The sequence below is a fragment of the Girardinichthys multiradiatus genome, chromosome 2 (genome assembly GCF_021462225.1).
Source record: "Girardinichthys multiradiatus isolate DD_20200921_A chromosome 2, DD_fGirMul_XY1, whole genome shotgun sequence".
Taxonomy (NCBI): domain Eukaryota; kingdom Metazoa; phylum Chordata; class Actinopteri; order Cyprinodontiformes; family Goodeidae; genus Girardinichthys; species Girardinichthys multiradiatus.
Genome location: NC_061795.1, coordinates 27,993,752 through 28,098,671, shown reverse-complemented (window position 1 = coordinate 28,098,671; position 104,920 = coordinate 27,993,752). Strand labels below are relative to the sequence as shown.

The following is a 104,920-nucleotide window of genomic DNA, read 5'->3' as shown; positions in this document are numbered from 1 at the left end:
AAGTCTTCTGGGAAAGCAGTGTTGTCCCCTGCTGGCTCATGGTTAGACAGCTATATGGTGCCTTCAGAAGCTGTCGGAAATTTGTAAAAACCGTCCGACCTCAAGTTTAGGCAGAGTTTTAGCAGACTTTAAATGTATTTGTTATGCTGTTGAACTGGGGATCAAATAACCCACAATGAGACTTTTGTTCAGTCATTGTAATATATCAATAAATTACAGAAGCTAAGTTTTTGTTTTGTTTAATAATTGCAGTTTATTTTTAGACGCTGGCATAATTTATAGAAAAGATAAAACTGTAAAGTATATAATAACAAAATGCAACCAAATATCCTGGAAACTCTGGTAAAGATGTGTTAAATCTTTAAAATAAATTCATTTTTATTTCGGTAGCTTAATGTTACACTCAAAAAAGGTGAAAAATACAGCCTATAGACTTATTCAGTGGGGAAACAAACATGTAACAAATAAAATTACTTCTTTCAGTTGATCAAAGTTTGTTGGAGCTTATAACTGGTTATCCACAACTTTCTCTTTCCCTGAAGTATAAATATGACATCACACAAAGGCCTGTTTATTTCAGCAACCAGAAACTATGGCTGGTTGAAGACCAATATTTATCTTGCCATCACAGGATGACAGGGGGAGGTGACAGGGGAAGTGAAATAGATATCTAAAACTCAACTACAGCAAAGAGCAACATCTTGGGTTCATCAAGTTTCCATAACAATCATTAGGTATGATCTACATGCCAAGTATGTTTGGATTGCGTGGCAGGTAAGTTTTCTTATCAGTCCTGTTTGGCAAGAAACAATCCAAAGAATAAATATATGGAAAAATACCTCAAGTATACAGTTACGTATGGTACAGGACCTGTGATGCTGTGGGCCCTTCTGTTTCTTTTTTCCAAACGCCCTGGACATTCTTATGGAGTGCATGGCATCGCAATCTATTTGACATGGCTGGACATTTTCAATAAAAATTTGGTGATTTTTACCAGTAACAAGAAAATGGATGGTCAACAAGATAATAATCCAAACCATATGGCCAAAGCAACACAGGAATTGTTCTCTGGACACTTTATCTCACATCCAGACCTAAATCCTATTAAATATCAGTGGAGTTTACTGAATAGAAGACAGCATAAGAGAGGGCCCTGAACTCTTGACAATCTAGAGACCTTGTGCAAAGTGTCCTGGTCAAGGCCTGCTCTCTCTGGATGCTCCTACTTTATGAAATGTCACATGAGAAAAGACTAACTGATGAGCTGCTGGTAAAATAGGGCTGTACAAAACATTGACAGCAAGGGTAGCAACCAATGTGCTGCAAGTGACACAATTTGGTTTTACATAGCATTTTTTCTCCTCACAAAATAAATATGCTTAAATTCAAGGTGGCATATTTTTAAGTTTTTAGTTTGAGATTATGTTACTGCAATAAAATATCAATTTATTGTAAATCTCTTGACACACCACAGGTGCCAAATAATAATTTCTTGGTCTGTATCAGTAGTACCTACTGCTCTGAATTATATGACAACTGCTCTATTTCAGGTTCTTATCTGCAGGTGGGTAATAATTGTGGCAATAGTTTAAATTCTAAGTTTTTACAGATACATGGGCTAGACAAAAAAACGGTCTCAAAGTTCTGATGTATGTTTTATTACAGTTTGAGCATTTGAAGCTTGAAAGACAATTTAAAGTGGGGAAAGTTAGAAAATAATGAATTGAGCTTGTTTCTACCTTTGTCCAAAGAAATGTTCGAAAAACATGATGGCAGTTCCAAAATATCATTCCTGTAGAAGATAGAATAAAGTATACTTACACCTGTTACATACAGCAAATAATAGCACTGGTATTAATTTGTATATACCTCTGGTTTTACACTATATTGTTTGTCCTTTTTGCACTAGTGTAAAGTTAATTTCTAAAGAAAAATCCAATTTGCAAATGTTTAACAATTTTAACCATATAAAGCAAAATGCACCATATTTTATACACCTTTCTGGGACCTCTACCTCTTTAGCAAAGTTGGTATGCTCCTCAAAAACATTTGAATTGGATGCTACATTTGTCTTTTGCCCTCTAGCGGAAGATCTAAGTCCAAGCTGGCTTAATGGAGTTCTCGTCTTTAATTTTCTGGTACAGTCCTGCGAGTGGCATGTGAGAGACTCTCCAAGATGTGGCACCTGGGGATTCTTTTTAAACCTGTTCTGTTCTGAAGCAACACTGCCACTCATAAAGCTGTCCACATGTGAGTTTCAGTAAGCTGTGTGTTCCCCTTAAAAGCTTTAAAACCATTACAATTTTCCATCAAACTATACCTGTGATTTAAAGTTCTTTTATTAAGATGCCAGAGTGCTGGAGTGACCAAGGTTTTTTTTTGGCTGTATGGACCATAGAGTTACACAGTGGTGTCCCTCCAGCACTTGTTGCTGCACACTAAAAGAAGGTTACTGTATTGTTCTCATACTTGCACAAAACACCATTTAAGCTGAAATATTTCTGGTCACCAAAAAACAAATACAAACAGTCAAGGTGTGAAGACTGAATGAGTGCTACCTATGACACTTATTAATAGAGTATTGTTGGTTTAAAACTGCAATATGAAAGCTACAAGCAGGTTGGTAAGCCGGTTAAAGAAAAGCAATTAGATAATTGTATACACTTTTTATAACTGTACAGTATTTTTTTATGTTGTACATTTTTCCGTTACTTTTATTACATTTTGCCTTTACCTGCATGCTTTGGTTTGCCTTTTACTTTGCTGCTGATACACCTGAATTTCCCCACACTGGGTCAATAAAGGATATTTCTATTGTTTATATATTTTAGTGATATTTTATAATATTTTTATCCAGGTTATCATACCAGGAAAATCTCTATTTGCCCATGTCTATCAGGTATATTTTATGAGTCAGAGCTGTGTTTTTAGTGGATTGCTGCCATTTTTAGGGAATTAAACAAAATATTTTTATCATGAACTGAACCGCTTAGTGTATCCGTTTTGATCCATAAGAAAGAAATCCAGATTATATTTCAACAAATGTTTTGTTAAAAACATTCACTAAATATTTTTTTTTCCTTTTTTGTGTAAATATTGCATTTTCTCACTATTATTTATTGTTTTAGGCTTTAAATCGGCCAAAACTCTGCTCCGTGTGGCAGCAGACAGGAGTTGGGATGTACGTGAGCGACCTGAAGGCAGCACCAGCCCACATAACTCTCCTCTTCAGCACCGGGGGCAGAGAGCCAGCCCGCAGAGCTAATCCTCTTATCTCTGCACGCAGCTCGGGAAGGGATTTGCAAAAACTCACCAACAGGAAGACACCTTCTGGCAGCTCATTCGAGTTACGTCTTAAAGAGAAGCCTGGACGTGTGCACAAATGGATATTTGCGTCTCACCTTGCGCGTTTTGGTGTAAATAGACAGATCTGATGAGTAAATGATGTGGCAGCTGTTGCCTGGGAGAAACTATTGAAGTCTCTGACATCTATATAAATATTAATTATTTCGCCAGCATGTCGCTGACGCACAGCCTGGCGTTAACTTTAATTGCGGCGGTTCTCTTGCGGATCAGTGGCGAACCACTGACTCCATCTGCGACGCAGTTAAATTCAACATCCACGTCCATCATCCTCGGCCACGATGAGCTGACGGGTAAAAACGCCACGCACGGTGCCGTGGGATCCCGGATCTCACCTCTGATGACTTACCTGCCAACTCTGAAAAACGTCGTTATTTTCATCTGCGTCTTGACAGCTTTGCTCATCACATGCTTGGTCATCAAGGTGGTCAGGTAGGCTGATCCCAGACGCTTTCTGAGGCTTACAGTAGATAGCTTCACTGTTTTAAATGTTGATAATGTGGCTGTTTAACATCCAATGTTCTGGGGAAATAATCTAGAAGAAGAATGAAGGATTTTTAGTTAAAACATAAAAGAGGACTGTTTGTCATGTAATTCGGACCTTTGACCAGCTTTTGCAAAAATATGTGTACTTTCGTAGTCATTATAATATTCACACTTTAATTTATTATTTATTAACACCATTTGTATTACTAAAACAAAAAGCAAATACTATTCTAAAGATAGCATGGGTAATTAAATAATGTACCCTATACTTTGGAGAAAAAAAACCTGCAGGTTGCATGTCCCAGCTTGCTTCAACCAGTCAATTGGACAAACTTTATTTGGACTTTTCATAAAGATGGGTGTAACACAAAATGGTGTTCAGTGGTTATACACAGATAAACAAACATACAAACAAAAAAAGTGATCAAACTAAGTAGACAAAGCAAATAAAACATAACCTGAGTAATTGTCCCAAATAAATACTAAAACTTAAAAAGATAGTTCTAAAAGCCTAAACCTTAATGTTGAACAGAAGTGCAGAAACGTTTGTGATAAAATGGAAAATACAATAGATAGGAATAGATTAGAAAATAAAACATGTTAAAATGGTCAAATAATTAAAATAATAAAAAAATAAAATAAAACATCAGCACTTTTCCAAACAGCAAAATATGTCTTTCTTTGTAAGCGTGGAAAAAGTGTTGTAGCTTTCTTTCAGCCAGCTGACCAGCAGTACCCAGGAACATGATAGGGTGGAGCAACGCTGTGTTACTCTATGCTCTGTAAAACCTGAGAAAAGTCATGCTTCTCCAACACTTTTTTCTGATTTCTCATTCAAGGGAAAAGGATTTTAAACTATAACTATTTAATACCATGCCGTACCTCAATATGCTAAAATTTCTAAAATAGTTATAGATTTATTGGTTGTAAGTGGCTACTACAGTTTCCTAAACCTTACTAGCTGGGCTTTTCTATAAAACAGGGACATATTCAATAAGCCGGAATGATTACATAATCTAGAATATGGTTGGTAAATGACTGATTATTTGTCTTTGCTGGTTATCTGGTTTTACTTTAACAGCCACTCTAAGTGACCATAGTGGTTAACTTCCTCTCTTATGTTTTGTTTCTTGTAGGACTGGCAGAAAAATTAGGAAAACTCGAAAATACGACATAATTACCACTCCAGCGGAGCGAGTGGAGATGGCCCCTCTGAACGAGGAGAACGACGACGAGGATGACTCGACCCTCTTTGATGTCAAATACAGGTCTGTTCCTTTCAGATGGCTAGACACATGCAGCACGTTGATTGTCTGGTCATTTAAAAACTAAGCAGAAATATTCCGTAGCTTTTCAGTGCACAGTCCAACTTACATATTTCTAAATGCACGCTATGTCAAGTCAGTTTGTTGGCTAATTTAAAAAAAGAAGAGCTTGTGAATAAATGAGTAAGTGTAAAACTATACAAGCAAAGGAGTGAAAAGCTGCAGAGTTGTGTAAGCCATGATCTTTTTTTCCAACAGAAAGGTGAGAATGTCCCTAAAAAAAGCATTCTTGTGCTCCTCCTACAAAGTAAACGTTTTAACAACCCCAGATTAGACTGAAGCTGTATTACTTTTTGCACTTATGTTTGTCTCATTGCCTTCTTGTTCTTGTGTTGTCACTGTAGCCATAACGTGGAGTTTGCTTACATGTAAAGCAACTCGTATCTCTGCTTTGACTGTGAAACATTGCAGATAAGATTCCTGACATACTAAAGCAGGTCTACCTCCTCCTGTTTTTACTCTGCATTATTGTAAGAACGCAAAGGGGGTTTGGAAAAGTACTACAACCCCTGGGAACCATTAAAGTAATTGTTTTTTAACATGTAATTAAAGAAACATGGTTCTTTTAAATGTTTAGTACAGCTACAATGTGGACTTTAGGTTTCACCCTTCCGTGCTTCCAATTGTTCTTCGTCCTGCAAACACAAATGCACTTCCTAAAAGGAAGTGATGGCGTCCTGTTTACCTGAAATTCCTGACTTCCAAGTCAGATGGGAGCCAACTTCCTCCTCATCGTGTGTTCATGAGTTACAGCAAGGCAAACCTTTCAGACTAACAGAGTTTTCTCCTCTCATTTCAGGTGAACCCCATCTGGGATAACTGTTGTTTTTGTAACTCTTTTTTTATCCACCTCAACTCAACTTCAGTGGTTTTGCCATCCAAGTGTCGTCACAACAGCGACTTCTGCTGCTTGTGCTTTACCTTAGTTGGAAATGAACAGATGTCATTGTCTGCTGTTATGCAAGCATTTCTATCATATTACCTAGATAACTTGCTCAATGTCTCTAAAACAAGACATCATGTCTCTTATCTATAAAACGTTAAATGGTCCAGAGTTATTCTTTTAAAAAATATTATTCTTTATTTTGACTTTAATCTTTGGATGTACTTTTTACACCTGAACTGCAGTTTAGGTAGACTAAGTTGGAGGTAGAAGGAACCAAAGTTTTTCAGCATAACATAACTAGAGGCAAAGTTTATTAATTGTCAGTGAAGGTTTTAAAAGATCAGAAGCATAAAATATTATGCAGAATAGGTGCTTTGTCTATAAAACTCACAAGAATATTGTGAGCTTCAGCATTACATTTATTTATACCCAACAATCACTTTATCGTGCATATGTACTGTTAAAGGTTTTCTGACGTTTGTGTCTGCAGTGTTTGTGTGGTTTCAGATTCAGTTTTATGTTGCTGCTATCAAGCTCATGTCAGTCAGTCAGTGTTGTCAAGTTTGGCCTAAGAATACTCTCAGGATGTCTGTTGACATGTGTTTGTTATGAATGTGAAGGCAGTATGTTGTATTTAAGCGTGTTTAATTAGGGACTGAGCTGTGGCAGCAGCAGGTTCAGTGATCAAACACCATAACGACATGTTGTCAGAGTTACAGAGTCTAAACAAGATGAAAGTTTCTTAGTTAAGCTCCTGAAATTTGGTCCCTTTTTGTTTAAAATTGTTTTTAAAAAAGTTGCCCTCCAAACCTATTGGTGTGGATTGTAAAGAGGCATAGAAAGCCTTAAAATGAATTCATCTTGTACTGCAGCAGCATAATGTCACACAGAAAATACAGCGCCTTTAGTTTTAAATATATTTGAATCACTTGCAGGAAAATAAAATCCTGCTGATGGGCACTGAGAATGAAAACTATGAAACTATGAAAGCTATGGATCTCCCCTGCAGAATATCACCCAATACCAATCTGCAGCTTGTTCTGCTTTGCATGCATTTGGGCAAATTACAGCAAACGAGGAACAGGAATGAAGCTAATCAGCTGGCATTGTTAAACATGGTGACGTTTGACAGATTTAAACATAGTTTCTGAAGCCTTTGATAATAAGAATAATTGTTCTCCACCTCATTAGTTTCAGTTCAGTCCGGTGTTTTGTATGTGGTCTATCAATCATTTTCACCAGAGGTTGTATTTCATAGATTCACCAGCCTTAAAGTTATTATAAGAACTTGGGGTGAAATGATTGTTGAAGACCTTTGATGATGCACAGGTCAAATTCTCTTCAAAATAGAAAAAGACAGGAGGTGGATAAGCAAAGTGGAAGGATACTGATTTTCATTAGTTAGCAAAGTCCTACCAGAAGATGGCTTCTTGCTTTAACTGGTTTGAGATTATGCTGCTGCAGCAATATCTGAATTTATATTAAGGCTTTTTACATCTTTTTTCATCTCTATCAGGGACTTTAACTGTGGTGATTGCTGCAAATAGCTGGTGAAAAATAAAATGTCTCCCTCTAATAGCTTTTATCTGAGTTAAATGAGATGGGTTTGTTCTCGTCCACATTTAATGTGCTGTTTTTACAGTTAAATGCTTGCTTAAACACAAACCAGCTGAAGCTGCTAGCTAAACTTGCTTTTTTATTTCAAGTTATAAATTTTTTTTGTAGAATCAAAAATACATAATTAAACAGTAAACATTCCCAATTAAATTCATTTTGTATGTTTAATCCAAATGTGCAAAATCTACCAAAAAACCTCTTCCCTCTCGGCACAATACTGAACAGGACCAACTCAGGTTTCTACAGCTGATGTAAGTTTAGGAGTGTGGAGGTGACCTTCTGTTTTAATCCAAGCTGTTATTTGATAGTGCATCATAGCGTGTTCATGCAGCCACCAACCTTTGTCATTGTTCCCAGATCCAAGTAAATGTTTTAACTGGATGAAGCATAGTTTGAATTTGTTTTCTTTTTAAAGAATAAAAAAATTTAAAAATTTCATACATACATTTCACAATTTATGCAATCACACTAAGAAAAATATTAGTTTGATGGTAATGTTGACTGCAAGATCAGGTCACATTTTCTCCACAAGTTATTTACTGCTCATTACTTATTAGATAATGTGAACTGGAATACGGGCCTTTAATGAAATTCTGCTTTGGGCCCCCTACACTCTTGGACCAGCTTTGGAGGTCATCGTGTTTTTATTTTGTTTTTCTTTTAAATTCAAGAAAACTATGGACATATTCATAGAACTGAATCTGTTTCATTCTGTATAGGACCAAAAATGTATGCAGAATTGTGTTGATTGTCTACTTTTTGCAAACTGCATATCATATCTTGTTTTCCATCAATGTGTATGAGCACTTCTCATGTTGGTTTTGTTCATTTTTGAATCATATTATTTCACTCTATGATCAGAAATCTGTTGACCAGCTAAGTTTTTCTCAGGCTTGGACCCTTGCTATTGTCTCTTAACTCTGTTTTTAACGTGTGTGTAAAACTGTGGAAAAATCCTCCTCATGCAGAGATGCTAATTATAGACTTTTATTCGTTTGAGTCATCTGCTACAGAGAGTTGTTCTTGTTAAAAATCAGCTGTGGCTGTGAAGACATAAAAAAAAAAAAAAAAAGTTTAAGCTGTTTTAAAAGTTTCTGGAAAACAAGTTTTACACAGATGTTGTGTGTAAACGGGTCTGTTTCCTCAGTTTCCATGTCTTTACAACATTACTGGAATAAAACGTAATCTTTTTGAAGTGTTGAATCTTTAAAGGGTGAGGCTTGACATATTTTCCCAGTCTGGATTTTTGTGCTATATTGCCACATTGCCACAACAGAGCAGTCCAAGTGTCCATGAGTCATACTAAATAAGTTACAAAGATTAAAATGCGCACAAGTAAAGACAACTATGCAAAAGTTTACATTTGCTTGGATTCAGACAGTAATACAAAATGACAGAGACTATACACGATGGAAAACGTAAGAAAACAGCACAACAGAAACTCCTCATCATCTAAGGAGGAACATGTTAGAAAGTTTTCCAAACTGTGGCAAACTCCAGATTCTGGGTTAATTAACCCTAATAGCATTGGTCACAGAATGTTTCTATGTTTGCCGAGCTCAGACAGCCTCTCACAAATAAACCTTTCATTGCTCTGGTCTGCTGACGTCCCTGGTGCAACTTTCATGTCTATTCTTAACTTAATTGGCGGGGTAATAAGGCTAATATGCAAGCCAGCAGTCGCATCTCATCAAAGCCTCCCCCAATAAACAGCATTTTTATGGACGAAAATCACGTGGCTGCGAGCACATGAGAGGCATCTTGTTGGGCTGCAGAGAACGTCCTGGAATACTTGAGATGCTTCTGCTAATTCTTGTTAATGGGAGCATTTTTGTTGCAGCAAAATGCACAAATTGATTATCAGGAATACAAAAACAGTTCCTAGAAATGTCTTTGCTGAAATCGGGGAAGTACAAAAATTTTAATTAAGCCACAAAATGTTTTGGGTTTAAAGTCATAACAGTCAACACTTAATGACCTAAAACACGTCAGCCCTCGAATTTAACCTTTTTTTTTGCGTATTTGTGTGTATACAGTTTATTTACTGCTTTTTAGAAATATCAAGACAATTACAGATCCGGAATCAAGTGTACATCCACTCACCATGGTTTTGATAGCCATTACTTCTGGACCTTAAGAATTAAGAACCTATATTAGCGATAATTCACAATAAACAGTTGTAGTTGTACGACATATAATACATACAATCCACCCTGAAAAATAGCTGTTTAAATAAATCATCTAAAGCACCAAAAATAATAATCTGACATTTATACCAATGATGATCTCTGTTACCCTCTGACCAAAACTGTATGTAAGACCTTTTCTGCCATGGATCATGAAACTTTGTATTAATAAACATGTAGGTGGTCCTTTTAAAACATTGGCATTTTTTTATTATAGGTACAAAACAGTGGCAGCTACAATTAAATATACTAATAACTCTATCAACCTCTATAAATACTGGTTTAATATTAATAAAACGTCCCTATACAAGGAAAAAGTCACATCCATTATTTAAAAAACGTTACCTAAAGGTCACAAGGTGTTATCTTGATTCAGGGTTATTGCCCTGAAACTTCTTCTGCTACAAATGAATTTAAAGCACATTCTTGTGGCTCATTTACTGTAAGAAAGGTACTGATACATTCATTTTAAAAATGCTAAGGGTCTCCTTCCTAACAGTGAACAACTTTCTGACCTCACATTTCTCACATTTCCAGTACAGAAACTTTGAGGAAACTCTGCAAAATGAGTTTACTGTTGGTTGAGCAAACATTCATATGTGAACAGCTGGCACACTGCTCCTTTATCCTCACGGGAGGTACATACAACACGGCATGCTTGCAATCAGTCGTTTGGTTCTCAAGGCAACCTCATCAAAAATGGCTCCAGTTGACTGGGCATTACTGGAATCTAAGGTGCTTTATATTAAGTTACAAAAGCACAAAAAACATTTAAAATGAAGAGGAAAGGGATCATTTCAGCTCTTTTAGAATGAAAGAAAGCTGTTGCTCAGCTTTGAACTTTGTACATTATTGTCCCTGATTATTCAGTGCTTCCATCTTGTGGCTCATCGAGAAATCACAAGAGCCACTAAGCCGTATCTCTCCATGCAGCAGACATGCCAGTGTTAAGATTACAGCTTTAATGGAGCCCTATCAGATCATAAATTGCTCATTAGCATTAAAAATATCTGTTGATCATTGTATAATTTCTCTGATTTCAATTGTTACTTGTTCTATAAATCTTCACAAACAGCATTAAATGAATTCACCACTGCAGGTTGCAAGTGACAGATTTTTCCTGTGTGTACAGTTTCCTGCTGTGTTATAATACAAATAGTTGACTTCAAAATGGAGTTACAGGTTTGTTTCTTTGAAGCAGCATTGAAATAGCCCATGCTTGTTTCTTCTCCAAACCTGTAGCCCCAGGTATAAAACACAAACCATCTGCTGCCTTTGTGAAAGCTCACAAATGAACCCCGAGAGATATTGGTTGCCATAGAAATATCATTAAAGGTAAAATACATGTAAGGAGCCAGTACAAAAGGCTGTAATTGACAATGTTTCCTTTCAATTCCTCCCCCAAGTTTTATCAGATAAAGCAGTAACAAGAGTAACATTTGGTATTGACTCTGCTCAGTCAGGTTCATGGCTTCAGCTGAGATTTTTCTGTACTCCTCAGTCCAAATCACAGCTTCCCGTGTGGAGCCGGAGCGCCCCCTGTCTGTGCAAAGTCTTTAAGGTCCGGAACTCCAGGGGCATGGTGTGAGGACTTGAGCTGGACGTGTACTCGTACTTCAGGCTGTCGTAGTAGTGGTATTTAACTGGTCTGCCTTGCGGGCCGAGAGGAAATGGCCAGAAGCCATAGAGGTGGATCTCCTCGCAGAAGCGAGTGGCCATCGTGTACATGAGGAGGCCAGTGGTGGGACGCTTGATGAGGACGTTGTTAGTGAGCCAGTACCTGTTGACATAATCACAAAGCTGATGTTAGCTGCATTAAGCGAAGCAAAAAGGGAGAAATCATTCAAGTTGTGCCAAACAGCTCTTATCTGCTTCTGTGCACCAAATCTTAGAACAACGCAAGTTAAGACTTGGAAAGTTAGCAAGGTCTCTCAAACTTACATTTTGGTATTTTTAAGCTCTACTAAATGGACCTTATGACCAATGTGAAGATACAAAAAATCTATGGTATTTTAAGACATTTTTTCTTTTAACTAGGGACGTCTTGAAGCAATCCACGATACAAGATCATGGTCCTAATAAAGGTATTTTCAAATGATCAGAGTTCCTAATGACACCTGATACTTGTTGTTATTCATCTCTGCAGACAAATTCAGATCCTCCAAACAAAATATTGTTTTTATAAACAATGCTGTTTTGCTTTTACTTTGATTGCATAGTAAACAGGACCACAAACAATTAGTGACTTCTTCAAAAGCAGACTTTGGTACACTCTTTTTTTAAACTTGGCTTAATAAAGCAAGCATTTCTTTGAGCAGCTAAACATACAGAAAATCTGAATAAAACAAAGCATTTTGTGGCCTATGCGTAAGTGCTTTATATATTAAGCTTTCAGACTCCCTAGCTTGCTGTTTGTCTATGTAAATGGGGCTTTGTTGCTATATTTATTAAGCTTTCAGACACCTCTATTTTCTGGTGTTATTGCAGAGCTTTGGAGAGTGACATGAGAGCATGTATAGTTTTTTAACCATCTCAGTCACAAATGTTCTTAAAATAATGCATAATGAATTTTATTAGTGCAGAAGCAGAGCTTTTGAAGGGTAGGTTTGACATCATTTCACTTCACTTCATTTCCAGTTCATCTAGTTCTTTGTTTACTGTACATTTCTTTTCCCTATAAGGCAATGAAGACTAGAAGTGATTTGCTCAGCTGCTGATTCCATCTTCAGATAAGTTTCAGTTTGACAGTGATACTCTACATGCTTCCCTCTGCAACAGTAGCTTCCAAAACCAAAGGTTTCATAGCTTTTACTCTAGTTTATTTTTTTTTTTACAATTTTTAAGGAAAGAAACCCTTTTGTCCAGCCTTGATTCTGTCATCGCCTCCTCAATCTCCCCCAGCAGTCTCTCCACATGATTGTAAAATATTAATATTAAGAAAAGTTCATGGGCTTTGCTTCATAATATCGATAGAATAAAATTAATCATCAAACAATGCACTATTATTGAAGAATCTGGTAAAGTTTATGGCAAATCCTTTTAATATTGAGGTGTAAGGAGACTAAATGTTGCAATACAAATGGAAATTCACAGTTAGAGCAGAAGGCAGAAAGGCTGGCTTGTGTTTTTTTATCCTTTTGCAATACAGAGAGTTAGTTGGAGCAGACAAAATGGCATCATTTGGTCACTGACCAGCAGAGGAGGTTAGGCTTTTAACAAGGCTGGAATGATTCAGAGCAGTCTCTAGCAGAATAATAGAGCCGAGAGCAGCACAAAAAATTGCTGAGAGGGATTTTGCTTAATCCTACAAAGACTGATGCATTTCAGAAATCTGCAGGAAACAGGTGTAAAAAAAAGGATCTGTATACAAATGGTACTTAGGAATTAAGTGATTAAACAGTTGGGCTAAAAGAAAAGCTTAGTTTTCTATTTTCATTCTAATCCATCCAAAAGCTCTTACTAACAGAAAAACACTTATGTATTAATAATTTACACATAGTTAAAACTAATCATTTTTTAAGCAAAACATAAATGCCCACAACCATATAGATGAAAAACAGATTTCAGGTGCAACTCAATAAAATGGGAAGGTGAAAAAACCGACTGTGTGTTGCTTGCTTTCTTGTTGTGAACTGGACAGACAACATGAGGTCTATCTGTCAAAAGCTTTCATCCTGCATCTCCTGCCAGTTGCCTGGCAATCTCCCAGCGATGACAGGAGCCACTGCATCCTGCTGTTTTTTTCCACCAAGATAAAGTCAGAGCATCTGACTGCTTTGCCTGTGTGTAAATGCACTTCCTTTTACATGGAAATGCAGATATCTATGCTTTGATTTGGACTCCCTGGATCAAATCTTTCACGACTAAACTTTATTAACCAAGGGTATGAGGTTATAAGTGAAAATGTGCAAATATAAAACTTAGATGGGACTTTAATGATATGTTGCACAAACCCCTCCATCTTGAAGGATGTTTGCGATCATGCTGTCTGCCAAAATGTCTGTTTGTTTGACAAACCAAGTTCTGGCTCTTGAGGAGGTCTTTGGGGATTTTAAAAGAAGAAAAGCATAATGGATTTAAGGGATATTCAGTTAGCTGCTATCTGTAATTTGGCCACTGGGTGTCACTAAATCTAATACATTATTGCTTGAGGTGGATGAGACATATTTTGTTTTTGCTTTTTTTTTCATGTTTCATGTCTTGGCATTTCAGGCATAGCATATAGAGAAGCAGATTGTCTACATGTCCCAGGGCAGATTTGCTCTACAAAAAATATATCTCAGGACAGCATACAAAATTTGTGATTGGCTTTTTTAAATCAAGACTGCATCCAGCATCAAAGTAAGGAGGCCATATATCTGTAATGATCACCTGTGTTTGTATGACCTTCAACCATTTGGATTTTTGTGTGTAGGTGGGTGGGTGTGTATATATGTGTGTGTGTGTGTGTGCGTGTGTCTGGGTGGGTGTGTGGGTGAGCATATGTGTAGAAATAAGCGTGTTTGTGTTGAATGGGTGTATGTTAGCAAGTTTGTCACCTCGAAGTGCACAGTTGTTAGAGTGGCGACATGGTAGAAAGCCTGCAATACACAGCACCCAAGAGCAGTAAAGTACAGGTGGACCCGGTTCTGGAAGGCTGCAGCAGCCCCAGCACCAGGCAGACAGCCACCAGGCATCGACCCCAGTGCAGTCCTGCACATGGGTGGGTCGTCAGTGAAGCACAGGATTAACAGCTCCTGGGCCATGAGGCCCTCCGCTCCAACACCACCATCTCCCGCCATGCAGGCCAAGTCTGTGCATGGTGCTCCCACTATGATTGCAAGATCCATCATCCAACACCTCAAGACCCTACGGATGTGTGGAGTTGTTTATGTTAGGGAGGAGGAGGATGGGTGCCAAGGCGCTGGGACAATTCACCAACTGGGGCCAATCCCCCAACTGGCCCCCGGTTGCCCACACCAATACAACACCTACCGAGGCCGGAAACTCGCCCACAGTGCGGCCGCCCTCCCGGGTGAAAGCAGTGTGGGAAGACCTGGGCCAGCCTAAACGAAGTGAACCAAGCGCCAGCAGCCCAGAACCCAGAGACCTGCAAGACTAGTGGACACATTTTGGTATTGAGCAGAAAAACCCCAGCTTCAGTAAGACCAGCACAAAGCAGTGCATAGCTGTGAAGTCAAAGAAAAAAGGTACATGCATAAATCTGAAAAGTGTGGATTGTCTGTTCCTGCAATTACAAATGCATGTTTTGTGGGGCCTCTTCCAGATTTGCACATCTAGAAAAAACAAAAACAAATGGCCATTCTTCCTTGATAAATATGTCAGTCAGATTGGATTGAGACAACTGTGAACAGCAGTTTTCTTGTCACAGTCTTGTGATGGAAATTCTTGCAGTAAGCATTCCACAGTGTATGACCTTTGGTTTACCTCACTCCAGTGAACATCTGTGTTAGAGGAGGAAGCTGTAAAAGCCATTATCAGAAGTTTAATGGTTAAGGGCATTTGTTAGGGTGATGCCTCTTGGAGAGTAGATGGTTGTTCCTAGGTAACCTAGTCACCTCTGAACCCGGGAAGGGTCTGGGGTCGTAAAACACAGACTCTTTGAAGTTGAGATAACACTGTCATGTTCTGGTATAAATACTGTGTGTAAATGTTGATCGGGGCTCTGTTTCACTGACTAACCTCAGTGTCAGGGTCTTCAAACGCTGAATGCCTTTGAATAAAACTTATAAGACAAAGTCCGGATTTTCTCTTGTTATGAGTCAACTTCTACCCACTTTGATAAGAAAATTCCACAACAATTTTAGCGTCACGAACAGGATCTAACGTGCCAGAGGAGACCGCAGGATGGGACACGGACGCCTGGCCAGCCTGAGAGTTGTCCTCAGTCCACCTCCATATTACGGTAGTGGAGTCCTCATGCCCGCCTGCGGCGTCTGGCTGATTAGATCCGAACAATTTGTCTTCAAATATATCTGGGTGAGAAGTTGCTCTGTATGATATAATGTATATTATTATTTTTATTACACATTAACCATCATCTCCTAACTAATTAATTAGGTTCCAGAGTTGCGAGAGGGAGGACATCAGCTGAGGGCCCGGTTACCCTGCAAAAGGAATTGCAGGGAGGTTCTTATTGGTAACAATAAGATAAAGCAAAACACAGGGTTTTGCGGGTGGTTTTTGGCAATTTTCTACACCTCATAAAGGAGAAAAGCCAGTGGGCAGACGTGCCGCTGAACGGGTAAAAAAAAAAAATGGTTCCGGAACCTTGAGGCATCAGGGGTGTCTCCTTCTTCAGACTCTGATTTATAAAATAATGAAAGGAAAAAGTGGGGATGATTGTGTTAAATGTGCTTTAATTTGGAAGATAAGTTTGGTTTTTCACAGCGTGGAAGTTTGAGTGTAAATAAGTTAAATAGTTTAAAAAGTTTCAAGTAAAACAGTTGATGGAAAAATAAAAAAAAACAAGAAAAGATTAAAAAGCACAGAGTGCATCAATTAAGGGGTTAAAGAGTTAAAACTTTCCTGAAGGAAGTTTCGTTTGTCTTAAATATTGCGATCAGTCGGTAAAGAAGGTAAAATTGAAAAAGGACATTAGAGATGCGAAAAGAAAGTTGTTTTAGAAAGGAGTATAGTTCATGTTGTGGAAGGAAGTGACAGGCAGGGGGACAACTGACTGACTGACTGATAATATGTATTTGTACAAAAATTTGAACCTATACTAAACTTTTCTTCTGCCTCTCTCACACACAAATACACACATATATGGGATTTAAGTTCAACATCTGCGTTTTTGAGTCTGGATTTTAGAAACCTGCCCTTCTCCATGGCTACTACACCAGAGACGCTTCTCCAGCACGGCCTGAAAGAGAGAGATCTGCCTTCCTGCATGTTGAAAATCGCAGTGTGACTTTCTACAAGAAAAAAAAAAACGAAACTCAGAAGAAAATCCGGATTCTCTGAGATGGACAAAGATCCATGCTGTTTGCAAGAGCCAGAAGAGCGATACACTGGATTTATATTGAAAGCATCTTATGCGGGCAGAAGAGAAACCGGAGCAAAGTTTCTTCTTTCTCCCTCCTGGAGAAGTTAAAGTGGACAAAGAATGAGTGAATGTCTCACCAACAGACCAGGGAAGGGCCTGGTTGTTTTTTGGACTGATAGAGGACCGTGTGCCTGACAGTCTGACTCTGGAGCGATTTAGAAACTGATGGGGGTAACGTACAAACACACACATTTGCATAAATCTTTTCCTATTTTCTGCAATGAAGAACGCTTATTAACCGCTGCTCATGTGACGCTTGCTTGACGTGGACAGATATAGCGGGTTAAAATATTATTTTAGGGTTAGAAAAGAATCTTTAAAAGGGTGATAACTTAACACATTTGATACTTTCTGGTTAATTCTTTCAGAGAAGCAAGTTCTCTTTCGTCGTGGAATATTCAGGGTCAATTATTCTAGTTATTAAAAGTTATTAAAAAGCAGAGGAAGTTACAACATCTCCAAAACTCAGCAGTAACCAAGTGTTTCTATGTTATTCTCAGGACAGATCTCATGAAGGAGTATTTTTAAAACCCAGCGCATGCGTAACACCTGATGGGTTTCTCCTTCAGGTATAATTTTCTGTTGTCAGAGTTTGTATCCCATAAATCTAATGGGTAGAGACCTCATTAAAACAGGCTTAGTTCTACTGCAGATGGTCTTCATACAGTTTCTGACACAGTATTTACAGTTTGGTGCAGTTTTTGTCCGCAAGTGTTAACTGACGCTTATGGAAAGTACAAATTCATTGTTTTTCACAGCAGCTGCTGGGAAGAGGTTATATTAGGTTTTTCTTCCCTCTTCTGATTCATGCAGCGTGTTGATTTACACTGTACCTTATATCAGGTCCTGACAAAAAACTATGAAAGATTTGGTTCTGCAGGTTCTTTTTTCTCCCTTTGGAGCAGGAAAGGACACCTGATCAGTTCTGTGTTGCATAGAAATATTAAAACACTTGTTGTTTTCTAAGATATCACCAGCTAAAAACTTTTAAAACTTTTGAGAGTAATTGGTTTTGTTAAACATATTTCCCTTGGTAAAACAAACCTTTAAAATGAGTATGAAAAAATTGGGTTATTTAGAAAGAATCTGATTGGACAGTGGTACCACACAAAAATTAAACTGCTTCCTAAAAGACTCTGCATGAAAAGGCCTTCAGAACCGTGGAGTTATTTTCCACCACAGTACCAAGTTTTTAAGCATGCTTTTTCTTTATTTTAAAACAGATCTGGTTTTTGTTTTGTTTTTGGCTTTTTAGCATAATGTTGTCTGAAGCTTCTTATGAACTGGGATAGGAGCAAATATGATCTGAGGTAAATTAGGAGCTGTGAACTAATAATTTTAAATCTGATTATTGTCCAAGCAGAAATAATATATTTAGCCAATCCTTCAATCTCTGCAGAAAGTTAACACCATTGTTCAATGCAGTAGTATTCAACTTGTGGTTCCTGGACTCCTGAAGCCTGTAAGCCATAGATTTTGGGTCCATGAAATTATAATACTTAATTAAAGGTAGGCTGATTACTTATTAAAATAGATCTAAGCCAATGATGAGTTCCAGTCATTTTGGTGACTTTGAAATGCAATAATACTCAAAATTTCTACTCTGGTGAACACAGATTGGGGTTGAAGAGTTTAGTTTTGGAACCAAGGTTAGGACTTGTATAACGGAATAAAGACAAGTAAAATCCTTTATTTTAGGAAAAGAAAAGAAATAAAGGCTCTCTTAACAGTAAGAGGATGGTCGGCTCAAACTCAAGTCTCCTTGTTTGATTTCTTAGGGTTTAAAGATTACAGGAATACATAGGAGTACAAAGGTACACAAGGTGATTTCAGATTACTAAGAGATAAAATATTGGAACATTTATCACCATTGGATTATTAAAGAGGGGTTCTAGTGATAAGTTCTCCCCAACTCTCAAAATTTAAATAGCCAAATTAAAGAAAATGATGTTTGTTCTTTTTTGAAACATTATGTGGGGAAAAGTCCAGTTTGGAGACAAGCTTCTTATCTTAATTTATGATTAAGTCAAACACTGCAGTTTTGTTTAGTTTGGGTATAACATGAAAATGTCAACGCTGACTTTTCTAATTTCCCCTCGGGGATCAATAAAGTATCTTTGAATTTGAATTGAATTAAATTAAAAATACTTCTTTGCATTTAACTTGAAATTCTGCAATACAGCTGCGATCAAATTAAGCCAAACAAAAAGAGAATTATAACAATAACTCTCAGGATTGTAGTTATTATTACAGAGTTACAGTACAAAGAATTAGCAAAAGGTTTCAGCATCAGTAAATTTGGATTCATATAAGAGAAAACTGTTGCTGTGCTTCTAAATACTTTGAGATCTCTTTGGACTATGTGCACTCATTTTTAAAAAAAACAATCCTGAAGATTGTCATAACAACATTGATCAATTATAGCATTAAAAGATATGGTTGAGAAAACATATTCTGAAAAGAGATTGTTAAAAATTTCTTTGAATTCTTGAAGCTTCAAATTTGGCCATTTGTCTGTCTTTGATGTTTTGTCTTTGTTTTGTTGGAATGAATGTTTGTTTATATGTTGCATGACAATAATCCATGTTTAGAATAATGTTTCTAAATCCCAGATTGATTAAACTTTGAGTTTTCAGGAGAGTTAAGAAGCAGCTTGTTTCTGAGGTAGGTGCATGTTAACAGTTTTGCAGTTTAAGTTACACTAATGTGGGATGGGATGAAGAAACTGTGGGTCCGCCCATAGGCTGTCAATCAAAGGTTAGTTCTGCCTGACTCCGCCCACCTACTAGATTGGTTCATGCCTTTGCTGTCATGGTAACGCTCAGCACCTCCCTTCCTGAGTTTTAACACTGTTTAAGAGACAATAGAGTCAAAATGCTTGTAGTGATTGTTGCCTTAAAAACATGTTTTTTTTGTATAATGATTAAGGATGTAGCATGACTTTTAGATTTATGTGTTTTATTATTAAAAGGTTAATGAAATAGTTTAAACTAGTTTGAAGAATTAGTTTTGCATGCAGAATCATTGGTGATTTATTAGATTGAAAGTTTCCCTGGTACCATTAAGCTAGCTGACAATTCAAGATATGCCAAAAGTAAGGAATATATTTTTGATAAAGAATCAGAGTCATGCCTTTATACTTGGTGGGAATTATTTATTAGATTCAATTTGTAGGGTTTATTCATCCAAATTACATTGGATGTCCATTAATCTAATACTCATCTTTGTACAAGACAAATTAGGATGATATGTGACTAATTTCTAAGTGAAACATTGATGAACTGAATAACTAAAGTTTGTGTTTAGTTGTTAATGGAACTGAATTGCAGTTAAAAACATCTGGATTTTCTTTATGTTGCTTTCGTTAAATTCATAGTGACACATAGTTATGTCAGAATTCATTTCTTTGGTTCTAGGTTATGTGATCTTGGTTACTAAAACATTTTTGTACAAACTTTTTGCTGGATTGTCGCATGGGTTGGACCCTGCGCCAGAAGAGGGGAATGTCAGAATAAAGTAACATGGGGTTCCAAAAGTTTTAGCACTCATGGGAAAAAGGGTAGCTCATACCTCCAGTGAGGACTTAGTGACAATGCGAGAGAGACGTTGTACTTTGTTTATATAAATGGTGCATAGCTCCCTAAGACCACATTCTGAAAACCTCTCTGAAATTATGGTGTTGATTTTTTGTGAAATTTTATATCTCCACAGATTAGACCATTTTTGAAATTCTTTGTGGGTATTCTGAAACTATGAAATGTTGACCTGTAATCAGACCTTCCACAAACATCATGTCACATTTTTGATATTCAGAATATTTAGCTGATGGTCATTGCTAGTATATCAGGTGAAGTCAGAAGATCAATTATTTGGATTTTGTTGGATGTTTTGATGAAGTTCATGTAGTTAAGCACTTATGTTTGAGAAGGGGACTTTGAATTGAAAATTAGCCAAGTGTTGTGAAGGCCCTGTTCTCACTTATATGAGATTGAGACAAAGGACACAGGCAAATCTCAGTCCTTTTGAAGTGCTGTGTGGCAGGTCTCCTAATTTGGACATGGGGATATTGCCAAGATAATTTTCTTCCACATCTTTGTGTGGAGATAGGATGTTGTTTTACTGTCAAAACCTGTCCACTGTGTTTTCTCAAGTTTCACAGACAGTGAAGGCTGCATTACCAGAAACAGCCACTTCCACCCTCCAGTCCTTTATTCCTGGCGACTGGATTCTGGTCAGAGAATTTAGGAGAAAACACTGGAAGTCCAGGTGCTGGAATGGCCCATATCAGATCCTACTAGACAGCCAGAAAAGCTGCAGGAAAGCTGCAGGAAAGCTCCAGCTCCTCCAGTTTCATCTGGCTTCCAGGACGCAAGTCATCTTCTAACTGGATCATCCACGGCCTGAAAGGTGTGAGGACAGCGGACCACCACAAGATAAAGAACTGTAAGCTGATCACTGGCGAGTGATTGAACAGGTGGTTGAAGAACACTGTTCTTACAAGGGCACAATAATCCCTTGGGCAGTGCAACGTTATTTCAGAATCTACTTAAGGCCATCGCATTGCCTGAAAGTTAGAAGTCATAAGGTCATTTGCCTCACTGCACACACACCACAGTGAGAGACACATAGGAAACATACAGGGAAGACCTCTACACATTTGCACATAACCTTTCTCTGGATGAACTGGTGACGCCTGCAACAGAGAGACAGTCAAATATGCGCCACGATGCTTATTCTCCTTAATTTCTTAAGCAGGTTAGAGTTCCTGTTTCTAAATATATTTCTAGAGGAGCTTCCTACGACCGCCCACCTGTACCAGACTGGTAACAGGGCAGCTTGAAGCCACTCAGGAGAGTCGGCAGGATTTTTTGTTTTTTAAGTTGTGTTTATAATTTGTTTTCTTTAAAAAAAGAAACTGTTTGCTTTCAGTACCAGAAGAAAGGACATTCCACTTCAAGGTCACGATGCAGTTAAATGGAAGATGGTCTGTTCTGATGCTAATGATTGGTATTTCAAGTATTTTTATAACTCTTGTGTTCATTTGGGAAAAGGTGCAGCAAAGACAATGTAAGGCTAATTTGAGGAATTGTGTTAATAATGCTCATCAGCTGATTTGAAGAGAGATCCATCACTTTTCTGACTACTATGATCATACTGATAATGTCTGGTGGCAACTGATGCATCAAACCGTGAGGAAGATAAGAAAGGACAGTTGCTATGTTTGTTGTTTGATTCCACATGCTATTAATGATCGACCATTTTTGGTACCAGTTCCTATTGATACTGCTTATACTCTAGCTACTTTCTTTCCAGATAACCGGTTGGTGGAGGTCATTTTTCCTTGGGTGAGGAATTATGCTGTACAGACAAGCAGAAATGTTAGTAAATTTTCTAGTGAGACTAATTTAACGTGTGCGTCTACAGGAACTCTTTATAGATTTCGGGGTAATAGAAATCCAATTAAAGATCCAGATATTTGTATTGCTCAGGAGGAAAGCACACCTTATTTCCTTGGAAAGACGGTGGGTTGTAAAACTATTATACCAGTTTCATGTGCCTTGATCCACAGTAATACATCTGGACCTTGTCCTGTCAGGACTGATCCGTATACTATTTCAGAATCTTTGGCTCCAGATCCTTTTGTGTTAACTCTTAATCTTACAGCCTTACCGAATGGAAGTCAATTGTATGGCATGGCAGGTAAATTAACCAGGGTTCTTGTTACTTTTCCTAGTAGAGATGGGTTCTCGTGTCCTAAGAACATGGTTTGGATGTGTGGAAATAGATCATATCTGTATCTGCCTGCTACTTGGTCTGGAGTATGTTATCTAGCTCACTTACTACATACGGTCACAACTTATACTTCAATCAGCCTAAGCTATTAGAACGATGAGTTTGCAAACTAGAATGGCTTTGGATTATCTGTTAGCTGAGAGGGGTGATGGTTTTGAAGAATTTTCCTTTAGTTGTGATTATCTTGTAATCAGAAGAAAGGAATGTGATGGAAATTCTTGCAGTAAGCATTCCACAGTGTATGACCTTTGGTTTACCTCACTCCAGTGAACATCTGTGTTAGAGGAGGAAGCTGTAAAAGCCATTATCAGAAGTTTAATGGTTAAGGGCATTTGTTAGGGTGATGCCTCTTGGAGAGTAGATGGTTGTTCCTAGGTAACCTAGTCACCTCTGAACCCGGGAAGGGTCTGGGGTCGTAAAACACAGACTCTTTGAAGTTGAGATAACACTGTCATGTTCTGGTATAAATACTGTGTGTAAATGTTGATCGGGGCTCTGTTTCACTGACTAACCTCAGTGTCAGGGTCTTCAAACGCTGAATGCCTTTGAATAAAACTTATAAGACAAAGTCCGGATTTTCTCTTGTTATGAGTCAACTTCTACCCACTTTGATAAGAAAATTCCACAACAGTCTTGACACAGACAATGACCAAGAACCACTAGTACTCAGTCATGATTAATAGTCTATTGCAGCATTTAATGGCAAACTGAAAAGGCAACGCAATCATTTGAATCAGTTGTGAGTTGAGACGCCTCTAAACACGAAGGGCCGTGGGTCCTAAGGACCATGATTAAGAACCACTGATCTAAACCATTTCACTGTAGCTCTAGCTGTAAAATTAGGGTTATTGTTGAAAATCTGCCCCAGTTTCAAGCATTTTGCAGTCTCTATCAGCTTTTCTTCAAGGATTTTCCTGTATTTACCTCCATCCATCTCGCCATGAACCCTGTCCCTACTAAATAAAAAACTACTGCTTAAATATTACCTCCACAATGGCAGATTGTATGTTCAGAAAGATGTGCTATTTTTGTTTTTGTCAACACGAATGGCATTTTGCATATTGGCAAAAACTTTCAATTTTATTCCAATCTTCCCAGACCACATTCTTCCACGTTTGCTGTGTCTCCTACACTGACTTTCTTTCAACAATGGCTGGCCTCATGTGACTCTTCCAAGACCAGATTTGTGTAATGAACAACAGTTTGTTCACTAACAAACATCTGAGGGCTTCAAAGAACCACTTAATCTATACTGAGATCAATTCACACACAGGTGGATTTACTATTTAATTGAATTCTGAATGCATTTGGTTGCATTGGTTTTTATTTTGAGTAAAAGGTGTTGAACACACATTTATTCCACACCTTCCAGAATAAAAAAAAATAAAATCATGAATTATTATCTTTACACTTCACAATTATGCACCACTTTGTGTTGGTCTATATTTTGAATCCCATTAAAATGTAGGTTTATGGTTGTAAAATAAATAAATGTGTAAAGGTTGTATGAATTGTTTTGAAAGGCTCTGTAAGTTAAGTCAGTTGTGATGGTAGAAAACTATGTTCCAGAAGAAAGTCGGTTTTCCTGCTGATTGCATGTGGGCTTTTGATTGAAAAATCTATTTGTTCAACGATACGGAAAATAAGCATATTGCACCAAATGTCAGACGATGTCTCTAAGACATTACCAACTGCAAACAATACCTAATTTTATAGGAACCAAATATACCTAGAGGAAGTGCAGACATAATAAAAAGAGACAGTTTCCCAGCTGAGTGTCTCTGAAGATGTGTTGTAAGGCTGTGATTAAAAATAGCCACCTGGGCCTGCAGATTAGAGTTTGCCAACATCCCTGATTATGCTGCTCACAGGTGCTCCCGCGAGATGCAGCAGCTGCCCCTGCATCTCATCTTACCCTCTGACAGCGTGAAGAAGGCGCAGCGACGGGAAGGCCGTACGCACGTCAACAGTGTGCACCAGGATGAGGCGGAGGACCCACTCCACCCTCTCCTCCCCGCCCTTCGCCATGAAGGCCGGGATCCACAGCACACTGCCGCTGAGGTTCTGAAGGCGCTGCAGGAAGCGCTCCTTCCACTCGTCGCTGACCAGATCTTGGAAGGCCCGCTGCACTACAGAGGGGTTCATGGTCACCAGGTTGGTCCGCCGGCCCACGTCCTGAGAATACTCCTCCACTGGGGCCAGGTTACACCTTAAAACAAGGGACACAGAGCTGATTTTTAACAACTATAAAGGGAACCAATCTCAAAAACCTTTCTTTAACTGTTTTTCTTGCAACTAATAAGACAGATTTCTCTCCAATTTGTGTATCGGGGTTTTATTCTGCCCCACCAACAAGAGAATCTTTCAGGAAAATGCCAGAGCTCTAAGCTGGTTATTATCTCGACTGGATAAATGATGTAATTAGTGCTAGTTGCCAGCCACAACTCCGAGACCAGTGTTTTTCTCACCTTGTGATTTTCATGGTGTGTAATCACTGCAACCCAACGTGGCAAAAACTGACTCAAGATAGTCATTTGAGCATAAATATTTCTGTGACTGTGTGCAGCTGATTCTGACAGTGGAAATTCTGAGTGTGGAAAGTGTTACATCACTGCAAGAGACAGCGATAAAACTGCACAGATGACCAGATGAAAGTACAACTAAGTAAATGGAAACCTATAGGCCAACATAATTTTTATTAGTTTCCCATAAGGCTGTTCTATATCTTGGTTTACGAAATGTGTCTCATGATTTCTTGAGGAGTTTTGAGGATGGCATGTTGTCATAAGATGTAGGTCTTTTAAGTAAACATCATTACAACTGTGCAAGATAAATACACAAAACTCTATGTGTGAAGTTAAAAATACAAGGTGATCAGAGTTTTTGGCCCATTTGGAGCCCACAGTCTCATCTGGCAACACAAATGTGGTGGGCTTAGGTGACCAGACGTCCCAAATTGTGCCGCATTTTTCACTCCTGTCTCGTTGTCCCTCAAACAGAGACAGTGTCCCACATTTGACTGGGTCAAATTCTGATAAGTCAAAAAACTATTCGACTGGAGCTTTTCTGAAATGTAAAGAAATCAGAGCTGCAGTCATCTTCAGAGAGCTGCATCAGCTGCCATTCAAAATACGCAGCAGTGTCCCACATCATGACCAACCTGCACGCCACGATGTTGGTAAAATAAAACAGAACAAGAAAATGATTTTCTTGTATAGCTTACATCAGTAGACTATACAGAATATAATGGAAACTATGTCACGGAAAAGATAATTCAGCTACAACAAAGACTGAAACGGTTTATAACAGGTGAGGCCAGCGAAAGATGATTTCTGAGGGATTTTTATGAAGTTTGCCAAAGTTATTTTTCAATTTCACATGGAGGGCAGCACGATGTGAAGCGACAATGTAAGAGTGAGTTGCACAAGAAATGCACAGCTAAAGAAGCCGCCTGCTGATCTATGGACTCCTTTTTACTCAAACTCAAAGATGACTGCCAGAAGGTAACAGCAGCCCAGATTACCAGTGGTAAAAGCTTGTCATTTGTTTTTCAAAGTTGTGCTAATTCATTGTTGTGCACTAACAGGCAAAGCAGAGCTTGATTAATGTAATGTGAGATCTTTGTTAATTGAAATTTATGATGTCATCATAGTGTTGGTAATGTGTCCCACAATGTCCCTCATAAGCATCCTTGTTGTCCTGCATTCGGTTTTTTGATATCACCGTAGGTGGGCTGAGGAATGTTTGCATAGGAAATGTCCTCACAATCCAAACAAATGTGACATCAGGAAAAGGTGTTTTAAGAAGGTTTACAATAGTTCAAATGTCCACAATATAATAAAACCGTTTTTTAATTAAATAATTTAATTAATCTATGATTTGTGGTTATATTCTAAGGCTACTCTTTAGCAATTGTAAACATGTCAACATGTGGGGAAAATCGTACTCGCCGTCTTCCGCTTATCCGGGACGGAGTCGCAGGGGCAGCAGACTCAGCAGAGACACCCAGACGTCCCTCTCCCCAGACACCTCCTCCAGCTCTTCCGGTGGGAACCCAAGGCGTTCCCAGGCCAGCCGAGAGACATAGTCCCTCCAGCGTGTCCTGGGCCGTTCCCTGGGCCTCCTCCTGGTGGGACGTGCCTGGAACACCTCCCGAGGAAGGCGTCCAGGAGGCATCCAGTATAGATACCCAAGCCACCTCGACTCCTCTCGATGTGGAGGAGCAGCGGCTCTACTCCGAGCCCCTCACCCTATCTCTACGGGAGTGCCCGGCCACCCTACAGAGGAAGCTCATTTCAGCCGCTTGTATCCGGGATCTCGTTGTTTTGGTCATGACCCAAAGTTCATGGCCATAGGTGAGGGTAGGAACGTAGACCGACCAAATCGAGAGCTTCGCTTTTCGGCTCAGCTCTCTCTTTACCACAACGGACCGGCACAGTGTCCCCATTACTGCGGCAGCCGCACCGATCCGTCTGTCGATCTCCCGCTCCATTCTTCCTTCACTCGTGAACAAGACCCCAAGAAACTTCAACTCCTCCACTTGAGGCAGGAACTCCCCTCCAACTTGAAGAGGACAGGCCACCCTTTTCCGGTCGAGAACCATGGCCTCGGACTTGGAGGAGCTTATCTTCCTCTCAGCCGCTTCACACTCGGCTGCAAACCTCCCCAGCGCATGCTGTAGGTCTTGTCTAGAGGGGGCCAGCAGGACCATTTGTATCATCTGCAAAAGGAAGAGACGAAATCCTCTGGTCCCCAAACCAGACCCCCTCCGGCCCTTGTCTGCGCCTAGAAATCCTGTCCATAAAAGTTATGAACAGGACCGGTGACAAAGGGCAGCCCTGCCGGAGTCCAACATGCAGCAGGAACAGGTCCGACTTAGTGCCGGCAATGCGGACCAAACTCCTGCTCCGCTTGTACAGAGACCGGATGGCCCCTAATAAAGGGCCCCCGACTCCATACTCCTGGAGCACCCCCCACAGGGCATCACGAGGGACATACTGTAGTCATGACATGCTTTCTCCAGGTCCACAAAACACATGTGGACCGGTTGGGCAAACTCCCATGAACCCTGAAGTACCCTGTAGAGGGTATAGAGCTGGTCCAGTGTTCCACGGCCGGGACGAAAACCACACCGCTCCTCCTGAAGCCGAGGTTCGACTATCGGCCAGACTCTTCTCTCCAATACCCTGGCGTAGGCCTTACCAGGGAGGCTTAGGAGTGTGATCCCCCTGTAGTTGGAACACAACCTCCGGTCCCCCTTCTTATGAAGGGGGACCACCACCCCAGTCTGCCAGTCCAGAGGCACTGTCCCCGACTGCCACGCAATGTTGAAGAGGCGTGTCAACCATGACAGCCTCACAACATCCAGAGATTTGAGGTACTCAGGGCGGATCTCATCCACCCCCTAAGCCATTCCACCGCGGAGCTTTTTTGGCAAAATCCAGTGATTTTAAATAAATTATTTTTTTTAAGATTTTTTGTGGCACTAGTGGGCTTTATTTTTATTGTTTTTCCAAAGTAGGTAGACAGGAAGTGGGTTGGAGAGAGGGGCAAGACATGTAGCGTAGGACTCCAGGGTCGGGACTCAAATCCGGGACGGCTGCATCGAGGACTGAAGCTACCATATATGGGTCTCTACCACTACACCATGCGCCGCGCCCCAGATTAAATGACTTTTAATGTAAAACGTTTGAATAGCCTTGTACTGCTTAAAGCCTATTTTCAGTGTTCCTGTTTAACATTCAACTGAGCATCTTGTTGAATAAGCAATTGCTATGCAAGCGGTGTTGCTGCTTTGTACCTGGTACCTCAAAACACCATCAACCTACTTTGTAAAAACCAAGTGAAGGCAGAGGACTATATTTAGCTGAAACATTATTTTCTCATCTCATGTGTGAGTGCCAAAGTAAATTCCTTGGCTTTTCAAATTGACACATTTCCTGTTAGCTGCCTCAGCCAATCATTACTACAGAGATTTGATATTATTATCATGCAGCTGGAGAGAAACCACGACCCCCCCCCCCCCCCCCCCCCCCCAACATCAGCACACAAAGACAACAGAATCACTTTCTGTGTAAAGAAAATGTGAGCTCAGGATCTAAGGCTGTCAGTCTGCTTACTTCTCTGTTTATGCACTAACATTAAAGTGGGTGATTTATGAGGAGGAGTTTTTCACTACCTCTGCATGTTCTGTTAGATTTCATCAAACTCTGCACAGAATCAGAAACACTTTTTTTTGTATCTGCTGTCGCAGCAAGGCCAAAAACAGGTGTATTTTTCTTCCAGAGGCAGCTGTAGATGGTGATGCATAAATCACACAGAGAGTGATTTCTGTTCTTGCACTCAAACACAAACAGAATGGGCTGAAGGCTTCACAAACAGTGTCCTGTTTGGAAATCAGAGCAGGTGAGATGCAGGTTGGAGCCACAAAGTTTTCTTGAGAAGTTCAGCATACTACTGATGGATGTGGAAGCATTTAAAAAGTCTGTTTTATGCATCTTTGAGCATTTGGGTAAGTACATTAGAGTTTCTGACATTTTGTTTAAGGAAAGAAGAAAATCCATCCACCTGATAACAAAGTCATGCGAGTCGATTTCTGGTCCGCAGCTGCTGTTCAGCAGGATCCCAGAGTTCCCCACAATGGCGCAGCGCCTGTGATACTGATTTTTCATCGGCGAAGCGGTTGGCAACAGACGATAGAGATTCTCTGAGATGTTTGTGGTGCTCTGGCGATCAAACACGTAGTGGATGATGTCTCCTGGCTTCAGTGTACCCTTTAGGATTGAGATGTCTCTTTCTGGGTCGAGGAATCTGAGAATATTCTTCCTGTAATTAGGAGCTCTAGTTTTAAAACACTCATCTTAGCGGACCTTATAGAGGCATCTGTGACGAGTGATGAAATCGTACCTGATGAGGTTGGAGAGGGTCTTGTTAAAGGTCCAGCTGCTTGATGAGTGTTTGGGGGCGGTGTTGTTGCAGCTTGGAGCATGATGATCCATATATTTGGTGATTCTTCTAGTTGCAGTTGGATCTGTGTGTGCTGCAGTCTTTCTAAATTAAAATGAAAAATGAAAACGTTGACCTTTAAAAATCTGATAAATGAATCTGGTTTTTCAGTCCACACTTTGTTGCTGTTTTTTTTCCTGGAAGGCCAAAACTGGTCTTCTAGTTGGACAAAACATCAAATATTGATAAAATGTACTTTTTGTAGTGAAATGTATATCTCTACAACCTCTTCCTTGCTTTGGTTAATAGTAGCAATTTATTGTGCAGAAAGATTAACACAACATTTCTGGCTGTTCCTCTATTACTGTCGGACAAACAGATAGATAGATATTGGGATATGTTTTATTATGCAATAGGCCAATATAAAGAAATAAAGAAATATCTTATTGTATTTTTGTATTCACCAAAATGGAGCAAAATAAGGGACATTCAACATTTAAGCTTAACTATTTGTAATCTTTTTATTTTATGCATTATTGTTTGCTTTTTGTAGCTCAGCATAAAGTCAAGACATTCAGCCTAAACTTTTATTTTTGTTTCCAGACATATATATCTTATTATAGCAGTTATTTAGCTCCATAAGCCACAAACGCTGTAAGAGCATAAAAAATGCAGATAAGATTACAGGAAAACATGTAGTAACAATCTGAATTGCTTGCTTCATACACAACAAAAGTAAGTCTGTTAGTAATTCACACTTGGTTGTAACTGATACTGCATTTAGGTCGGCACTGATAAGAATTGAAAGTGCACCGGACAATACCTGAATGCCAACAAACAAAACCACCTCCACATGTTGGATCACTGACTTTAGCTGAGACTGGAGGATCAGTCATGAACTACCAAATTAAGGCTTTCATTACCTCAGAATAGTGGTCAGGATACTCATTTGTTGTTGGATTCATGAAAAATGTATTCTTTATTATGCAAATGCTGCCCCTACATAACCACTACCGTTTAAAAATGATTAATAAAGATGAATAAATAATTAATTTGTTTAATTTATTTTTTAAATGTTCTACTATTTATTAATAACTGCTTATTGATAGCTTGCATGGCCCTATCGTATTCATTGAGATACTGATTTTAATTCACTGGTGTAACTGAGGTGTGGCTGTGAAATACTGCAGTGTTCATTCAACATTATTCTTCCTGCAGATCTATCTCATTGACAGTGCTGCGTGACACATAGCTGGGTATTTATATCAGCTGCCTTAAAAAGTTATGACACACCCACTGTGAGTGACTCACTGTTGTATTAAGGCTGCAAAGGAATCACACACAGACCATTTGGTTCCCAGCTGTGGGATCTACATGTATGTGGGCAGCTGCAGGCCAATAAATTAGAATATTACTTAAAACTGAATTCAAATCAGAAATATGCATAAGTCACACACATGCCGCGGTATGTCAAGCTATTTATTTCCTTTTATTTCAGTGATTATGGTTTATAGTTAATGAAAACGCCCAATCTGGTTTCTCGGGAAATTAAGATATATCAAACTAGACGAACAAAAAAACAAAAAAAGAATATGTTTAACACAGAAATGTGAGTCAACTGAAAGGTATGTGTGTGGAAACTTCACGCTTGCCCTCAAGCAGCTTGGATGCTGTACTATTTTGCTCTTTCTCCTGACTTGGACCTTAATTTCCAAGTGAACTGAAATTTTAATTTAGTTTGAAAATAGGGCTTTCAACTAGTCAGCAACAGTCCAGGGCTTTTCTCCTTAACCCAGGCAAAATGCTTTATGTCTCTAGTTCAGGAGTGGCTTAACACAAGTAAAGCGATGGTTGTAGACAATGTCCTGGATATGTGAGGTGGCTCTTGAACCTCTAACTTCAACCGCAGCTTGTGCTTCATGAATCTTCCTTAAACTACTAAATTAGCTTTGCTTTACAATCCTCTCATGGCTATGGTTATCCTTATTGCTTGAACAACTTTTACTACCACATTTTTACTTATTATAAATTTGCTTGGATTCAGGACTATGTGAACAGCCAGCTTCCCTAGCAGTGACTTTTTATGGCTTGCTAGAGCTGCACAATCTATCAAAATACAGTTCTTATGGAAATACTAGTGTGTGCAATATTACAACCCCAAAGAACTGCTTGGATTCAATATTTGGTAGGATTTGATATATTAAATGTCATGCATTCATGCTTTGCTTATTGATGATATCTAAGGCTAATTGGACTGACTCTAACTGCCCTTTACACCTGCACTCGCTGTATATTTTTTGTGGCTGAGATATTATGCACAAGGAGAGTGGTGGGAATACTTTATATTGGTAAAGAAAGAAGAGCCAGAAAATGTGAGTTAATCAATAATGTCATGCACTTTTTTACTACACTTTTTCCTTCCACTAAACTGTCCATTAGTATGCTTGAATATAGCCAGCTACTTTGGCAATCACCTCTTTTGACTTAGCCTCCTTGTGTGGGTGTCAGTTTTTTTTTTTAAAGTAATTACTTAAATAAATAAATTTACCAGTATTTTCTAATTGATCAAAATTCTCCTGTATAGGAACTATTTCTTGCATGTATAAAGATAAGATTTCTGACCTGTGAGTTGGGAAGAACTGGTGTACATTGGTCTTTTTTGAGAGTCCAACATTTCTGGGGGGAAAAAAAAAATCAGATTGAATAACAATTCACTCCAGGCAGCTTATATTCACAGCTCTTACAGCCAAGGCCCTGACTGGATTCAGCATCAACTGCTTCAAATGTTAGAGTGAAGGTGAAAAGTACTCTTCAGGGTTTTATTTCACTTTGGGAAACCCACTGTGAGCCCATTTGCTGATGTAATAAGAAGAAATGTGGCCTTAATGGAGTCTTATAAAGGCTGAGGAGAGGTTTCCTTTACACAGTGAAGTGAGCAGGCTTTCTCCAGAGGCACTGAATACATCCTCCATCATGTATTTACAGTTAATATCCTGTATGTGCTTCAGGTTTTATAGCACCAGGCACTTTTGAGAAAAACCATGACCTTGATCACATCTGACAGGTCAGTCTGACAGAAATCATTTTAAATGTGCTGAACTCCCTGATCATTTTACAGTCCTGGTGGCCTTTAAACATGCTGCTATTAAGATGAGTTTATGCAGAATTGGTTCAGGTTCTTCTCCCACAGCGAATCACAGACCAATGTGACCTCATTACAAAAATGAGCCATAGCCGGGTAATTGCATTCAAAACAAGAAATGCTCTTGCTGAAGGGAGTAAATGTGAAAAGCAAACAGATTCGCACAAAAGTAAAATAGATAAATAATTTTTGGTCAAGTGTTGCACACAATTATTGATAAATTATGACCATATTAAGAAAGATGCTCTTGCAGGTCAAATGGAAGTGGAGCAAAAACACAGATGACCTGGAGTGATTCTGCTGCACTGCTCAGCATTTCAGTCTGACAATGAGAAAGAAGAAAATAAGAAACCATTTTATTTGCTTGCATGCAATCCCCGCAATCCCCCCCCTCTGTCACACACACACACACACACACACACACACACACACACACACAGTTTCTCAATTTCACAGCCTCTCTGCACACTCTTATAGTGGAAATGTATCCTGTATCCCGCATGCAGTCTGCTGCAAGACAAATAGCCTAATCCTTGGAGACCAGGGCTGCTGTAGGAGCAGCTGCACACCACTGTTACAAATCTGGAAAGAAAAGCTCAACATTCAACTCCAAACTTCAATCAGTTCACCGTAACCCGTTTTCCCCTTCCAGTACCACTCTCTCCTCTCCTCTCACTGATTCTTCCTCCATGGACAACAGATAGATTAGATCTAACCTGCCGGGCTGGAAACAATAGGCACATACAGAGAGAGGGAGATACACTGATTGGATGAATTACGCTGGGTTACTTACGCGCTTTCTTTTTCCACTTCTGCAATATCATTAATTATCAAGAGCACAACCAGAAGCGTTAGAAAGCCGAATAACAGAGAGCGGAATACAAGCGGCATGGCTGAAAGGAGGTGGGCTGCAGCTGCCGGTCCGGGAGTCCCTCTTCCTGTCTTCCTTCCAGCGAGCTCCGTGTTACATCCACCTCCCTGTAATTCCCATCTGTAAACCCAGGACCCGCTCAGTCATCTTCTCTCTCTCTCTTTGTTCTTATCGGACACTCCCCCGCGTAAGCTGTGGTCCTTCTCTCTCCTCCGTCCCTCCTCTTCTTCCTCGGACGTTGTGCGCTTTTGTCTCCCGACGGGGCGATATGCCGCCGCCGTCTCCTGTTGTCTCTATCCCCCCAGTGAAACTTTGAAAGCGCGCACCTACACAGATCTCCACCGAAGCTGCGAGACCACATGCAGCCTTAAAGGCGCAGAGGGTTTGCAAAAATACAAGCAAACCTCTCCATCCACACCCCCACGTTTTGCAGAAGTGGTCGAAAATATTGAGTTTTCCGACCTGGACTTTTACATTTGAGGTTAAATGTCAAACATTTGAGTAGTGCTGGAAAACTGCAAACTGCGGTATCATAACATTAAATGTTTTATTAGTAAATTTGTATTTGAATTCCCAGAAGTTTAGCTGCCTTTTAAAGGCATGGACGATCTTTTTTCATATTTCATCAGGTTACAACCAGAAAACTAAATGTATTATACCGGAAATTTATGTGACAGACTGACATCAAGTTGTAAATAATGGGGAATAGAGAGGAAAATGATACATCAGTGAGTGTGTGAGTGCATTTGTATTAATTCTCCTATATCATTCGATGCTGTCACAGTTTTTAAATATTATGCCATCAGCTTTGCACATCTTGAGATTGAAAGTTTTTCCCATTCGTCATTGCAAAATAGCTCAGTGTCATTCAGACTGTGTTGAGAGTATCTGTGAGAATGAAATTAAAGTCTTGCCACAAGTTCTCAGGTGGACTTAGATCTAGGCTTTGACTAGGCGATTCAGTCACATGAATGCGTTTTAATCTAAACCATTCTATTGTACCTCTAGCTGTATCACTAAAGTATTTGTCCTGCTGGAAGGCGAACCTCTGCCCCAATCTCCAGTCTTTTTCATTGTCCAACAGATTTTATTACAGGATCTTCATGTATTTAACTCCATCCATCCTCCAATGAACTGTAAACCAACATCCTTGTTCCTGATTAAAAAAAAGCATCCTTACATCATGATGCGTCCACCACCATGTTTTCCTTTCACCTCACAAAAATGCACTACTTTGTGTTCATCTATCACATATCAAATGTGAGGTTTTATTGTGATAAAATGTGAAAACATTAAACGGGTATGAACACTTTTAAAAGACCACAAACTGGTAATGATTATGGTAACCTTTGCATCAACTTCTCAGGGAGATGTTTAATTTCACTTTAATAAAAATGCTTTCAATTCAATTGAATTCAGTTTTATTTATATAGCGCCAATTCACAACACATGTTGTCTGAAGGCACTTCACAAAAGTCAGGTACATACATTCCAATTAATCCTAACCATTGAACAGTGCAGTCAAAGTTAGTTATTTATTCAAATTGGATACAAAGTTTTTCTATCTAAGGAAACCCAGCAGATTGTATCAAGTCAGAGATTTGTAGCATTCACTCCTCCTGGATGAGCATGTAGACAGTGGACAGTCACTGGCGTTGACTTTGCAGCAATCCCTCATACTGAGCATGCATGTAGCGACAGTGGAGAGGAAAAACTCCCTTTTAACAGGAAGAAACCTCCAGCAGAACCAGGCTCAGTGTGAGCGGCCATCTGTCACGACCGACTGGGGGTTAGAGAGAACAGAGCAGAGACACAAAGAGAGCAAAGAAGCACTGATCCAGGAGTACTTTCTATGGGAAGGAAAAGTAAATGTTAATGGATGTAGCTCCTTTAGTCGTTTCACCTAGAAAGAAAGAACAGAAACTCTGAGCCAGTTTTCAAGGTTAGAGTCTGAAAGAGAGCAGATATAATTAGTTACAGTAAAAGCTCAGTCAATCGCCATGTCTAGGAGAGAGAAAGGGTTAAACACTAAAAGACAGGGCTATGTGGATCATCTGTAGAGGGTGAGCATTAAGTTGTTGCCAGCAGAGGCTCAGACAATTCCCCTCTCCAGAAAGGTGTCACAGGTAGACACAGAGCCAGGCCAGGTGTAGCTTCTAGGAAGAGAAAAGAGAGAGAACATAAAGTTAAAAGCTGAAATAACAGCAAATAATGCAAAATTGGGGAGTAGTGTGAGAATGTAGCAAAGAGGGTGAAAGTGGTCATTATGTCCTCCAGCAGCCTAAGCCTATAGCAGCATAACTACACAGATAGTTTCAGTTCAGATTATTTAGTTAAGCGGCGCTTATTTACAACAATGTCGTCTCAAGGCACCCCACAAAGGGTCCCACTGATGGTCATTTTTATACTAAATACCACAACGATTGGGATACCTCCCTCTGTTAGACTGATTATAACCATTGGAAAAGAGAAGGGGTCATACAGGTAGCAGAAATGGAGGGTGTGTTGGCACCTCAACCATAACTGAGCCGCTTTAGGCTAAACCTGACTCCCCCTTACTCCAACCAACAGGAAGGGAGCCTTCCTTCCTCCCTGATAACCTAAGCCACTCTAACTATAAACTTTATCAAAAAGGAAAGTTTTAAGCCTAGCCTTAAAAGTTTACAGGGTGTCTGCCTCACGGACTAAAACTGGGAGCTGGTTCCACAGGAGAGGAGCCTGATAACTAAAGGATCTGCCTCCCGTTCTACTTCTGGAGACTCTAGGAACCATCAGTAAACCTGCAGTCTGAGAATGAAGTGCTCTGTTAGGAACATATGGAACAATCAGATCTCTGATGTATGATGGAGCTAGATCATTAAGGGCTTTAAATGTGAGGAGGATAATTTTAAATTATATTCTGGATTTAACAGGGAGTCAATGAAGGGAAGCTAAAATAGGAGAAATATGATCTCTCTTTTTAATTTTCATCAAAACTCTTGCTGCAGCATTTTGCATCAGCTGAAATCTTTTAACTGCATTTTGTGGACATCCTGATAATAAAGAATTACAATAGTCCAGCCTTGAAGTAACAAATGCATGGACTAGTCTTTCAGCGTCACTCCTGGATAGGATATTTCTAATTGTGGCAATGTTCCGGAAGTGAAAGAAGGAAATCCTAGAAACCGGTTTAATATGGGATTTAAATGACATGTCCTGGTCAAAAGTAACACCAAGGTTTTTTACTTTATTACCGGAGGTCAATTTAATGCCATCCAGGTTAAGTGATTGACTAAGCAGTTTCTTTTTTAAAGACGACAACTTCTGTCTTGTCTGAATTTAGAAGAAAAAAATGTAAAGTCATCCAAGTTTTTATATCTTCAAGACATGCTTGTAGTCTATCTAACTGGTTGGGCTCATCAGGATTTATGGATAAGTAAAGCTGAGTATCATCAGCGTAACAGTGAAAGTTTATCCTATGCTGCCTGATAATTTGACCTATTGGAAGCATATATCAATCACTTTTTATGTCTCTCATTAGGGAATGGCTGAATACTAATTTGCCCCTGCTCCTGGCTAGTTCATATGTAACCAAGAACCTTTTTGTGGATATTATTGTAAAATGTTATGAGTTTTGGTTACCCAGTAGTGCCGTTTGCTCCAAACTGGCTCCAGCGCTAGTTCACAGTCAGGTTATCACAGCAAGTATCTACTTTCTTTCAATAATCCGAGATCCGGTCATGGGGGCAACAGGTACGCAACAGGTACAGGATCTAAGCTTCATTTTTTCGATGAGAGTGGGAATGTAGAAAGACAAGCTCTTTCTTCTACACAGACCAGAGCAATGTCCCCATTACTGCAGACAAGGCCCAAATCCACCTGTTCATCTCAGGCTCGTGAATAAGACACGTGAACAATACCTCTGCTTGAGGTATTCAGTATTATTCAACACTGACCAAGAGTTGTTTCTAGTTTTACAATAGAGAAGATATCAGGACAAAACACCAGAAAAGTTTAGCCATATTCATGAAAACGATTTATTCTGAGTTTTAGATGGAGATTGGTTGATTAAATTGCTCAGCTTTGTGGGACCGTTGCTAACACCGACAATGCGGTTGCTTTGTTGTTTTTCTTGTATTGATGATGAGAATCCAATCAAGTATTTTTATTGACTTTTACAGTCAAAAACATTAATAAAAAAACTACAGCTTCCATCCCTGTTCAGCAGTTACAGCTCAGTTAGGCCTTCAGTTATTCAGGGCATGGAAAGACTTAAACAATGATCAACAAAATAACTACTGTATAAAAAAACATTTAACCTCAAAGCTAAAAAACAAGGAACAGAAACTTAATAACATTATCTTCTAGCTATTGTTGTGTAAAATGTGTTTTATGCTGATTTATTATTTAATGTATTGATTTTGTAAAAAAGAAATCTACTCTAATGAAAATCCATCTGACCTCAGAGTCAATTTAACTGAACATCTATAATAAGCAGGGTAGCAATTACCGTGTTGTGTTGGGCAGCAAATTATGTTTTGAAGAAGATTAAAAATCCTATTAAAGAATAAAAGAAATATTTGGTCAAAACAAATCTACAGTGACAGTGTTCCTGCTTTCACAACCCATGCATACATTATCTAACAAGTTCAATTTCACAGACAGGGGTTAAGGTCTGATTTACATACACTGAAAAGTGCAGCTGGAGCTTTGGGAGCAAGCAAAATGAAAAGACACATGATGACATTTCTCCATGTCAGAAAATGTGAAACAGTTTTCTCCCTCATGGATTATATGTAAATTTGTGAAATCTCTGTTTTGGAATTTAGCATAAATCTGCATCTTACATTTGCATTCTCTTTATAAGTTTTTGATTTGTGTGCAGCAACTGAAATTCTCATTTGTCAGCAGCTATTTTTGGTTAACAGTTGCTGAAACATGCAGACAAACAAACCGAACAGGCGAGACAGCAGTTGATGTACCCCCGTGTCAATTTACTGCTTTGAATGTTCTGCTCTGCTTGTGTTACAATTTATCTCAATAAAGCACTCGTTAGGCTAATTGACAGCTTTCGATTAAAAGAGAAAAGTCCTGCCGGCAGCCATCTCTGCGTGGACTGGTGGATTTATTTTGTCCCTTTCTGACTTTCAACAAGGACACCTCGAAGCTGCATTCTGTGTATTTGTGTTTTTATCGTAGAGTATTGTCAGCAGAGGCTGGAGATGCTTCTTTTGTCTTCATGAATTCAATGAGAGTCTACTTCTTTGGCTGGGTCACATACAAACCTTCTAATTAATAATTAACAAATGGTGATTATTAATTATGGCCAAGATGGAGCTGTGCGTTTGCATTTTAACTTTCCCATTTAATTTTTTCACAATTATCATAAACATCAGTGAGGACAACCCACAAACAAAATTAGTTTAGGTTCTACCGTTTGATATTTCGGTACAGCTTCAGCAATTTAGTTCCTTAAAAATGTTTAAGCTCTAGTTTCTCCAAAACTAAACTTTAGATTCAATGCACACAATGTGCAAACACAGTATCAAGTGTCAGTATGCTTACACCAAACTGTCCTTTGACTCTGCTCACCTCAGCGACCAATTAGCTGCAGACAGCTGGCTTTCTCCACTGCTGTTCACCTGCTTAATGGCCTCTAGAAATATGTTGAGAATGTGATTGTTTTATGAAAATGTAAACATTTATTTCTTGTTTGCCTGACTTTTTCTCAAACAATAGTGTGAGATACAGCTGTGTTCAAATGGTCTCAAATGCTATAAAATGGAAACCAATACCAGAAAAATGTAGAAGAAAACTGAAAGCTACCACTCCAATGGGTCAAAGTGTAGCCAAAAAGGCAAAAAAAAAAAAAAAGTCTATAGTTGCCTGTGAGTACCGTGACAATTGACAGCAAGAAGACACCACTGCTGAAAAATGAGAGGTCCTGAAGACATTCTAATTTGTCAAAGAACACACTGTCTGGCTAAAAGACAAACGGTAAAACACTTCGTGAACTGATTAAAGCGATGTTGTTCTTTTTGGGTCTAGAAGCTACAAGCAGTTTACCAGACGAATCCCAAACTCAAAATTCAGATATGGTAGCCCAGGCATCATGACATGGGGATATTTCTCCAAATATGGCAACAGGCCATTTATCTCATACTAGAGATCATGGATCAGTTTGAATACATCAAAATAGCTGAAGAAATCCTATTCTCTTAAAAATATTTGAACTAACCCTTTAGAACAGGAGCGTCAACCTCCAGTCCTCTACGGCTAGTGTCCTCAAACTTTGAGATGTATCCCCGGTCCAACACACCTGAATCAAATAGCTAAATCATCTGAGTATGTAGTCACGTTCTTCAAAGTCCAGCTAATGACTTATTATTTGATTCAGGTGTGTTGGAACAGAGAAACATCTTAAAGCTGTAGGACACCAACCCTTGAGGATGGGAGTTTGACACCTGTGCCTTGAAATTTGGTATGGAAATATTTGCTTTTGTTGCGTTTTGAGTTTTAATAAAAAAAATAAAAAAAAGTTTTAATAATTAAACCAAGCTACCACAATCAATATTAAGTTCTACTGTAACATATGTCCCTTGTCTTATTCAATTTTTAAAATAAATCTATTCAAAGACTAAATGTCTTATCACTCGTTTTTTTTAAATCTTCACTTCATAGCCATTCAGTTTTAAAAATAGCTTCCATAACTCTATTGTAGTATCTTACCTTCTATAAACATTAGTAGATTATACAGTATTTGTACTGTAGCTCAATCTGTGACATCAATAATCACACCCATTCTGTGTACATAAGATCGATATAATATATGGTCGCCGATTTTTTTATTACCACAATGGTTCTTACGAGGTTGCTGTTTTTTCTTATTCAAAAATTGTTTATGACTCAGTACAATACGATAGATCAACACTGGCTGCTTTCTATTAATGACAAAAACAACCTAACATTTGAGTCTTTTCTGAAAAATAATTTATTTCCAGAGTAAAATAAATGATATGTTGCCATACAAAAAGTGTAAGAAAAGCGACAAAACTGTTACTGTAAGAAAGACTAGTGATGTGACCCGAAGTGCCGTGTTAGGTTCAAATACAAGAAAAAACTCACTGTTCGTTTTAGTGAGCCAAGTCTTCATAACGGTTTCTGTTTCTCCTTCATGCAAAACACTAGAGGGCGAGTTTGAAGATAAAGATAACTCTTTAGTTTTTGTTTACAGTAGTAAACTTTACATTTATCAGCAATATAAATATTCATAAGAAATTTGTGACATAAGACACAAAAACATCCCAAACTATTAATTGTAGATAATTTATATTGCTCTTAGCTCAAGTATAATCTGATACAACATCCTGGGACTACTGAGCCTTTCATATGAATTCTAATCTAATCTAACACAAATTTTGAAACACAAAATAATTAATTTAGATTTTCTTCTCTGCATTTCCGCTTGGTGCAGAAAACAATATATAAATTCCTGTATACTGAATCCCTTTTAGGCCGAATACACACTGCAAATTGATATTAAACAAACTGCTAAGGTGAATAAAACCCTGCAGTCCTAAACAAAGGCTAAAGTTAAAGCTATGGACAAATCGGATCTGAATTGCACCTATGTGTCAAGACTTTACAGTCTGGTCCGAGCAAGTATCACAAACAGTTTCTACGATCTAGCAAGAAAAAAAAAAAAATTTAACTTTCTACTAGGCCACTATAACAACCCGGTCCAGTCTAGTCCGGGCCCTTCTGGTCTTTTCTAATAAATAACCATCCTGCACCGAAGTAAAGTGAAGTACAGTGACTCATCAGCTATTAAGTTGTAAACACTTGGCAACTTTTAAACATCTTTTTTTATTAGAGTAATAAACAATAACACAGTGCTGACTGAAAGGAGGCAGTCATTTTCCCACACAGATCAGTGGGGTCATGACAGACCTAAAACAGTATGGCAACTATACCCATAATAGCATCTCATCCATGCACTAGTAAACAACCAGGACTGATACAGCTGGAGCTGTGGAGTCATCTTCTATCATCAAGTCATCAAGTCACTGAAGGAATTCACACACCTTGCAGTCTCAAAGAATTAGAATGGACCCTTTTGAAAAGCTTATGGAGTGAACTTTCGACCTGAGCGGCCATTAATCCTTTCAACAGACAAAGGAAAAATAACGTATTCCTATAAAACTGACTCCATATTTTCACAAAGCTCGTGGTCTTCCAGGTTGTATATAAACTTTGTCCTATCCACAGACTTGGGCCCATCGCTGAGTGATGGGTAAAATTCAGTCGGTGTTAGGATGTCCTCGTTTCCTTTGATGTATTTCTTGTAGTTTCTCCGCAGGCAGTACCACGTGGTGGCGTAGAGCAGGAAAGCCACACCCTTGAGGGCAATGGCGAGGCTCACATAGAGGTGCCTGTACTCCACATTGTTGTAAAGCAGGCAGGCGCCCTTGTCACCGCAGTCGGAGCTCCAGAAGAGGCAGGTGGAGTCGATCCCAGCGCCGAAGATCAGAGGAGGTGGGATGAATCCTTGAAAACAGTAAAAACAAACACCTTATTTAATTATGGTGACATTAAAAAAATCAACTATTACCAACCATATTTTGCAAATAGATTTTTCCAAAATTTTTAATTTTGATACTTTGCCTTCTTACAAATTTATTTCTTTTGGCTCATTTTATTATATCACAAAACCTGACATTTTATTGAAGGTGTGTAGACTTGAAAGCCCCTGTATGTCAGTGACACAGTTCTGCACGCCGATCATACTGTATTATGTGAGATCTGATTGTTCCATACGTTCCTAACAGAGCACTTCGTTCTCAGACTGCAGGTTTACTGATGGTTCCTAGAGTCTCTAGAAGTAGAATGGGAGGCAGATTCTTTAGTTATCAGGCTCCTCTCCTGTGGAACCAGCTCCCAGTTTTAGTCTGTGAGGCAGACACCCTGTCTACTTTTAAGGCTAGGCTTAAAACTTTCCTTTTTGATAAAGCTTATAATTAGAGTGGCTTAGGTTATCCTGAGCTATCTTCCTTATTTTTTTACCTCCGTCTTCTTCCCTCCCTGTTGGTTGGAGTAAGGGGGAGTCAGGTTTAGCCTAAACCGGCTCAGTTATGGTTGAGGTGCAAACACACCCTCCATTTCTGCTACCTGAATGACCCCTTCTCTTTTCCAATGGTTATAATCAATCTGACAGAGAGAGGTATCCCAATCCTTGTGGTTTTTAGTATAACAATGGCCATCAGTGGGTTCTAGATGGACAAACTGTCTACTTTTAAGGCTAGGCTAAAAACTTTCCTTTTTGATAAAGCTTATAGTTAAAGTGGCTTAGGTTATCCTGAGCTATCTCTGTAGTTATGCTGCTATAGGCTTAGGCTGCTGGAGGACATAATGACCACTTTCACTTTCTCTGCTACATTCTCATACTACTCTCCAATTTTGCGGTATTTGCTGTTATTTTAGCTTTAAACTTTGTTCTTTCTGTTTTCTCTTCCTAGAAGCTACACCTGGCCTGACTCTGTGTCTGCCTGTGACACCTTTCTGGAGAGCGGAATTGTCCGAGCTTCTGCTCGCAACAACTTAATGCTCAACCTCTACCGATGATCCACATAGCCCTGTCTTTTAGTGTTTAACCCTTTCTCTCTCCTAGATATAGCGATTGACTGAGCTTAACTGTAACTAACTCTATCTGCTCTCTTTCAGACTCTAACCTTGAAAACTGGCTCAGAGTTTATCTGTTCTTTCTTTCTAGGTGAAACGACTAAAGGAGCTACATCCATTAACATTTACTTTTCCTTCCCATAGAAAGGACTCCTGCATCAGTGCTTCTTTGCTCTCTTTGTGTCTGTGCTCTGTTCTCTCTAACACCCAGTTGGTCGTGGCAGATGGCCGCTCACACTGAGCCTGGTTCTGCTGGAGGTTTCTTCCTGTTAAAAGGGAGTTTTTCCTCTCCACTGTCGCTACATGCATGCTCAGTATGAGGGATTGCTGCAAAGTCAACGCCAGTGACTGTCCACTGTCTCTACATGCTCATCCAGGAGGAGGGAATGCTACAAGTCACTGACTGGATGCAATCTGCTGGGTTTCCTTAGATAGAAAAACTTTTTATCCAATTTGAATAAATAACTGAATCTGACTGCACTGTTCAATGGTTAGGATTAATTGGAATGTATGTACCGGACTTTTGTGAAGTGCCTTCAGACAACAGGTGTTGTGAATTGGCGCTTTATAAATAAACTGAATTGAATTGAAACTGAATTGTTATACGCCGATGATACTGTGTTATATACTGGTGATACAGTGTTACATGATGGTGCTACTGTGTTTTATGCCGGTGATACTGTATTGTATGCAGGTTAAACTGTGTTGTATGCTTATGCATCAGAGGTTGCTATAAAATAACAGGCATCAGGTGGTAAATGGAAAGAAAAGACAGTAACATTTGTTTAACCAAAAATTCCACAAACTTGGGACCACTGTGATGTTTGATTAAAAAATAAAAAATGGGGGTCATTATAAATACATGGGCCTTACTGATACAGCTCTGAATTTTAACTTGTGTCAGAATGTTGAGAAACTACAGAAGCTCATTGCATTCAACAAAGAACATCTTTTCTCATAATAACAAGATCAGGATCTCACAATTATGAGAAAAGATGCTATTATTATGAGAAAAGATTTCATAATTAAGAGATCCGGATCTCGTAATAAGATCTTGTAATTACGACACTTCCGATTTGGGAAACAGTTAAAGGGCAGCTCCACCTAATTTTTCATTACCTTCAGCATCTTTAATACGCTCCAGCTCAAAAAACTACAGTACTTAGACACTTCAAACCTGGACTAGATTGCTCTACATTAATGGCAGCATCTTATGAATACAATTTAGGATTTGTGAAAGCTTTATTTGATTTGTGAAAGTTTTAAAAAGGGTCATATTGGTGCTTTTATTGGCATTAGGGCCGCATTAGAACTAGTCCTGCTCCAAGGCAGAGCAATCTGGCCTTGGATGTAGTGAGCACATTAAGTCTATGAGACCAGCTGGCTGCACAAACAACTGCAGAAACATTGAGCAAAAACTTACCGATGAATTATTCACTTTAATGCCAATAAATAATAAAAACATAAAAATGGACTTTCACAAATCTCCCTTCTGCTCCACGGGAGGTTTCTGTCCTCCCTGAGCTCGCCTTAGGACACCTGCGTTACCGTTTGACAGGTGTACCACCCCTGTCAAACTCCCCACCTGCCACTGTCCTGAAAGCGGGTCACACCCTGCATGGGCAGGGTGCTTAAGGCCAGAATTGTATTATTGGAGCAGGACCAGTTCTACTGTGGTCCAGATGCAAAAAAAGCACTAATATGGCCCTTTACGGAACTTATACAAATCAAATTAAGCTTTTACAAATCCCAAATTGTGTTTAAAAGATTATGCTATTAGTGTAGAACAATCTAGTCCTGGATTAAAGTGAAGTACAGTGAGGCACTGTAGTTTGAGTTGGAGCAAATTAAAGATGCTCAAGGTAATGACAAATGAGGTGGAATTGCCCTTTAACTGTTTCCCAAATCGGAAGCTGCAATGTCACAGTGAACCTCCATAAGAAACACATTGAAATTCAACTTTTTAAACTTTAAAGAAATTGACCTTAGCCATATTTTGGCCTGCAGGCCAGATCTGCCATGTTTCATATCCTACAAAATAATCAAACATGAATAAATTCTGTTGGGTAATCTGAATATGCTGTTTTTATAAGTCTTTCCTTTTCTAGGGAACTGAGTATTTATTTAAAGAAGTAAAAAAGTTAGTAAAGTATTGAGCTCAATTTGTGGAAAACAGTCCGACTTATTTTCAGAAAGTATAAATTGAATTTTTGATAATTGCTTTTGTAAAAGATAATTATTTTAAGTAAAAAAGCACTTCTGTCTTTAGTTTGTTGGGGTGACATTTAAATATTTAGATGCAATGTCTTTTGTTACAAGAAGAGGATAAGTTGAATTTATAGCTATCAAACATATACTGGAAAAACTGCATTCAGCCTATGGACTGGCCCTCAACAACAGTAACATTTGCTTATGTGACCCTTAGGGAAAAATGATTGACCACCACTTGCTCTTAATATATATATATATATAAAAAAACAACAAAAAAACAACAACAAAGGAAGCAAGATTGTCTGATCAATTCTTCTTGAATCAAGTCCTACCGATGAGTCGTAACAAAAGGAACAGCAGTCCCAGAGCGTAGGATTTCAGTTCAGGGCTCACGGTCCTTAAAGGCAAGCAGAAGGAAATAAAAAGATAACATGTTAATTTCTCAAAGGAGCTGTATGTTTCATCCGACACATCAAATTGAGTACCATATCTTACCTTATCAGGACTATGACAGAGGGAGTTTGGGCCATGGCTCCAACCAGGCTGCAGACACAGATCACGCACAGGAAGATGAGGAAAACCTCTTGGCAACCTGGCATCGGACATTTCCCGGTAGTCACAGTGGCAGGTCCACTTTCGGAAGATATACAGGCGCAACCAGTCAGGTTCTGTAAACATAAAAGAAAAGAAAAAACATGAATTAGTAAAAAAATGCATTGCTGTAGAGCCGCATCCATATTTGGAAACAAAAATTTAAAACATACTCATAACCAAATAAATCAGGATACTTTGTGCATTTTAAAGTAACTCGCTTTAATTGAAGAAACTCATCTACAGTCAAAACTTTAAAAAAGCACACAACACTTGACTGAATGGAAGCTTGCTGATGACATAGTGATGTAATACATCGAGTACAGAGCATGTCAAACTGGTTGAGAGAAATAACTTGCATCATTTATTCAACTCTGTACCAATTCTCACATTCTCTTGTGGCACATTATAATTTAGTGTAAATTTACTTTTTTTTGGAAAACTTGTTTGTTGTTTGTTTGCAAACTTAAACTGACACCAGCTCTGTAAACAGTGCATTGTAGAGATCTATTGTAGAGTGTACAATAGATCTAAACTGCAATTTTTCAGATAGTCGACTGATCCTTAAAAATGAAAAATATATATATTAAACAAGACTGTGAAGCCATGGCAAAATGAACTTGACTTGATGTTCCACAAAATCCTCTTCATTAATACCACACCACATGGGAAGATGTTGCCCTTGTACAACAGTGGTTGATACCTGCAAGATGTTTGATGCGGTCTGGGTCTTTCCGGTCTTGGAGCAGCCGGCGAAGCAAGCAGACAGGTAGGTAACCCCGTTGGAGCCACACACTGGGCTTATGGACGAAGTGAAGCAGTTGCAGTGGCTGATGCACTGAGCCTCTGGTTTCTCTCCCACGTTTAGTGTCCTGAACAGAAGCGCAGGAAGAAATCTAAACTTCATTTACATAAATGTTTAACAGCTCCATGGGTACACACCAAAGGCACAGATTGAACGATTTCATGAAAATTATTCTTGTTTATGTTTAATTTCTCTGCGGAAGGGGTATCATGCAGCTAACCTGATGTGGAACACCTTGAGTTCAGGTTCAGAACTCAATAAGATAGGACAAAAAGTTCCTTTAGTGAAAAAAATATGTCTGAAGCTCTAAGGCTGCAAGATGGAAACAGTAACAATTGACCTTTTTATTCATGCACAATATTTCCAGTATATACTAGTTTTTTTTATTGTTATTTGTCTTATGTCTGTTTGTTCTAAATGTCTTCGGTGATGCTGTGCTAATGCAACAATTTCCCTCAAAAGATTTATAAATTACCCACCTACCTACCTACATCCAAAAACAATACCTGAAACTACTTAGAAGCAACTTTCTTTTCTGAAGCTGCTGTACAGAAAAGAACGTGTAGATTATTACAATGAAGATGTACCACCAATAGAGTGGATCACAAATAAAATATTTATGCAGTCCTGGTCATTATCTGACTGGGTTATAAAGCTCAGATTAATTTGTTGAAGCAAATAAGACATTTTACCCCTTTTAAAATGATTTTCTGTGCCAATCCTCTGCATGTACAGGGGTTGGACAATGAAACTGAAACACCTGGTTTTAGACCACAAAAATAAGTACAAGTAGTGCAATATGTTTTTTTTATTTTCTAGTTTGGCATGCATGTGTATTCATCCCCTTTACTATAAAAAATCCAAACTTAGCAGGTTGTAAGGTGGGGGCTGTTCCTGCTTTGGTTCAGCTCTATCTCATCAAATTCCCTGTCTAAGACACATGTTAGAACTTGTATGAAGTTGTATGAAAGTTCAACATTTACAAAGAAATATTTGCGCTATTTGTATAAAATAGGTTAGAACGGATAGAATGGATAGAAAGGTTAGAATGACCCATTCAAAGTCCAGATCTACAGGGGTTGGACAATGAAACTGAAACACCTGGTTTTAGACCACAATAATTTATTAGTATGGTGTAGGGCCTCCTTTTGCGGCCAATGCAGCATCCCTCTGACCACTGTACAGGACTTGTACAGTGGTCAGAGGGATTTTAAGCCATTCTTCTTGCAGGATAGTGGCCAGGTCACTACGTGATACTGGTGGAGGAAAACGTTTCCTAACTCGCTCCTCCAAAACACCCCAAAGTGGCTCAATAATATTTAGATCTGGTGACTGTGCAGGCCATGGGAGATGTTCAACTTCACTTTCATGTTCATCAAACCAATCTTTCACCAGTCTTGCTGTGTGTATTGGTGCATTGTCATCCTGATACACGGCACCGCCTTCAGGATACAATGTTTGAACCATTGGATGCACATGGTCCTCAGGAATGGTTCAGTAGTCCTTGGCAGTGACGCGCCCATCTAGCACAAGTATTGGACCAAGGGAATGCCATGATATGGCAGCCCAAACCATCACTGATCCACCCCCATGCTTCACTCTGGGCATGCAACAGTCTGGGTGGTACGCTTCTTTGGGGCTTCTCCACACCGTAACTCTCCCGGATGTGGGGAAAACAGTAAAGGTGGACTCATCAGAGAACAATACATGTTTCACATTGTCCACAGCCCAAGATTTGCGGTCCTTGCACCATTGAAACCGACGTTTGGCATTGGCATGATTGACCAAAGGTTTGGCTATAGCAGCCCGGCCGTGTATATTGACCCTGTGGAGCTCCCGACGGACAGTTCTGGTGGAAACAGGAGAGTTGAGGTGCACATTTAATTCTGCCGTGATTTGGGCCGCCGTCGTTTTATGTTTTTTGGATACAATCCGGGTTAGCACCCCAACATCCCTTTCAGACAACTTCCTCTTGCATCCACAGTTAATCCTGTTGGATGTGGTTCGTCCTTCTTGGTGGTATGCTGACATTACCCTGGATACCGTGGCTCTTGATACTTCACAAAGACTTGCTGTCTTGGTCACACATGCGCCAGCAAGACGTGCACCAACAATTTGTCCTCTTTTGAACTCTGGTATGTCACCCATAATGTGTGCATTTCAATATTTTAAGCAAAACTGTGCTCTTACCCTGCTAATTGAACCTTCACACTCTGCTCTTACTGGTGCAATGTGCAATCAATGAAGACTGGCTACCAGGCTGGTCCAATTTAGCCATGAAACCTCCCACACTAAAATGACAAGTGTTTCAGTTTCATTGTCCAACCCCTGTATATTCCTTATATTCACATGTATATCTGCATTCTTGATCTCCCTTAATGGAATATTACCATAAGTAACACTGTTGTTGTGCATTATGGCAAGGGTTATCATCGTGTTGAATTAATCTTCTGATTATCCGGATTAACAGATTTACTCACTGTTTATCATTTGTTAGTTTTATTTCAGGAGCTCAGAGTAATAAATTATTCATCTAAGATAAAAGGAATGATTAATGGATTAACAAATGATTGCCCATCAATTCTTTCCTGGGTTGACTAATTGAGTCATTGAGACACTGATGTATTTTCAGTTTGAATTGTTATAGTAAAAAAGGTCACACCAACAACAAAGTAGTTGTATAACAAACAAAGTTTTAATTCTACTAGTTTTTTGACTACAGTAGCTACTGGCCACATTTATTGGAACTCCCTGGTAAAGATGTGTAAACTTTCCAAATATATCATATTGAGTGGGGGGGAAATCCCACATTAAGAAATAATTTTTTTGTTTATTGCCTCAATTATTGGCTTGCCGACGGGGAATTCTTTCCCTAACTACCCTTTTGGCAATAGGAAACATTGCCTCTATTAATTTTTACACAGTTGGTGATTATAAAGCAAGAGATCTTTATAAACACCAAGGAGTCGTAGAGACCAGTCTTCTGTGCACAATCTCTCTAGATCAATCAGAACCCTCGGTCCTGTCAAATACCCTCTTCTACTTAGCTCACCCCACAGGTTTTCCAGATGATTTAGGTTTGGTGACTATTATAATTTTGGAAGAGGGTTGGCTTGTGTGTGATGAACCATTTCTGTGTTGATTTGGCCAAATGCTTTGAGTTACTATTCTGTTAAAAGATCAAATAATGACCCATTTTTAGTTTTTCTTTTGGCAGTGATCAGATTTTTAATTAAACTCTCCTTGTAAATTTAAGGAGTTCACGATGCTAAGAACTCTAACAAAGTTCCCAGAACATTTGGAAGAGAGAGGCCCAAAGCAACACAGATCTTCCACCATACTTAAACATGAGCATGAGGCGCTTTTCTGTATATTCATCATTTGTTTCATGCCAAACCCACATGCTGTATTGGTTTGTTATATCCAACCAAAGCACTTGGTTCCAGTCGAAGACCCAATAAAGTTTAGAAACTCCACCTGTTGAGGTCTGTGATAGCAGGAAAGAATGTTTCCCGAACAACCAGTTGGCATGTAGATCGCACCTAATGGTGGTTATGAAGATTTGGTGATCCCAAGATGTCACTCTTTGCTGCAGTACTCTATAAGTGAGTTTTAGAGCTTTTTATTGACCTACTTTACCATCCTCTTCACTGTGCATGGAGGCAAGATATACTCAGGTCCTCGTCAAGCTTTGATTGTCACACTTCTAGTTGTTTTGGACTTCTTAATGATTACTCTGGCTGTAGTTATGGCCATGTTTCGGTAGGCAGCTATTTTCTAGGAGCCATTTTCTGACTAATGAATATGAATGCATATGTGCCTAACTTGAGTGGCATGTACTATTGTCTTCCCCATTTTCAAAAGTGACTAAGAAACAAGAGCCATTATATTACATCATTACCAGGAAAACTGGAAGTCACAGATTACTAAAGATCACTCTGATCAGTTAAAGCAAGGAAAACCTTAATTAAAAGTGGCTTCAGCTACATTTATTCTACCTGAACTGTGGCAATAAGTGTGGCACTACTGAATAAAATAAAATTATTTCCGAGCATGGGATTTTGTTGTATTTTTCCAAAATACAACAAAACCCCATGGACTGGGGTGAGAATATGCTACTGCAGTAACTAATGAATTAAGTCTTGTAATGCATCTTTACCATGGGTGCAAAAACTTGGAGGTGGACCTGCTTGCTAATTAAAACAACATTTTAGAATATATAAAATAATATACTTTACAGCAACAGCAGATATCTATTGCTTGTTCTTTGGTTCATGTAAGGCAAATATAAAGGCCAGCAGAAAACGCAACAGGAGGGCTGAGGATTGAGTGTCTCAGAAGGATTTATTTAAAGCAAATATGAAACGGTGCATCTAGAAGACCCTGACAATGACATCAGTATGAAAGTCAGTGCCAGGTTTTGTTTTATCAAATTTTTCCTTTTTCATAGAATTACAATGTGACTTTGAATTCAGCTCGTGAAGCTTGGGAGTTCAAAGCCATGCTGAATTGAAATCCTGTTTATAGATGAAATGAGCTGATGCAGACTTGTTTGTATAAATGGAAAGCCCACTGCACCCTAACAAACAGAGGTGAACTGCATTTTTATTGTGCCGGTCACCGATAATAAAGCTGCCTAGCTTTGGAAGCTAGAAGACTTAATGTCGTTTGCTGCTTTTGCTGTCACCAGTCATTTGAATAAATGCGCACATATGACAATTACATGGTGTTTTAAAGTATTTGCATACTCAATATACATTGTTCATCTGTGATCTGTAATATTCAGTGGTCCTGTCACCCAGAGGCCCCAGAGGATAACATAACTACATTTATTATAATTTGACAAACCAGAAAATCCTCCATCGGTCAAGAGACAGGTTTTCCATTAAGTTAACCTAATGCAAGCAACAAGTGATTGATCGAATAATTTTCTGATTATCTTGGCATGAATTTGTATTCCTTTGCATCCCTTTTAATCGCATACCCATAAAATAAATTGACCAGCCATTTAGTGTGTGATGTAATCTCAGTATAATATACAGTTATTCTGTAAAGGCCTCAGGGATGTGTTATTAAACATTAACAGACAGCAGACAGGTCAGAGAGGTTTAAAGCAGGATGGTTTGGTAATCAAACTATATCCTAAGCTTTAAATATTTCATAAAGTCATATTCAATTGACCATCTAAAATGGAGGGTTTATGGTCAACTCTCACTCTCGGCAAAGACTGGAGCAAAGAAAGCATTATGAAGCAGCAGCCAGGAGGTACACTGCAACTTTGGAGGAGCTGCAGCGATCCAAAGATTCGGTGGGAGAATCTGTTGACAGTACAAGTATTCACACAGTCCTCGAAATCTGGCCTTTATGGAAAAGAGGAAAGAAGAAGGTGATGTACAGGACACAGCAAACATGTAGAATGTGTCCTGGCCACATAATACCAAAATTCTACCTGGTAGCTTACATGCAAAAAGCTACATGTGGAAAAAAACTAGAACAGCACATCACCCTGAACACAAAATCCCTAGATATTGTTCGCAGAATTGTGATGTGGGGATACTTTTCTTCAGCAGGGACAGGCTAAACTGGCCAGAGTAGATGTAAAGATGGATGGAGATAGATAAAGGGCTATCCTGGAAGAAAACCTGTTTAAGACTACAAAAGACTTGAGACTGGGGCAAAGATTCACCTTTCATCAGGACAATGACCCTCAACACACAGCCAGAGCTACAAAGCAATGGTTTAGATCAAAGGATATTAATGCATTAGAATGACTAAAGTTCAGCTACTTTGCAAAGAACACGGAAATATTTCTGTATGTGCAAAGCTGGTGTATAAGTACCTCAAAGGACTTGGCTGTGTTATTTTTAAACTAAGTGCCTAATAGGTTCCAACCTGCAATCATCTTTAAACACAGGTGCTGAGTGTCTTTCTTACTCATTGCCATACGAGACAGTGACTCCAGCGACTGGCCCAGTGTTGCAGCCCAGAAACAGGAAGGAGACGTAGCAGGCAGTGGAAATCAGGTTGACCAGCATGGCCATGCGGATGGCTCCCAGCGCTGAGAGGTTCAGCTTTTTCACCAGCAGGCCGCCCATGAAGATCCCCAGACACGCACACGGAATGGCTGTCATACCTTAACCACAAAAAGGAGATCCCCCCCAAAAATGTTTACTTCACATGAATTCATGACGGCTTGTGTGAGTGTGCACATGTCAAATTTTTTCCTCTTAGCAAACAGACCCAACAGCTGGGTTGCAGAGGTGGTGGTGAGGTTGAACTGCTGCTCGAGGTATTTTCCCAGAAAGGCTGCGAAGCCAGCCACAACTGCAATCTCCATGCAGGCGGCCAGGATGATGCAGGTGAACACGGGGTTCGACAGGAGGTGCTTGGTCACCTTAGGGATCACTGAAGGTAAAACACAAAAGGCAGGATGAGCGTTACTGTCCTGACAAACTGACTAGCAGGACAAACAGTCTTGATCTCAATTGATTGCTTAACAAGCAGCTCACAGGAATACCCTAATAATATTTGAACATGAAATGAAATTGGATGTTTCACCAAAAAAGAGAAATATGACCAAATATCATTACCAGATACTAGTATTTAGGGATATATATATGTGACCAGCACAGTTGGGAAGTCAAAGGAAAAATATATATTAACCCCTAAATTAAATTCAGTACAGAAGTCAGCTAATTATTAAATAGAGTCCACTTAATCTTATGCCATAAAACAGGCCAAGCTTTGAAAATGTCACAGAGCGCTGTTACGACCATTATCTCAAAAGGTGGGGTAGGGCACAACCGCATACCTACCAAGATGTGGCTGTTCACTTAAATGGGGAGACGATAGTAAGGGAGAACGCCCCAATAGGTAACTTTACAGGAGCTCCAGAGATCGACAGCTCAGGTGGGAAAATCTGTCAACAGGATGGGTAATAGTCGTGCAATCCACAAAGCTGGACTTTATGGAAGAGTGGCAAGAGAAAAGCCATTACAGGTCCTTCTCAAAATATTAGCATATTGTGATAAAGTTCATTATTTTCCATAATGTCATGATGAAAATTTAACATTCATATATTTTAGATTCATTGCACACTAACTGAAATATTTCAGGTCTTTTATTGTCTTAATACGGATGATTTTGGCATACAGCTCATGAAAACCCAAAATTCCTATCTCACAAAATTAGCATATCATTAAAAAGGTCTCTAAACGAGCTATGAACCTAATCATCTGAATCAACGAGTTAACTCTAAACACCTGCAAAAGATTCCTGAGGCCTTTAAAACTCCCAGCCTGGTTCATCACTCAAAACCCCAATCATGGGTAAGACTGCCGACCTGACTGCTGTCCAGAAGGCCACTATTGACACCCTCAAGCAAGAGGGTAAGACACAGAAAGAAATTTCTGAACGAATAGACTGTTCCCAGAGTGCTGTATCAAGGCACCTCAGTGGGAAGTCTGTGGGAAGGAAAAAGTGTGGCAGAAAACGCTGCACAACGAGAAGAGGTGACCGGACCCTGAGGAAGATTGTGGAGAAGGGCCAATCCAGACCTTGGGGGACCTGCGGAAGCAGTGGACTGAGTCTGGAGTAGAAACATCCAGAGCCACCGTGCACAGGCGTGTGCAGGAAATGGGCTACAGGTGCCGCATTCCCCAGGTCAAGCCACTTTTGAACCAGAAACAGCGGCAGAAGCACCTGACCTGGGCTACAGAGAAGCAGCACTGGACTGTTGCTCTGTGGTCCAAAGTACTTTTTTCGGATGAAAGCAAATTCTCCATGTCATTCAGAAATCAAGGTGCCAGAGTCTGGAGGAAGACCGGGGAGAAGGAAATGCCAAAATGCCAGAAGTCCAGTGTCAAGTACCCACAGTCAGTGATGGTCCGGGGTGCCGTGTCAGCTGCTGGTGTTGGTCCACTGTGTTTTATCAAGGGCAGGGTCAATGCAGCTAGCTATCAGGAGATTTTGGAGCACTTCATGCTTCCATCTGCTGAAAAGCTTTATGGAGATGAAGATTTCATTTTTCAGCACGACCTGGCACCTGCTCACAGTGCCAAAACCACTGGTAAATGGTTTACTGACCATGGTATCACTGTGCTCAATTGGCCTGCCAACTCTCCTGACCTGAACCCCATAGAGAATCTGTGGGATATTGTGAAGAGAACGTTGAGAGACTCAAGACCCAACACTCTGGATGAGCTAAAGGCCGCTATCGAAGCATCCTGGGCCTCCATAAGACCTCAGCAGTGCCACAGGCTGATTGTCTCCATGCCACGCCGCATTGAAGCAGTCATTTCTGCAAAAGGATTCCCGACCAAGTATTGAGTGCATAACTGTACATGATTATTTGAAGGTTGACGTTTTTTGTATTAAAAACACTTTTATTTTATTGGTCGGATGAAATATGCTAATTTTGTGAGATAGGAATTTTGGGTTTTCATGAGCTGTATGCCAAAATCATCCGTATTAAGATAATAAAAGACCTGAAATATTTCAGTTAGTGTGCAATGAATCTAAAATATATGAATGTTAAATTTTCATCATTACATTATGGAAAATAATGAACTTTATCACAATATGCTAATATTTTGAGAAGGACCTGTACTGAAAGAAATCCGCTAGAAATTCATGTTAAGGTTTGCCTTAGGTCATATGGCAGAATTAAATGCTCTGGTAAAATGAGACAGAAATTGAATTTGGCCAACATGCAAAATGCTATGTGTGGCGAAAAACTAAAACTGCACATCACAAATATACTCCCAATGGCGAAACAAATGATGTGGGGATGCTTTCTTCAACTGGGATAAGGAAACTGGTCAGAGTTGATGAATGGAGATAAATAGAAGGCATTCCTGGAAGAAAGCCTGTTACAGGCTGAAAAAGACTTGGGTATAGGGCAGAGGTTCTTCCAGCACCTAAACATACTGCCAGAACTACAATGGAATGGTATAGAACAAAGCATATCTATGTGTTAGAATGGCTCAGTCAAAGTTCAGACCTAAATCCAATTCTTTCTCTGGCAAGACTTAAAAACTGCTCTTCCGTCTTCAGATTTTGACTTAGCTTAGTAAGAACCATCGGCCAAATTTTGGCCCCTAGGCAAAATCTCTAGCAGTTGTGCAAAACTGCTAGATATGTTTTCCAAAAGACTTGCAACTGTAACTGTAGCAAAGTGAGTCTAGAATGTCTAAGAAATTGTAGATTTTTATCTGGCCAAAAAATTGGAAAACCATGTATCCTTTTCCTTCCACTTCATAATTATGCACAACCTTGTTTTGGTCTGTCACACAAAATTCCTTTAAAGTACAACAAAAAACCAAACTTCAGTGTAACATCACAAAATGAGAGAACTTTTACAGGGCCCTGTTTTAAGACCTAACTGCACTCTATCAATGCCTTCCTTCATGCATCACTCCATGCTCACCTCTCAGCTGCTGACAGCAGGTGGGGCTGTTGGCAGGCTCATGGATGAGCACAACTCCATTGCTGGGCTTTGGAGTCTCATACTCTTGGCTAAGAGATGGAGGCAGCATAACCTGCTCGCTCTCTGCTCCCTCATCCACTTCCCTCGCTGGCAGCGAATGAGGGAAGCCAAACATCAGGAGAGCCGAGAAGAACAGTAAGGCACCACACAGCAGGAAGCCCGCCCACCAGGCCCCGATCCACCGTGGGTCATCTGGAGTAATGCTGAGCTTACCTGTGTTGAGAGGCATGGAAGGAGTCAATGATCCGCATCAAGAGAAAAACAGAAAAAACTCAATATAATGATAGGACTATCAAGCTCACTGGTGTCAATGAAGATGAAGTCCACATAGAATTTAGTGCAGACAGATCCGAGGATGAAGCCACAGGCAGGTCCGAACACCAGCGTAGAGAAGAGGATTCCTGCAATGGGACAAGCACATACTTTGATTGCTTATCTGACAAAAAAAAAACCTTTCAGATAACCACAATAATCGATAAGAAATTATCTGTAGTGATGTATATGGCCTTAAGGTGTTGCCTCCCACTCATATTAAAACAACTGCATCAAAACCACATACAGGTTTAGTGAAAAACATTAATTTACTTGATACTCATTACATTCATGATATTTTGTATTATAGTAGCTTATAGTAGTAAATATCAGTATATTAGTATATTTCAAGCCTATGTTTCTGTTATAAGGTTATAGTTAAAGAAAATCCAAAAATACTTTTTTTATATATTTCAAAACACCAATAAAAAGTTTTTTTCATTCATTTATAGAGAAGTCTGCTGAATTGACAGTTGTCTAGCAGACATACACTGACACCTTCCAGATGGAGGGTAAATCACAAAAGGTCATTGCTAAAGAAGCTGGCAGATCACAGAGTGCTGCATCCAAGCATATCAGTAGAAAATTAGGTGGAAGAAAAAAAAATTAGAGGAGATGAAGGCTGCTATTAAACAACCTGAGCATTCTGAACACCTCAGCAGTACCACAGGCGATCCCCTTCTTGCCATGCCCTATTGATACAGCAATCTATGCACAAGGAGCCCAGACCAAGTATTGAATGGATATACTGTAGAGTACATGGACATACTTTTTATTAAGCTCACATTTCTATAATAAAATAATTTTTCATTAGTCTTAAATAACATTCTAATTTTCTGAGAAACTATATTTGAGTTTTCAGAAGCTGTAAGCAATAATCATCAAAATTAAGAGAAATAATTGCTTGGTCACTGTGTGTAATCGAAGTATGCAATCATTGAGTTTTGCCTTTTAAATTTAATTACTGAAATAAATAAACTTTTTAATGATAATCTCATTAATTGCAGATGCATCTGTACATTATAAGGAATAGGACAGCACAACGTATCACAAATATATTGTTATCGCAATATCATTGTGTGCAATAGTTAAATTGTAAAGAGCAGTTTAAAAGGGCAATACTTGTTATGAACTTAGCATAAGCATTTTTCATGCTAATGTAATATTTTGCCAGTTGGACAGAGTTTCATGGCAGCAGATGCTCACACAAGACACAAATGATATTGCCCAAAATGCTAAAGGTTACAGAGTGTATTAACCACAGATGACAAATAGAGGAAAGAAGAAAATAGGCACGCATTACAACTGATATCATCAACATTTACCAAACTTATCATCATTGCAAGATCGTCTAATATTGTACAGCCCTAGTAATGAACCACAAAATATATCACAAGACCTTCTAAGGAGGTTGATGTTAGAGCTCAGGATGTAGTGCTGAACCAGCCCCCAGGCATAATGCAACATAATTTAAATACATAAACATAAGTCTAATGCATGCAGGTCAAACAAACAGACTGATCTCATAACATGTAACATGTGACATTTCCTTAGAGGGCTGGAAGATGTCTAGAACACAGAGACAATCCATAGCTGCACAGAAGGATTTCACTGGCCTCAACTTGGCTGTTGATTGCTGTTCTCAGCATCTGATTCTACAAGCAGCCACTTAATGAAGCATGGAAAATGTGACTAAGTTTTGTGTTGCTCTGCCAGTGGCGAGAATAAACTCCATGGTCTGCTTCCTGCTATGACCACCCACTTAGGAAGAGAGGCGACGCATTCACATAAACGTAGTCTCAATCACATCATCGTTTATTTTTTAGGTAAAGGAAATTATTCATGATTCATGAAGTGGAACTAGGTAGCTACACTGTGCTACAAACAGCTCTCTGAGTGGAAAAAGAATGGGGATGGTTACACTTGGCTTTTTCTCTCATGTGGCTACAACTGAAAAACGTTTGTCGTCGACAGCGGAAGCAGCACGGACGTGAACACACACAGATGCATCCAAGAGGCGCCAGAGCCTGTACAGGTCTCTACCTCCTTCCTCCTGGTAGCTTCTGTGATTCTGTAACAAGGACAAGATGTATAAATCCTAACTACAAAAACAGTATAGGGCTGAAAGAAAACCCGTTCAACTCCTGAGAAACTCTGAAGCCCAAATGCACACTGATGCACAAGAAAACATTGTTGCTACACAAAGGAGGAAACCAAAGAAGATGCAGTGTAGCAGCACCTTCAGAGGGGAAAAAAAAAACACAAGAGTGCTGCAGCCACAATGTGACAACACTGGCTGTGGTATTGCAAATAAGGTCAGTGTACTCCGTTTCCTTAGATACCGAGTGTTGTCTGCTTGTGCCAGCAACATCACAATTGCTTTCACTGCGGGAAACCTCAGGGTGGAAATTCAGTTAGAAAAAAAAAAAACATCTCTGGGGAGGTGATGGCCCAGCTTAACCGCAAGTCAGCAACCACTGGGAGGACAAACGTTTCCACTGAGATCCATTCCAACACACAGTTGCTTTAAAGGTACACTGGCTGATACCCTTAAATGTGAAAAATGATCCATATTTCCATAGATAATATGATGGCCTGGTGCTTCTGCCTTTGGCTGTCTCTCTTTCTTGAAAGGCCCCATTAGTGGAATGGGGGTACTATTAACTTTCTGTATTCTCTTTGTCTTTCTTTGCCACAAAATATACTCTTGGTCCGGTGGTTCTTTGTTTATCTGTCTCTCTTTTCTGGATGGAGCCATTGACCAAACTATTGTTGCCATTTACTTTGTATGCTATTCCTTTTTTTGTTTTCAAAAAGCGTACCATGGCCCGTTGGAATGGAGCAAAAGCTGTCATTACCCTTGCATTGCCTCTCAATTAGATATAAGTAGGTATTGTGATGGGTACCAAATTCGGTGTTTTTATAGGTACCGACCGAATTCCGTTGGAACTACAAAGTACTGATTCACGTAAAATGGTACCATGGTTCGCTACCTAAACGCATTGTGACACTGAGGGAGTGAAAGAGTGGGCAATTTTCCATGCCGGACATAAACACAGCATTGCATGAACAAAAACGTAATGACGTCCGTAGCCATTGGTACCGTGAACAAAGAATAGCTGATAGAAAGCGCTAGAAAGTATGGCTCCACTTTTCAAAATGCGATGCAGACAACGTTCGCTGCAATATGTGTGACACGAAATGCAAGGCCAGTTCCCAAAATACTTCTAATCTGAGGAAGCATCTGGTTAAGCACCAGATTTTTCTCAAGGCTGAAATGTGCACACTTTTAGTCAGCCTCAGATCTACGGCTACAACTCCTGCATTCTGCACCGTTAGCACGCCTGCATCCATTTGCGACTCGTCGTCTACAGCCAGCAACATGGGAGAAGAAATTTTTTAAACATCTGCGATGTTGCAATACTAACAGCTGGATGTTGTTTTGATATATTTAATAAAGTTTATATATTGAGAAATAAATTTGTTAAATTGAGAAATTTAAACAAATTAACATTTATTACCACATAAACAAACACAAAAGTACGGAAAACTGGTACCGTTGAGTACCAACACGGATTCCCAGGTACTGGGTATTAAATGTGAAAGGTAGCCATCCCTAAGTAGACACATGTTCAAGTACTCCTTTGTTTAACCATGTCCCTTTCCAACATGGAACTATTCATTAAACTATTGCTCCCATTAATTTAGATTACTCTCTGTGTTTTTCACCATAAAAAGCACTGCTAGCCCAAAGCTACCTTAATTAGTTGTGCCTCATTCCTGGGCAGAGCCGTTAACAGAACTATTGTTGCTTATAACTTTGATTTATTTCAAGATTCTTTCATTCTGTAGAAGGTACTGCTGGCCCCAAGGTTCTGTGTTTGGCTGTGTTTCTTAGTTCATTGGTAAAGATATAACAATTAGATCTGTATATTCTCTTAGTCTTCCTTCTTACATAACCACCTTGGTCTGTTTTTTGTCTAGCTGTATCTCCTTTTTGGATGGAACCATTCATTGAGCCATTGCTTCTATTAATTTGGTGTACTTTTTGTGTTGTTTTTATACATAAAAAGTACTCCAACGCAACGATTCTGTGTTTAACTGTCACATTCTCAGAAGATTCACTGACAGAACAATTGGTGCCAATAATTTATTGTACTCTCCTTCATTTTCTTTTCCATAGAAGTAATCACGGCTCAGTGTTTCTGTTCCTATCGTTGTCCCATTCCTGTCCTCTAAACTCCCATCCGGTTGTGGCAGACTGGTCGTGGCCTGGTTTTGCTGTAGGTTTCTTCCCATTTAGAGTGGTTTCTTTCCACGGTCATCACATGCTTGCTTATGCTGGCCTGGCCGAATTGTATTCTGCATACATTAGTAAGAATTGAACCATTTTGTCCTGTCAGATGCCTTAAGATGACATTTGGTGAGAAGTTCCAATTTTATATGTAGCCACACTAGTTAGGGAGGTCATAACATAGAATTTGACCCAATGAACAGACTTTTTCGTTGTTTCTCTAGCTCATGTTTATCTACCCTGAGTTGGATCTACAAGGACACATCTGCATTTATGAAACTGGTAAGTGAACGTATAGTCATTGTCAACAGATCTACTTGTTTTAGATTTAATGCTGATTCCGTATGCTGTGGGTTTTATTTAGTTTTTTTAATAAAACCTCAGTAACGATTTGGGAACTAACATCCTAAAACTAAGCATTCCCATCAGAACTATTTATAGTTTGTGGCTAAGCTGTAAACTAACTTTCTCTGGGTTGAAAATCTGCCCCCCCCCTAAAAAAAGTGCAAAAACCCTTGTGATCCTCCTGCTTCTGATTTATTTTTCCTAAAAGCCACAGCTGTTTTGGTCCACACATCACCAATAAAACGACAACCTGTGCCTAGTACATGCTTGTAAAGGGACACATTTCATGTTTTTCAAAGCAAGATTAGACAGGAAGTAAGAAACCCTAAATTAAGCCCTTTAAAACTCCATGAGGGACAGCGTGGAGCTGGCTGTAATCATCGCAATGCACTCTTTTCCCAAACAGACTCTAAATCCCCTTTTTCCCTTCCAGCGGGCGTGCTACAAGATAAGAACAAAACAAACTAATTTGTTCATGCTGTACTTTGCTCAAGCCTTTTAGTACACTGTGAATTATGGTCTCAGGGGAGGATGTCAGAAGTAATGCAATAACAAAGCTTGGATCTAGAGTTTTTGTCTCTCTCTAATTTACTTAGGAACCAAAAATGGCTGCAGAGCCACTGTGCATGAGGCCTGTCCTCTCCAAGATATTAATTAACCAGCAGATGGATTGCAGAGCCCCTGCACTGCAGTTGAAAAGGGAGTTTAGAGTAAACGTTAAACATTCACATAAAGTAAATCCATTAGGCTTCCATAATCATTCAACCAGAACATGGTATTGTGTTGTGAAAAAAGAGAACAGTGTCAGATGACGCCTAAAGAGGCCAATTTATTCAAGGAACTCCCAAAAACTACACACTTGTAAATTTATATTGTTTCACCCAGGTTTAAGGATTGAAATGATAAGCCGAAACAATGAAAAGGTTAAAAAGAATTGCTACACAACTCTTGGTTAATTTACCACTCCTAGGACACAAAGGTAATTCCTCCTTCTCCTCTGTTAATCCTGCTCAAGTGGGCTCAGTAATCCTCTGAGCTAAATAGCAGCCGAGAGATGGAGCAATGTGGACGGCCAGACAGCAGCTCGTGTCACTTTCACAACCAGGGCCAGTTTGAAGAGTGAGAGTGAGCTAAATGATTACTGAAGATAAACCGGGTGGCCGGTGTCCTAGCATCTCATCATCTTCAGTGCCTGAACTTAGGTTTTGACACATAACCAATAATAGGCAGCAGGGGAAAGGTCTCCTGGGTCAAAAGTACAGAATAAAGCTGGTGTGAGATACATTTAGTTACTTTCAACATTAAATACTATAAAATTAAGGAGGCCCTAACATCTTCTTCTGTCTTATAGCAGTTCCTAAAAATGACTGTATAGAGGAAATAAGTTAAAAAAAATCTTAACAAGTAGTAAGATGAGTGGACACCATTATATTAGTATATTAAGTGTCCCACCAGAGACAAAGACACACTGGACCATTGATACACAACTTTTAAGGACCCATATCATGCTGTTACCAGGGCTGCTCTGGGATTTTCGGATCATTCTCTTATCCACCTCATCCCAGCCTACAGGCAGAAATTAAGAGCTTCCAAACCCGCGGTTCACACTGTTAAGAAGTGGACTGAGGAATCAAACTTCAGCAACTGACTTAAACCAACTAACTGATGTGGTGACATCATACATCAATTTCTGTGAGGACATGTGTGTGCAGACCAAGACATTCTGCACCTTTGGGAATAACAAGCCATGGTTTACACCTCATCTCAGGAAGCTGCGCAAGGATAAGGAAGAAGCTCACAGCAGTGGAGATTGGGCACGGTACAGGCAGGTCAGGAACACACTAACAAAGGAGATCAAATCAGCCAAGAGAAGCTACAGTGAGAAGCTAAAGAACAGCCTTTCTACTGGTGATGCTTCAGCTGTATGGACTGGTCTGAGAAACCTGACTGCCTATAGGAGCCCCCTCACCCATCCTGAACAGAATCCTCGCCTGGCTAACCGTCTAAATGACTTCTACTGCAGACATGACAGGAAGCCATTCACATCTCAAACCATCTCCTCCACATCCCATTCAGGAACAAATTCTTCCCATAAAGCAACCAACCCCCTACCTTCAGATCCTCTGCCTGCACAAAAGATCTCTGAGGAAGATGTAAATAGGCTCTTTCAGCGCATTAAAGCAAAGAAAGCTGGAGGACCTGACAATGTCTCCCCATCATGCCTGAAAGCCTGTGCAAATCAACACTGATGTTGTCAGAACTACCTTGAACTCAACCCACTCAAGACTGTGGAAATGGTGGTGGACTTTCGGAGAACACCTCCCTCATACACCCCCTCACCGTCCTCAACAACACTGTGTCAGCTGTGGACCACTTCAGGTTCCTAGGAACCACCATCTCTGAGGACCTGAGATGGTCCTCACACAGTAACACTGTTCGGGAGAAGGCCCAGCAGAGACTGTACTTACTGAGGCAACTCAAGAAGTACAACCTTCCACAGGAGCTGCTGGTCATCTTCTACACTGCCATCATTTTGTCTTTCCTGTCTTCATCTATCTCAGTGTGGTTTGGCTCATCCACAAAACAGGACAGGTCCAGACTGCAACGAATAATAAGGTCTGCAGAGAGAATAATCAGGGCTGAGCTTCCCTCCATCCAGGACTTACAGGTCTAGGGTCAGGAAAAGAGATGCTAAAATCTCTGCAGACCCCAGACACCCTGCACATAAACTGTTTAGAGTTTTACCTTCAGGCCGTCGTTACAGAGAACTGTTTACTAAAACCAGCTGCCACAGAGACAGTTTCTTTCCCCAGGTTGTTTCTCTGATGAACATTTAATAGAGTACCAAACAACTGCATACTGAAGTTGCATATGCACCTTTGTATATACAGTATGTATATTTAAGGACATAAAGATATATGCATATATACATCTTATAACGCATTAAACAAAACAAAAAAGAAAAGAAAACCCCAGAGAGCAAAGTGTACCAGAGTCAAATTCCTTGTTTGTATGTACAAACTTGGAAATAAAGCTGATTCTGATTACTGACATTTCCATTATAATAACCTAACATTATCCAAAACCTCAAGCAGCAACACTCAAGTCTTCCACGTTGTCTGCTGTACTAAACAATACTGAATTTCTTATTGTGCGGCACAAATTTGTAAGAGTGCATTGGACAGTTAAAGAAACTGCTTATCCTCAATTAAAACCTATTTACAATCAGGATTTAAACTAGTCAAAATTATTCATTTGCATATTGATTGTTTAATTTGAAAAGAAACCATTTGTCATTTAATTTCATTTAATTTGCTTTCATTGGTTTACATTTAAAAGCCCTCATTTAACAGCGAAGATGTTTTAGTGATACCAGTATGTATCACTTTAAATCTCACAAATTTTGCAAAGGTCTTTCCTTGAGAGCATGGACTCACCCTCCAGGCTGGACGGTTCAGCGAGTGTAGATTCCTAACTGAAACATGTTCAAGCCTGAACCTGGACAAAAATGGCAGTTTTTAGGAAGCGTCTGCATTTACTTTTACAGAAAGTAGATAACATTACCTGATTATTGTCAAAACATAACTGGAATTTTGTAATTTAATCACAATCCACGTATAGTTTTAATACTGATACACAATAATAGGAGAATGTGTGGGAAATGTTACTGGGTCACTGCTGTTAGCAAAAATAGCAATAAAAATAGCAATTATTCTGTTAAAAAACATTGCATCAAAATGAAATTAGTCTTTGTGAGAAAATTGCTACAACATTTTAAAAATAAGTCACTAAATTAAATTGTCACAGGCGTAACTTAAGCACTGATTGTGTCTGTAAGTAATATTAATGCTCTAATTGGGCTTTTTCGTATTTGCCTTACATTTCAATAGCTTATGAAGACAGCAGGCTTTGAGGAAGTAACCATTAAGTCAGGCTTCCTTAAATGTTTTCGAATAAGAATATCCTTTGTCATTGTCACAAGTACAACAATATTGAGAAAAATGCTATCTGGTCAGTGCATGTGCAATAAATAACTTCTTAAAATCTCAATAATTCTGTGGTATTAATTTTTATAGTGTATATTACATCTGTGCTACAGCTGTAAATTTATGTAAAGCCCCTACAAATGATGTGGCAATGTCCCAATAATATAGCCTTGCTTAGTCTCATGCTATGCTATGCAGGCTCTCTGTCTGCACTGATAAAGATTTACTTGCCTCAGCATGCCAAATGCTTGATGGGGCCAACGAGGCAAGAGGGGTTGGCCATAACTTCATACTTTTTTTGACCACTTTGAGGTATTGTGTATAATTTAGGCATTTGTTTTGCTTTTGAAATTCTTGTTTGGCAACTTGGGCAACAGGCTGACATTATTAATGGCTTTTGTTATATTAGCCATGCTTAATATGTTCATCCATGTTGCGTAGTGTGCAAGTATAAAAGTATATATTTAATACAATAACAGACATATCTTGTACAATTTTTTAATATCTAACTACAACAAGTAGCATTTTAGTATGTCAAATTATTTTGGTATACACATAAATGTAATGACTTTCTATCAATGCAAACTCAACTTTCAACATTTCCTCGCAGATCTTTGTTTCCTGGTGATCTTACAGGAAGCAGCTTGTATTCTAATTCTCAATCAAACTATCTAAGGTAGACAAAAAGGCTTGGCTTCTTGCTGCAGAAATGCTAGCTTAGCTTTTAGAAACGAGATTAGTTGTTTCTCTATAACTATGACTTGCTTTGAATGGTTATAATAAATATGGGAAACTGATGACATATTTCATTTTGAGTACCGGTTTCTCACAAAAGCATCACCTACAAAAAAGAAGGTAGATCTTAAATAAGTAGCTACTTCTTATCTACACAAAACATCTAACATAAAATAACAATGTGTGGTCTGATGAGAGTCTACTGGACTGACCTGAAGAAGAAGAAGTGTGAAGTGGCATAAATTTAAAACAACCTGCTGAGTTCATTTCCTCAGTCAGTTAAATTGTAAAACAAGCTGTCATATATGGAAAGAAAGACTGACTTCTAATGACTGAATGCTGTATAAAGTTGACCAATCAGCTGCAGAAAGCCACTTCTCCTTAGTCAGTATAATTTTTTGAACTTAAGAAGGAGCAAAATGTAAAAAGTACATAACTAATTTGCCAATTGTAAGTCTCATTCTGCAGGATGAATGAAAGAAAATGCATTTGGACTTCACCTTCAAATACATGAAAACTATTCCGCCATTTCCTAATCTTTCTCACATTCATGTTATTGTCACTTAAACATTATAGAATGGCTACTGTATCTGAATTATATAAATTGCTGTCATCAAAGTCTTAAAACATAATACCATATTTGGCAAAAGAAAACAGAAGGGCTTTTGATCAACCTCAGGAAGACATTTCAGTTAAGTGTTATAGAGTCTCTATATAGAGTGTTTTTGTTTGTCTTATCATTCAGACTCAAAGGTAATGGTCCTCTTAGTCACTCTGACAGAAATATATAACACTCTTATCTAACATTTCTCTAGAAATATTTACCAGTTGTAAACATGTTCTGACAACACCACCACAAGGGCGTTGCTTGCTGGATTTATTTAACACCAACAATTCTGACTTCTGAACAAGAAAAAACAGGAAACTGCCTGACAGGATATGTGCTTATATAGGATAAACTGAATAAAAAGTAATTTTTAAATATGTGTGTGGGTGTGTACACTTTTGAAAGTGTACACATGTGATATACCAGGTGTTTTTGATGTAAAAAAACAAGAACACGATAAATTTGTTTAAAACGTTTTCAACTGTTAAAGCGATGTATGTCCTGTTCACAGAAAAGAGAAATATTTTATTAGTAGGTGCAATAAGTGGTTTAACTGTGAACAGCTTACTGTTCAATATACTGTGTTTAATTGCCCATACCTTTACACTAAAGTATATTTAAAGGACCTTTTTATTTGATTCCAACGTCAATTATAATGAATCTAAAAGACCAGAAGTAAAGTTTAACTTTCTGCTCTCAGCAGTCATGACATGACTGACTCCCAGATCCTTTAGTTATCAACTTCCTCTCCAGTGGAACCAGCTCCCGGTTTTGGTCCGTGAGGCAGACACCCTGTCTACTTTTAAGGCTAAGCTTAAAACTTTCCTTTTTGATAAAGCTTATAGTTAGTGTGGCTTAGGTTATCCTGAACTATCTTCCTTATTTTTGACCTCCATCTTGTTCCCTCTGTGTTGGATGGAGGAAGGGGGAGTCAGGTTTAGCCTAAACCGGCTCAGTAATGGTTGAGGTGCAAACACACCCTCCATTTCTGCTACCTGTATGACCCCTTCTCTTTTCCAATGGTTATAATCAGTCTGACAGAGAAAGGTATCCCAATCCTTGTGGTTTTTAGTATAACAATGGCCATCAGTGGGCTCTAGATGGACAAACTTTACCAGTTTATTATTTTACTTAGTGCCCCTACACGTGGCCTGTTCTGGGGTGGCCGGGCTCTGGCACTCGGTGGTTTGGTCTGGCCTCCCCGGTGGCCCCGCGCCGTCCCGGACCCTTTGTGGGGTACCTTGAGATGACATTGTTGTAAATAAGCGTTATATAAATAAATAAACTGAAACTATCTCTGTAGTTATGCTCCTATAGGCTTAGGCTGCTGGAGGACATAATGACTACTTTCACTCTCTTCGCTACATTCTCACACTACTCTCTAATTTTTTTATTATTTGCTGTTATTTCAGTTTTTAACTTTATGTTCTCTCTCTTTTCTCTTCCCAGAAGCTACACCTGGCTTGACTCTGTGTCTACCTGTGACACCTTTCTGGAGAGGGGCATTGTCCGAGCTTCTGCTGGCAACAACTTAATGCTCACCTTCTACAGATGATCCACATGACCCTGTCTTTCAGTGTTTAACCCTTTCTCTCTCCTAGATATAGCAATTGACTGAGCTTTTACTGTAACTACCTGTATGTGCTCTCTTTCAGACTAACTTTGAAAACTGGCTCAGAGTTTATCTGTTCTTTTTTTCTAGATGAAACGACTAAAGGAGCTACATCCATTAACATTTACTTTTCCTTCCCATAGAAAGAACTCCTGGATCAGTGCTTCTTTGTTCTTTTTGTGTCTCTGCTTTGTTCTCTCAAACCTCCAGTCGGTCGTGGCAGATGGCCGCTCACACTGAGCCTGGTTCTGCTGGAGGTTTCTTCCTGTTAAAAGGGAGTTTTTCCTCTCCACTGTCGCTATATGCATGCTCAGTATGAGGGATTGCTGCAAAGTCAACGCCAGTGACTGTCCACTGTCTCTACATGCTCATCCAGGAGGAGTGACTGCTACAAATCTCTGACTTGATACAATCTGCTGGGTTTCCTTAGATAGAAAAACGTTTTATCCAATTTGAATAACTAACTCTGACTGCACTGTTCAATGGTTAGGATTAATTGGAAAGTATGTACCTGACTTTTGTGAAGTACCTTGAGACGACATGTGTTGTGAATTGGCGCTATATAAATAAACTGAATTGAATTGAAAACCTTGTGGAAGAAAATGTCAAGGTCTGGTGAAACCAAACTTGAACTTTGAGATAATTCCAAAATGCAAGTTTAACAGGAAAGGAACACTGAGCATTAACATAGAACACCAACAACCATAGTGAAACATGGTGGTGGCAGCATTATGATCTAATTTTTTTCAAATGTAACTGGGGTAACAGAAACCTGAAGATGAAGACGGGCGATATTTTTAGGCATCACAATTAGTCGAAAGCATCCATCCACATCAGCAAAAAAAGCTGTTTTGTAATGGCCTAACTAGATCAAAAGACTTAATTTAAACAAACAGAATGTGACATCCAGGTTGCTATGTAAACTCATTGCCTTTTATGTTGTCTGGGTACAAGGAGGTAAAAGTCAGGCCTCGTCTTCTCTAAGGTAAGATCTATTTTGATGAAGTACAGAACAGATTAACAGTCTCCCAAATTTCAGAGCTAACAGCATTAGACTGCATCTTTCACCAAAGGAAACAAAGGCTTGACCTGTCTGAGTGGCTTTTAGAAGCAATGTTAAAATCTCTCATTGAAGAAACACAGTCGTCACCATCTGAATATTTAAAAGTCACCTTTAGAAACTGCATTTTTCTATGAAAACTATAAGCTCCAACATGTCAGTGAAGGTTTTTCATTGATAAAAAGAAAATGTATCATCAGCTTTTGCAGTGAGTTTTTTTAATGAGTCTTTGAGTGATAACGGGATAGAAATATTCAAAATACTAAAAAGAAAAGGAGAAGAAGAATGACGCAGGTTTGGTGTATCCTGTAATAACCCTGTTGAGTGCACACATACATGACCTAAATAACACGCCAAAGCTTATCGTAGGCTTTCAACTCACATTCAAATACCATTACATCAGGATCATCCAACATTAACTTCCGCTTACGTCAAATCATCTAAAATTTCAAACCTGCCCTTCGCACGCGGAAAGCCATAATCTGACACTTCTTCTGCGCTCTCATCTGAACCAGAGCAGAGAAGGGTTGAAACGGTTTTTACTGATGCCATATGGTTGCTGAAAAACACTGCAGCCTGAGGACTTGTTTAATGCTATTAGCCTTTTGCCCCCCTGAGGATGAGCAGTGAGGTTACTACAGAATAAAGTCCGTCATGCACTTGGCTTACATGCAGACCTTTAGCAAGTCATTTTTCCTAAACAAACGGATGCTAGACTGAACTTTGTCTCAGGTTAAGCCCAGATAGGCTGTAGCTAGATATTGGAGGTTGAAAAAGGGCATCAAGGATGATTTCTCTGCATCCGCCTTCTAATGGGAACGTATAAGACCCCTGTTAACGGGACATTTTAAAAGATGTGTTTGATTTTCAGTGTAAAGCTAAGAAGTAGTACTTCAACATTCAATATTCTTCAGTAATCCTTTGACAAACTCACTCCTGGTTGATAAAAAACATCTCCATCTCTGTTTTTGTTTTTACAGCCACACTGCCATTTTAATGATCCAAAGGACAGCCCAAGAGTTCCACTGTCCACACTATGCAGACATAGACAGATTTGAGATTCTCATTGTATGATAACCTTGTGAAACATACCAGTTTAAGGACCAATACTAGCTTAACATGCTGATATTAGCTGGGTAATTAGCCAGTCTACTGGCTCAGATGTTGGAGGGATGGGTGGTGCTCATTTAGCTTCCACAGAGTGTAAGGAAGAGGAAGGATAGATGACGAACACAGAAATGAATGATTGCATAAATGGTCAGGTAAAGAAATGATAAACACATGAATGCAAGTATGGGCAGATGTTCAAATGGATAGATGATGAATGAATGGTCAGTTGAATGGCTGATGAACACATGAATGGACGGATGGATGGTCTCTAAATGGATGGACTATGAATGGCTGGGTGGAAGAAAATGTGGATAGATGTATGGACCTATAGATGGATGGACATTTTAATCATTTGATTTATTTCTGCAGTTTGTAGCCTCACAGTACACTGCTCAGTCATGGGGGAAGGATCCCAACCACAGTTATTTTGATCATTGTTTAAATCATGTTTTATTTACTACGGTAACACAATGGATTTGGAAACACAATCAACTTGATGAACCCTAAGAAAACCTATGGAGCTAATGGTGCTCAGCTTTGTTCAGCTGAACATTACTAGCAGAGAAACAAAGAGCATGTCACAGATATAGTTGCTTTTAAAATTGAAAAATCTACACCTGGCCCTAAAACATTGCATGAAGTGGACCACAGACATCATACATACAGGTCCTTCTCAAAATATTAGCATATTGTGATAAAGTTCATTATTTTCCATAATGTAATGATGAAAATTTAACATTCATATATTTTAGATTCATTGCACACTAACTGAAATATTTCAGGTCTTTTATTGTCTTAATATGGATGATTGTGGCATACAGCTCATGAAAACCCAAAATTCCTATCTCACAAAATTAGCATATTTCATCCGACCAATAAAAGAAAAGTGTTTTTAATACAAACAACGTCAACCTTCAAATAATCATGTACAGTTATGCACTCAATACTTGGTCGGGAATCCTTTGGCAGAAATGACTGCTTCAATGCGGCGTGGCATGGAGGCAATCAGCCTGTGGCACTGCTGAGGTCTTATGGAGGCCCAGGATGCTTCGATAGCGGCCTTTAGCTCATCCAGAGTGTTGGGTCTTGAGTCTCTCAACGTTCTCTTCACAATATCCCACAGATTCTCTATGGGGTTCAGGTCAGGAGAGTTGGCAGGCCAATTGAGCACAGTGATACCATGGTCAGTAAACCATTTACCAGTGGTTTTGGCACTGTGAGCAGGTGCCAGGTCGTGCTGAAAAATGAAATCTTCATCTCCATAAAGCTTTTCAGCAGATGGAAGCATGAAGTGCTCCAAAATCTCCTGATAGCTAGCTGCATTGACCCTGCCCTTGATAAAACACAGTGGACCAACACCAGCAGCTGACACGGCACCACTGACCATCACTGACTGTGGGTACTTGACACTGGACTTCTGGCATTTTGGCATTTCCTTCTCCCCAGTCTTCCTCCAGACTCTGGCACCTTGATTTCCGAATGACATGCAGAATTTGCTTTCATCCGAAAAAAGTACTTTGGACCACTGAGCAACAGTCCAGTGCTGCTTCTCTGTAGCCCAGGTCAGGCGCTTCTGCCGCTGTTTCTGGTTCAAAAGTGGCTTGACCTGGGGAATGCGGCACCTGTAGCCCATTTCCTGCACACGCCTGTGCACGGTGGCTCTGGATGTTTCTACTCCAGACTCAGTCCACTGCTTCCACAGGTCCCCCAAGGTCTGGAATCGGCCCTTCTCCACAATCTTCCTCAGGGTCCGGTCACCTCTTCTCATTGTGCAGTGTTTTCTGCCACACTTTTTCCTTCCCACAGACTTCCCACTGAGGTGCCTTGATACAGCACTCTGGGAACAGCCTATTCGTTCAGAAATGTCTTTCTGTGTCTTACCCTCTTGCTTGAGGGTGTCAATAGTGGCCTTCTGGACAGCAGTCAGGTCGGCAGTCTTACCCATGATTGGGGTTTTGAGTGATGAACCAGGCTGGGAGTTTTAAAGGCTTCAGGAATCTTTTGCAGGTGTTTAGAGTTAACTTGTTGATTCAGATGATTAGGTTCATAGCTCGTTTAGAGACCCTTTTAATGATATGCTAATTTTGTGAGATAGGAATTTTGGGTTTTCATGAGCTGTATGCCAAAATCATCTATATTAAGACAATAAAAGACCTGAAATATTTCAGTTAGTGTGCAATGAATCTAAAATATATGAATGTTAAATTTTCATCATTACATTATGGAAAATAATGAACTTTATCACAATATGCTAATATTTTGAGAAGGACCTGTACATTGAGAGGAATAAAATCTAGTTTGAGCATTTTTACTTACTGTGTATACAGGTCCTTCTCAAAAAATTAGCATATTGTGATAAAGTTCATTATTTTCCATAATGTCATGATGAAAATTTAACATTCATATATTTTAGATTCATTGCACACTAACTGAAATATTTCAGGTCTTTTATTGTCTTAATACGGATGATTTTGGCATACAGCTCATGAAAACCCAAAATTCCTATCTCACAAAATTAGCATATCATTAAAAGGGTCTCTAAACGAGCTATGAACCTAATCATCTGAATCAACGAGTTAACTCTAAACACCTGCAAAAGATTCCTGAGGCCTTTATAACTCCCAGCCTGGTTCATCACTCAAAACCCCGATCATGGGTAAGACTGCCGACCTGACTGCAGTCCAGAAGGCCACTATTGACACCCTCAAGCAAGAGGGTAAGACACAGAAAGACATTTCTGAACGAATAGGCTGTTCCCAGAGTGCTGTATCAAGGCACCTCAGTGGGAAGTCTGTGGGAAGGAAAACGTGTGGCAGAAAACGCTGCACAACGAGAAGAGGTGACCGGACCCTGAGAAAGATTGTGGAAAAGGGCCGATTCCAGACCTTGGGGGACCTGCGGAAGCAGTGGACTGAGTCTGGAGTAGAAACATCCAGAGCCACCGTGCACAGGCGTGTGCAGGAAATGGGCTACAGGTGCCGCATTCCCCAGACCTGGGCTACAGAGAAGCAGCACTGGACTGTTGCTCAGTGGTCCAAAGTACTTTTTTCAGATGAAAGCAAATTCTGCATGTCATTCGGAAATCAAGGTGCCAGAGTCTGGAGGAAGACTGGGGAGAAGGAAATGCCAAAATGCCAGAAGTCCAGTGTCAAGTACCCACAGTCAGTGATGGTCTGGGGTGCCGTGTCAGCTGCTGGTGTTGGTCCACTGTGTTTTATCAAGGGCAGGGTCAATGCAGCTAGCTATCAGGAGATTTTGGAGCACTTCATGCTTCCATCTGCTGAAAAGCTTTATGGAGATGAAGATTTCATTTTTCAGCACGGCCTGGCGCCTGCTCACAGTGCCAAAACCACTGGTAAATGGTTTACTGACCATGGTATCACTGTGCTCAATTGGCCTGCCAACTCTCCTGACCTGAACCCCATAGAGAATCTGTGGGATATTGTGAAGAGAACGTTGAGAGACTCAAGACCCAACACTCTGGATGAGCTAAAGGCCGCTATCGAAGCATCCTGGGCCTCCATAAGACCTCAGCAGTGCCACAGGCTGATTGCCTCCATGCCAAGCCGCATTGAAGCAGTCATTTCTGCAAAAGGATTCCCGACCAAGTATTGAGTGCATAACTGTACATGATTATTTGAAGGTTGACGTTTTTTGTATTAAAAACACTTTTCTTTTATTGGTCGGATTAAATATGCTAATTTTGTGAGATAGGAATTTTGGGTTTTCATGAGCTGTATGCCAAAATCATCCGTATTAAGACAATAAAGGACCTGAAATATTTCAGTTAGTGTGCAATGAATCTAAAATATATGAATATTAAATTTTCATCATTACATTATAGAAAATAATTAACTTTATCACAATATGCTAATTTTTTGAGAAGGACCTGTATATGTCCGAATTGTTCATCCTGAAAATAATTAAATAATTTAGGTCCATAAAAGGAATGTAAGAAAACCAGCTATCTGCAAAAAAATGTTCAAACATTTATTTTTACAAGTCCTATTTCTAAGACTTCCAAATAGTTTCTGCAGTTTTATGTATCTGTTTTTAACTTTAAATAATTTAAAAATCAAGTCCATATCAGCTGCAAAGCTGAGGCCCTAATCTCCAAATAAAATGTTTTCAATACGCCTGTTGGCTGCTTAAAATGAAAAGAATGAGTTGAATCTCATGTTTGTAATCACTTTCACATTTTACCAGGTCAATGTCGATCAGACTTTAATCTGACATGGAGTAACTTAATCTCTAATTCCAATTAGCCTTGAGACATAAAATTAGTCCAGGAACCGGTCAGAGTCCTCAATAACCTAAATTCCACTGACCTTAATTTATTTGCTTCTGTTGCCTGAATTTCGTAATTTAAATCCAAACTGATAATTAATGTAATTATTTATATTATTTCTAACTTGACATAACTTGCAGATATCAGTAACTTATTTCCTCTACAAATCCTCACTGCCAGTTTTCCTTTCGCTTGCAAGGTAAAAGATGTTCAACTGTTATTATCATACGAGCATCAACTGCAGTCAAACAGCTATGATGGCCATTCTGAGTCATAAGATTACTTGCTGAGGTTGGGCATGTTTGCAAATAGAGCAGTGGTGTGATACTGGTAGCTCTGAGGTTTTGTCCAGACAGCCAACTGTGCGAACGCCAGGTCAAGTGAGGAGGAGAGGAGAGACATAAAGCCACAGAGGGTTGGTGTGAAGGAGTTAATGCAGCAGAGCAAAGCCCGGCCACATAGTGAACCGTTTGTAACCATCTTCAGATGTTGGAAGAGATATGGAGCCCCACACAGCCTCTATTGTTGGGTGGCCATGTTGGTGGGATGAAGGCAGAGAGTAAAACATCAGAGCAGACTACCAGTGGAGAGTTGCAGCTGCTCTATTGAAGACGAAGAGCAGGAAGAGGTTTGAGACTGTTTGACAGCAGCTGGTAACAGCTTCCTCTGCAGGTGGTTTGGGCTAATTATCAGTATAGAGATGCCAGAAGCTTGTTTTTTCCCCTCCTTTCCCAGGGAGAATGAGAGAAGTGGGCTTATAAAATGCAAATTATTATACCCCATCATGTCTGGCACCAATGAAATGGTGCAAAATCTGTGGTACATCCTGAGGAAAGAGATTTTAAGGGGAGTCAGTGCTGAAGAGAAGAAAATGTAGGTGTTTTCAAAGGAAAACAAAATAATAAAAAAAAAACTATAGCTAGTAAGTTTATTAAATACCATACAGTGCCTTGTAGTTGTTATACTACAACTGCAAACTTAGGTTTAGTGGGATTTTATATGATAGAGCAACATAAATAGCTTCTACTGCAGACATGACAAGAAGCCATTCACACCTCAAATCATCCCCTCCACATCCCATTCAGGAACAAGTTCTTCCCACAAAGCTACCAACCCCCTACCTTTAGATCCTCTGTCTGCATTAAAGATCTCCGAGGAAGAGGTAAACAGGCTCTTTCAGCGCATGAAAACAAAGAAAGCTGGAGGACCTGATAACGTCTCCCCATCATGTCTGAAAGCCTGCGCACATCAACTTGCTCCAATCTTCACAAGGATCTTCAACAAGTCACTGGAGAAATGTGAGGTCCCCTCCTGCCTCAAACGATCCACCATCATCCCGGTTCCCTAGAAACCCACCATCGTAGGATTAAATGACTACAGGCCTGTAGCCCTGACGTCTGTGGTCATGAAGTCCTTTGAGCGGCTGGTGTTGAAGCACCTGAAAGACATCACAGGCCCCCTGCTGGACCCCCAGCAGTTTGCTTACAGAGCCAACAAGTCGACAGATGATGCTGTCAACTTAGGTATACACTTCATCCTGCAACACCTCGACCACCCAGGGACGTACGCCAGGATCCTGTTTGTAGACTTCAGCTCGGCCTTCAACACCATCATACCAGACATCCTCCACCAGAAGCTCACACAGCTCCACGTCCCAGCCTCCACCTGTCAGTGGATCAACAGCTTCCTGACGGACCGACAGCAGCAGGTGAGTCTGGGGAGCATCTTCTCCCGATCCAGATCAATAAGTACTGGTGCCCCCCAGGGGTGTGTTCTATCCCCACTCCTCTTCTCTCTGTACACAAATGACTGCACCTCATCGGACTCATCCGTGAAACTCCTTAAGTTTGCAGATGACACCACTGTCATTGGTCTGATCCAGGACGGTGATGACTCTGCATACAGACAGCAGGTGGATCGGCTGGTACACTGGTGCGGTCAGAACTACCTTGAACTGAACCCACTCAAGACTGTGGAAATGGTGGTGGACTTTCGGAGAACACCACCCATACACCCCCCTCACCATCCTCTTGTGGGTGTTGTTTTTGTGTCCTAGCAAATACCCAAATTTTCCAATCATATTTCTCCAAGTAGATTTGATAAGATATCTGTGTACAAACAGTATTTGTTTAAAGATAGTTATACAATACATTGATATTTTAAAGAGTATTTTAAACTGTATTTTAAACGGTTGTGGGACTTTTTGTTTTTACCTCACAAGCAGCAACAGTGGGAGTAAATGGAAAGAGATAAGTAGGGCAAACATACCCTGAGGTTGTGAATCAATGAGTAGAAATTACCTCCCTTTCTACAAAATCTAATTAGCACATTGTCTTATATAGAAACAGTGTTTTTGCAGGTCAGCCTCAATATGCTCCTTGAACATGGAAATAACTAGGCTGAAAAGCTACTATAATGTCCTGACAAGGCATTACTTGAAACACACAAAACCTTATCACAAAAGTTAATACACAGCTAGAGTTTCCATTTACCTTTTGTTTTCGTCCACATGACAATGTTTTCATATGAAGCCATTTGCTTAGGTGCTAGGCTAATGCTAGCATGTTTACTCTCTGTTTTATATGACTCATTGACTATTTAGCTTGTTATATATTTCATTATGGTTCCAGTTAATCGTGGGCGGGCAAAACGTCTAGAAAAAGTTAATTTGCTTCCAAAAATTGCAACTTTGCTTTGAAAGTTGGAAAATGTAACAAAAGATCTTCCCCTACAGCGCTCAGAGTAGGTCACATGACAAAAAGGTGACAGGTACCCATAGCAACCAATACAATCATTATTTCCCTGTGAATGTCAATGTAAATGGCAAAAAAACTCTTTGAATCTGTAGGAAAACCAAGATATGGTCATTCAACAGAAATATGTGTACAGTTAATATTTTCTATTTTGAAGTTTCCTCTCTACGGTCGCTACATGCATGCTCAGAATGAGGGATTGCTGCAAAATCATAAAGCCAATGACTGTCCCCTGCTTTAAGACGTGTTGTAAATTGGCGATACATAAATAAATTAAACTGAATGCCTTGATCAATACTTGGAACCCAGCCCCACAAGGTCATGAAAGTAGGCAAACACTTAACAAATGGCACATACCTAAGTATATGTTATAAAACATAAAATACATTTATTATTATTCAAATGAGTGAGACTCAGTTATTTGTATCTGCTATCACCTATTGATAAGAGTCCATTAAATTAGGTGCTGTTATTTTTAACACTAATACTATCACTGATGTGGGGCTTAAGTGCTGAACATGCTGCCAGTAATCCAAGGACCACAGTGCTCCTAAGACCATCCAATAAATTAGGCCCAGAGTTTGCTTACATGTTCACTTGTTATGATCAAGGGCATTTTTAATGAGCAGTTGTGTCCATGGAAGGTCATAAGAACATCAGAAAAGTCCTTCATTGTTTTGAACTCTGAAGACAGGAAAAGCAGAGTCATTGTTGTATCCTCGACAGCAGCAACAGCCGAGTCTGTTTCTGTGGCTGCAGCTTTCTGATGCTGCCGAGTTTATGATCCGTTTCCTCCCACCCTTATCCCGGGCTCCTCCTTCAACGGATGACATAAAAAAAAAAAAAATCCCCTTTTTAATCAGCAGTGACAGAGCCTGACCCAGATTGCCTCAAGAAGACTCTGGCACCACAGCAAGGTTTAGATAGGCTGTGTGATTTCATGATAAAGACTAAAGGGTGTCAAAGGCATACTTGAGCAAAGAAAGGAAGCTACACAGACCACCTTTCAGGCCTTTGAGCCTGCACTGATTGTTGCAGATGGCAAGCTGATTATTAACAACCTTGGCAATGGCCATAAGCTTTCACATCTAGTTTAATAATCTGTGATGATATGACCAGTGGGTGTCATAATTGTCATCTGTGAGGATCCAGATCATGCAGAGGTCTGACCTATTTAGCGCTCACTCAAATTTTCAGTGTCCTGATGGTCCAACTAAGGATCAAAGACTCATCATACCAGAAAAGTTGGGTGTGGGTAACAGGCAGGTATTTAAAAAATACACCCCAACGCAGAGTTACTGCAGGTTTCAGTGAGTTAAATTCTATTATTTTTAAGAGATCCTTGCAATGAAAATGTAATACCTATATAAATAAAAAAATAAAAAAACAAATATAAGTTAAAACATGAACAAACTGCAAAAAGATGAATACAGGAGGAGAATTTCTCCAAGGGTCACAGTGAATGTCCGGGCCTTGCAGTTTTGTTACAGCGCAAATAACACCACAAGACCTCAACCAGAATGACACAAAAACATACCGAAAGTATGGCGTTTCTTAAGAGAATAAAATCAATTTATAAAGAAAATATAAAAACAAGTCAATAAAATAACCACGGAAAAAATTAAGCTGATGTAACAAAATCTTTTAAGACTTGCTTTTGAAAAACACTTAAAATCGAGAAGACATTTTGACTCCTTGAGACCCTGCAAAGTTGGTTTCAATAAATCCTTGTTTAAACTAAAACAAATTTCCAGAAAGATTACATAAATCTAAAAGGGTGCTGCAAAAACCCCCTCTTTGAACATAAAAACCAACCGTTAATATATGAGTTGTACTAAAACATCAATAAGCTATTCAGATCATTTTGGAGTTCAGTGACTCATAACTAATTCATCAGCTTCTCTCCTTAAACTACAGTTAGGTTTATCTGCTACATCCCATGTTGGTTCTGTATGATGTGAGATATTTTATAAAAATCTGATAAACGTAAACAGCTTAAATGTAATATAAACAGCCACACAGCCATCACTGAATTATCCCCACAAAAACAAACAAAAATCTTTCCAGATGTGTTGCAAAGAAAAACAACTTAGTCCAACCGGACTATACAGCTTTACGTTTCAGGATAAGATCTATCTGGCAATATACTGTTGTCATGACACACACACAATATTACACTAAATAATGAAGCTGAACTTGAATATGTTCATTTGCCTCTCTTTGAGATATATTTTCACCATGTGGCTCATGCCTACTGACAACACTCCCAAAACCACTGAAGAAGCACCAATGCTAATTGTTGTTTGGGCAGCAGCATTTCGGGTAAACAATATAATCAGTTAAAGAGTGACATATCTATCAGCTTTAAACTAAAGGACTATTTCACAGTTTTTTGTAGGTCTTGACTGCATTTGATCATCTGTAGCTGAAAATGTAAAACACTAAAACTGATTAAATCTGATCAGAATAATTCTACACTGCTCCTTAAAACACAGTTTCAAATGAGTTAAACCTTTATTATATTTATGCAAACACAAAATGTAGCATCCAGATATGAATATTTTTTAACTAAAACAAATCACTATAAAGTGTAAAAAGACAGGAGGGTTATTTTAGCTTTCCTGAAGACGAAACACTTTCAAACACCAATCATTTTCTGCTCCCAGGAGCAAAACACTGCTGGAAGCTAATGAGTTTGCTCACATTAGTGTAGGGGTCACCAACCTTTACAACCTTTAGAGCCATTTTTGCCCTCAGTCCAGCTAAACAATATGTGTTTATAGCCACAAAAACAAATTTGCTTATTTGTTTACAATATATACTATAGGATATTAGTTTTTTTAAATTAAAGAACAACAATTTTATTTTAGTTTTTAGGTTTTAAAATAAAGAAAATGATCAGATGTTTACATAAAGAGAATGAATACATTTTCTTCAACAGAACATTTAATTTCTATATAAAATGATGTCCAAAAAAAAGCAGATAGTTTGCAACCAAAAGACAAAGATTCTGCATAAAAAAAGAATATTCCTTACACTATTAGCGTTATTCTTTGCAGAAATGCTATGCGTATACTGTATGAAAATGCAGAGGAAAGACTGCAAAATGTTTTATATTACCTTACATTTAAAACCATTGCTCAGTTCTTTAGCGTTTCTGGATAAAGTTAAGAGCCACAGTGGAGGGTCTAAAAACTCACGAGGCACCGGAGCCACAGGTTGCAGACCCTTCCATTAGCACAGAGCGTCGTTAATGGAAGGGTCAATAGATATAGCAGAAAACACTCCGTAATACTCAGGTTTTATTGCATTAAGTGAATTAGATGATCAGTGCTACATACAAGTTGCAACTTGATATTTGTTCTGTTGAGAAAATAGTGCTAACGCAAACTGTCTCATCCAAAAGTGACAGTTAACATTTTTCTAACGTGGTGTTCAGGCCAAAGTGATAGCACATTTAACCTCTAAAGTTGTTGTAATCAGTAATCAGCAGAAACCTAATCTTGCATTGTCTTTTAGATTGCCCCATCTCCCCTGAGAACATATTGACCAAACAGAGACTGTTCTGACAGCTGCCTACCCGGTAAGACACTGAGAACCAATAAGTACTCCACTCAACCTCAGCTAAACAGCACCCATAATTTTGTGTTTATCCTAAGATGGTGCTCTCAACATTTCACTCCTTCTGTTCGAATTCAATGAGCCTTTCACTTGGGACAAGTTTTGAATCAATCATTCACATTCCTGACTACATGCGAAGGCTCTGAAGTGTGCAGAATTCCTCAGCTCAACATCATGCCAACAGCTTTTTTTTCCCTATTTCAGTCTTCTGCATGATGAGATAAGGTAGATGGGGATAATTAATAAGCAGCTCCCTGGCATTCTTTTCTCCATTGGCTCCATGCATGGTAACCTGATGTTCACTGCCTTCTCTCATCTCTTAAACTTAACTAAATATGTAACCAAGCTGAGTGTGGTCAACCTCTCATTCCAGGCCTGCAAGGACCTCCAGGTCACTCAGCTCGCAGAACAGCAGACTGCAGCGGAAGTGCAAAGCCCACACCGTACCGCGCAACGCACAGGAGCCATGGGTGTTTGATGAGCGTTTGCTGCATCGCCATTCATCATCTTAAGATAAACTATACTGCCGTTGCTAGGCAAACTCAGCACGCAGCTTATGGCGGGGATGGAAAAACCCATTCAGGATCTAATCCTTCAAGATGACATTAACATGCTCTGAGTTTAAGTAGCTTAAATAAAGGCCCTGCTGCAGCAAATGCTTGGAGTCGGAGTGTTTCAGCAGGAATGTTGACAAGACTCTCTAGGACGGGATCGGTTTTCCCGACAAACCTGAGGCTTCAGAGCTAAATGCAACAAGAAATGAAGGAACATATCAGAGAATTTGCTCAATATGTGATCTTCAGAAATAAACACTACCTTTGGTGAAAGGCAGTGCCTGAAAAAGTTTGAGCCGCCCACTATTAACCAGTTCACCAGTGTTTGAGGAAATTCATTCACTGCTGCAGTCTTGATGCATGTTGTGAGTGCTGTCTTTCCCTCTCCAGGGGACTGTAATCATAATTACTTACTCATTTTTTTGTCAAAAATTATAAAAGGAAGTTCTTGTTTTTATATACACCATCTCATTGTGCGCTTATTAAATAAAGTAGATGAGTTGGCGCTGAAAACACTCCTGCAGCTTAGCAGCCAATAAGTGGGCGAAGCGCTTTAGTCATTTGACTGATGGCTGAATTGGAGAGAAAATATGTTTAGAAGTTAATGAACACAAGTTTGTTTGCAGAGGTGTGTAAGAAGAAAAGCTAACTTTTAAAATTTAAACAAAATGACAGTAAGGACCATAGCTTCTCAGTGGTTAACAGAAGCAGGCTGATATATCTAAAACAGAGCAGAATGTTAAACAGCACCATGAAGATCCATGGAGATTCTCCTGGTTTTTCACCAGCTGTTGGACTTTAGCCTTAGTGACACTAAGGGGTTACGGTGGAGAAAGCTTGGGTGAGTTTTTGACACATACATTTACCGGAGGGGGACTGAATATAAACATTATGTTATCAAATAATTGAATGCAAATTAAACTCATTCATGTCAGTTAATATAGGTTGTAGCTTTCCAAGTTGGATCACCCCGCTTCTTCTCTCATTCTGTCAACAGTTTGATCTGAAAATCCACAAAACATGTGTCCGACGGCTGCTTTTTGTCGTGCTGTTTCACTGGCACATTGACTTGCCTTTGCACTTTTCCCCCCTCCCTCCGCATCCGATCTGAGTAGAGAGACAGCAGCACATTTATTTGCCCTCAAAGCAACGCAGTGTACACTTGGACCAACTTTTCCCTCTAAGAGATAATTTATACTAAGGAAGTGTGTGCTTGATGAAATAAATTAGATTTTTTTAAGTTTTGTCTTTGAGAACAATCAGCATTACAACATCAGACTTCAATGTATCTCATTGGAATTTTATATGCTAGATCAACACATAAAACACAAAAATTGTGGAATGGAAGGAAAATGATTCATAGTTTTCCATTATAAAAAAAAAACCACAATGTGAAAAGTGTGATATTTATTTGTATTCAGCTCCGCTGAGCCAATACTTTGTAGAACGTTGGCTGTAATTATCGCTGGAAGTCTTTTTGGGGAAGTCTCTGTCAGCTTTGCAGACCTAGAGACTAAAGTTATTTCCTCATTCTTCTTTGCAAAATAGCTCAAGCTCAGTCAGGCTGGACAGAGAGCATCTGTGAGAAGCACTTTTCAAGTCCAGCTTCAGATTCTCAGATGGATTTAGGTCTGGACTTTGACTGGGTCATTCTAAAAGATGAACTGCTTTGACCTAAACCATTTCACTGAAGATCTGGCTTCATAGTATGGTTATGGTCTTCAGGTGTTACGTTGTATGCAACCTATTGCCCATGTGATAACTGTGAAGGGATGCGCGAGGGTGGAGGAAAAAAGGGACTGGTAGTGATGTTCGATGTGCGTGGGTGGTTGGTCCATTAAAGTAGATTCTAACATCAGCGGTGAGAACACTGAATCAACAGATTGTCCTGTAGCTCCTTTCATCATCACATCAGATCCGATTCCCCGTCCCTGCTGATGAAAAGCATTCCTGCAGCATAATTCCTTCACCACCTTGTTTCATGGTGGGTACAATGTATTCCGGTTGATGCGCAGTGTTGGTTTTCCTCCTCACATAACATTTTGCATGTAGGCCAGTAAGTTCCATTTTGGTCTCCTCTGACCAGAGCACCATGTTTTTTGCTTTGTTTTCTGCCAAGTGTATACAGAACTTCTTATGGCTCCACAGTGTGTATCAACACTCTTTCTCACACATTAGATTTGTCGAGTACACAAATAAGTCGTCCTGTTTGTTGACACCTGAGCCGGGAATCTCTGCAGTTCCTCCAGAATCATCACATACCTCCTGGCTGCTCTTATGATGCTCTCCTTGCTCAGCCTATTCAGGTGGTTGGGTATGTTTTGGTAGGTTTGCAAGTACGGCCCACCTTTTCCACTTCTGGTTGATAGATTGTATGAGATCCCTGAAACTGCCCAAAGCCTGGGAAATTAGTTTAGAACTAAACCAATCAAGGAAAACTAGAAGGGGACTGACCAGACCACCAGGTTGCTGGACCTTTTTGCATTTTCGGTAACACTATTCCAACCAAAAAGCTTTTTTCTCTGTAAGGAATCCAGGTGACATCATCTGCCAGATATCTCATAACACATATGCCTTAAGTTGAGACTAAGATGATTTTTTTTCTTACAACTCTCAGGTTGGCTTGATGACTTCTTGGCAGCATGCTATAACCCAGTATTTCATTATTTTATCTGACTGTAGAGGGAGAAAAATATGCAAATCATGAAAGCTTTTTGGGGAGTTTGACTGATTTTCTGAGAGAACGGTGTGTAGGAGAGAAGTAAACAGCGACTACGCAAAATTAAGATGCTCAAAATCAAATTATATAACACCGTTATGGCTATTTTCATGTTGAATATTTTACATTTGCACTGAATAATATTTGTCAGCATATGCAGGGAAGTTTAAGAATGGGTTCTTGACCCTTCTTGGATTTTTTTATTCTCTGTAGGGGGAAACAAGTTAAGAAAACTGAAGCATATGCCCTTTAACCACTTCTGTATGCTACATCAATTTAAAAGAAGCTTTCACACGTACAAAACATTTTACATAAGAGGTTCTCAACTTGGTTAATAGATTTATGTCTTACACATCTGACGCTGTAGACACTACTGCTTTACATTACAGTTTGATGAGGGAATCCCAAGCAGTTTAAAACCAAGAGAGGCAGCTGGGTTTGTGCTCTACGATACAGCTCTGAACTCTGGGATGTGCGTCCTTGCTTGTGCATTTATGCAGTCAGGGGGTCTGGTGGGAAGAGCCAGAATTAGCTGTGGGTAGTAAAAGGTCATTCAGCAGAGCCAATGGAGAGAGATCCTGTTGATGCAACGTTTCCAATATTTATTTTGTTAATCCTGTGATTTAGTGCCAGCATCTAAAAGTGAGAGACAAACCCAAACAATGCTGAAGTTTGGCTCCTGCTTTTAAAGTGCGACAGGGCAGAAGTTCTTCACTTTCAAACCAGAGGGTCCAGTAGGCATAATCAGGTTTCTTTGAGGAGTCACAGCAGACCTCACTGGAGTGTGTGAGACATGGTTGCTAAAGAACGGCAGTAAAAACAGGCGGCCAAGGCCTCGGGAGGAGTTGTTTTTCACAGGCCCGTGTGGTATGCATGTGTGCCTCGACCCACTCTGGCCAACTTCGTGGCTGGCTGGTTGGCATTCCTGGCTTGCTCTGTAATTATGGCTCCTCTCCAGACCGCTCTGCTCCTCTCTGATGTGCTCTCCTTCCAACCACCACCAACACACACTTACAGCATTTAGATCTCCACTTTTCACCTGGATATTCAGTTCAGGTTTAGGTTGTTGCCGGGTTAAATTGGCTTTGGTAACTAGAGAAAAAACATCCCTCAGTTACACTTGGTGTCATGTGTCAGTAACCAGGAGTGTTAGTGATGTTTTTAACTTTACTTTTAAAAATTAAAATGATGTGAAACTTATAAAATGGACAAACCCTTTAAAACTGAATGTATCGGTTTTGATACAAGTATTTCTGAGACACCTAAATCTTACAGTTTCATTAAGGATTGTCAGCTTTTTAGGCTTTGATCGCTTGCGGATCAATTTTACTTGAATGAAAAGCAAATCAATTACCATCTTATTCTTAGTGTGTGGAAAATGTAATGGTTTAAACCAAGCTTAAAAAACAATACTGGTTCTGGATCCATTTTTTAAGATTAGGAAACGTCCCTTTTCTACTCAGCGGAAAGTTTTGGCTTAAAGGTTACATATGGAATATGAGAGTCTAACCAGACGTTTGTCTAAACAAATGCTGATAGTCCTTTTTACCTGAATTTTTACCTTCATCTGAATATATATGAACTTCCATATGTGGTTAGTGAAAAAACCAAACTGTCTGAAACTGCACTGCTGTCAATGGATGTACACAAAAACTGATTTTACAAGCAAAATTTAACAAAAACACCTTTATAACTTATAACTTATATATATATCCATCTATAGATCTATACACACTGCTCAAAAAAATAAAGGGAACACTCAAATAACACATCCTAGATCTGAATGAATGAAATATTCTCATTGAATACTTTGTTCTGTACAAAGTTGAATGTGCTGACGACAAAATCAGACAAAAATCATCAATGGAAATTAAATTTACAAACCAATGGAGGCCTGGATTTGGAGTCACACACAAAATTAAAGTGGAAAGACAAACTACAGGCTGATCCAACTTTGATGTAATGTCCTTAAAACAAGTCAAAATGAGGCTCAGTATTGTGGTGACTCTTCTCATGTGATTTCTTTGTAGCGCTTGATGGTTTTTTTTTGCGACTGCACTTGGGGACACTTTCAAAGTTTTCCCAGTTCTTCGGACTGACTGACCTTCATTTCTTAAAGTAATGATGGCCACTCGTATATAGTATATATACCAAGAGTCACCTCCACTGCGGACGATAAGTTCATCCGAGTCACCAGCCTCAGAAATGGCAGGTTAACAGCAGCTCAGATTAGAGAACAGGTCAATGCCACACAGAGTTCTAGCAGCAAACACATCTCTAGAACAACTGTTAAGAGGAGACTGTGTGAATCAGGCCTTCATGGTAAAATAGCTGCTAGGAAACCACTGCTGAGGACAGGCAACAAGCAGAAGAGACTTGTTTGGGCTAAAGAACACAAGGAATGGACATTAGACTAGTGGATATCTGTGCTTTGGTCTGATGAGTCCAAGTTTGAGATCTTTGGTTCCAACCACCGTGTCTTTAAGAGGTGAATGGATGGACTCTACATGCCTGGTTCCCACCGTGAAGCATGGAGGAGGAGGTGTGATGGTATGGGGTTGCTTTGCTGGTGACACTGTTGGGGATTTATTCAAAATTGAAGGCATACTGAACCAGCATGGCTACCACAGCATCTTGCAGCGGCTTGCTATTCCATCTGGTTTGCGTTTAGTTGGACCATCATTTATTTTTTAACAGGACAATGACCCCAAACACACCTCCAGGCTGTGTAAGGGCTATTTGACCAAGAAGGAGAGTGATGGGGCCTCCACAGTCACCAGACCTGAACCCAATCGAGATGGTTTGTGGTGAGCTGGACCGCAGAGTGAAGGCAAAAGCAGTAATCAAAGCAAAAGGTGGCTACTTTGGAAAACCTAGAATATAAGATATATTTTCAGTTGCTTCACACTTTTTTGTTCAGTATATAATTCCACATGTGTTAATTCATAGTTTTGATGCCTATATATCTATATATATATATATATCTATATATATATCTATGTCTGTCTGTCTGTCTGTAGAAAAGAAACCACATGTATGACCTGGTGAAGTGGAAGTGTGCCAATAAGCAAGTTGATGCAAACTCTCAGTCGCAACAGAGGAAGTTACTCATTCTGTCTCCAACTTCTGTAGGTCTGCATCGGGGTGAGGTTTTCAGGTTCCGGTGTTAAATTCCTCTAATTTCTATTTGAAAGTATTTGCAGAACACTACTCATTTCTTCGTCACATTTCTTCAAAAGTCTTTTAGAGGTGAAGGCTAAAATTAATTTATGCTGCCTAGCCTTGTTTCACATGAAATGTGAATATACAAATCTGCAGGAAATGTGTAAATATTTAGCAATAACAAAATATCAACAATCTCAACACATCAATTGTATATGAAAGAGAATCTCTCAATACTTCAGACAATCTGCACCATTCATACAGTCAAGGGCACATGACAGGCCTGCAGCAGAAGGATTAGGACGATCAGCTGAGCAAGACTCAATACCACATTGTTCTTCACAGTTTGCCGCTTGTTTTTTCCCCTCCAACTCTCCCTGCAGCTTATTAGAGGAGCCAGAGCCAAATCTCTCCCCACTTATGCCTGCCAGACTTCAATCATCTCCAGCCCACTTCCCAACATAAAACTGTTAAACGAGCCACAAAACCACAGTGCAAAAGATGTCAAAGCCTTCTGTTGTTTGTTTTTAGGATAGGTATGGTATCGAATGTAGATCCACTGTTCTCTAAAAACACCTCATGTTTGGGACAATTAAACACAAAGATGGACAATTAGGTAAATCAGATTTGGGTTTTAGATTACAGAGTACAGTGCTGTCTTTGTTCACAGGTGACATCTGCATCTGGGTGAGAAACAGCAGCTGTAGAACAGATCAGGAGGGGTGCGTGCCCCACACTGATAAACATCAAACACAGTTTAGAGACATGTACTCCATCAGAGGTGGATGTGACACTCTGGGCTGTAAATGATTGGCACAAAGGATTGTGGTTCTGGTTTCAAGATTGAATCTACAGGAATTAAAGTGTGATGGATGTTGTAACCTTGTAAAGTAGGGAATATTTTTGATGTGGAAGGAAAGGAAAAGACAACATGGTTATCCCAACTGATTGGAGAATGTCTTTGAACAGCAGTTTGCAAGTCTTCGCAAAAACTTAACTGGATTCAAGTTTTGACTTTGACTGGGCCATTCAAGCACATGACCATGCTTTGATCTAAACCGTAGCTTTGGGAGTATGTGCAGAGGCACAGCCTGCTGAAAGGTGAATCTCCACCCTAGTCTCAAGTCTTTTGCAGCCATCACACATTCAGCAGGTTCGCCCTGCATTTTGCTCTACCCCTTCCACCCACCCTATTTCATGGTTGGGAGAGTGTTCTGGGTGATGTGCAGTGTTAGTTTATCCCCCCCACATAGCATTTGCCTGTCGACCAATAGAAACTAATTTTGTTCTCATCTGCCCAGAGCACCTTCTTCCACATATTTGCTGTGTCCCCCTTTGTGGCTTGTGGCAAACTGCAAACAACACTTCTTACGGTTTTCTTTCATCTGTGGCTTTTTTTCCCACTGCTCCGTGAAAGGCCAGATTTCTAATAATTGTCGACAAACTCTCCCACCTGAGCTATGGATCTCTGTAGTTTCTCCAAAGTTATCTCTGGCTCCTTGACTGCATCTATGATTGTCTATCAGTTCAGGTTGATGGCCATGTCGTGGTAGATTTGTGGTTGTGCTAGTTTTGGATAATGGACTGACCAAATCTCTCTGAGATGTGCAGAGCTGTCAAATTCTTTCTTGACTTGTGTTCCTTGTTCTTCATAACGGTGTGTGATTTCTAGTAAAGCTCTGAGACCTTCCCAAAATTATTTACTCTGGGTTTCACAGAGAAACACTCTGGTAATGACAACTAATAAGCTGACTTGTAAAAGGAATTGGATGTATTGGATTTTATTTAGGTTGATAAGAGTGAAAAAAGCTAAGAAATATAGAAATAACACTATACACATTTAGATTTGTAAAAACAATATTTAATGCCATTTTCCTTCCACTTCACAAGTATCCCAAGAAAATACTTTAGAGTGTGTGGTTGAGAGGTAACAAAATGTGGAAAAAAACTTCAAGGGGTTTAAATTCACAAGGCAAAGTAGTGAACGATGGTTGCCAATATTGAAAAATAACTATGAAAATATACCCCTAAAAAGCTGATATTGTGTTATCTGAATGTTGCACAGGAAGCAGCTCAAGAAGTGCCCTGAAAATTGACATCCGCAGCATTTTCCCTTTCAGAGGGGATCAAGCAAAGCGGGCCCCCGTTTTCTGGCCTCCTCGCCTCTTAAACGGCTGTAATGGAGATTAAAAAGCTCAGAGATGTGCTCACCTGGCACTGGAGTCAACAGGGCCAGATTTGCCACAAAGGAAAAGCATGAAGGCGTCCTCGGTTGACTAAAACTGTGCAGTCATTGCACCTGATAGTGGTAAGCAAATACAGCCATGCTTGATGTGTTTGGGAAATCACCGATGCAAATTTGTGACTTTGCTTTTCTTATGCTTTTCTCTCCACATTAGTTTACTTGAACCAAATCACATATTTTCAAAAGACAAAAAATGCTTTCTACCCACTTTGTTTTTTAATAAGATGAAACAATTTCTCACCTATATAAAGTGAGGAGTCTTTCTTCTTTACGTGATCATCAATGTAGGAAACTCCAAGGGGCTGCACCGGTGTGGCCCCGATCCCCAGCAGGACCTGGGCCCCGATGAGCAGCAGGTACATCATGTTGGTGTTGGCCTTGTGGGCGCACAGAGCATCCTCCTGAATGTCGCCGGAGCTAGTGTTGGAACAAACATCCCGACCCACGTCAGTCCTCTGAATTATCTCCATCTCATACTGCTTTGTCAGGAACTCGGGGAGAGCTGAGAGGAGAGCTCCCAGGGCCATGACGATGCCCCCACAGCCGATCAGACGGGGCCTGTGTGCTTTGGCCCCGAAATAGCTTACAAACAGGATCAGCGCCAGATTGCCAATCTCGAAGCTGCTGGCTATCACTCCCACGTCAGCACTTTGCAGGTTGAACCGTCGCTCCAGGGTGGTCAGCACGCTCACCTGAAAACACAACGACAAATCTAAGGAAAGGGAATCAAATTTACTTCTACGAAGAGGTAAACAATGGACTAAATGAGTAGAAATAGGACCTGTACACAATTCTTTAACAAATGATCTCAGTTATTCAGATGTTCCATTCTGGGGCTCCTCCCTGCCAACAGACCTCTGGTTCTACCTTTTTACTTTTATCAGCAGCTTCTATCTTTTACTGGTTGTCTTCCAGACCACAGTTTAGAGCCAAGCAGGACCTTCTGGCAGTAACAAAAACACAGCAGTGGTTGTTCAAACCATTTTGTCTGCAACACTGTGCAAGTAAAGTCAGCTTAAGACCCGTTATTAAATGTTGAGCATTGGGGGAAATGCCACTTTTACTTCTTTGACATACAGAGGAGTTATATAAAGTAGCAAGTAGCAAATCATGACCTTGATTACAGTTGTTATGCTACCCTATGCATTAGATTGAACTTTTAATTTGAGGGTTTGTGTAAACTGAAAGCAGAGAGCTTACTCAGCATTTCTTTCCCACTTCTCATGCAGATACAGCTGTATCAGAACATACATTATATTCTGATGTCTTACCTACTGATACTTCACTCTCTATATGACACCTACATGTCTTCAGTCTTCTGTCACATTACACAGATATGGAAAGGTCAAAGAGTGAAAATAGTGCCTTTGTTATATTTAGTATAATTTATTTATTTGAAAATGTTCAGTGTTTTGTTGGTTGGTACAGCCTGATGAAAACAAATACCTACACCTATGTAGGTTGAACTGCCCAATCTAGAAGCAGCTCTTTGTTCGGCGCACAGGAGGGAGGGTGACTATCAGAAAAGGAATGACAGGAGGCCATGCTAAGGAGCACCAGCAGAGGATGATCTTCAGGACTCTCTGGAAGAGAACCAGCAGACAGAGGGGAGCAAAAGTAGAGGACCTGCAGCATAACAAAGGCAACAGGGGAAGCAGGAGCAGTGGTGCAAGGAGGTGTGTGAGTGCTGTAAGAGGTTGGAATGGCTTGGGGCAAACCGTCTCATCCTTGGACCATGATGAGCTGGACCCCTGGGGCTTTAAGACCTTTAATCTGGGTTTTAGTGAAAAGTATTTTTGATTGCATTTATATCAAGCCTAATTAGAAACAAATCATTACATCATTCTGCTGGAAAATTCACTACATCTAAAAAAAAAGTGAGGATTTTGTTTTCACGTGATAAATACCAACTTCTTCTCTGGAGAAAATGACACCATGGATTGAACTCTCACAATGGTAGTTTCTGTGTTCAGCTGAGTGGATAAAAGTTTGCAATCCCAGCCTTGTATTTGAACCTCTTGAATAGGCAACAGACAGCATCTAAAAATAACAGTTTTAAACTAAGACATCTGGAATGTGAAGGGTGTTTTTCTTGGTACTTAATGATACGGACTGAGAGTCTCAGGTAAACAAAGCAGATTTCTAACTGCGGGAGGAGGACTTCTGGCTCACTACTGATGACAGAGAAGATTAGCAGCCATGAATACTGCATTGAAGCTTTTTTCTTCATTTATGTGAGTTTAAAATGCATTTTCTTCCTTGCAGTCCAAGTGTCATAAGTGATGGGTGCAGGTCAGTCCTGCAGCTGCTCTTAGCATAGGTGCAGCAGGTCCCATCCTGTAGTTCACAGCAAAGGTAGAATTAGTGTTGGGAGTGCCCAAATTCCACTGAATTTATGGAATGGAAAACTTCAGCCCCTTGGGTGGCTATTCCTCACAAATGAAAATAGATTAAACAGGCAGGGCTGGCTCCTCCCAACATGTCTCCTCTCGCTTTTAGAAAGAAAAAAAAAAAATCCAGATCAGATTCTTTGCTCTTATGGAAGATCTGAGTAAGTTTGACTGTGCAGGGAAAACTCTTCTGAGAAGGATAGGTTCAACATGTTCATCTCTTCAGCTCTGACCTCAACAGGCAGCTTTCCAGGGGGAGTTAAGCCACTACAATTTATACAGGAAAGAGAGAGCAAATGGAAACCATTTGGTCAGCGGTCACAACCACATCTTGCCCAGATTACAGTGGAAATGTTTAATCTGCTCCACAGCAACAAGCAAACTTTATAAACACTGAGTGGTAACCTGTCTACACACAAGAGCAGTCAGTCTCATCCAAACACAAGACATCCTCACCTTTAGATACATTTTTAAGGATTAACTGCAAAGGGGCTTAATATTGCCGCACAAAGAAAAAAAAAAAGCCTCTTGCAGCTGACATCCCATGTTCGACATTATAGTTTAGCTCTAAGGCGGAAATGCTAAAATGATGCTATTTACAATGGTTGAGCAGCTGTGTTTAACTGGAGCCGAGCCTGTTAAGAATAATTTCCACTCTGGTTTATGAGGTGAAACTTACTCAGTATGTTCACGGTACTCCAACAGCAGAGAACAATCAGGTTAAAGATGAGTTATGGGCATGAAGTATTTTTCCTACTATTATGCTATACTTTCATTAGTGAGCACAAATTAAAAAAAACTAAACAATAATCCTGTGCATATGTTGCAAGAAAGAAAACACAAACCTTATTTCTGACTGAGCTCATAAACACAACCAATTGTCCATTTTATAAATTTTTTTATTTTGTGGCATTAGTGGATTGATAGGAAATTGGGTGGAGAGAGAGAGAGAGAGGGGGAAAGACTTGCAGCAAAAGTTGACGGGGCCGGGACTCAAACCCGCGATGCCTGCGCCAAGGAGTGTAGCTTCTGTACAGGTCCTTCTCAAAAAATTAGCATATTGTGATAAAGTTCAATATTTTCTATAATGTAATGATGAAAATTTAACATTCATATATTTTAGATTCATTGCACACTAACTGAAATATTTCAGGTCTTTTATTGTCTTAATACGGATGATTTTGGCATACAGCTCATGAAAACCCAAAATTCCTATCTCACAAAATTAGCATATTTCATCCGACCAATAAAAGAAAAGTGTTTTTAATACAAAAAACATCAACCTTCAAATAATCATGTACAGTTATGCACTCAATACTTGGTCGGGAATCCTTTTGCAGAAATGACTGCTTCAATGCGGCGTGGCATGGAGGCAATCAGCCTGTGGCACTGCTGAGGTCTTATGGAGGCCCAGGATGCTTCGATAGCGGCCTTTAGCTCATCCAGAGTGTTGGGTCTTGAGTCTCTCAACGTTCTCTTCACAATATCCCACAGATTCTCTATGGGGTTCAGGTCAGGAGAGTTGGCAGGCCAATTGAGCACAGTGATACCATGGTCAGTAAACCATTTACCAGTGGTTTTGGCACTGTGAGCAGGTGCCAGGTCGTGCTGAAAAATGAAATCTTCATCTCCATAAAGCTTTTCAGCAGATGGAAGCATGAAGTGCTCCAAAATCTCCTGATAGCTAGCTGCATTGACCCTGCCCTTGATAAAACACAGTGGACCAACACCAGCAGCTGACACGGCACCTCAGACCATCACTGACTGTGGGTACTTGACACTGGACTTCTGGCATTTTGGCATTTCCTTCTCCCCAGTCTTCCTCCAGACTCTGGCACCTTGATTTCCGAATGACATGCAGAATTTGCTTTCATCCGAAAAAAGTACTTTGGACCACTGAGCAACAGTCCAGTGCTGCTTCTCTGTAGCCCAGGTCTGGGGAATGCGGCACCTGTAGCCCATTTCCTGCACACGCCTGTGCACGGTGGCTCTGGATGTTTCTACTCCAGACTCAGTCCACTGCTTCCGCAGGTCCCCCAAGGTCTGGAATCGGCCCTTCTCCACAATCTTCCTCAGGGTCCGGTCACCTCTTCTCGTTGTGCAGCGTTTTCTGCCACACTTTTTCCTTCCCACAAACTTCCCACTGAGGTGCCTTGATACAGCACTCTGGGAACAGCCTATTCGTTCAGAAATTTCTTTCTGTGTCTTACCCTCTTGCTTGAGGGTGTCAATAGTGGCCTTCTGGACAGCAGTCAGGTCGGCAGTCTTACCCATGATTGGGGTTTTGAGTGATGAACCAGGCTGGGAGTTTTAAAGGCCTCAGGAATCTTTTGCAGGTGTTTAGAGTTAACTCGTTGATTCAGATGATTAGGTTCATAGCTCGTTTAGAGACCCTTTTAATGATATGCTAATTTTGTGAGATAGGAATTTTGGGTTTTCATGAGCTGTATGCCAAAATCATCCGTATTAAGACAATAAAAGACCTGAAATATTTCAGTTAGTGTGCAATGAATCTAAAATATATGAATGTTAAATTTTCATCATGACATTATGGAAAATAATGAACTTTATCACAATATGCTAATTTTTTTAGAAGGACTTGTATATGGGTTGCGCACTTTACCGCTGCGCCCCATCCATTTTGATTTTTAAACATTTATTGCATTGTCAAAGTTCCCTGATGTCAAAAACTCCATTAACAGCTGCACCTCTGCACAAAAAGGCCCAAGGCCAGCTGCAGTAATAAATTACCAAGGCATAACATTTTATGTCTCTATTATCTCGAACCAAACCATTTACTACTTTGGGAACAAATTAAAATATTAACCAACATGCCCAATACAAATGACTACACCCAAAAAAACACAGACACAGAGCAGTGGATAGCTGGAAATGATATATAAGTTTTTTTGGGGGCAGTGAATGGGTTCTCCATCTCCTTCCACCACTCAGCGGGCTGGAGGCAACCTCAGTGTGAAAGGTCGCTGCAGACCAAACAGCTGAGCTCCAGGTGTTAGTTCCACTTTCCAGCTCGAGCTTTCACATACAAGATTTAGCTGTCGTCACGGAGGTGTAGCTACGCCCAATGAATCATAGGTTCTGAGCAGCTACGTCTGGATATTAGTCACGGAAAGAATTTATCACTGCATCGTACTTCATGCACTGTGCTTGTATGTTTTGTATTAAACTGAGGTGTGACATACTCTAGGTAAAAGAACTCGACTGATAAAATGTTTGAGAGATTAGGATTTGTTTTCATTCAAACGTATTAGGCATAAACAATATAGGTGTAACGAGATCTTCATGATAAAAAAAAAAAAAATTGTTTATCAATAAAGCGAAGGCTGCCTTGAGAGGTGATGGGTAGTTACTGTTCTGATTTACAGTTTTTCAAACACGTAAACTGGATTTAAGTTCAAATAAAAATTTTATCTCGTCGTGGTTTCTTCAACCCAGTTTCATCCATTCTCATGAGCTGGATGTACATGGCTGTCTTATCATTCACCAAAATGAGGTGAGACATAAGACGGCCATGTTGGCGTGTGGGAAGAAAAGCAGTCATGTTGGCCATGTGGAGTGAGTCCAGTAAAAAGTGGATGAGGAATATAAAGAGTATTTACTGGTGTACTTTTATACAGTAAATTGTTTAGGGATTTAAACTTTTTCTAGATCACCTTATATACTTTAATTTAGTTCAAATAAGGGCAAATTTGTTCTTTTTACTAAAGGAGACCGACTTATAATTTAATGTTTACATGTCCAGATTGGGGAATTTAATGAGTTTTTGTGTTTAAAAATCTTTATGAATGAAGGTTGAAATTATGACCCAATCAGTCATTTGACCAAAACAATTTCTATTTGTTCTTGAATGTTTTATGTAATGTTTCAAGCTTCAATGAAGAGTATTGCTAACAATTATCAGCCTCTTGCTTATTCTATTATACTTAAACATGAAAAGGAGAACCAAGCAATATTTACCTTATCAGTAGAAATCTGGATTATTTCTTAGCTACATTTTTGTTCCTTTTCATAATTACAGAATGATAAAGTTGCTTGAAGTTAAACTGTTTAACTAAGCTGCTCTGTCTGCAGATTATTGAGCATTTTGTGTATCACATCTGAGTGAAGCTGGGTCTTCATAGTAAGTGAAAACCCAGTCTGTGAAATACGTTGCTCTAAAAGTAAGAAACCTTGTCATTTACTCTTTTAAATATGAATTGAACTCTCCTTGTATGAATAAATAAAATTAAAGTCAAGATATACAAATCCTCAATTCCAATTATACTTCAGTCGTATAAATGTCCACCTATAATTGCTTGATAAAATGCTGTCTTGTTACTGCTAACAATTTTAAGACGTACCCTAAATGAATGTATACATCAAAAGCTTTGTTTTGCTTCACTGTTGCAGTCGAGCTGATAAATCAGGGTACTTCGCATGTTGCCGATTGTCTTGTACAGTAAAGAGCTCAAAGAAAGGCAGGGGGGGGGGGGGGGGGGGGGGGGGCATGAATGTTGAGCTTTCCCTCTCTGCTGCCAGCAAACTTTCTTACTGTAAGCACAATGATCCAATCACAGATGCCATAGTTGAACACTTAAATCGACACCAGCTTTTTAGCCAGTCGTCATGCCAGGTACCCAATGTCCTGTACGTGGAAGAAAACTTCAGGGAAATTAGAAAGCCAACGTGTCTATCTAATGAGGTCACTGCAGACCTCACAGTCTGATTTGGTTTTACAGTCTATTCACTGTTTGAACAGGTGTTCAAAACTGATGTGCCATTAAAAAAAAAACGGCCGCCAGGTCTGCTTTATCTGAAAAGCAAAATACAAAAGAGGGTTCTCTCCTTTTTTTCTGCTATCAGAGTTTTACAGCGTGGCACCAGTGGATGCTAAGCAGGTCCACTTACAGAGAAGATAAGATGTTCCAGTCCAAATATGGCTGAGGCATTTACAGTTTTGGTTGTATTAATTGGGAGCAAGCAGAGGCCTAGCTGCCTTTCCTCAGAGAATAAACACTGCTAATGTTGAGCCTAAATGTTCACATGGCTGCCTAAGGCTGAGGCTCTTATGTGATACATTGATGAATAATGTGAAACATTTAGGGAGTTTTTCCTTTCACCCATCCCATATTAAGTTTCCACATGACATTTGTGTGTTTCTTTCTTTTGACATTTTTATTTTTATTCAAATGGGATCCGGAAGAGGCAGGAAATCACGATGTAATCAGCGTAATTGTGAAAATGAAAGCGTGAGCACAGCTTGAAGATTGGAAGAAAGAAGGAAAATTGGGAGGATTGGAAACTTGACCTTGAATGTTTGGTCAAATTAGCCAGTTGGTTTTTATCTGATTTTATTAGACTGTTATCATTTGTAAATTGTTTGGTAACTATATGGTTTGAGACAGGTTTAAGGTTTTTTTTTAAATCCAAATAACAAGAACCAGAAGCCAAACATCGGTCATTCAGCCGGGTTCTGGGTTCCGTCACTGCAGCTCTGCAGAAAACCCCAGAATGTGAGAGAAAACCTGCTGCAGCAGCCTTTCACTGTACTGTACAGTAACAGTGAGGACTCCTGGCTGCATTAAAGCTCCCATTGTGTCGTACTCACCAGGTAAGCTCCGACGGTGCCCTGAGCCAACATGAGGGCGCATTCTGAGATCAGGAAAATCTTGATGTTTGAGAAGCATGATGACTTTTTGCGGAGAGCCTCGCTTTCCAGTATGTCGCCGCCGCCGCCGCTCCTCTCCGGGTCCCGGTGCTTCTTTACCTGCATCCCCGCTGCGTAGGACTCCCCGAAACACTCGCCGGGAAGTAGGAAGAGGTGGAGGATGTTTCACCGGAGGACGCCGGTCAGGTTCAGTATTTAGTTTTTCTCTTCCTCCTCAACCCGTGAAGGCTACATCCGCAGGTTTCTACTTGGCGCCGCGTCTCATTGATTCAACAAATTGTAAGGCTTTCATCTGACAAGACAGGGAGCACCGATCCAAACTTCGCGGGGCTCTCCCGCTAAACATTGCTCCCTCGCCGACAACCCGCGGAAACATGTGAGCTTCCCGAAGGGCTCAGTGAAGGCACGATTGAACCGCCGGCATGAAATCCTCCGTCAGATCGCATGTTTGAGCCGCGGAGTTTTTGTCGGCTTTAGACGCCGCTGAAGGTCTCCTAACTCCGGGAGAGGAGGGTTGTCACGGACCTTCTGCCACAGCGGCTACTGCGTGTCTGCGCCCGCGCCTCTTAGCGCCGCTTTCCCCGTCCGGTTTGTCTGTGGCACCAACACTCCGCTAGAGGCGCTGTGCTGCATCTCAGCTTCACTTGGAAAAATCTTGAAGTCTCCAAAATCCTCTGGGGCACCGTGTGTGGTTTCTACTGCTGTTTAAAGAATGCTCTACAGTTGACATGAGGCTTGACAAACATGCATGGCTGCATTGACTGATTGTATTGGATGTACCAGGGGCGTTGTTAGACATTAAGCCACACTGGGGCTCAGGGTAGTGCCGAAAATAGAAGGAAAAACACTAACAATGAATGAATAACTAACTGGCTTTTCTGGTAAATGTATGGTCAGCATCACAGGCTTAAAGTCCTTCTTAGCTGGGACAGACTTAATAAAAGCCTAATTTCTTTTAATACCGGATTGGATGATTGCACAAGCAGTTTATGTTTCCAAAGAAAACCTATATGCCCATATCATGTAAGTATTTTGTGTAGATAAGCAATGTAATACTACTTAAAAAGAATAACATCTCTGGCCCAATCCTCCACCGCAAGCGTGCCAAGCAAGCAAATTTTACAGGGATAGTTTTCGTATTTTAAACTAAGGTTCAGTACTGTTTTTATCAGCAATAGTTGATAACTGTTGTAGAAAAGCCTGTCTGACATTGTCTTGTGGCAGACGGAGCAAAAAGTTCATCCAAACAGTTAGACTTTTTATAATCTTGTAAAGTAGGTCATAGGGCACTTTGTTTTTTAACAGGTGTAACATTTTGCCGAAATCTGATCAGAAATTTTAATGCGCAGAAGATGTGTATTAATTATTCACCTTTATTTGAGACAAAATTACTCCATATCAATAAAAAAAGAAAACACTAAGACAAACATGTAAACATCAATCTACAAGCAGAAGATATCACAAAATATACAGACACTTGTTCCAGTGTTTATAGAATATTCTCACAACAGTCAAGCCTTTTACTATTGAATTTCTTTGACTCGTTCAAACGGAACATAAATTTATACATGTAGTTCCTCAGTAAAGCAAAAAAAGTTGGGACATTATTTGTGACAAGCGTTTAACTTACAGATGTCCATCTTGAAAGTTTCTCAATGCATCCAGAAAAGCCAACTGCAGTTTCTTCATTATGGCTTTACTTTAATTACACCACAAGTGAATCATATAAAAAGAGCCACATACGGCTTGAAAAAGGACCTCTTTAACATCACCTGTGCACATTTAAAATGTACCTGCCAACATATTAGCTTGCATGTACATTGTGCAGCACTGTCGCTTCACATCATCATCATCATCACAAGGCATGTGACGTCTATGCACCTATGCATTTGGGCCAAAATAATAACTTACATATACAGGGGTTGGACAATGAAACTGAAACACCTGGTTTTAGACCACAATAATTTATTAGTATGGTGTAGGGCCTCCTTTTGCGGCCAATGCAGCATCAATTCGTCTTGGGAATGACATATACAAGTCCTGCACAGTGGTCAGAGGGATTTTAAGCCATTCTTCTTGCAGGATAGTGGCCAGGTCACTACGTGATACTGGTGGAGGAAAACGTTTCCTGACTCGCTCCTCCAAAACACCCCAAAGTGGCTCAATAATATTTAGATCTGGTGACTGTGCAGGCCATGAGAGATGTTCAACTTCACTTTCCTGTTCATCAAACCAATCTTTCACCAGTCTTGCTGTGTGTATTGGTGCATTGTCATCCTGATACACGGCACCGCCTTCAGGATACAATGTTTGAACCATTGGATGCACATGGTCCTTAAGAATGGTTCGGTAGTCCTTGGCAGTGACGCGCCCATCTAGCACAAGTATTGGGCCAAGGGAATGCCATGATATGGGCATGCAACAGTCTGGGTGGTACGCTTCTTTGGGGCTTCTCCACACCGTAACTCTCCCGAAAGTGGGGAAAACAGTAAAGGTGGACTCATCAGAGAACAATACATGTTTCACATTGTCCACAGCCCAAGATTTGCGCTCCTTGCACCATTGAAACCGACGTTTGGCATTGGCCTGAGTGACCAAAGGTTTGGCTATAGCAGCCCGGCCGTGTACATTGACCCTGTGGAGCTCCCGACAGACAGTTCTGGTGGAAACAGGAGAGTTGAGGTGCATATTTAATTCTGCCATGATTTGGGCAGCCGTGGTTTAATGTTTTTTGGATACAATCCGGGTTAGCACCCGAACATCCCTTTCAGACAGCTTCCTCTTGCGTCCACAGTTAATCCTGTTGGATGTGGTTCGTCCTTCTTGGTGGTATGCTGACAATACCCTGGATACCGTGGCTCTTGATACATCACAAAGATTTGCTGTCTTGGTCACAGATGCGCCAGCAAGACGTGAACCAACAATTTGTCCTCTTTTTAACTCTGGTATGTCACCCATAATGTTGTGTGCATTTCAATATTTTGAGCAAAACTGTGCTCTTACCCTGCTAATTGAACCTTCACACTCTGCTCTTACTGGTGCAATGTGCAATCAATGAAGACTGGCTACCAGGCTGGTCCAATTTAGCCATGAAACCTCCCACACTAAAATGACAGGTGTTTCAGTTTCATTGTCCAACCCCTGTACAGGTCCTTCTCAAAATATTAAAATATTGTGATAAAGTTCATTATTTTCCATAATGTCATGATGAAAATTTAACATTCATATATTTTAGATTCATTGCACACTAACTAAAATATTTCAGGTCTTTCATTGTCTTAATACAGATGATTTTGGCATACAGCTCATGAAAACCCAAAATTCCTATCTCACAAAAGTAGCATATCATTAAAAGGGTCTCTAAACGAGATATGAACCTAATCATCTGAATCAACGAGTTAACTCTAAACACCTGCAAAAGATTCCTGAGGCCTTTAAAACTCCCAGCCTGGTTCATCACTCAAAACCCCAATCATGGGTAAGACTGCCGACCTGACTGCTGTCCAGAAGGCCACTATTGACACCCTCAAGCAAGAGGGTAAGACACAGAAAGAAATTTCTGAACGAATAGGCAGTTCCCAGAGTGCTGTATCAAGACACCTCAGTGGGAAGTCTGTGGGAAGGAAAAAGTGTGGCAGAAAACGCTGCACAACCAGAAGAGGTGACCGGACCCTGAGGAAGATTGTGGAGAAGGGCCGATTCCAGACCTTGGGGGACCTGCGGAAGCAGTGGACTGAGTCTGGAGTAGAAACATCCAGAGCCACCGTGCACAGGCGTGTGCAGGAAATGGGCTACAGGTGCCGCATTCCCCAGACCTGGGCTACAGAGAAGCAGCACTGGACTGTTGCTCAGTGGTCCAAAGTACTTTTTTTGGATGAAAGCAAATTCTGCATGTCATTCGGAAATCAAGGTGCCAGAGTCTGGAGGAAGACTGGGGAGAAGGAAATGCCAAAATGCCAGAAGTCCACTGTCAAGTACCCACAGTCAGTGATGGTCTGGGGTGCCGTATCAGCTGCTGGTGTTGGTCCACTGTGTTTTATCAAGGGCAGGGTCAATGCAGCTAGCTATCAGGAGATTTTGGAGCACTTCATGCTTCCATCTGCTGAAAAGCTTTATGGAGATGAAGATTTCATTTTTCAGCACGACCTGGCACCTGCTCACAGTGCCAAAACCACTGGTAAATGGTTTACTGACCATGGTATCACTGTGCTCAATTGGCCTGCCAACTCTCCTGACCTGAACCCCATAGAGAATCTGTGGGATATTGTGAAGAGAACGTTGAGAGACTCAAGACCCAACACTCTGGATGAGCTAAAGGCCGCTATCGAAGCATCCTGGGCCTCCATAAGACCTCAGCAGTGCCACAGGCTGATTGCCTCCATGCCACGCCGCATTGAAGCAGTCATTTCTGCAAAAGGATTCCCGACCAAGTATTGAGTGCATAACTGTACATGATTATTTCAAGGTTGACGTTTTTTGTATTAAAAACACTTTTCTTTTATTGGTCGGATGAAATATGCTAATTTTGTGAAATAGGAATTTTGGGTTTTCATGAGCTGTATGCCACAATCATCCGTATTAAGACAATAAAAGACCTGAAATATTTCAGTTAGTGTGCAATGAATCTAAAATATATGAATGTTAAATTTTCATCATTACATTATGGAAAATAATGAACTTTATCACAATATGCTAATATTTTGAGAAGGACCTGTATATGTTAAATGGGTAGGTATGTTCATACTGGACGAGGGCCTTCATACCTGGGGGTACCAAATAATCTTACAATATATTTTATTACAGTGGCACAGTCTTAGATTGGAAATTTCAGAAAGATAGAACCTTTATTTGTGTAAAGTTATTACACTGAAACAAAATTAAAGATCTAAATGTTTACATTTTTGAGAAAAAGGGCTGATAAGAACAGATATTTCACACTTGAATACACCAGGGACTTTCTTGACACAATTTTAGACAGTATTTTTGAATAATTAATAACCCTTATAGACATGTGGAAGGAAACAAAAGTCCCTGGCACAAACAAGTGAAAACTTCCACAATTCGGACAGGAGGGATACACAACAGATAATTAAACCGAAAACCTTGTTGTTTAAGGGTTGCATTACTATCCCACTGTTTCTTATCCCTGAACCATTCACTGTTGTTGTAGATATGGGGAAACCTATTTTTGCACCTGTGTTTAACAGATGTTTTGAGGCAGACGTTATCTTGTTTGCTCATAATGTTTCTACCATTTATTATTGGATCATCATTTCAGGGTGTCTAGGATGAGGTAATGCAGTGGCTATTATGTAATGCAGCCACAAAATGTGATAATTATTGGCTCTAACTAACTGAATGAAAAACAAATGTATTATGGCTGCAAATATTTTATGAACAGTTTTGCAATCAGCAATAGATTCAGCAGACTAAGTCAAGGTCAAGGAAGGGTAATAGGTCAAGTGTGAAATAGGTTTAATAGGAAGAACCCTGACATAAAAATGTTTTATTTCACTACACAATAATACAGATATTTTTAGTTTTTTTGTGTTTCCTTTTTGATTAAATGGATTTTCTGTATTTCTGACTCAACTAAAGAATATTGTTTTAAATGTTTCCTTCAGTTGTACATATTGAAATGAAAGCTGCAGATGGGAAGCCAATTTTATCACACTTCCTATGAACACTGAGCTAGAGCAAACTGAAAACTGAAAATGACACTGAAAGATTTAAGGGTCAACTGTGAGTTATCTCAGTGTTCTCCTTCTCAGATTTTTTTGTTTTGTTTGGCAGTATTCCAAAGTAAAGCAAGTGTAAATTGTGAACTCTTCCTCACTTCAAACCAGCTACACTCCCCCCAAAAATAAATCCTCACAACATTTCTGTGTGTTGCTTCTTATGTTCTGCCTGCTGGGAGAACTGAACTATTGACAAACAGTTTGACAGTTTTAACGCTGGATATGTTAATCAAACAAACTGTGACAAAGTCTTCACTTCCAGCTGAGCAGTGATGTGAAAAATCACAAAAGTATGTAAATACTGAAAGATTAAATGAACAGTGTTATGAGAAATGTAAATCTAATGTGCTGCGGTAGGTTCTGAAACAAAGTCTAACATGTGAAAGACCCTGTGACCCAGCTGAAACAGTCACCTGGATGTGGCTTTCCGTGTGTGTGTGTGTGTGTGTGTGTTCTTGTACTTGTTGCTGAGTGAGAACCGTTTTTCGTATTTTTATCGCAAAGTGAGGACATTTTGACAAAGTGAGGACATTTTTCTGGTCCTCACTTTTTCAAATTCCGTTCTTGGGACAGGGGTTAGGTTTAGGACTAGGGTATGAATTGAGTTATTGTTAGGGTTAGGGTTAGGTATTAACTGGTTAGTGTTAGGGTCAGGGTTAGGCACTAAAAATCAAGGCAAATGAATGGAAGTTAATGGAAGTAACCGAAAAGTCCTCATAAAGATAGTAAAGCACGGATGTGTGTGTGTGTGTGTGTGTGTGTATGTGTGTGTGTCTGTGTGTGTGTGTGTGTGTGTACAAAGCCTGTATAATTAAAATTTAATGTTAAAACTTGGGTTGCTCTCACAACATTTGGAGGGTTTTTAAAAATTATTCGTAGGAAAATTCCATCAAAATAGTTGTCATTGTGTGGGAGAAAAGTATAAACATCTCAAAATCTCAAAATTTTGTGTCTTTTTACTCATACAATAGTTCATTTATTTTGAAAAACAGAATCTGTGGAACTTGACATCAATCAGTGATGTCATTGGTTAATCAACTGTCACTGTGAAGTTATATTGGTCAATTTAAACGCCCAAAATGCTGTTAAGAGTTCATCTACTATACACTGAGGTGCAGCCCTTACTTTGTTAAACTTTGACTCGATATTGGGAGACAGCATCATGCTGAAGGGGAAAATACAAAAAATATCTAGAAAGCTAAAACCAGACCATCACCAGACCCCAATTGGATCCGACGAGTAACATTTTCTTGTTTATTCATTATTTTGTGTTTGCTGCTCTATATCATGTAGCATTATATTTAGCCT

At 39.8% G+C, this 104,920-nt stretch overlaps 3 protein-coding genes across 3 annotated transcripts; 1 reads left to right on the top strand and 2 right to left on the bottom strand.

Moving 5' to 3' along the window:
* The first annotated feature begins 3,228 nt into the window (after window positions 1–3,228).
* fam174b (family with sequence similarity 174 member B) lies at window positions 3,229–8,872 on the top strand. Its single transcript, XM_047389917.1, has 3 exons — window positions 3,229–3,795; window positions 4,986–5,117; window positions 5,974–8,872. The coding sequence occupies exons 1-3, from the start codon at window positions 3,518–3,520 to the stop codon at window positions 5,975–5,977; spliced, it is 414 nt and encodes a 137-aa protein (XP_047245873.1). The 5' UTR covers window positions 3,229–3,517; the 3' UTR covers window positions 5,978–8,872.
* Window positions 8,649–35,039, bottom strand: st8sia2 (ST8 alpha-N-acetyl-neuraminide alpha-2,8-sialyltransferase 2). The gene is made up of 6 exons (XM_047389904.1): window positions 33,585–35,039; window positions 32,272–32,325; window positions 29,611–29,754; window positions 29,272–29,529; window positions 24,620–24,913; window positions 8,649–11,643 (listed from the first exon to the last, which is right to left on the bottom strand). The coding sequence occupies exons 1-6, from the start codon at window positions 33,680–33,682 to the stop codon at window positions 11,361–11,363; spliced, it is 1,131 nt and encodes a 376-aa protein (XP_047245860.1). The 5' UTR covers window positions 33,683–35,039; the 3' UTR covers window positions 8,649–11,360.
* Window positions 35,040–40,614: 5,575 nt separating this feature from the next.
* Window positions 40,615–98,480, bottom strand: slco3a1a (solute carrier organic anion transporter family member 3A1a). Its single transcript, XM_047393131.1, has 10 exons — window positions 97,815–98,480; window positions 90,058–90,508; window positions 56,716–56,814; window positions 56,354–56,626; window positions 53,167–53,331; window positions 52,861–53,059; window positions 46,825–46,993; window positions 46,026–46,198; window positions 45,863–45,927; window positions 40,615–42,188 (listed from the first exon to the last, which is right to left on the bottom strand). The coding sequence occupies exons 1-10, from the start codon at window positions 97,977–97,979 to the stop codon at window positions 41,836–41,838; spliced, it is 2,112 nt and encodes a 703-aa protein (XP_047249087.1). The 5' UTR covers window positions 97,980–98,480; the 3' UTR covers window positions 40,615–41,835.
* Between the last annotated feature and the right edge of the window lie 6,440 nt (window positions 98,481–104,920).

What these genes read in the sequence shown, in the direction of transcription:
- st8sia2 (XM_047389904.1), bottom strand. Translation starts at nt 33,682, where the DNA reads ATGCCGCTTGTATTCCGCTCTCTGTTATTCGGCTTTCTAACGCTTCTG. An exon ending in ACCCTCTCCAACCTCATCAG is followed by an intron (nt 29,530 to 29,610) that starts GTACGATTTCAT and finishes TCCTAATTACAG; the next exon opens with GAAGAATATTCTCAGATTCC. An exon ending in CTTCTTCACGCTGTCAGAGG is followed by an intron (nt 11,644 to 24,619) that starts GTAAGATGAGAT and finishes TTATGTCAACAG; the next exon opens with GTACTGGCTCACTAACAACG.
- slco3a1a (XM_047393131.1), bottom strand. Translation starts at nt 97,979, where the DNA reads ATGCAGGTAAAGAAGCACCGGGACCCGGAGAGGAGCGGCGGCGGCGGC. An exon ending in CCGCATCAAACATCTTGCAG is followed by an intron (nt 46,199 to 46,824) that starts GTATCAACCACT and finishes TTATGTTTACAG; the next exon opens with AACCTGACTGGTTGCGCCTG. An exon ending in CCTTTTGTTACGACTCATCG is followed by an intron (nt 42,189 to 45,862) that starts GTAGGACTTGAT and finishes ACTGTTTTCAAG; the next exon opens with GATTCATCCCACCTCCTCTG.
- fam174b (XM_047389917.1), top strand. Translation starts at nt 3,518, where the DNA reads ATGTCGCTGACGCACAGCCTGGCGTTAACTTTAATTGCGGCGGTTCTC. An exon ending in TTGGTCATCAAGGTGGTCAG is followed by an intron (nt 3,796 to 4,985) that starts GTAGGCTGATCC and finishes TGTTTCTTGTAG; the next exon opens with GACTGGCAGAAAAATTAGGA.